The sequence below is a fragment of the Ranitomeya variabilis genome, chromosome 2, assembly GCF_051348905.1.
Source record: "Ranitomeya variabilis isolate aRanVar5 chromosome 2, aRanVar5.hap1, whole genome shotgun sequence".
NCBI classification, from domain to species: domain Eukaryota; kingdom Metazoa; phylum Chordata; class Amphibia; order Anura; family Dendrobatidae; genus Ranitomeya; species Ranitomeya variabilis.
The window spans coordinates 1,002,406,681-1,002,550,859 of NC_135233.1; the positions used below are offsets into that span (position 1 = coordinate 1,002,406,681).

The 144,179-nt window shown below is 44.8% G+C and overlaps 1 protein-coding gene across 1 annotated transcript; it reads left to right on the plus strand.

Moving 5' to 3' along the window:
* The first annotated feature begins 594 nt into the window (after positions 1 to 594).
* Positions 595 to 56,198, plus strand: GRK7 (G protein-coupled receptor kinase 7). The gene is made up of 4 exons (XM_077291207.1): positions 595 to 1,288; positions 5,598 to 6,035; positions 29,578 to 29,852; positions 55,368 to 56,198. Exons 1-4 carry the CDS (start codon positions 683 to 685, stop codon positions 55,708 to 55,710), a joined length of 1,662 nt encoding a protein of 553 aa, XP_077147322.1. The 5' UTR covers positions 595 to 682; the 3' UTR covers positions 55,711 to 56,198.
* Positions 56,199 to 144,179: the final 87,981 nt, after the last annotated feature.

Sequence of the window (144,179 nt, forward strand, 5' to 3'; positions counted from 1 at the left end):
GTTTGCTTGTAATCAGTATATCATTACCCAATGTAGTGTTAGCTTTTAAGCTACTTTTCTAAAATACGTAGTGCTGAGACAAATTTACTTCCACATTCTTATTTTATGGTCTGTGCTTAATTCACAAATCATCTAAAATTGAGGGAAGATCTTTGATTTTTCTACTTTCCCTAATTTTGTTGCTATAAATCTGATCATCAAATATGGTCTAAAAAATCTGTCAGTTCTCCCACTGCTTTTAGAAGTTTGATCCAATTATATAATTTGATATAAAAAGTAATGCAGAAAAGTAGAAGATGTGCAAAGTGTATAAGGTGTAAAAGATTATGTAATTTCTTCTGCTCCATTTCACAATTTCTTTCCTCTTTCTTCGTCCATGTGCTAATGTCCCTCTGCCTATTGTGACACTCCTTGCTGTATGTAATCAGCAGCTATACATAGCATGCTGAAAGCTCCTTACAGCAGAGAAACCTCTTACCAGTCACTTTCCACAAATGGTACAAGCAAAGGGTCTTAATGAAAATCCCTTAGTGGTATTTAATGGTAACTCCGTCAGCTGGACCCACTGTCACATTTCCTGTGGAGAGAGGAAAGGAAGCCACAAGAGCGCAGAGAGGAGAAGTCATTGGTCCTGTGACCCCTTTCCCTGCGGGTGGCGTATAGCTAACTCTCCAAAGCAGCCATGTGTGACATGGGAGGCCTCGATAATCTGATCGCTAACACAGCCTACTTGCAGGCTAGAAAAACTAGCGAGGGAGATTTGAAAGAAATGCAAAAGAGGCGAAAAAGTTTGTCGCTACCTTCTAAAGACACTAGTCGCACTGAAATAAAAGACTCTATACCCCTGGACTATCAGAGTATCTGTGTAGACCAACCAATTGGCCGGAAACTATTCAGAGACTACCTAGCCTCAGTGCCTGAGTATATGGGGGCACAAACTTTTCGGGATGAAATTACTGATTGGGAACTAGAGGAGGACTCAGCCAAGGATCAATTATTACAGAACATGATTAGCAAAAGGTTCAAAGATGGTGCTGAGGGAAAATTGCCTTTCATGAGTGAAGATCTTTGTAAAAAAGTCCAGCAGGCACAGGCCGGTGAGCACCCATCATTGATTCAGCTTGCCAAGGAGGAGGTAAATAATTACCTGAAGGAGGCACCATTCCAGGACTACCAGAACAGCGTCTTCTATGATCGATTCCTCCAGTGGAAAGCCTTTGAGAGACAACCGATCACTCACAAATACTTTTATGAATTTAGAGTTCTGGGAAAAGGTGGCTTTGGAGAGGTATGAAACATTTACAGAAGTATTGCACTTTCAAGAACCACTGTATTAGAAATACTATATCTGGTCATAAATGCAGAAATATTCTGGTTCATGTGACTGATGGTGTTCATGGTAATCAAAATGTCTAATTTCTTATGTTTTTTTTTTTTTTTGCATATTGCTCTAAATTCCTCTGATTAAACATTCAGATCTGTATGTGATTTTGGGAGCAATGGTTGTATGAACGATCGCTGTTGATTTGACCTTTCCTCATCCCTACAACTGGCTCATCCCTACAATCTGTCTCTGTGACATGCCAGGAGATGTTTAAAGATGAACCTCCCTTTACATACAAGTATGAATGTCATATCCCTAACAAGGCAGTGTGCCAGGCAGTTCGTGGGCCTCGTGAGTGCCACTGTTTTCCTTATAATGCGGAGTTAAAATTGGACCAGAAAAAAAGCATGTGGTTTGTATGTTCCATCTTTCCATGGGTATCCTATGGGAGGTAAATAAAGGAAAGTCATCGTTTTTTGCAGGACCAGATGACTATCTCATGAATGGGGACCTCCTGAGTCTCCCCAGCCAGATGATATACGGATCAGGCAGGTTAAACTTTCAGGGTGGATAAGCTGCCATCATGGGTGTCTATCAGTAACTTACTCCTCTCTCTTTATTAAAAACGAAAGCTCTGCCGAGCTGAGTGTGCATGTGTATGGTGGTGGAGAATGTGCATTTGGCCAGAATTACGGAAGGTATATGGGCACTTTTACTTTGATAATAAAATTTGATTTTAAGCCCCATTAGCAACAGAGATTGATGTAAGTACAGTCTTTGAACGACACTAGTAATTATTAATTACATACATAAAATAGCAAAAGAACATTAAAAAAATAAAATCTATTTATAAAAAAAGTTCAAATAAATGACAAATACTGCCTATGAATAAATAAGAGCATTACCTCTAACTGTTTATTTCCTGATGCCGGGCATGGAGCTTGGACAGATGCTTCATCTTAGTCTAGATTGTGAAATATATCGATTGGGTAAACCATTACAACTTGCCTTCTCAGCACTTATGCCTATGAGTTGTTCACCAGTACAGCAGAGGTGGTTCCGCTTCCACCATTCTCTGTTAATAACACTTCAATATGATAGAAATCAAGCGCTATAGCCTGGTGAATCCCCCGGCGAAGCACTGACCTATGACTCAATCAATATCTGGTCAATATGAGCAATTGGGACTAATGTAATGGTGGTTGATAATCATGCTAGAATATAGTAAATGATAATAATCATAATCAGGTCTCACCCCACAAGTGAGTCCTATGTGCTCCTGTATAACCTGGGCTTCGACACGTAAACTTAATCAAAGCAGACACAATGACAGCTACAAGTTGTGGAGGAAGCCATAGTAAATACGTTGCACCAATGTATTACAGTAGCTTTAATATACTGAAAAGATGTAGAAATTGAGTTTTGGGTTTTTTTTGCTGGATAATGAAGGTTGTGTATATGCCTCTTAAGACTTTGATGTCTAGTTGATATGCGACTAGCTCCAGCTACTCGTTCCCAAGGATGACGGGATAAATCTTCCTCAGGTAATGATCCACTTCAATCTGTCTCAGCAGGAGATGATTGTATGGTTCTTTCGAAATACGAGCCTATATAGTCTCATATATAAAGCTTAGTCATTTATATGGGGAGCCATATTTCTCTTCTATTATGCTTTGATAGGGCCATGATATTCAGTAGAACAATAACCATGGCATTCCTTTTCCCAGTCTAATTTCAGTCCTACACCAGGATAAATTTCTCTTCCAAATTTAGTAATCTGCTAGTCCAGTTTTGGATTGTGGTAGGACAATGCACACAATAGAAGAAACCTAAGTAAATACGATAAGAACATATAAACCCCATGAAGGTATGTAACAGTGCAAACCAGTGAGAGACCTAGTTGCTAACATTGCTTTTCATCTTTATTATATTATTTCGTAGTAAGAAGCCCTAAGGTTTTAGGTTTCTCTGATTTAGTTGATCATTAGTTTAATGACAGCTCCATTCAGGAGGAAACCTGTAGTAATAATGACTCTGTGTGGGCTTATGGTCCTGCTGTAAAAGTATCTGATGGGCAAGTGTTATGGCCCAAGGTGAATGATTTCTCCTTGGAATTACTCTACAATACATCAATGCAATTAGGAGAGACTGGAAACCTGACATCCCCTCAGTAATTCCCTGTAATCCTCTGCAGACCGTGAAGACTTCCTACTGTGAAAAGAAGCATTTCTTCTTGTAATCACCAGGGTGAAGAGGTGACCATGTCCAAATTCAGCCACAGTTATAGATGGGGTGCTGACAAAAACAAGATTTGGGGACAGAAATACATTTTTGAGATCACCCTTAAGTTTGTAGACACAAAAGTGTAAGAGTGATTGGTGGACTGGGCTAATATGAGAACCTTTTTCTTAAATCCCTACATATACAGTACATAGATGTTTTGCTTTATTTAATAGACCCTTACTTTTATGGCCAATAAAAGCTTTTTGTTGATAATTTCCCCTCTATGGCAATGACTGGAAACAGGTTTTTGGTTGGTAGGGTCAAATGCAGGAACGTTAGGACCATAGGTAACTATAATAGATGCAGGTGTTGCGATCACACCTGAGCCCTGGAGCCTAGGGGGCAAATAAGGTTCCTTTTGATCTATATGAAAACACCAATACTATTAAAGACTAGCAATAATTAGGGGGTCCGTTGGAGCTTTTGCATTGTGGCTCATGAGCTTCAGGTTACGCCACTGGTTAGGACCATGAGAAACCTTCTCTAACACTTCATTTCTGATTGGATATTGAATGTTCTGAGGAAAATGTGTACATGTGTTAATCTCCTCACACATTAGACTAATGTCGGCCCAACCTGCCAATATTGACGAGTTTGGCCAACAGTGTAATGTGTATGGGGCTCTGGACAATTGATTTTCGGGAAGTATTGTTCAAGGTGTTCAATTTTGGACCACTGATCCTTTACTCCCCCAAATAAGGAGCCGCCAAACATGTTTGGTAGCAACTCTCTCGTAGGGAATACAAGATCGCTCAATCCAGTGGGCGCTCCTCTATATGGGGTAGACGGGGGGGCTTTAAAGTTGCTGAGATGCTCCATAATAAATGTATATGATGGAATGAATATTTATCTCAACGAATAGAGGTGAATAGAAATCTCTGGCTTATCTTCTGGTGGAACAAAGGATTGGACATATTGAAATCCATTATACTCACCAAAAATACATATTCGTGGGCCAATTTAATTAAAATGTAATTATATTAATCTCATGTTATTATTTGTGATTTGTTTCCAAAGCTTTGAACACAGAACTTCAATCAGCAACTGCAATCGAAGAATCTCAATTATAGGACATTTGCAGGAATACTAATAGTAACCTTTTTGGCCCATGAGCTTCAGGTTACGACATGAAAAGAATTTTCTGATCCTAAGTTTTTGGGACACAATTATTACTGTTTGGCCCTATTTATCAAAATTGACTAACATTAAATCTGTCTTTGTTGCCCAAATCAACCAATTGCAGTGTAGCTCCCATTTCTTAAGTTGCTGTGGAAAAATGAAAGCTTCACTGTGATTGGCTGCTATGGGCGACAAAGAAGATGTTAGTGGGAGACAGTTTCAATAAATGTGCCCCTAAGTTGGCTTCCAACCCGAGAAGTATTCAATACTTAGAATTAACTTTTAGATCTGAAGTTCAATCAAAATCTGACACTGTGCACAGCGTGAAAAAAAAAACATATCCTGAAACATTACCCACAATGGATACGAAAATATATTCATTCTAACATAAAAAGGACAGGTCCTCCCAAATAATACTGTTTTGTATATTACTCTTTTTTGTTAGTCCATATAGTATTCTTATTGTTACAGCACAGGTTTATTTTCCACAGTTAGTCTTAACACTTTACCTGGGGACAGGAAGTTGCACTCATAGACAGCCATTTTGAAATTTATGTAGGTCTTCGTGTTACCCATTTACCTACCATCTAAACACTGACTGGCCTCTTTTCCACTCCTGCTTCACACTTTATGTGGGGATATGCTACTCATATGGTCACTTTAAGTGGCTTTTGTGACAGCTTAGTGCTGAGATTATCACATTATTGAGTACCATGGGGTAAGACTTACAGGTTCATGTACTTCTCTACAATAATAAGCCTCACAGAAGTCACATAAGTCATTTAGGGGTAAATAAAATACACAAATCTCTGACAAAGTAAAATATATATATATGGCTACAAGTATTCTAACTCATTGTTATTGGCTGCAGGTATGTGCCATCCAAGTAAAGAACACAGGACAGATGTATGCATGTAAGAAACTGGACAAGAAACGTCTTAAGAAAAAAAATGGAGAGAAGATGGCTTTGTTGGAAAAAGAGATCTTAGAAAAAGTTCACAGCCCCTTCATTGTCTCTCTGGCCTATGCTTATGAAACTAAAAGCCACCTGTGCCTAGTGATGACCATCATGAATGGAGGAGACCTCAAGTTTCACATCTATAACATTGGAGAAAAAGGGCTGGAGATGAAAAGAGTGATATTTTACTCAGCTCAGATCTGCTGTGGGCTTTTGCACCTTCATTCTCTTCACATCATCTACAGGGACATGAAGCCAGAAAATGTTCTTCTGGACGACAATGGCAATTGCCGGCTGTCTGATTTGGGACTTGCTGTCAAAGTAAAGGAAGGAAAACCCATCACAAACAGGGTAAGTATCACATTGTTAAAAGACTACTGACATCCCTTGGCAAGGGAGAAGAGGTGACTGAGCTATTTTACCTTGTATTATAAGAGCAAGTCTTAATTCCTTGGGATTTGGCCTCCGCTAAGGACCTTATGTGGCTATTTAATTTTAAAGGCAGATGGTAAGCAGATTTTGCCAATTAACTATTTGAGAGCTACTTAGCTGCCAGTTTACATAATATATGAGGTGCTAAGGTCTACATGTCCCCGGAGGTAGTACTTTGAGCTTCACATGCTTTTGTGCCATGTGACTTGCTTGAGATACAGGATCATTGGTATATCGGTGATGGCGGGGAATGGTAGCCTTGTCAATCTCCATAATTGGCTTCCTTAATCAGCTTCCAGGAGAAGTTTTGGCCTCCGATGGCCTAGCTGTTGATTCTTGCGTAAGTTTATCAGTGTGATTCCATAGAGCGATAACAGGGTGATTATAGTTTGACACGAGGATATTGTCCACTATGTCAAAAGAAATTGTGTCAGGACTACAAACCACCCATTTTGTATAGGAATCCAAGGGGTAATGTTTCTCCATGTGGAGAGTGACATGTCAAGCCAAATATGCCAAGGTGAAGAAACTTGCAATGCTCCTTATTAAATATGCAAATTGTCTCTTCAGAGAGGAGGAGGACTAGAACTCTAGTGCCAAGTAGCAATCCTAAAAGTTAATATTGACCCTTCAATGAACCTTGCCACATGACTGAGGATAAAAGCCAAAACCAGAACCTCAATTTGCAGACACAGTGTTTCAGTCTACTGCCCATCGTCAGTGTAAAGTATGAGATCTGGTTTGGTGAGAGGTGTCTGACCATGATCCAATAGGTAACATTTATCCTTGGCTCTCCTTTCCCCTTCTGACATGCAAAAGTGAGGAGGCTTGACATGTCACTCTCCCAGTCAGACGCCTCTCACACAACCAGTCCAGATTTCACACTTTGCACTGACAAGGGGCAGTACCCCGAAATACAGTGTGTGCAAGTTGAGTTTCTGTTGAGATTTTGTGTACTGACGATCTTTGAAAGAAAATTCACAGAAATATTGTTTGTCTGTTGCCGTTGTCATTGGACATGTACTGCCAGTATGAATAACTCTAATGGCCAGTATGGACTGAAATGTGAACAAATGATCATAAAAATGGTCGACTACTGGATGACTGTTTTGGTTCCATCAACCTACTTCTATCTAATTTACGGTCCCCTTTGGAGTAACAGAAGGTGACAGACAGGTCAGAGATGCAGATCCTCATAAAGGATCAAGATTAACATAATGCAAATGAGGCATATGAATAAGCAAAATCACGACTTTAATCAGCATAGCTACCAACTACAGAGGTATTACTACAGGTAGAAAGGAGAATAAATATCCGTTGATAACAATATTGGATAAAGTATACGGACTAGTCGCAGATAAACAAGGAGACAGAAGGGGGAAATGGGTAAAAAAATAAATAAATAAATAACGACCATGAAGTCCACAACTTATAATAAAATATAAATAATCTTTATTAGATACATTATAGAAAACAGGTGAGGACACAGTGCCACATTACGTACAAGCCACCGCATAAACGCATGACTGCGCCAGGGGACTATGGCTGCCTATATTTCAATAAAGTTATCAAAACCATTCCCTCCATAATAAGGGGGTATAGAAAAATAGTGAAAAATAGTAAATTACGTATTGTAATAAATGATTATATCCTCACCTGTGTGGCGTATGGAATCTAACAAAATTCCAAATTAGACAAACAAATTGCTTGTAGTATAATAGACCCAATGCCACCAAAGGCCGAAATTCTAACCACAGGGGAATGAATGTTATTACCTTTAGATAGAAAGCAGCCGTCCAGGTTCCCGGGGTCTGTGCGCCCACCCCGACGCACGTTTTGGAAGCACTCCTTCTTCAGGGGACATGAGGCGAATGTAAAACCAAAAGCCAATTTCATAAAATAAGATTAAAACAATCATAATTACAAATGCATGCAGTAGTAGGGGTGAAACCCCTTTAAAGTATATACCTTTGGAGTTTGCATATTGGTATGTTCTTCTCATGCTCCAAAAAGATAAAGGTACCTTATTTGGCTTCCTATGAATTTGGCTATAATGTGTATATGTCAGAGAGAGGTTATATTAGATATTAAAAAAATACAATTTGATAATTCATGTATGAGATAACAAATTTTAGCAGAAATTAGTAGTTTTTTGCAATTGTTCAATGACTTGTGTCTAAAGGGTAAAGTTTCTCCTTGTGGAGAGTAACATACCGCCTCTGGCAAGCCAAGGTAAGGAGGCTTATTCGCCGTGCAATGCTCCTCTGGGAAATTTAATATGCAAATTGCCTCTTCCTGATCTTGATGAGGAAGTGTAGTGGAGTTAGCTGCTCCTGATTCATGAAGTAGCGCCCTCCTCTTCTTCATAAATCCGGGGTGCCTGATGAGTGGGGAGTGCCACAGTGCGCCACACTAGAAATCTCACTCCAGTCTGGGGCCAGAGTGATATTTCTGGCATAGGGAACACTATAGCTCATCAACTAAATAAGGTGTGGCATCAAACCCCCGCTGCACTCCCATCCTGCCTTACCTCCATTAATTTCAGGGGAGCGGGAAGAAGCGAAACATGTGGGAAATCTTTGGTGCAGCTCTGAGTTGTGCCAAAATTTTGCAACTTTTCAAAGCTTTTACAACCCTTTTTGGGCATAAAAACTTTGCAGATCCGAGGTCATGGTCTTAATGTGGCTGTGTCATCAAATTTCACAATACAAGGTGCATACACTATGAAATACAGCTCTGGCAAAAATTAAGAGACCACTGCAAAATGTTCAGTTTGTTTGATTTCTCTCTTTATAGGTATATTTTTTAGTAAATTGTAAATTGTTTTTTTATTCTATAAACTTCTGAGAACATATCTCCGAATTTCCAAGCAATAAATTTTGTATTTTTTTCTGACAAAGAAAAATGGTCAAAATAATGCTCTCAGACCTCAAATAATGCAAGAAAACAAGTTCATAATCATTTAGAAACAACGATACTAATGTTTTTACTCAGGAAGAGTTCAGAAATCAATATTTTGTGGAATAACCATGATTTTTAATCACAGCTTTCATGCGTCTTGGCATGCTTTCCACCAGTCTTTCACGCTGCTTCTGGCGCAAAAATGTAAGCAGTTCTTCTTTGTTTGATGGCTTGTGACTATCCATCATCCTCTTGATAACATTCCAGAGGTTTTCAATTGGGTTCAGGTCTGGAGATTGGGCTGCCTATGACAGGGTTTTGATGTGGTGGTCTCTTAATTTTTGCCAGAGCTGTAGGTCTCTTAGAACTGATGATACTATAAACATAAGGGTGAATGACCTCGGGGAGATCAAAACATCCAGCACTCCGGAGACACCATCACGTGTTTCTCAACGCAGTGATCCAGAACACTGCCCCCATCCCTTATGGGAAATATGCAAATGCATGTAGAAAAGCCGCGGAGACACCATCACGTGTTTCTCAACGCAAGCAATGAATAGCCAGGTCTTTCACCGGGAAGGAACAACCACGGGAAGGGCAGCATCCAATAAAGGAAAACCACCTATGCCAAAACATGGTATCCATCCACAGACAGCTGTTTCGGGGTATTTTCCCCTCATCAGTGTGGAGTAGGAAACTGGCTATTAGGAGCAGTGCCTGGTGAAAAGACTATAAACATAAGGGTGAATGACCTCGGGGAGATCAAAACATCCAACACTGCGTAGACACCATCACCAAAATATCCCACACTGCGGATCTCCCCGAGGTCATTCACCCTTATGTTTATAGTCTTTTTACTAGGCACTGCTCCTAATAGCCAGTTTCCTGCTCCACACTGATGAGGGACAAATACCCCGAAACAGCTGTCTGTGGATGGATGCCATGTTTTGGCATAGGTGGTTTTCCTTTATTGGATGCTGCCCTTCCCGTGGTTGTTCCTTCCTGGTGAAAGACCTGGCTATTCATTGCTTGCGTTGAGAAACACGTTATGGTGTCTCCGCGGCTTTTCTATATGTCTTAGAACTGATGAGGCTGATGTACTTACTTTCAAAATTGATGTCAGAATAATTTTATAATACTAATACTGGTGACACTGAGTCTAGGGAAAGAGCGAGCAGCTCATGAGACTAATTTCAGTCTGTGACGCCGAGACTGACAGCTGCAGCTTGTTCTGAGCAGTGTGAAATCTCAGCAGCAGCAGGGAGGAGGGACACTGAGGAGGTGTCAGTCACGCTAGATGGGTGGAGATTTAGTGGAATCAGAGAGGAGGAACACTGATTAGCTGTCAATCCAGATGGGTGGGAGGAGATTGAGTTCAAACTTTAACAAGGGATTATACAGCCATTATGACATTGATTATCAAAGTAAGTACACCATCCTCATCAGGTCAAAGAGATCAATTTAATACTGTATGCATTTTATATTGAGAAGTTTGGATCTGCTTTAAAGGGACAAGTACTCTAATTCTCGAACATATTGTGGACAACAGGGACGGATGGGGTGGAGAAATGAAGACGAAACTCCGCCCATCGGACCGGAAAAAAGGCATTTACATATCCCACCAATTTGAGGTGACCAGTTCCCTTTAAATCAGGTTAAGTGTACACAGAGAATCCCCCTCCATAAACCACCACAAAAGCTGCTAAAAGGGAAGAAAGTGATCAGAAAATACTGTTTGTTGTATCTGGTCATCCTGTATTTCATTATCAAGACTGTTAGTGAACTGCATGTTTGCACAAATATGACAGATCTTTGTCTTGCTTCATTTCAGTATTAAATATCAGTTTTTACAGAATATTTCCACTGAAATGTGTTTTACAATACATTCTAGAAGATATTTTCCTGAATATGTATCCTTCAGAGGATGCGTGTGCTTTGTCATTATTAGCTTGCTGGTTATAGCTGAACTGCATTAGGCCTCCACTTATACCTATCATCAATCATCTCATCTGTTTGGCTTCCAACATTTCCCTCATTTCAGGACAGGCAGATGTCGCTATAATTTGGGTATGGCAAGGATTTATTTGCTAGTAATTTTTTAAAGGGAACTTGTCACACTGTTAGCTTGCACATATAGGATTAATCTGCAGGTTAATACCATTCCAATGCTGTCCGCCCGCCATACTGAAAATACAACCATCAGGAGGAAATAATCTTTTTTCCCATTTTTCTGCCGGCTTTCAGTCAGACAGGCGCAGCCGACGCGGCTACAGTCACTGCTCACAGCATGGTGAGTGGCGGCTGTAAGCATACCCCAGTTCTTTGATTGACAGCATGCTCTGCACAGATGCACTGCAGAGTGAGCTGTCAGTCAAAGTGATGGGGTGTGCTTACAGCCACTGATCACTGATGAGTTGTGCATGACTGAAAGCCGGCAGCATCTGGGAGGAATAAAGTTCATTTTGTCCCGATGGCCGTGCTTTCACTAAATCAGACAAGCAGCATTGGAACGCTATTAACTTGCAGATAAATCCTAAATCTGCTGGTTTATAGCATTTGGGTCCCTTTAAATCAGGGGTGGGGAGCCTCAGGCCCCAGGGCCATTTACGGCCCTCGATTACCTTTTATCAGGCCCCCGAGCAGATTCTCAGGACCGCATTCTTGGGCAGGGAGCTGAATTTTGATTACAACCAGCTCATTAATTTCTTCTTGCTCTGTTAACACACACACAGTGTTCACTACTGAACACTGAAGGGCATGCAATGAAAGATTACGTCCTGAAACCAGTGCCAGAGTCAGGATGTACTTTGTGGGTGGAGTTTGTACGGCCCCGAAGGACGGTATAAATATCCAAATGGCCCTTGGCAGAAAAAAAAGATTACCCACCCCTGCTTACTAGATTTTTAAAGATTTTGCATATCTGTCCCATAAGAGTCTAGGAAAGCATTGCTACAAGAAAGGATCATCAGATTCTCTGGAATTGTGAAGGGCCCGTCAGCCATAGACATGTGTCTACAATATACATTCCTAATACTACATTCACGTGATTCCTGCTTTCGGGGTACGTATCTGCTGCGGACCTCCTGCAGTGGAAAATCCTCAGTGTCAAAAACCAGTGCAGATTTGATAGCGGATAAGCAGTTGCTCTTCTGCAGGCGACGTTTGCGGCATAAATTGACAAAATGTAGATTAAAAATCCACAGCTTTAGTCAAATGGAGAAATTCCCTTTTAATTTCCTTTACTTGCACAATTGTGCAGTATTATAATATTCCCTGATACAATTTCCTTGTTTTACCAGTGAATTAGATAAATTAATAATCTGACTTTCAGGATGATTTTGTCAACTATGAGAAGGAAAGTATTTGAATTCTTTTAGGGTTTTTAGACCCAAACCATTTGAAAGTAAAACATATCACCTGTCTGGGGTTGTCCCTTTTATTAAAAAAAAAACACTAGGCGGCCGCAGACAGGCGATTTTTTGGGGGGATTTCAGTGAGGGGCGCTGTGGAGGTTTCTGGGATCCTATTCTGCAATTCGGAAGTTCAGACTTGATATTGCATGAAAGTTCAGACATGAATTTTGCTAGAAAGTTGGGTACTTTTGGGAGGCATTAGCAACACTTCTGGGCTATTTTTCTAAGTAATATTATTTAAAAGGAACCTGTCATGTAAAATAACGCTATTGACCTGCGAAAATGGTGTTAATCTGCAGTTAGTATCATTCTGACACCGTGCAGCCACCATACTGAGAGCCCCGCTGCCAGAAGGAAATTAACTTTATATCACCCAGCAGCATCGCTCTTTCAGTCACAAGTGTGGTGCTGGCGCGGTTTCAGTCACTGCTCTGAGCCTGGCTGTCAGTCAGCGTTAGGGGCGCAGATACAGGTCACGCTCACTATGCACAGCCCGTGCAGGCGCCACCCCCGTGACCATACCTCCCAACTTTTGAAGATGGGAAAGAGGGCAACGCGCGCCGCGGCCAATTTTAGGCCACGCCTCTGACCACACCCATTCATAATTAGCCACACCCATATCCACGTCCCAACCACACCCATTTAGCACTGCAGATCACACTGTTTCATATATAATAATTATAAACAAAAAAATATGGCCACACAGTGCTCCATACTGTATAATGGCCACACATGATGCTCCATACCGTATAATGACTGCACATGATGCTCCATACTGTATAATGACCGCACATGATGCTCCATACTGTATAATGACCGCACATGATGCTCCATACTGTATAATGACTGCACATGATGCTCCATACTGTATAATGACCGCACATGATGCTCCATACTGTATAATGACTGCACATGATGCTCCATACTGTATAATGACCGCACATGATGCTCCATACTGTATAATGGCCACACATAGCTACTCCTACACACGCGGCTGCGCTCTGTACACTTTGCACACGGCTCCGCTCCGTACACACGCGCTCCGCTCCGCACACCTCGCACACACACGGCTCCGCTCCGCACACCTCCTACACACTCGGCTCTGCTCCGCACACCTCGTACACACACGGCTCCGCTCCGCACACCTCCTACACACTCGGCTCCGCTCCGCACACCTCGTACACACACGGCTCCGCTCCGCACACCTCCTACACACTCGGCTCCGCTCCGCACACCTCGTACACACACGGCTCCGCTCCGCACACCTCCTACACACTCGGCTCCGCTCCGCACACCTCGTACACACACGGCTCCGCTCCGCACACCTCGCACACACACGGCTCCGCTCCGCACACCTCCTACACACTCGGCTCCGCTCCGTACACCTCGCACACACACGGCTCCGCTCCGCACACCTCGCACACACACGGCTCCGCTCCGCACACCTCCTACACACTCGGCTCCGCTCCGTACACCTCGCACACACACGGCTCCGCTCCGCACACCTCATACACACTCGGCTCCGCTCCGCACACCTCGTACACACTCGGCTCCGCTCCGCACACCTCGTACACACTCGGCTCCGCTCCGTACACCTCGCACACACACGGCTCCGCTCCGCACACCTCGTACACACTCGGCTCCGCTCCGTACACCTCGCACACACACGGCTCTGCTCCGCACACCTCCTACACACACGGCTCCGCTCCGCACACCTCCTACACACACGGCTCTGCTACATCCACACCGCACACCTCCTGACCCCATACAAGGCATTACTTACCTCCTGCAGGACCATGTGGCAAGGTGGCAGCAACCAGCACAGCCAAGTCCTGTAATCCACGGAGGTCCCGGTCTGCCGATCATGTGACCGCTGACTCCTCCCCTCCTGTGACCTCATCACAGGTCCTGTGCGCAGAAAGCAGGCAGCCATACAGAACTTGGGGTAAGGGCCCGGGGCATGGCTTAACTATACAAGGGGGCGTGTCGGTCCTGCTGTCTGCGCGCGGGATTAGAGTGCCCCGTGCGGGAGTGCGGGGCAGAGGCTGAAAACCGGGACAATCCCGCACAATGAGGGACGGTTGGGAGCTATGCCCGTGACTGAAAGAACAAGGTTACCGGGGGTATAAAGTTCAGTTCATTTCCTCTCGGAAGCAGGGCTCTCAGTGCTGACACCGCATGGTGTCAGAACTGTATTAACCTGCAAATTAACCCCATATCTGCAGGTTAATAAAGTCATTTTACATTACAGGTTCCTCTAAAATATCATTAATTTGAAAAATTGCCCACAAGTGTTTCTAATGCCTACCAAAAGTACCCAACTTTCTAGCAAACTTCATGCCTAAACTAGCAAGTTGTGAGATCCCAGCATGTAGAGGATCCCAGAACTGTCCGCGGCCCCCCTCACTTACATCCCAGCATGTAGAGGATCCCAGAAACGTCTGCAGCCCCCCCTCACTGAGATCCCAGCATGTAAAAGATCCCAGAAACATCTGAAACCCCCCTAACTGAAATCCTAGCATGTGGAGGATCCCAGAAACGTCTGCAGCCCCCCTCACTGAGATCCCAGCATGTAGAAGATCCCAGAAATGTCTGCAGCCCCCCTCACTGAGATCCCAGCAAGTAGAGGATCCCAGAACCGTCCGCAGCCCCCCTCACTGAGATCCCAGCATGTAGAGGATCCCAGAAATGTCTGCAGCCCCCCTCACTGAGATCCTAGCATGTAAAAGATCCCAGAAACGTCTGAAACCCCCCTAACTGAGATCCCAGTATGTAGAGGATCCCAGAAACGTCTGCAGCCCCCCTCACTGAGATCCCAGCATGTAAAAGATCCCAGAAACATCTGAAACCCCCCTGAGATCCCAGCATGTAGAAGATCCCAGAAATGTCTGCAGCCCCCTCACTGAGATCCAAGCATGTAGAAGATCCCAGAAATGTCTGCAGCCCCCCTCACTGAGATCCCAGCAAGTAGAGGATCCCAGAACCATCCGCAGCCCCCCTCACTGAGATCCCAGCAAGTAGAGGATCCCAGAACCATCCGCAGCCCCCCTCACTGAGATCCCAGCATGTAGAAGATCCCAGAAATGTCTGCAGCCCCCCTCACTGAGATCTCAGCAAGTAGAGGATCCCAGAACCGTCCGCAGCCCCCCTCACTGAGATCCCAGCATGCAGAGCAGGATCCCACAACCCCTCCGCAGCCCCCACTGGCAAATCACAAGTTCTCTCTTGTTATTATGAGCTCTTGTGCTGAAGCAGCGCTGGCGCATTTTGTCCTCAGCAGTTACAGCTCTGCACACTGGCAGCTCACATCTCAGACGTTTGTATCCAACTTTTTTGGAGAAAATCGTGCACTGCGTCCTTTAGATTGGAATGAGGGGCACTCCTGGACATTTTTTATTGTAATTTAGCAAAATTATCAGTCTGCGCTGCACACTGTTTTCTTAAAGAAAAAGGACATCCCTGAGCAGGTGATAATTGTTCAGTAAGTATACAAGATACTTTAAAGGGAACCAATCACATTGAAAATGGTATTTGATCTGCCGGCAGGATGTTATAGAGCAGGAGGAGCTGATCAGATTGAGAGACATTTTTGTTGTAAGGCCGGGGTCACACTTGTGAGTGCAATGCGAGAGTCTCTCGCATCAATACCCGGCACTGCCGCCGGCACTCGGGACTGGAGCGTGCGGTCCACATGTATTTCTATGCATCTGAACGCTCCGGTCCCGAGAGCCGGCGGCAGTGCCGGGTGTTGATGCGAGAGACTCGCGAGAGTTTCTCGCATTGCACTCGCAAGTGTGACCCCGACCTAAAAGTTTCAATAACAATTTCATTCTGTTCATTGAAATCCCTGGTGCTTGTAGGCATATGAGTCCAGTGGGCGGTCCTACTTAGTGGTTGACAGTCATCGAACACCACCCCCTGGACTCATATACATGCAATTACCAGGGATTTCAATGAATAAAATACAAAGTATGCTGAATCTTTTCCCACAAGCCAATTCATCATTCTGCTCATCGTCTCCTCTTTACCACCCTGTTCACTGATCAGATGCATATGCAGCGCCCCAGGGTCCTGGTCATTGCAGTAATGTCATTTTCCTCTAGGGGAGAGTGATATTACGTTTGGAGGCAAAGAAGGACAACTACATCAAGGTATCACAAACATGCAACACATTTCATACTCCAGGCCACCAGGGGGAGCCCTGCTCCTATTTATTTACTAGGGCACTCCTCACACTTAGGTAAAACTGATAGCCTGGAGAGGAAGTTAGTGAGTTGCTGGCTGAGCTTTGCTCAGGTAGTTGGTCCCTGACAGGGGTGGGATCCTGTCAGAGATCGAGGAGAAGGATACAGGGCTGTGCCTGCCCTAAGTGCGGAAGTTCCTAAGAATGGAAACTGAAAGAGAATTGTATTGTAGAGAGGGTGAAGAAGTCATAGCAAAGGAGTGGATGCCAGGAGGAGTTCTGCCCAAAACAGGCTGCCTCCTTCTGAGGCGAAGGATCCCCGTAGCCAGAACACCGAGAGAGCAACGATCCTTTATGCCTTGCTCCAGACACCGGCAGGACAGCTAATCTCACGTTACCTGTCGGCCCCTACACCCAGGAGTCAAGGTGGCACCCACGAGAGGCTGGTGCATGATAGAGTCCCTGTAAAACGCCTCAAGCCACCGGTCATATGGGTTTGTCCTATCCATCTGGGGGATAGAGAGAGAGACATAACATCTACAACATCTGTGAGGACCTTATGAGAGGCTCAGCAGTAAGGTACTACAACACCCAGGTGCTAGAGGAAGGCTACTGATTTCCACCTGGATAAGGGGACTCTGGACTTGCCTCCAAACCGTCCGGACTCTGCCTACCCTGTGGTCTGGTGCCCTGGACTGTGGATGCTGAAGCCTTCAGTAAAAGGTAAAGAGACTGCAACCTTGTGTCCTCGTTATTCCCTGCGCCTCACACCATCCACCATCTACACACTGGGAAGCCCTGGGGACATACTTCACCTGTGGGAAGGTATACAATCTAGCTGCCATAACATCACCCCAGCGGACCCCTAAGCAGCGTCAGTCACCCTGACCAAATACCACAGGTGGCGTCACGAACACTTTCCCTTTAAAGACCTTTCCCTTTTCCACAGACGTCCTAGGGCCATGGACCGGGTCAGCCACCGTGACATCCCCCCTGTGAACCGCAGGACCCGGTACCAAGTACCCCACTGCCCTTGGGGGCGCTCCACATATACAATGTGACAGGTTCTTTTTAAACAGACCGAACATCACTGATATACAATAGCACCTAAATGAATGGGTGTTGATTTAATTTGTATTAATTACTACAAGTACAGAAATATTTACAACTTAAAGTTTTATTCCAAGAATTGCTAATTACCCCCTACCAATGGGACCAATAGGAAAATGCCTAGCAATGTACTTGGCTTTCTCCAGCAGTTCCATGGACAATGAATGGAGCAGAAGTCACACATGTGCTGTTATTCCTTTCATCATTGTGGGTGGACCCTTGTTCTTAGGAACATTTGTGGTCTCAGCAGTCAGCCCTCTAGCAACCAATATGTTATCCCCTACTCAATGGAGAGGGTATAACCTTGCAATTCTGGGAATACATTTTTAAAGGTAACCTGTGACATCATTTCAAGCATCCAACCTGTCCCCAGTGCATCTGAACTGCTGGCATGAGTGCAGAGGCTGCTGTAATCACAGGACTATACTAGCCGTCTAGTTACCTCTGCAGGCTCACCGACAGCCTATTATTCCCTGTTTGGGTAAGATATTAATAGTATTTTTATATATTTTTCTATGGTGCATGTTTTTAATCAAACCTCTTGCAATGCATAGATAATCTTCACAATTAATATTTACCTATTGTAGGATCTGAATCACCCCAGTAGCAGTGGTGGTAAATGGCAGACAGCTTTCATGTCATTGTCAGGATTCTCATTTGCCCCTTTTAGTGTTTGGAGTTAGTATATTTGTACTTGTGTAGTCTGCTGCTTTTATGGCGCCATCTATAGAGCGTAGCTGTCAATATCGGCCGGCCCTTTAAAGAGCATTGTCACATGGCTTACAATATAAAGCTACATTTTCTCCAAAAAGAAAAGACCTCTAATTTCAGACAGCTGTTTGGGAGTTCTTGCATCTTGTCAGCACAATTAGGGAGAATGATTGGCTGCTGAGACATGTTTGACAGAGGGTTTCAGGAGCAAAAATGTTTTAGGCCGCAGTCACATTAGAATATAGCATCCAATGCGAGAACATCAGACGTGATATGCTAATGACGCGCAGCTCCAGCTCTGCTGCAAGCGTGATCCGAGTGTCAGCGCTCTGTGCTCTGATTCTCTTGCATGAGACGATCGCAGCACAGCTGCAGAGGAGACGGAGACAGTAATTTCTCCATCTCCTCCATTGCCAGCATTCGCGGTAATCGCACTGCACTCTGATCACATCTGAGTGCAGTCTGATGTTTCACATGCACCCATTGACTTATATAGGTGTGATCCGATTCTCTGATGCACTCGCAGCATGCTGCCATTGCTCTCTCAGGCAAATAATCGCAGATGTGATCTGCCCCATAGAGTAACATTGTGCCGAGTGCTGTGCGATGTTGTGCGGTCCTGAAAGACGCGCCACATGTCTGTCTCCGGGGGTGATCCGCAGACATCACTGGACGCATAGTGGACAAGGAATTTGTAGAAATGCCATCCACTATGGTGTCATATCTGGCCACTGCGGGTTGGATGCTGCATAAATGCGCAGCTTCAAACCTGCAGCAGTGCCTGATCGTGGGCACATACCCTTATTGTAAAACAGTGCATTTTTTCAGAAAAAAAATACTACTTGTGAACATGCCCAAAACTCTCCTATGAAAGCTTCTTACACATCCAACCAGTCTCTTACATTGCAAGGAGCAAAAATCAGCAAGAACCCTGACAAAATGATCTGCAATTGAGGGTCATTTAACGAGTATTGTGATTTGGCTTTCTATTCTAAAGGCCCCGTCTCACATAGCGAGATCGCTAGCGAGATCGCTGCTGAGTCACTAGTTTTGTGACGCAACAGCGACCTCAGTAGCGATCTCGCTATGTGTGACACGTAGCAGCGACCAGGCCCCTGCTGTGAGATCGCTGGTCGTGTCGGAATGGCCTGGACCTTTTTTTGGTCGTTGAGGTCCCACTGACATCGCTGAATCGGTGTGTGTGACACCGATCCAGCGATGTCTTCACTGGTAACCAGGGTAAACATCGGGTTACTAAGCGCAGGGCCGCGCTTAGTAACCCGATGTTTACACCCTGGTTACCAGCGTAAATGTAAAAAAAACAAACAGTACATACTCACCATCTGATGTCCGTCAGGTCCCTTGCCATCTGCTTCCTGCTCTGACTGAGTGCCGCCGTACAGTGAGAGCGCAGCACAGCAGTGACGTCACCGCTGCGCTCTGCTCTCACTGTACGGCGGCACTGTCAGAGCAGGAAGCAGACGGCAAGGGACCTGACGGACACCGAAAGGCGAGTATGTACTGTTTGTTTTTTTTGGTAACCAGGGTAAACATCGGGTTACTAAGCGCGGCCCTGCGCTTAGTAACCCGATGTTTACCCTGGTTACCCGGGTGCTGCAGGGGGACTTCGGCATAGTTGAAGACAGTTTCAACGATGCCGAAGTCGTTCCTCTGATCATTGATCGCTGGAGAGAGCTGTCTGTGTGACAGCTCCCCAGCGACCACACAACAACTTACCAACGATCACGGCCAGGTCGTATCGTATCACCGAGCTTACTACAGAGATATGGGAGCAGAACCGAGCTTACTGCAGAGATATGGGAGAAGAACCGAGCTTACTACAGAGATATGGGTGCAGAACTGAGCTTACTCCAGAGATATGAGAGCAGAACCGAGCTTACTCCAGAGATATGGGAGCAGAACCGAGCTTACTCCAGAGATATGAGAGCAGAACCGAGCTTACTCCAGAGATATGGGAGCAGAACCGAGCTTACTACAGAGATATGGGAGCAGAACCGAGCTTACTGCAGAGATATGGGAGCAGAACCGAGCTTACTACAGAGATATGGAAGCAGAACCGGGCTTACTACAAAAATATGGGAGCAGAACAGAGCTTACTACAGAGATATGGGAGCAGAACCGAGCTTACTACAGAGATATGGGAGCAGAACCGAGCTTACTGCAGAGATATGGCAGCAGAACCGAGCTTACTGCAGAGATATGTGAGCAGAACAGAGCTTACTACAGAGATATGGGAGCAGAACCGAGCTTACTACAGAGATGTGTGAGCAGAACAGAGCTTACTACAGAGATATGGGAGCAGAACCGAGCTTACTGCAGAGATATGGCAGCAGAACCGAGCTTACTCCAGAGATATGGGAGCAGAACCGAGCTTAATAAGTCTACTACATGGAACCAAGCCTGCTAAATAGAAACTGGAGCAGAACCGAGATTACGACATACATACAGTACCATAATCTAGATTACTACATTGATACAGTACCAGAACCAAGCTTACTTAGATATGGTGCTATAACTGAGCTTACTTACAAACATACATACAACAATACAGCTACACAGTGCCTAGTACTATCACCACTACACAGCGAATACATATTATAATATCACCATTACCTCTACATGAAACTACACTCTATACAAAGACCAATGATGCCACCATACACTCCCTGACAGAAGTTATGTCGCTTATCCATGTTATGTAAATAAAAGCTTATAACCTGATGTTAAGTTCATCCATTGGTTGTATAAATTATTCTTTTGAAAGCTGAAACACTCCAAAATGTGGTTTAGGTTAAGAAAATAAATTGTCATTGTTAAATATGCTTATTTTGCACATTTATTTAATCAGGACTATTCACCAGGTGCTTACTCTTAAAGAAAAATGTCATGGTATTCTCATAAAAAGTATAGTGGTTTATTGAATTGTTCACAGAAAAACCACATTGCAGCAAAACATAAAAGTAGATGAAATAGTTACGAACAGATTGTCCATGTGTAAATATTAGCGCTTGTCTTGTTACTCATCTTTCCCAAAGTCCTGAATGGTAAAACCCGTCTGTCTGTGAACTCTGAAGTCATCATGGTTACCGGCTATTCCTTCCTTGTGTCGTGTCTTGTCTGATGTCCATGGAGAATGATGGTGAAGGCAGGAGGTGGCAGCTCCCACTTGACAAAAGCCCCCCACCCTCCTAAGAGACATTATTTATATGTCCCACAGACCACGTGTTCCCTGTATATGGCATTGACTTATACTCTGAGCTACATACACAGAAATAGCTGTTTGTAATGTCAGCAAGAAGCAATGTGCTCAGTACAGAATAAGAATAACTCAATAATTAATATTTAACAGTCATCAATGCAGAAATATTGATCAGTTAATGGACCCAGAATGGTCAGATTTTGGCAAGACAAAAGTTTTGACGCCCACAGAAAGTAATGTGATATTCAAACAATTAACTTAAAATACAAATATACGTTGCATAACATTGGTGAATTAAGTTGTGGTGCTATTAGAGTCATATTTAATATTTTATTTGACTTCCATGAGCTTGAAGGACTTCATCCATGCAGTTCAACAATGATTCATACAATTTATTAATGAAGTCATCAGGAATAGCAAAGAATGCAATCTTACATGCCTCCCAGAGTTCACCTAGATTCTTTGGTTTTGTCTTCCAAGCTTCCTCTTTCATCCTACCCCAAACATGCTCAATGATGTTCATGTCTGGTGACTGGGCTGGCCAGTCCTTGAGCACCTTGATCTTTTTTGCCTGGAGGAACTTTGTTGTAGAGATGGATGTATGAGATGGAGCACCAACCTGCTGCAGAATTTGACCCCTTTTATGATTTGGAATATAAGAGGTACCTAATACTTCTTGATATTTTAGGCTATTGATATTGCCTTCCACCTTGCTAACGTTTCTCACACAACCATACTGAATGTAACCCCAGACCATGATCTTTCCACCACCAAATTTAACTGTTTTCTGGGTGTATTTTGGATCCATACGGCTCCAGTAGGTCTCCTGCAGTATTTGCAGCGGCTGTGGTGTAATTATACTGAAGATTCATCAGAGAAATCCACCTTCTGCCACTTTTCCAGCGTCAATCTGTTTAGCAGGCTGTGGGACTTTGCAAATGTCACACGTTTTTTTATTTGCCTTTTGTTTAGTGCTGGCTTCTGGGCACTGATTCAACCATGGAGGCCATTTCGAGACAGAATCCTACAAACTGTTCTAGTTGACACAGGGACTTGAAGTGACCAGGCCTGTTGGAGCTCTGCTGCAGTGGAAGAGGGGCTTGCTTTGGATTTTCTAACCAAAAAACATTCCTCCTGAGCAGTTGTCTTGCGGGGTCTGCCGGACCTGGGCTTATCAAACACATCTCCAGTCTCTTCAAATCTTTTTCGAATTCTTTGTACTTGATGCTGAGACACATTAAAGGTGCCCGCCACCTCTGCAGTGGATCTGGTCTTTTGATAATCCAGGCTTTGGTCGCAGGGTGGATTTTTGGCATGTTGTCAGAGCCTAAGTTGCAGTTCAAGTGAAGGTCTGGGATGCTGGGTTTCTTTTTATACACACACACTAATTAACCGATCATTTACTGAGCACAGGTGAGGATGTAAACTAGGATTGGGTGCATTATATGACCGACAATAAAACTTTTGTCTTGCTAAAATCTGACCATTCTGTGTCCATTAACTGATCAATATTTCTGCATTGATGACAATTTATTTTCTTAACCTAAACCATATTTTGGAGGGTTTCAGCTTTCAAAAGAATAATTTATACAACCAATGGATGAATTTAACGTCAGGTTATAACCTTTTTTTTACATAACATGGATAAGCGACATAACTTCTGTCAGGGAGTGTACACCTTTTACAACTTGTATACTACAATACTGATCATTAATTTGAAAAAAGCACAATACTAAGTGCCATTGTATACAGGAACTCTGTATTTACTGTCAGTGTAAAGATAATACAGTGATCACTGGTGACATTATACACAGGAGATCTGTATAAGGTGTCGGTGTACAGGTAATACAGTGATCACCACTGCCAGTGACATTATACACAGGAGCTTTGTATATAATATACAGTGTATAGTGTCAGTGTATAGGTAATACACTAACTCACTAGTGATGTCTCTAGCTGAAGTCCTTCATCTTTGCTTTTCATTTTCATCCAGCACAGACCGCCGTCACTTCTTCCAGCCAGGACTCGTCTCTGCACAAAATAACGCAGTTACCTAAAGCACGGCTTCAAGAGCACATTCCCCACTTTTTCCCTTTCTTCTACACTACACATCTGAACACAGAGGTGCACCCACAATCAATATATAATTGGTTATTATGCAACCTCATAGATTGTAAGTTTGCGAGAGGGGCCCTCATTCCTTTTGGTATCTGTTGATCTATGTGTTTATTGTTATGCTTAATGTCCATTGTCTGCACAAGTCCCCTCTAAAATGTAAAGTGTTGCAGAATATGTTGGCACTATAGAAATAAATTATAATTATTATCCCATCATTCCAAATATAAATTATAATCCACCACTGTGCACCCACTAACTATAAATAGCCACTTTCCCCATTTAATATATAAATTAATTAGCACCTGTACCCTTTCCCCCAATTCATTACCAGTCACTTCATCCTCAACGCTCCCCACTATGTACCTACCACTCTAACCCTAACCCCGATTCATTATAGTTACATGCCCCTCCCGCCCCAATTCATTGTCATGTCTTTCTCTCCCACCCTCTATTCATTATCAACTGCTCTACCCCACATTCAATACAGCATTTACTCCCCCACCCTTAAAATTAATTATTTGTTCTTCCCCTAGATCATCATTTGCTCTCCCCACCCCCTCTTCAATTGATCATTTGCTCTCCCCACCTTCAATTAAATTGCTGTCCCCTGTCCCTCACACTGAATTCATCATTTGCAGTCCCCCCACTTTAATTTGAAGTCCCCTTACTTCATTCATTGCAGTCCCCTATCACCCCCTCACTTCACCTGCAGTGCCCATTCATCATTTGCAGCCCCCTATCCCCCTTCCATTTAATCATGAGCAGTCCCACCTCAGACACACTTCATCATGTGCAGTCTTGCAGTCCCCTTCCCCCCACTTCATCATGTGCAGTCCCCATTACCCACCCACTTCATCATGTGCAGTACCCTTACCCCCCACTTCATCATGTGCAGTCCCCATTACCCACCCACTTCATCATGTGCAGTACCCTTACCCCCCACTTCATCATGTGCAGTCACCCTTACCCCCCACTTCATGTGCAGTCCATCTTACCCCCCACTTTATCATGAGCAGTCCCCATTACCCCCACTTCATGTGCAGTTCACCTTACCCCCCACTTCATCATGTGCAGTCCCCCTTACCCCCCACTTCATCATGTGCAGCCCCACTCCCCCATTTCATCATGTGCAGTCCCCGTTACTCCCTCCCACTTCATCATGTGCAGTCCCCCTTACCCCCCACTTCATGTGCAGCCCCATTCTCCCTTCATCATGCGCAATCCCCCTTACCCCCACATCATCATGTGCGGCTCTATTCCGCAATGTACAGCCCCACTCTCCCCACTTCATCATGTGCAGTCTCCTTTATCTACTAAACTCCATCATGTCCAGCCCCACTCCCCTTCATCATGTGCAGCCCCACTTACCCCCTCACTCCATCATGTGCAGTCTCCTTTAACCCCCAAATTCCATCATGTGCAGTCTCCTTACACCCCCCACTTAATCACTTGCAGTTAGCCACCATTAAATTTATTTTATAAAGAAAACAAAAAAGTTTTTCATACTTACCTCACCAGTCGCTCCCCTGCAGCACCTCTCTGCTTCTAGCATTCGGGACATGTCGGCGCGTGCGTGAGGATGCCATCGCGCATGGCCGACACCTAACCTGGAAGTATAGTGAACATGAAGGGAGCAGAAGCTGTGCAGCTGTCAAGGTGACAGCCAAGCATAACTCCCGGCCCCAGCGCAGACGTGTGCGCTAACTGTGATGCGGCTGTGTCTGCTGCCGGCCGCGTCACAGTACAGCGGACATGGCTGCGCACAATTTGCTGTGTGGCTGTAGCCACCACCAGGCAGCCGGCCCTGAACAGCTGCTGGGGGAGTGGCCCGGGGGGCATTTGCCTCTTTGCCACCTAGGCCAGTCAGCCCCTGTACCCTTTAGACCCTTATTGCCAACAAAGCGAAATTTTGGCTTTATTCTATAGGTGATCTAATTCGCATCATGTTCCTGAAGCTGTAATCCATGCTTCTTATCTAAAATGCCTTGGAAGCTGAGGATTTTTTAACATTATGATTCATAAAACCAGTATTTTTTGTCTTATAAAGACATTTGTGTCACCTGCAGATATTATAGGGTATGTGGATGTGGAATTCTGTGAATCATATAAATTAATTTCACCCTCATTTCAACGGAGTTCTCAATCCCCCAGTGTTCCTTTTACAGTAATAGCCTAGTTCTTCTTGTTTCCAAAATGTTTGCTAATTGGTCTGACTCTACTATTCTTGGCAAAAAAATACAATCCTCTTAGTGCGGAGCAGCAGCAAAGTTTCCCAATGCCAAGTAGTAATAAGTCTATAAGGCACTTATTGGCTGCAGAGTTGGTTCATATCGGCGTCCCGAATGCAGCTGCCGCACTCTGCTTGGAGATGCCATAGAACTTCTCCTTTGTATTAAAACCACGTGCAATGAAAAGTTGCAATCATCACCCTAATGTGCTCTGCATACTGACTACACAGAACTCCAGGGGTAGCCTGGCATAGCGTGGCTCCTATAGAGAAGTCATGAATAGCTTTACGGAATTGTGACTCCTTACCCACCCCTCATTGAATTGTTACAGGTCAACTGGCTAGCTGGCACTCGTCCATGAAGATCAGTTCCACCCTATGAGGAATGCCACACTGCACAATCCCGAAGTGTAAAGTGATTCATGTTGTACATTGTGAGTCTTACGTTGGGGGACTTTGTGTACACTTCCCTACTGCAAAGCATTTTGGCCCCAAATTTTAAGACATTGCAAAAGGGTTTATGGAGGCCATGCCTAGGTTTGCCCACAAAAAATATTTTTTTAGAGGATATTCTAAGAACTGAGCTCTCCAGATTGACTAGGTTAGAGTAGCAAATCCTATACACTAGAACAGAGAAAGCTACAGCCAAGCTCTTTGACTGTGTCAGGGGACCCCAAGTCTCCTTGTAGGTAATGGCCCCAAAGGTAGAACTCTCATCTATCAGACATTTATGGCATATCCCAGAAAGAAAGAGCCCTGTACCTGAGTGCTGTCTTTGAATATGAGTGATGGTTGTATCCAAGTATCGAGGGGATTGTCCAGGACCTTTATACTGATGGCCTATCCTTAACGTAGGTCAATATCTGATCAGTGAAGGTACAACGCTCAATACCACAACCGATTAGCTGCTCTGAGTGCTGGCGGAGGACGGATGTACACAGTTGTGGAGTTGCACAGCTCTTAGAACTGTATAGTGGCCATGGCCGGGTACTTCACATCCGCCCTCTATTTGAATTGATAGGGGGCAGAGGTGCAGTACCCATCCACGGCCACTATGCAGTTGAAGGAGCTATGTAGTTACATTCCACAAGTGAGCACATCCGGCACAGTCCGCACCAGATACAGCTATAGGCGGGGGTACAGGGTGTCGCACCCCTACCAATCAGATATTGATTACCTATCCTAAAGAAAGTCCCTGACAACCCATGTTAGAACTTGGATAAGATTTGTCCTGTAACATATACTTCACATTATTTAGGTAGACAGATTTTTGTCTATATTTTATTATCGATGCTTTTGACAATGCTCTAGTACATTTCTGTAATATTTCAGAGCATAGCACCTGCTCATATCCACACGATAAAGAATTCTTAGAGAAATGAATACAATCTGCTATACGCACGGAAACACACAGCTGGCATACTGGCATGGTGACTCATGTCCTTCAGTCGCAACCAACATAGACTTGATTAATTTGCAGTTGCCAACACAATTCGTTATGGATGTCACATGAATCAATGCAATCAATACAGTCATATTTGCCGGGGAGGAAGAAATGGTCACATCTTGAGAGTATATTTTTTCATATACTGTATATGTTGTAGCATTTGGTAGATTAATATACAATTCAGTCATCAATCAAATTCAAAAATAGGTGGAACCATGAAAGATGAGAATGTTTCAGTGCTCCAAATGACTGCACAGCAAGAATTACAGTATTTCATATAATTCCAACATATTTTGTTAAATGGCACAAATACAAAAACAAGTGGTTAAGGGCTTAACAAAAAAAAGGGAGAATCCAAAACTGAGGGCTTATGTTTCGTAATGAGGAGGCAACATAAGCGCAAAAGCCATTACATCTTACTACAATAATCATACGACGTGGACAGTTAATAGACTGCAGTACTGGTTCTTTTTGGGTAACAGTCACAACCTTTTGCACAGTTGTCATTTCTTTTTCTCTATGGTAATCAAACGGGTAGGTGGGACACCCAGTGAATTAGACTTAGCTTGAAACGGGTGCGAGTTCCTCTGGAGCCAACCGCTGAGCTCCTAAATACCAATAGTAGACAGATGGCAGGAGTGGCACACCTAAAGGCATGTGGAGATGCTTCAAATAGTATTTATGACAGCATTTCAAATCCATTGGTTACACCGCATTAAGTACAGTATTGCATAACTTTTCATGTGAACAACCCATCATCTGACATAAGCTATGTTTACTGCATGTAGCAAGGACCAGGACAGCAGGGTATGCAAGTATGAGATGAAACAGGGCCAGGTGTGTGGAGAAATATATGTATGTATATATATATATATATATAAATATAAAAGCACAGCATCACTCTGTAAGGGCCAAGGTATATGCAAATACTGAATATTTGAGATATGAAATGCATTATTGCTAAATGATATGTACTTACAAAAATAAATGTTCTTAGCAAATAAATTGGCCAATTCATGTATGCATATCAACCACAGCAAGGTGACACTTCTCTGATGGACCTACTCTAATAATTAGCAAACACATAAATAAAAGAAATGTATTAGAAAACTGGTAACTTGCTTACAGAAATTTGTTACCTTGATAGCAGAAAATGAAATGTGCCAAGAACATTTGTAAGAAGTTGCGAATCTGGAATCTTCATGGCAGAATAATAAGTGAGTACTTAGCTTGAAAATAGCACTGATAGTAAAATGAAAGACGGTAGGCACAGAAGAGATTTTTAGACATCTGGCTGGAACGGAGTCAAAAAGAAGGAAAAGCAATCTGCTAACAAACAAGTTGAAGTTAAAAACTATGCTTTCTAACTGCTCAGGCCACATGGGTGCGTGAGCCTATCTTGGGTAATGACATCAATGGTATTTGCCGGGGATAATACAGTAACTCGGCATGGACTATCACACAGGGAACCAGACATAAGACACAAGACCTGGTGCTGGAGCTGGGACAGGTGAGTAACATGGCTCCAGAAAGTCATTGTGAGTTGGTAGAGTTGAGGATTCCCAAAGTGCCAACAAACAAGCCTTAACAGTATTGAGAAGATACTCAGGAAGGTGCCATCATGTTCTCATCATCTTCAGCACAGTGTGGAGACTGTGGGGGAATCAAATGTTTTTAACAATTTGGGCAGTATTGATTGAACTTAAAACTTTATGGCTTTATAGAGAACAACTGGTGTAACTCAAAGAATGTACACCCTTGTTTTTAGCAATTTGTTATTAAAGAGGTTGTCCATTTTGGATAACATCTCTTTTTAGAACAGTTTGCCAGACAATTACCGTAGCTGATGCATAGAATTCCCCACTGCTGAGACCACCGACACACTACCTTATGGAAAATGAAGCAATGCATGGTGCTCATTGATGTGAAATATGTCTTTTTTGCTTCTTTTTGCCCTCTCTGGACTAATAGAAGGACGCACTGAGAATTTGACCTGTGCTAAAGTAGTTCTAGAATTGAGGCTTGCTTAATATATTTTTACCATAATGCATGTCATCCTATGTATGTATTCTATAGTTGTGTATTTTGTAATATGACATATTCTTACTTGTTCTTTCTCTGTGTGTTGTAGGCTGGTACTAATGGTTACATGGCGCCTGAGATGCTAAAGGATGAGAGTTATCTGTATCCAGTTGACTGGTTTTCAGTGGGCTGCACTATATTTGAAATGGTCGCAGGCCACACGCCATTTAGAGATCCAAAGGAAAAAGATAAAAGTAAGGATGAGCTGAAACGCAGGACATTGGAGGAAGATGTTGTATTCACCCATGCAAATTTTACTAATGAATCAAAGGATATATGTAGACTATTTCTCGCCAAGAAGCCTGAGAATCGGCTGGGAAGCAGGTGAGATTCACAATACGTGACCGCTATATGAGTTATAACACAGGGCACAATGTGTTACTTTTGGGTCTGTACAGGGGCAACTAAGGGTCCTGTAAAATGGAGATGATTCATTCTGATAACTAACTAAAAACTGGAACGCTAACGCTCATGTGCCATTTTGAATTGCACCCAAATCTGTGTATACCCTAAAAAGAATCTCAGTAAAGATATTGATAGCATATTACTAGTATAAGCTCTCAGTGTGTAATTCATGGAGAGTGCACATACATGATACCCACCGATCATTATGATGACGTGGTCATTGTGCTTGGATAACACCATATTTGAGCATTCATTTACAGACTCAAACTAATTCTTCCACCACAAAAACAGATCTCCTATTTCAAAATTGCTTCCAAATGACACATCATACCAAGAAAGACTGTCAAGCTGGCTTCACATATCCAACATTCATGGTCCAAGAATGGACCATGATACATGGACTGGCCGCAGGTCTCCTGACCCAAACTCAACAACCTCAAAGGCCAGTTTGTACGTTTCAGTCTGTTCTCAGACTGTGAATTTTGGATGAATGCATCCAGTCACACTGTGTGATTTCACTTATGTAGATATCAGATTTAGAGATCGTTCACACAAATGTATCCTGAGAACAATTGATGTTCCAGTAAAAATTGGTCAGTGTGTCCATGTAAAAAAAACACTGGATCATGCACTGTTCTCTTCTGTATCTTGGTTGAGACTTGCCTATACAAGTCTATGGGTGCACCAAAATAATCAGACTCATAAGGAACTTCCATTTTGTATCCAAGTTTTACGGACACATTGACATCATTAACCTAAGGAACTGTAGTTAGTCATGTACAGTTTAAAAAGTTGATGTATAAATTTGGATGCCACGTAGATATAAAATACAGACATAGGGATGGCACACGGATGACAGAATGGATACAAATCATAGGAGTTTTCTGGATGAAAATTGGACAATTTTTTCATGCGCTTGTCTGACGCTGGCAGTAAGCATGAGGATCTCTCCAACTCTGAGCTGAAACTCTCATGTTTGGGGGACCGACTGACTTCAGTTTAGGCAGGATGGGTTGTGCCACATACAGCATTGTACAATTGTTTCAGGCAGGCATGAAAAAATGCTACCAGATGAAAATGCTCTCAAAAATAAAAAATGTTAAAACTTTATTTGTATCAATTAACAAAATGCAAAGTAAATTAACAAAAGAGAAATCTAAATCAAATCAATATTTGGTGCGACCGCCCTTTGCCTTCAAAACTGCATCAGTTCTAGGTACAGGTCCACAAAGTCATGGATTTTGTAGGATTATAGTAGGGGTGAATGAGTAACCAATTATACAAAACAGGTGATAATGATCATCATTTTCATTTGTGAGTTGAAACATGATCATTAACTGAAACAGAAACAGCTGTGTGTGAGGCTTAAAACTGGGTGAGGAACAGCCAAACTCTTCGGCAAAGGTGAGGTTGTGGAAGACAGGTTCATGTTGCAGATCATACACCATAGTAAGACTGGGCAAATCAGCAAGACACAATATTGTATCAGCTGGGTCGAAGCAGACAGAGGTTTCTACATATGCTGTTCAAGCTTTTTTGAAGCACCAAGAAATGGGCAACGTTGAGAAGTATAGATGCAGTAGTCGGCTAAGGAAAATAAGTCCAGCAGATGAAATACATATCAGACTTCTCTTTAAAATCAGAAGATGGGACCAAGCTACATTTATCTACTATTCATAGATGTCTGTCTAGAAGTCCATGGAAGAGGGACTGCCAAAAATCATACTTTTGACATGAAAACGAGCGACTCAACTATGCTTGAAAACATGGGAACGTAGGAAAAATGGCAACAGGGGCATTGGACTGATGAATCAAAATGTGGAATATTTGGCTATAACAGAAAGCTGGGCTGGAGAGCAGTAATAATGAGTGTCTGCAGTCAACCATGAGCCATGGTGGAGGTTCCTTGCAAATAGAGTTGAGATTTTGATCAGGTTTAATGAAGTCCTCATTGCTGAGAAATACATGCACATACTCATTCATCATATAATACCATGAGGAAGGCATCTGATTCGCTCCAAATTTATTGTGCAATAGGACAACGACCCCAAATATACAGCCAATGTCATTAAGAACTATCTTCAGAGTAAAGAAGAACAAGGAATCCTGGAAGTGATGATATGGCCACCACAGAGCCCTGATCTCCACATCGGTGGGTCTGTCTGTGATTACATGAGGAGACAGAAGGATTTGCAGAAGAGACATCCACAAACTATCTGTGGTTAGTTCTCCAAGATGTTTGGAAGTATCTCACTGCCGAGTTCCTTCAAAAGCTGTGTTTAACTATATCTAGAAGAATTGATGCTGTTTTAAAAGGTGGTGACACCAAAAATTGATTTAATTTACCGTAGATTTCTCTTTTGTTTATTGACTTCACATTTCAACAATCTACCAACACATCTATTTTTGAAAGCATTCTTAATTTGAGCATTTTCTCTACACCCGCCTAAAACTTTTGTACAGTACTGTATGTCTTTTAGACACATATCTACATTTTCCCAAATAATAGCTTATCAAGAAGTATAGCTGCAAGGTAAATCGTTTTTGTTTCTCAATGGCAAAAGTAAATTGTTTGAGTTTGTTTTTCGGGCCTGTAGACAAAATTTACATTTTTCTGGGCCTGTACACCAAAATTACATTTTTTCCCAGCAGAGGGTGCTGTAGGTATCAGAGAGGATCTGTGAACTCAAACACACAGCCTTAATTGGACTGTACATACAATCTAAATCAATTAAGAACATAAAAAAAAAAGTTAAATAAGTATTTAAATTATTAATTTTATTCCCATTATAATTCACTACAAATTTGACATTCCGAAATTCCATTGTTTTATGGCAATTCATGTAATACACTGATAATGACCAGTCAAGTGGGTCATAGAGTGGGTTTAGCGAGAACTGGTTGAACATTTTTCTGACTCAAAACTTCTTGAAGTTTTTTTCGTTCATATTTAAAATTCCACAAAACATCAGTAATAGTCCAAAAGCGAAAAACTGGATGTAAAGAGTTCTTCACTTTTTTTAGGAGAATGATTGAGCAACCATTTACCACAGTGTTAAAAAATGATTCCACCATCTCTTCTGTAGCCCCCATAGTCACTCTGCTAAAAAGGCCCAAATTGATTTTGAGTGGAGCTACCATGAACAAAGGGGAGAGTATGAAAATACACTAGTTTAATGCCTTTGCCAATAAGTGGCTAACATGGCATATTTCCTATGGCTGCTTTTGGTATTATTTTTATTAAAGTACACCAAAGCAATAAACTTTAACCCCTCCACGGCCTTAGATGTATCAATACGTCCAGGTTGGAAAGGACTTCCTGACCTTGTACATATGGATACGTCCTGGCAATTTTGCAGCATTGCAGCATTTAGAGGGCAGGGAGAGGGGAGGTCTCTCTCCCCTCTAATCGATGCCTCCGCGACATCATCTTGAGGGTCCAATCATTGTCATAGTGACTGAAGGTTGTTATGACGACAACGGGTCGCAAGGCTCTAGCAAGCTTGTTAGACATGCTCACAACATGCTCTAAGAAGCTGGTGTGAGAGCTGAAGTGACAGCTAGAGGGAGTAAGTAAAAAAGTGAAAAAAAATTGGAAAAATATTTTTAAAAATCACAAAATAAAAAATATATACAGCATATACTGTACCCATAAATCAGTATTTGTATGTACATAAAAAGAAAGCAAAAAAAGGACACATATTTGGTATTGCTGCATCCGGAACAACCTGACTAATAAAATTGACACGTTTATTAAACCCTTCAGTGAACACTATAAAAATAACAAACAAAAAAAACCCTACTTTTTCATCATACCGCCGAACAAAAAGTGGATTAAAACGTGATCAAAAAGACGAATGTAAATAAAACTTGTATGGCGGAAAACATCATCTAGTCCCGCAAAAAAACAAGCTGTCATACAGCTCCATCAGTGGAAAAATAAAAAAGTTATAGCTCTCAGAATACAGCGATGCAAAAAGAATAATTTTTTCTATAAAATAGTTTTTATTGTGTAACAGCGCCAGAACATAAAAAAATGGTATAAGGCTACGTTCACATTTGCGTTGTGCGGCGCAGCGTCGCAAAAACGCATGCAAAACGCAGCTTTTTGTGACGCATGCTTCCAATTTTGGCCTGATTTTCGGCGCAAAAAAAATGCAACATGCAGCGTCCTGTGCGCCCTGACGCTTGCGCCAAAAATGACGCATGCATCACAAAACGCAAGGCAACGCATGTCCATGCGCCCCCATGTTAAATATAGGGGTGCATGACGCATGCGCCGCTATGCGTCGCCGAACCTGCGCCCGACGCAACGCAAATGTGAACGTAGCCTTAATGTGGTATCGCTGTAATCGTACTGTCCCGAAGATAAAGATGCCTTATCATTTTTACAACATAAACCCCCTCCCACCAAAACAATTCCTGAATTGCTGGTTTTTGTTCATTCTGCCTACTAAACATTGGAATAGAAAGCGATCAAAGACTTTCATGTGCTCGAAAATGGAACCAATAAAAACATCAACTTGACCCGCAATAAACAAGCCCCAACATGACTATTGTCGGCAGAAATATGGAAAACGTATAGCTCTCAAATTATGGCGATACACACTAAAAGATGCTTTTTTTGCGCAACAGCAGCTAAGCATAAAAAAAACAATATAAATCTGTTATCGTGGTAATCGCACCTATCTAAAGAATAAAGTCGTCTAATCACTTATACCACACGAGGAACAGCATAAAAAATAAGTAAAACCAATTCTTGACCTGCTGTTAATTTGTTTATTCTGCTTCCTATAGATCGCAGTAAGGCTCAGCGCACATTTATTCTGCTCTCTGCTCTGGGTTCTTACACCAGGGCTTTGGTGTAAATCTCTGAAATACATGATTTAGACAGAATCTTCAGTGGAAGATTCTCTATATTGAGGCAAATGGAGGCACTGTGGATGCTGTCTGGCCTGTGATATGCCGGTGTCCATCTTTTTAGGCATGCAGACAAGCGTGGTCCACCACAGTTTTGTGCACTTCTGAAGAGAAGGACTTCTTTGGACCGAGGCCAGATGGAGTCCAGAGTAGTAACTCTGCTGCCTCATTATAGTGAATGGATCCCTCAGGGATTTCGTCTGAAGCACGTCATTCGAAGATTTAGATGAAAAACCCCAAAGTAAGTGCCCAACGTTGAGTGCCGGATAAATGTGATTCCAAACGTTATGTAAAATGTTCCCAAATTTCTGTGAGGCAGGCACATGTGGTGTCAACATGCTCACTACACCCCTATATTAATTAATTAAGAGGTGTAGTTTGTAAAATAATGTCAGTTATGGGGGATGTTCTGCTGATCTGCCACCTCAGAGGCTCTGCCAATTTGACATGGCACCCTGAAATCATTCCAGCTAACTCTGAACTGTAATATTGCACTTCTTCCCTTCTGAGCTTTGCACTGTGCCTCAAAAGTAGTTTTCCTCCACATATGGGGTATCCGCATACTCGAGAATAATTGCACAACAAAATGTATGGTGCATTTTTGCTCCTGTTACCCTTGTGAAAATTAAAAATTTGGGGCAAAACCAACATTTTTTGGGGGGATTTTTTTTTTCATTTTCACAGTTCAGCGTTATAAACTTTTGTGAAGCACCTGGGAGTTCAAAGTGCACACCACACATCTAGATAAATTCTTTAAGGGGTCTAGTTCCCAAAATGGCATAACTTGTGGTTTAGGCACATCAGGGGCTCTCCTAACATAAGATAGCGTCTGCTAACGATTCCAGGAAATTTTGGGTTCAAAAAGTCAAATGGTGCTCTTTCCCTTCCGAGGGCTGCCATGCATCCAAGCAGTAATTTTTCTCCACATATAGGGTATCCTCGCACTCAGAAGAAACTGAACAAAAAATTGTTACCCGATCACTTCCGGGAGGCGGTGCTACGAGATGGCCGCATTTTAACAGTGCTCACCAACCACAGTCTTATTCTGTTGCCATCGTGCCCTAAAATCAGGCAAGAAGCGGGGATAAGGACCAGGCAAGGACCCCCAGCATCGGGTCCAGCTTTCCAGGGACACGGGAGGTTACAAGCACAGGTAGTTCTGAGAAGCACAAAGCACGTGGTTTCAGACGGCGGCGGCTGTGGGAGGCCACATTGGATCGCTTACACCATCCCCCTGCGCAACAAGGGAGAAGGACAGCGAATACTCACCGGTGGGAGATCCAGAGCGGCGGCAGAGACCGGCTCTGAGGAGCACGTGACGGTGTGAAGGAGGAAGCAGGAGGTGGTGGATACCGCGTGGCAGGCTGATGGCTGGCGGCGCAGCTCCTGGGACCTGGTGAGCAGTGATGCCGGAGTGCACAAGTGGTGCTTATCTGCCTGTGTGGGTAAGGAGCCGGAGTACAGGGTCTCAGATTGAGGCGCTGTACAGACATTACTGCATTATTTAATGCCTTCTTTTTGACACTACTATTTAACAACCGTAAGTAGCTCCAACTAGTGCTGCCCCCTGCTGGATTTAAGGGCTGCTCTGCTGTCATTGTGCTGCGCTTTGTGACTTTTTTCTTTTCTTCCTTTATGTGAGCAGTAGATCAGTTCTACATTGATAAATGGGAGATCTTTGTTCTAATAAACCTGCATTGGGGGAGCTGATTTGGAATAATTTCTGCCCCTTTTGTAGGATCTCTTCTAATGCATATCGGACTGGTCCCCTTTCTGTAGGTGTGGGATGATAAACTTTTTAATGTGAGTGAAACCCTCAATAGCGACGTCACTAACAGATTGACATACGTCCATCTAGTCTTTCATACACTATGGAAAAATTTGTGGCCAAATTTGGAAAATCAAATAGGCCCTCCACCTGGCAACAGAATACTACTTCTCCACCTAATGTATCTACTGATATGGAACGTGAGAACACGCAATCTATTGCCCAGGTCATTACAGACATTTTGATGCCAAAAATAGATTCACGACTGGTAGCATTCCAGGCAACTTTAGATGCCATTGCTACTCAGGTCAATACACAAGGGGCACATATAACGCCTGCAGAACAGAGAGTATCGGATATGGAGGACATGATAACAGAGCTTTCAAGGAAGTTGGATCAGAGAGACAAAAATTTCACTTATCTTCTAGAAAAAGTTGACAATTTAGAAAACAGGTCTCGTCGTAATAACTTGAAATTTGTGGGAATCCCTGAATCGATCATAGCAGCTGATATTACGGGAGTGGTATCGTAATGGCTCCCGAAAGCTCTAAAAAGCCCTAAAAATCGAGAGAGTTCATTGCTTGGGTCCTCCTAGAAATAATACAGATTCTAGGCTACGTCCAGGAATTTTCCGGGTATTGGACTTCCAGGATAAAGTCAGCTTATTGTCGGCATACAGAAAGAAGCAATCACTATTTTATGATCACCATAAACTGTTTCTTTTTCAAGATTACTCAGCTGCGGTCGCAGCTAAATGTAAGGCCCTCAACCCCGCATGTGCAATTTTAGCTGGAAAAAATATTTGTTTTGGTCTACAATTTCCTGCAATCTTACGTTTCTCCATGAATGTGAAAAACTGGGCCTTCAATGAGACAGAAAAAGCACTAAAACATCTTCAGCCTTCAGATGAGACCTGAAGACAGTGATCATCTTCTTGGTTCTTTTCTGGTTGAGACATTAATTTCTTTTGTTCCAACAGGTTTACGCTCATTATTATCAAGAGAATGCCAAGAGTGTGCAAAGCAGTCATCAAAGAAAAAGGTGGTTTCTTTGAAGAACCTAGAATAAAAGACACATTTTCAGTTGTTTCACACTTTTTTGTTAAGTATGTAATTTCACATGTGTTAATTCATAGTTTTGATGGCTTCAGTGTGAAATTTCAATTTTCATAGTCATGAAAATACAGAATAATAGGTGTGTCAAAACTTTTGGTCTGTACTGTATATGCACCCAATGGCCCAAACTTAGGGAACATTGTAATGATGCACACTTGTTTTGGGCGGCCTCTGAAGCGGTATTAAGGGGTCAAATCATCTCTTATGTTGGGAATAAATGGAAACAATTATTGGAGGCTACATTAGTAGCACAGGGAAAACTAACTCAGGCCTATAAAAAATTTAAGCTGTCCCATACATCCATAAACAGACAGAAATTTGTAGAGGCCAAAGAGGTGGACGAAAATATTGAACATGAAAGAGCACTATACAGCTTGGATTACCAGAAACACAGGTATTTCAAATGGGGAAACAGGCCAGGGAAGTTGCTTGCCTCTCTCACCAAACCATACAAACAAGCGACTAGGATCAGCAAGATTTGTAAACGAGATGAGGAAATTACATTGGATAATAAACAAATAATTGATGAATTTGAACTTTTTTTAGCTCTCTATATGCAGCGGGAGGAGAGGAGGTGAAGGAGGATTCGTGTTTCTTTCAGAGTGGGATGGTTCCTAGCGTTACAGAGGATCAAAGGAATTTGCTTAATTCACCCATCACCATTAATGAAGTACTGCAGGCCATCTCTACTCTTAAGATTTCTAAAGCATCGGGCCCAGATGGCTTCAGTGGCGAATATTATAAAATTGTGGGTTCTTTGGTGGGTCCTCATTTATGTGAGTTGTTTAAAGGGAACCTGTCACCACCAAAATCGATGGTGAGGTAAGCTCACCGTTATCAGGGGCTTATCTACAGCATTCTGTAATGCTGTAGATAAGCCCCGATGTTACCTGAAAGAGGTTATAATATACTCACCTGGGCGGTCCCGTGTGGTCCATGGTCAAATGGACGTCTCAGGTTTGCTCCGGCGCCTCCTATCTTCATTCCATGACGTCCTCTTCTGGTCTCCGCGCCGCGGCATCGGCCCAGGCGTACTTTGTCTGCCCTGTTGAGGGCAGAGCAAAGTACTGCAGTGCGCAGGCGCCGGGCCTCTCTGACCTTACCGGCGCCTGCGCACTGCAGTACTTTACTCTGCCCTCAACAGGGCAGACAAAGTAGGCCTGCGCTGAAGCAGCGGCGTGAAGACCAGAAGAGGACGTCATGGAATGAAGATGGGAGGCGCTGTACCGGACCTGAGACGCCCATCGGAGCGGGACCGCCCCTGGGTGAGTATAATCTAACGTCTTTTTTTCCTCTTTCAGGTAACATCGGCGGCTTATCTACAGCATTACAGAATGCTGTAGATAAGCCCCTGATGATGGTGAGTGTTGTGAAATTGGATTCTGGGCTCCCCCGGTGGCCACTTGTGGAATTGAACTTGTGTGCATCATCCCCTCTGTTCACCTGCTCCTATCAGCATGTGGGAGTCGCTATATAACCTTGCTCCTCTGTCAGTTTCTTGCCGGTCAACAATGTAATCAGAAGCCTTTCTGTGCATGTTCCTGCTACTAGACAACTCCCAGCTAAGTTGGACTTTTGTCCTTGTGTGTTTTTGCATTTTGTTCCTGTTCACAGCTGCTGTTTCGTTACTGTGTCTGGAAAGCTCTAGTGATCGGAAATTGCCACTCTGGTGTTATGAGTTAATGCTAGAGTCTTAAAGTAATTTCTGGATGGTGTTTTGATAGGGTTTTCTGCTGACCATGAAAGTGCCCTTTCTGTCTTCCTGCTATCTAGTAAGCGGACCTCGATTTTGCTAAACCTATTTTCATACTACGTTTGTCATTTCATCTCAAATCACCGCCAATATATGTGGGGGCCTCTGTCTGCCTTTTGGGAAAATTTCTCTAGAGGTGAGCCAGGACTGTCTTTTCCTCTGCTAGGATTAGGTAGTTCTCCGGCTGGCGCTGGGCATCTAGGGATAAAAAAACGTAGGCATGCTACCCGGCCACTTCTAGTTGTGCGGCAGGTTTAGTTCATGGTCAGTATAGTTTCCATCTTCCAAGAGCTAGTTCTCATATATGCTGGGCTATGTTCTCTCGCCATTGAGAATCATGACAGTTTGACCGGCCCAAAAAGGGTTAAATTACTGCTGAGAAAGGAGAGAAAAAAGAAGTCTGCTACAATTTTTTTTTTTTGTTTTTTTCCCCTCTAGTTCTGAGTGTGCTCTTAATTGAATCACTTGCTAGTCTGCCTATTCTGCAGCCTTCCTCTCTTTCTCTCCTTCTAATCCTTGAATGGCTCTATGTTCACCTGTTTGAAATGGATCTTCAGAGTGTGGCTGCAGGTTTGAATAATCTCGCCACAAAGGTACAATATTTGCAAGATTTTGTTGTTCATGCACCTATGTCTGAGCCTAGAATTCCTTTGCCTGAATTCTTCTCGGGGAATAGATCTCACTTTCAAAATTTTAAAAATAATTGCAAATTGTTTTTGTCCCTGAAGTCTCGCTCTGCCGGAGACCCTGCACAGCAGGTCAGGATTGTAATTTCCTTGCTCCGGGGCGACCCTCAAGACTGGGCTTTTGCATTGGCACCAGGGGATCCTGCGTTGCTCAATGTGGATGCGTTTTTTCTGGCCTTGGGGTTGCTTTATGAGGAACCTCATTTAGAGCTTCAGGCGGAAAAGGCCTTGATGTCCTTGTCTCAGGGGCAAGATGAAGCTGAAATATACTGCCAAAAATTCCGCAAATGGTCTGTGCTTACTCAGTGGAATGAGTGCGCCCTGGCGGCGATTTTCAGAGAAGGTCTCTCTGATGCCATTAAGGATGTTATGGTGGGGTTCCCTGTTCCTGCGAGTCTGAATGAGTCCATGACGATGGCTATTCAGATCGATAGGCGTCTGCGGGAGCGCAAACCTGTGCACCATTTGGCGGTGTCTACTGAGAAAACGCCTATGTCGACTCTGGCGCTGCTTTGAGTCTTATGGATTGGTCCTTTGCCAAACGCTGTGGGTATGATTTGGAGCCATTGGAGGCTCCGATACCTCTGAAAGGGATTGACTCCACCCCATTGGCTAGTAATAAACCACAATACTGGACACAAGTGACTATGCATGTTAATCCGGATCACCAGGAGGTTATTCGCTTTCTGGTGCTGTATAATCTACATGATGTTTTGGTGCTGGGATTGCCATGGCTGCAATCTCATAACCCAGTCCTCGACTGGAAAGCTATGTCTGTGTTAAGCTGGGGATGTAAGGGGACGCATGGGGACGTACCTTTGGTTTCCATTTCATCATCTATTCCCTCTGAGATTCCTGAATTCTTGTCTGACTTTCATGACGTTTTTGAAGAACCCAAGGTTGGTTCACTACCTCCGCACCGGGAGTGCGATTGTGCCATAGACTTGATCCCGGGTAGTAAATACCCTAAGGGTCGTTTATTTAATCTGTCTGTGCCTGAACACGCTGCTATGCGAGAATATATAAAGGAGTCCTTGGAAAAGGGACATATTCGTCCTTCGTCATCTCCCTTAGGAGCCGGTTTTTTCTTTGTGTCTAAGAAAGACGGCTCTTTGAGGCCGTGTATTGATTATCGACTTTTGAATAAAATCACGGTTAAATATCAATATCCGTTACCACTGCTTACTGATTTGTTTGCTCGTATAAAGGGGGCCAAGTGGTTCTCTAAGATTGATCTCCGTGGGGCGTATAATTTGGTGCGAATCAAGCAGGGGGATGAGTGGAAAACCGCATTTAATACGCCCGAGGGCCATTTTGAGTATTTGGTGATGCCTTTTGGTCTTTCAAATGCCCCTTCAGTCTTCCAGTCCTTTATGCATGACATTTTCCGCGATTATTTGGATAAATTTATGATTGTGTATCTGGATGATATTCTGATTTTTTCGGATGACTGGGACTCTCATGTCCAGCAGGTCAGGAGGGTTTTTCAGGTTTTGCGGTCTAATTCCTTGTGTGTGAAGGGTTCTAAGTGTGTTTTTGGGGTTCAAAAGATTTCCTTCTTGGGATACATTTTTTCCCCCTCTTCCATCGAGATGGATCCTGTCAAGGTTCAGGCTATTGGTGATTGGACGCAACCCTCTTCTCTTAAGAGTCTTCAGAAATTTTTGGGCTTTGCTAACTTTTATCGTCGATTTATTGCTGGTTTTTCTGATGTTGTGAAACCATTGACTGATTTGACTAAGAAGGGTGCTGATGTTGCTGATTGGTCCCCTGATGCTGTGGAGGCCTTTCGGGAGCTCAAGCGCCGCTTTTCTTCCGCCCCAGTGTTGCGTCAGCCTGATGTTGCTCTTCCTTTTCAGGTTGAGGTCGACGCTTCTGAAATCGGAGCTGGGGCGGTGTTGTCGCAGAGAAGTTCCGACTGCTCCGTGATGAGACCTTGTGCTTTTTTTTCCCGTAAATTTTCGCCCGCCGAGCGGAATTATGATATTGGGAATCGGGAGCTTTTGGCCATGAAGTGGGCTTTTGAGGAGTGGCGTCACTGGCTTGAGGGGGCCAGACATCAGGTGGTGGTATTGACTGACCACAAAAATTTAATTTACCTTGAGTCTGCCAGGCGCCTGAATCCTAGACAGGCGCGCTGGTCGTTGTTTTTCTCTCGGTTTAATTTTGTGGTGTCGTACCTACCGGGTTCTAAGAATGTTAAGGCGGATGCCCTTTCTAGGAGTTTTGAGCCTGACTCCCCTGGTAATTCTGAGCCCACAGGTATCCTTAAAGATGGAGTGATATTGTCTGCCGTTTCTCCAGACCTGCGGCGGGCCTTGCAGGAGTTTCAGGCGGATAGACCTGATCGTTGCCCACCTGGTAGACTGTTTGTTCCTGATGATTGGACCAGTAGAGTCATCTCTGAGGTTCATTCTTCTGCGTTGGCAGGTCATCCTGGAATCTTTGGTACCAGGGATTTGGTGGCAAGGTCCTTCTGGTGGCCTTCCCTGTCACGAGATGTGCGAGGCTTTGTGCAGTCTTGTGACGTTTGTGCTCGGGCCAAGCCTTGTTGTTCTCGGGCTAGTGGATTGTTGTTACCCTTGCCTATCCCGAAGAGGCCTTGGACGCACATCTCGATGGATTTTATTTCGGATCTGCCTATTTCTCAGAAGATGTCTGTCATCTGGGTGGTGTGTGACCGTTTCTCTAAGATGGTCCATCTGGTTCCCTTGCCTAAGTTGCCTTCTTCTTCCGAGTTGGTTCCTCTGTTTTTTCAAAATGTTGTTCGTTTGCATGGTATTCCTGAGAATATCGTTTCTGACAGAGGGACCCAATTCGTGTCTAGATTTTGGCGGGCATTCTGTGCTAGGATGGGCATAGATTTGTCTTTTTCGTCTGCTTTCCATCCTCAGACTAATGGCCAGACCGAGCGGACTAATCAGACCTTGGAGACATATTTGAGGTGTTTTGTGTCTGCGGATCAGGATGATTGGGTTGCTTTTTTGCCTTTGGCGGAGTTCGCCCTCAATAATCGGGCCAGCTCTGCCACCTTGGTGTCCCCGTTTTTCTGTAATTCGGGGTTTCATCCTCGATTTTCCTCCGGTCAAGTGGAATCTTCGGATTGTCCTGGAGTGGATGCCGTGGTGGAGAGGTTGCATCAGATTTGGGGGCAGGTGGTGGACAATTTGAAGTTGTCCCAGGAGAAGACTCAGCTTTTTGCCAACCGCCGTCGTCGTGTTGGTCCTCGGCTTTGTGTTGGGGACTTGGTGTGGTTGTCTTCTCGTTTTGTCCCTATGAGGGTTTCTTCTCCTAAGTTTAAGCCTCAGTTCATCGGCCCATACAAGATATTGGAGATTCTTAACCCTGTGTCCTTCCGTTTGGACCTCCCTGCATCCTTTTCGATTCATAATGTTTTTCATCGGTCATTGTTGCGCAGGTATGAGGTACCGGTTGTGCCTTCCGTTGAGCCTCCTGCTCCGGTGTTGGTTGAGGGTGAGTTGGAGTACGTTGTGGAAAAGATCTTAGACTCTCGTGTTTCCAGACGGAAACTCCAGTATCTGGTCAAATGGAAGGGATACGGTCAGGAGGATAATTCTTGGGTCACTGCCTCTGATGTTCATGCCTCCGATCTTGTCCGTGCCTTTCATAGGGCTCATCCTGATCGCCCTGGTGGTTCTGGTGAGGGTTCGGTGCCCCCTCCTTGAGGGGGGGGTACTGTTGTGAAATTGGATTCTGGGCTCCCCCGGTGGCCACTTGTGGAATTGAACTTGTGTGCATCATCCCCTCTGTTCACCTGCTCCTATCAGCATGTGGGAGTCGCTATATAACCTTGCTCCTCTGTCAGTTTCTTGCCGGTCAACAATGTAATCAGAAGCCTTTCTGTGCATGTTCCTGCTACTAGACAACTCCCAGCTAAGTTGGACTTTTGTCCTTGTGTGTTTTTGCATTTTGTTCCTGTTCACAGCTGCTGTTTCGTTACTGTGTCTGGAAAGCTCTAGTGATCGGAAATTGCCACTCTGGTGTTATGAGTTAATGCTAGAGTCTTAAAGTAATTTCTGGATGGTGTTTTGATAGGGTTTTCTGCTGACCATGAAAGTGCCCTTTCTGTCTTCCTGCTATCTAGTAAGCGGACCTCGATTTTGCTAAACCTATTTTCATACTACGTTTGTCATTTCATCTCAAATCACCGCCAATATATGTGGGGGCCTCTGTCTGCCTTTTGGGAAAATTTCTCTAGAGGTGAGCCAGGACTGTCTTTTCCTCTGCTAGGATTAGGTAGTTCTCCGGCTGGCGCTGGGCATCTAGGGATAAAAAAACGTAGGCATGCTACCCGGCCACTTCTAGTTGTGCGGCAGGTTTAGTTCATGGTCAGTATAGTTTCCATCTTCCAAGAGCTAGTTCTCATATATGCTGGGCTATGTTCTCTCGCCATTGAGAATCATGACAGGTGAGCTTACCTCACCATCGATTTTGGGGGTGACAGGTTCGCTTTAATGGAATAATGGAGAAGGGTTACATTCCAGCTAGATTTAATGAGGCCTGTATCATTATGCTTCCGAAGCCTGGGAAAGATCGATAAAGGTGGAGGGCTATCGTCCAATTTCATTACTCAATGCAGATTTTCAGTTCCTTACAAAAATATTAGCAACTAGGATTCAGCAGATCATTCCTGAACTAATCTCACCACGTCAGATGGGGTTTATACATGGGAAATCAATAACTTACAACATAAGAACGGCGATTAGCATCATATCTTGTAGTAGACAATGATGGTAAAACATAGTAGTAGGTCTTGACGCAGACAAGGCCTTTGACAGGGTCTCCTGGAACTATTTACATAAGTTGTTAGAAATTAGAGGGTTTAGGTCATGGTTCTGCACTACTATTAGATTGATCTACAGAGATCCCACAACTAGACTCTTTATAAATAATTCTCTATCTTTTAATATTCAAAGGGGTACAAGGCAGGGATGCCCGCTATCTCCATTACTATTTAATTTGGTGTTAGACCCTCTACTAAGAACGCATCAATACTTGTCTGATGTTCAGGGGATACGTTCGGGGAGTGTTGAGACTAAACTATTAGCTTTTGCCGATGATATTCTGTTATTTATTGCAAACCCGGCACAAGCTATAGCAGTCATAATATCGACAATTGAAAATTTTGGAACCTTCACTGGATTTAAAATGAATTACAACAAATCAGAAGCCTTGGCAATATTTAGATCGGGCAGAATGTCTGGGGGCTTATTTCCATTCCAATGGAGAGGGGAATCTATTGGACATTCGGCTTCCCACAGATCCACATATCTTATATAGTCTTAATTATAGACCCATTATTCCTAAAGTGACTAATCTCCTTAGTTCATGGAGGTACTTTACTTTGTCCTTCTCAGGGAGGTGCCATCAACTTAAAATGATAGTTTTCCCGAAACTATTATATCTATTTCAACCTTTACTGCTTTTTTAAATACCAATCGGACATAAATCTATTGAATGAGATCTTTCGACAGTTTATTTGGGGAATTAGAGGTCAGTCACGCATAGGGCTATGCAAACTACAACTGCCAAGATCGGAGGAAGGTATTATTTTCCCTGACATTGGCCGATGCAACATAGCGGCAAACTTTAGAAATGTTATGGTTACGACGGTCATCCCACTTTGCTAATGTTCACTTAGAGAGGCAGATCTATCCCCATATATCTTTAATGGCCTTGGTACAGTTGACTAATGAGTAGCTTCCCAGAGATATTAAAGAATATCCGATACTATGGCAAACTATTTTGTCTTGGAGACGAGAAAGGAAATTGTGCAATTTAAGGGGTGGATTATCACCCTTCCAGCCTTTTCTAGACAACCCGCTATTTTTAAAAGGTAATCCTCCTAAGATCTATAGGAATTTGGCGCAGCAGAAATGTGTCTCAGTGATAGATCTCTTAGATCAGTGTTTTTCTATGATCACTTTTGATGAAGCGGCACTGCGTTTTCCTTTGTTTGGAGGAAGACCGTTCCTGTTTCTGCAAGCACGCAGTCTAGCCCTCAAATATGTAAATAATAAACTGGGAATGGGTATGGGTGATAGATTGGATATACTCCTTAGAACAGGCAGATCCCAGCTTTTGTCAACTAGTACCATATATTTTGTCCTGCATAGAGAATGGTCTTGGGATGCTAAAAACACAGGCGAGATGGTCAAAAGATATTGGGGGATTAGAGCTTCAGGACCTTTTGGAAGCTACTATGGCACAAAGAAAGGTTATTCCTTATAGCAGCTATACTGATATGGCTTTACTGCTTTTGCATAGGGCTTATATCACCCCTTTTATCCAGTTCAAAATGTCTTCCACAAACTCTTATTCATGTACAAAGTGTGGTTTACACAATACTGACATTTTTCATCATATGTGGAGTTGTAATAAGATTCAAAAGTTATGGCATGATATCCACTCTGAACTGCAACAATTAAGTGGGGTCAAATTTCCTCTTACCCCACAGTGGGCAATTTTCAATGTCCTGGAAAATACCCAGAGAGCGTTACGTAAACATGTAAAGGCCATGTTGGTGATTTGGGCCTCAGCGGTCAGGAAAAGTATTTTGTATCAGTGGTTAAATTCGAATGTTCCATCGAAATCATTGATATTAACAAAAATTAATTTCCTGTTTAAAATGGACTGGCTGGAGACTTTGACCAACAAAGAAAAACTGACGGAGAAATTCTTTACTAGATGCTCATTCTATATTCCCTCTCTGGACATGAACTCTAAGAACAGACTCAAAGAGCAGTTTGAGAACACATTGGTACTTACTACAAAGCATTGGTGGAAATGCACCAATTTAAGGTTATTATTTAAATGTTGGCACACGCAGGGGGGGAGGAAGGGAGGGTTGGCAGCTGTTGTTGCGGAATCAACTTTAAGCTGTATCTTGACAAATAATATGTTCTTTCATGTTAAAATAATAAAAACAGTTAAAAAAAATTGTTACTCTTGTAGAAATGGAAAATTTGGGGCTAAAAGAGAGAAATATGATTTATTATTTTCACGACTTTACATTAGAAACTTCTGTGAAGCACCTGGGGATTCAAAGTGGTCATCAAACATCTAGATACATTCCTTGAAAGATCTAGTTCCCCCTGGGGTCACTTGTGGGGGTTTTCCACTGTTTGAGCACATCCGGGGCTCTCCAAATGTGTCCTCTAATGTCGCCAGCAAATTTTGCTTTCAAAAAGTCGTACTCAGAAGGATTTGTACAACAAATTGCACAGTGCATTTTCTCCTGTTACCCTCGTGAAAATAAAAAGTTTGGGGCTTAAGTAAAACTTTTGTGAAAAAAAGTAGACTTCATTTTTTCCTTACACTTGTCATTAATTCCTGTGAAGCACCTGAGGGGTTGAAAAACTTCTTGAATATGGTTTTGAGGACTTTGTGGGGTGCAGTTTTTAGAATGGGGTCACGTTTGGGTGTTTTCTGTCATATAGGAAAAGGGTAAAACTTGGTCAAAGGAGCGCCAAAAGGAAACTCTGACACCGGAATGGGGTTAAGCCGCAACGCGTTTCAACGGAAGTACCGTCTTCATCAGGTGGACATACGCTGAAACGCATTGTGGCTTAACCCCATTCTGGTGAGTTTCCTTTCGGCGCTCCTTTGACCGAGTTTTACCCTTTTCCTGTTTCTGTCCTCTTTCGGAGGTGTTCGGCTGGAGCTGCGGGGGCACTGTGCGCCCTCCCTTCGCTGGGGCTACCTTTCCAGCGCTCCTAAAGAATCCCCCTGTTACTGACTTTGTTTTCTGTCATTTAGGCCCTCCAAAGTCTTTTCAAATGTGATGTGGTCCCTAAAAAATGGTTTTGCAAATTTTGTTGCAAAAATGAGAAATTGCTGATCATATTTTAACCCTGCTAACTTCCTAACAAAAGTAAAAAAATAATAATTATGCAGATCTAAAGTTGACGTGATAAATGTTATTTATTAACTATTTTGTGTAACACAACTCTCTGGTATAAGGGCATAAGAGCTCAGAGTTTGAAAATTGTGAAATTTTCAACATTTTCTCCAAATTTCCAATATTTTTACAAACAAACGCAAGACCTATTGAACAAATTTTACCACTATCATGAAGTACCTCATAAAGTGACACTGGTCAGAATTGTAAAATTTGGCCTGGCCAAGAAGGTGAAAACAGAGTTAGGGGTGAAAGGGTTAAGGAGGACCCATAACCTCTAGTGACTCTGTTCTCTATAAAAATAACAATTCTGGGGCATCTTTTATCAGAACACTGCATTGTGGAGTTCTGATATTATTTCTCCTGGAAATATATGAATAAATTGACATCTGGGTTGTCGCCATCTGTAATCATATATGGTGACCCACTGTCAGCCCTGAAGTCTAGGGACACGTTTCATTAAAGGGAACCTGTCACCAGAAAAAACATTATTAACCTGCAGATATGGGGTTAATCTGCAGGTTAATACCATTATATTGCTGGCCGGCGCCTACACTTAACCTAACGCTGCGGGGAGAAAATTAACTTTATTCTCCCCAGCAGCATTTCTATTTCAGTCACGGAGAGGTGCCAGTTCAGTTACCGCTCTGATGTAACCGCGCCCCCGGCCTCACTGACAGCTGAGCCCCAATGCAGAGGGAGTGTCAGTCAGGGCCTATAGCTTCCACTCTGTATACTTAGAGCAGTGACTGAACCAGCGCCGGCACCACCCCCATAACTGAAACTGCAACCCCGGCCTGACTGACAGCTGAGCCCCAATGCAGAGCCAGCATCAGTCAGGGCCCAAGGGGCGAGGTTTCAGTCACGGGGTGGCCCGGCGCTGGTTCGGTCACCGCTCCGCGCCTCCAACTTTGACTGACACTCTGCATTGGGGCTCAGCCGTCAGTCAGGCCGGGGGTATGGTTACAGCCACCGTGCTGTATTGTCAGCGTGGTGCCTGAATCGGCACTGCACCTGTGACTGACATGGGATTGCTGCTGGAGAGAATAAAGTTCATTTTCTCCCCGCAGCATTGGGCTATGTACAGGCGCCGGGCAGCATTTTAACGTTATTAAAGGGAATTTGTCACCCCTAAAATCGATGGTGAGCTAAGCCCACCAGCATCAAGGGCTTATCCACAGCATTCTGGAAGATCTAAAAGATGAGAAAAAGAGGTTATATTATACTCACCCAGGGGCGGTCCCGCTGTGGTCTGTTCCGATGGGTGCCGCTGTCCGGTCCAGGGCCTCCCATCTTCATCAGATGAAGTCCTCTTCATCTTCACGCTGCAGCTCCGGTGCAGGCGTACTTTGTCTGCCCTGTTGAGAGCAGAGCAAAGTACTGCAGTGCGCAGGCGCTGGGCCTCTCTGACCTTTCCCGCCACCTGCGCACTGCAGTACTTTGCCCTCAACAGGGAAGACAGAGTATGCCTGCGCCGGAGCCGCAGCGTGAAGACAAGAAGAGGACATCATCGTAAGAAGATGGGAGGCCCCAGACTGGACCGTGACGCCCATCGTACTGGGATCGCCCCTGGGTGAGTATAATCTAACCTCTTTTTCTCATCTATTAGGATACAGCGGGGGCTTATCTACAGCATTACAGAATGCTGTAGATAAGCCCCTGATGCTGGTGGGCTTAGCTCACCTTCGATTTTTGGGGTGACAGGTTCCCTTTAACCTGCAGATTAACCCCATATCTACACATTAATAGCAGGGTTTTTTTGTGACAGGTTCCCCTTAACAATAGAAATTATAATTTCCTGATGTTAATTTAATTCATGCATCTCCAGCAGGAATAACAGAGGAACAGCTCAAGGCAGAGTTTTGAGAAACAAAGATCCAGAATTGTTGTTTTACCAGGAAACCAAGTACTTCATACAGACAAGTTTGAAGAAGTGATGGCCTCTTTTTAATATGAAGTTATAGATACTTTTCCTGCAAACTTATTTAGACCTAAAATGCATCAATCCTACTATTTCATCTAGATCCTTACATCAAATATATTTTTTCATTGAGAGAATAATATTCTCTGCAGGACTGTCATAGCTGACAATTCCTTCAGACTCTCCAGCTTCCAATCAAATCTTTTTGCATCTACTTTCACATCTGCGTTACAGAACAATTTATCCCATGGAAATGATAGACATCCAGATGATAACTTACGGGGTACCTTTTTAAAGAGGTTGTTGAATCTTCTATCTTCAGGCACACACGGCTCCCCAGAATCCTATCCTTCTGCTTACCAGTGAGCAGCGTGTTCCAGATGATTGATAATTCGGACCTGCGCGCTCTCCTATCCTTCGAGCACAGAAGCAAATCTGCAACGTTAGAAGGGCACAGTGGCACTAAAGATGGTCAGATTAAGCAATAGCCCAGCCTCCGAGCAGCGCTGACAAGCCATGTAGCAAAGAGCTTGCAAGTGCTGCACTCTTTTCCTAGGAGAAGGATCTCAGACTGCAGAGGTGGCTGGTAATCTAGGCAATGAGCAGTAAACTATGAAATGAATAATTCTCCCCATTCTCTTACATAGTTACATAGTTATTGAGGTTGAAGGAAGACTTTAAGTCCATCTAGTTCAACCCATAGCCTAACCTAACATGCCCTAACATGTTGATCCAGAGGAAGGCAAAAAAAACCCATGTAGTAAGAGTAAGCTCCATCATGGGGAAAAAAATTCCTTCCCGACTCCACATACGGCAATCAGACTAGTTCCCTGGATCAACGCCTTATCAAGGAATCTAGTGTATATACCCTGTAATATTATACTTTTCCAGAAAGGCATCCAGTCCCCTCTTAAATTTAATTAATGAATCACTCATTACAACATCATACGGCAGAGAGTTCCATAGTCTCACTGCTCTTACAGTAAAGAATCCGCATCTGTTATTATGCTTAAACCTTCTTTCCTCCAGACGTAGAGGATGCCCCCTTGTCCCTGTCTCAGGTCTATGATTAAAAAGATCATCAGAAAGGTCTTTGTACTGTCCCCTCATATATTTATACATTAAAATAAGATCACCCCTTAGTCTTCGTTTTTCCAAACTAAATAGCCCCAAGTATAATAACCTATCTTGGTATTGCAGACCCCCCAGTCCTCTAATAACCTTGGTCGCTCTTCTCTGCACCCGCTCCAGTTCAGCTATGTCTTTCTTATACACCGGAGACCAGAACTGTGCACAGTATTCTAAGTGTGGTCGCACTAGTGACTTGTATAGAGGTAAAATTATGTTCTCCTCATGAGCATCTATGCCTCTTTTAATACATCCCATTATTTTATTTGCCTTTGTAGCAGCTGCCTGACACTGGCCACTGAATATGAGTCTGTCATCCACCCATACACCCAGGTCTTTTTCATTGATGGTTTTGCCCAGAGTTTTAGAATTAAGCACATAGTTATACATCTTATTACTTCTACCCAAGTGCATGACCTTACATTTATCCCCATTAAAGCTCATTTGCCATTTATCAGCCCAAGCTTCTAGTTTACATAAATCATCCTGTAATATAAAATTGTCCTCCCCTGTATTGATTACCCTGCAGAGTTTAGTGTCATCTGCAAATATTGAAATTCTACTCTGAATGCCCCCTACAAGGTCATTAATAAATATGTTAAAAAGAAGAGGGCCCAATACTGACCCCTGTGGTACCCCACTGCTAACCGCGACCCAGTCCGAGTGTGCTCCATTAATAACCACCATTTGTCTCCTATCCCTGAGCCAGCTCTCAACCCACTTACACATATTTTCCCCTATCCCCATTACTCTCATTTTATGTAACAACCTTTTGTGTGGTACCGTATCAAAAGCTTTGGAAAAGTCCATATACACTACGTCCACTGGGTTCCCTTGGTCCAGTCCGGAACTTACCTCTTCATAGAAACTGATCAAATTAGTCTGACATGATCGGTCCCTAGTAAACCCGTGCTGATACTGGGTCATGAGGTTATTCCTCTTCAGATACTCCAGTATAGCATCCCTTAGAATGCCCTCCAGGATTTTACCCACAGTAGAGGTTAAACTTACTGGCCTATAATTACCGAGTTCAGTTTTTGCCCCTTTTTTGAATATTGGCACCACATTTGCTATACGCCAGTCCTGTGGTACAGACCCTGTTATTATGGACTCTTTAAAGATTAAAAATAATGGTCTATCAATGACTGTACTTAATTCCTGCAGTACTCGGGGGTGTATCCCATCCGGGCCCGGAGATTTGTCAATTTTAGTGATTTTTAGACGCCGCTGTACTTCCTGCTGGGTTAAGCAGGTGACATTTAATGGGGAATTTTTATCACTAGTCATATTGGCTGCCATGGGATTTTCTTTTGTAAATACTGATGAAAAAAAGTCATTTAGCATATTGGCTTTTTCCTCATCCTCATCCACCATTTCACCCAGACTATTTTTAAGGGGGCCAACACTATCATTTTTTAGTTTCTTACTATTTATATAGTTAAAGAATATTTTGGGATTATTTTTACTCTCTCTGGCAATGAGTCTCTCCGTCTCAATCTTCTACTCTTGGATTGTTAATAAGCGATAAATTGCAAAGTTGATTGTTTTTACAAGCACATTGCAATTTTATCTATTTAAGAAGAGACAACCCCTTAAACAGAATCTGTCAGCTCATTTTCAGATCCCAAACTAACATCATTTATGTAAATTCTCTGTAATGTTGATTTCATCCATACCTTTGCTTTATAACTCCAGGCCTCTGTTTAATAGAAATCCATCATCAAATTTGTATGTAGATGAACCACAAGTGCAGGGGGCATGTCCTTGCACTTACAGCTCTCCGGTCTCTCTGTCTTCCCACCAGCTGCAATCCCCTGTCAATGACTGACAGGTTGCTCCAATGTATGACTTGCTCCCCTGCTCAAGATCTTGTGCAAACGCTGTCATTACCAGGCGGCGCATGCGCAGATGGATAGTCTAACTCTCAAATATCATCAGGACCTTACTCTACATGTGCTGCCGCCAGGAATGTTGGGGCTCGCCTGAGATCTCAGGCGGGGCAATAGGTTGCCGAGAAGAAGGACCTGTCAATCACTGACAGCAGGCCGGCGATAGGTAGATAAAGAGGGCGGCCGGAGAGCTGCAAGTATAAGTTCAAGCCCCTGCACTTTGCATAAGAATTTGATGATAGGCTTCTACTAAACGGATACATGGCCTTATACAATAAAGGTATAAATGAGATCAATATTACAGACAATTTATATAGATAACGTTAATCTGAGATCTAAAAACGTGGCCTGTCAGGTGTTGTTGGCGACAGAAGACAGGTTCTGCATTAGAAACAGATGCCACGAAGCAAGTGTGAACAGAGTCTTAGTTGAATGTCTTTGTAAGTAAAGTTTCACTCATAACGGCCTTATTGCTTCAGTGTTATCTCTGTACCATGAGTCTACCTAACAGTGTAATCTTTCCAAACATCCGTATATGCTGTAATGAGAACAAGGATTTCAAACCCACCTGGACTCAGATCAATAGTCCAAAATCAGTAGACCTGGAATAATGCCCAGAATGCATTTATGTATACAACTCTTCAGAAATAATTTCTACGATCCTATGTAAGTGATAACATGTCTTACGGTAGCCTCTCCACTATGCTGGAAAAGCTCTCAGTATAGTTTTTGGTTATATTCAAAAAATTAAATGTTCTGGAAAAATGTAAATAAATTTGTTGCTAGCATTCAATACGTCAACGCTAGCTTGAGAATTTATGCTAATGTGAGGTTAATTTGCTTTTCTTTAAAAAAAAAAAAAAAAAAAGGAGTTGTCCAGAACTGAAAAAAACAAATAGATGATGCCTGGTGTGGCAGCACTGCTTAATTGTACTGAATGGGGTCTAAGCTGCAATACTATAGTCCTGAACAAATATTTTGAGACTGACAGAAATTTTGGTTTTCACACAGTTTGCTGTTTCAGTGTTTTATGTATTTTATTCCAATGTTTCTATGGTTACTGAAGTGCAGTTATAAGCATTTAATAATTTTTTATACTTTTATTGACAAATACATCAAGTTTATGGTAAGACTCAATATTTCATGTGTTGATGTTGACCCTTGTTTTTCAATTCAATAGTTCTGCAATTTGCCCTGACATCTGGATATCAGCTTCTGGACCAAGTAATGATTGCTAATAAGTGCATAAGAGTGTATCATTATTTCTGTTTTTTAGTTTGCCCACCACTTAAAGATTGACCACAGGTTCTCAGTGATCAAGATTTCTGAATTTTCCTGACAATGTAACCAAAATAGCAATGTTTTGTTCACCAAGCCACTTACTTGTAGTTATCACTTTTGCCTCGTGACATGGTCTCTATAATGCTAGAAAGAGCATCGTTCATCACTAAACTGCTCTTAGATCGTTGGGAGAAGTTTCTTTTAGAGGATGTTTGGGTTCCATCTTTATTCATAATATTATTCTTAGGCAAAATAGTGAGTGACTCCACTACCTTGTATGAAAATCAGCTTCACTCAAGAATGGTCTTAGGATACTTAACAGACACAGACCTCATGACATTGTTGACCTTTTCTTCTCTGGGACATCTGGAAAAATGATTGTCCAAACAGTATGAAGGAAGCTTCATTAGATGTAATAACTTTACTCCAGTCCTTGGCAGTCCAACACGTGTACTTCCTATAAGCCTGCCCTTGATGTTTTCTAGAAGATGATTGTCTGGAGAAGAAAAGGAGAGGGCTCCCTGGATTTTCATTCTAGGAAGCGGGCTCACTCACAATTTTGCCTAAGAACATTGTCATGAATATAGAATGGGATCTAAACATCCTCCAGGAACAAATTGTCCCTTTGATCCAGGAGAAGTTTGGTGATGAACATTTTCCAGTGTGATGTAGAACATGTCACAAGGTAACAGTGATAACTAAATGGCTTGGTGATCCAAACATTCAAATTTTGGGTCAATAGTCAGGAAATTCCCTAGATCTCAATCCCAATGAGAACCTGTGATTAATACTCAAAAAGCCATACAACCAATAAAACATATAATTGTAACATATGTGTAATATGTGTAATATACAAGGAAATTCAGAAACTCTGAGAACTGTCCTGTAGCACCATCTATACCAATCTAACCTCCATTGAGGTTAACATTCACATACATGGAGAATGTGTATACAAACATGGTGATTATGCCATAGACATAATTTTTTCCCAAGCTGTTTTCCTGCCATTGTAATCTATCTTTTACACTGATGTTTTATGTAATCTCTTGCAGAAGCAATGATGATGACCCAAGAAAACATAACTTCTTTAAATCGATAAACTTCCAAAGGCTGGAGGCCGGAATGGTGGATCCGCCGTTTGTACCAGACCCATCTGTGGTCTATGCCAAGGACATTGCAGATATAGCTGATTTCTCTGAGATCAGAGGGATTGAATTTGATGAGAAAGATGCCAAATTCTTCAAGAGATTTTCTACTGGTGCAATACCAATTAGCTGGCAGCAGGAAATAATTGACACTGGACTATTTGATGAGCTTAATGACCCCAACAGGGAAAGCTCTGGGAGATACATAAGTGGCAGCGAGGGAAAGTCAGGAGTATGCACTCTAATCTAGTTGGCCCTCACTGTATATTAGTGGGAAAATGGGACATATTCTCTAAGCAGGTTCCTACAACTGAACATTTGATGCGTATAACAACCCAATGTACATTCCATCCCAGCCCTCAAAATTGGACAAAATATGAGCTCGTGTAACACAGGTAGCTTCAAGATCAACCATCATCTTGACTATTTATGTTATGGCAGTCTTTTACAAAAAATCTTTTGATTCTCAGTGTGTTGCTTCATTGTGACTTGTTACACAACAGTCTCCGTATTTCTAAACTCTTCACAAAACTTTGTTTTTTTTAATTAAAAGAAGGAAGCTTCAGGACAAAGGGTATTTGTGGGCTTTTTATTGCTTTTATTGTCTAAGTACATTATGTATAATGTGATATTGATTTCTGATTGTCTTGTATTATTTGTCTTGTCAAAAATAAATCATACAAGGTTTCTACTAGATTGTTTCCCAGAAAGGAACTTACTGTGGTCCTCAGAATGGGCTCATCCTACATTCTGAAGGGTTATATAACTGTAGTCTATCAAGTACATTTACAGGAGTTGTCGACTTTATATTTTACAACATGTGTTGGGGACATCAATTTGTTGACAATTATCAATCTCCTTTGCCTTCTCCAGTTGAAAAATACTGTGCATGAGAAAGCTGTTTTTAATTGGAGGAAGCTGATGGACAGGTCTGGTCACAAGTTCCTCTATCAGCGGCCATTTTGAGAACATTAGAGCTGTGTAGATTGTGATAAAGGTGAAACCAAAGAAATGAGCCAGAGCATAAGTTGGTATACTGTATGTGCAGTGTATAAGAGCATAATGAAACTGTGGCCATTTTATATACAAACCACCCAAACAAGCGAAAAAAGCCATCCCACTGCAACAAAGGGTACCCAATGGAGGTCATCTAACACAGAGTAAGGTTCTAGTACTAGAGACAGGATAGGATGGCTTCGATTGGGTACACGTTGTCGCGATGGGATTGCTTTTACGCTTTCTTGATCAAAATAGTGTTAATTAAGTACCCTATGTTATTTACATATATTATAACTATTTACTTACAGTACTACAGGGTATATGCTCATTTTCTTTCTTGGGTTTTGTCTGTGAAATGGCCACAGTTTGGACATGTTTTTATACATTGCACGTATGCCAACTTATGCTCCGGCTCATTTCTTTGGTTTTGCTGTAGTTTCTTGTACTTTGTACAAGCAGGAGCATTGCCCCCCTTCTGAGCTATGCGTTTCATCTGTATAGCTTCCCATGGGCAGGTGTCTGAACACTTGGGTCTGGGTCCTGCTTTTCCCTTATCTACATGGAGGTGGGCTGAGACAAGATAAGGTTTTAATGCTAGAGGCAGGATAGAACCATCCTGATTGGGTATACCTTGTCGCGTTGGGATATCTTTTACCTTTTTTTGATCAAAATAGTGTTAATTAAGTACCCTATGTTATTTACATTTACTATTATTATTTACTTACTACAGGGTACATGCTCATTTTGGTTTTTTTTCTACTAAATATGTAATACTTATATATCAGTAGGTGCCACAAAATTATGTCTTAAATACAACCCCTTTAAGTGTTTAAATATTTTTTGAGTAATCATACTTTTATATAAAGCATATACACAGTGGGGGAAATTTATGATACTGTCTAATTGAAAATGTGTTTGTATCCATAGCATTTAATAACACTGTAGTTTATGTTGTGTATGGTTCTTGTAAAATGAAAGCTGTACTGTCACTAAATATCGGCAACAAAATTAGATTTTCTTTAAGATGGTTTTTATAAATGTGCCACCATACTGTATGTCCAGGTTGTAAGATCATGATTGAGGATTCCTCGCTTACTTCCTAGTGACATTCTCCAAACCCTGTTATACTAAAACAGCATCTCTCATCTGTGGGGTTCCTGAAAGTGTATCGGTATCCTACTATGCAGTGAGTCCACAGAACCCGTTGTCACTTAATCTGGCCTCCAACCAACCATCTTTTTCTCAGTATGAACAAGCCACTGTGGCCTCCAGCCTGACCATGTCCCCTTAATGAACAAGCCACTCTGGCCTCCAGACTGATGATTGTTGACACCTTAATGAAGAAGCCACCCTGTCCTCCACCCTAGCGACACTTCCTAATGAACAAGCCACTCTGGCCTACAGTTTTCCAACACTTCCTAATGAACAAGCCACTTTTGCCTCCAGCCTGACAATGCCCCCTTAATAACAAGCTACTATGGCCTCCAGCCTAATGATGACCCCCTAAGTAACAAGCCTCCTTGGCCTCAAGCCTGGGGAAGCATCCTAATGAATAAGCCCCTCTGTCTTCTAGCTTGCCAACACTTTCTAATGAAGAAGTCTTTCTGGCCTCCAGCATGATGATGGCCCCTTGATGAAAAAACCTCTCTGGTCTCCAGTATAATGTTGACCCCCTAATTAACAAGCCTCCCTGGCCTCAAGCCTGGCAACACTTCCTAATGAATAAGCCACTCTGTCCTCCAGCTTGCCAACACTCCTAATGAAGAAGCCTTTCTGGCCTCCAGCGTGATGATGCCCCCTGGATGAACAAACCTCTCTGGCCTCCAGTGTAATGATGACCCCTAATGAACAAGCTAGACTGGCCTCCAGCCTGACAAAATTCTCTTGTGAGGAGTCTGCTCCAATCTGTACCCCACCAAATGCTTCATGATGAACAAGTTGTACTGGCTTCCACTTCTCAGACTCAACCATGCACAGGCACCGCACACAAACTGTCCTCAATCAACTCTCTTTTATTAGCCTTTCTCTGCTCATTTTATTAGTGTTTTATCTTCACAAACAAAGCACAAACATATCAGCTTTAGGCTTTTCCATGGTAGCCAAATTTTAGAAGTCACCACCTTTGCGGTTGGTAACATCATGACATCGCATGAGTCATAGTTATTAGGTTTCATGACGTTGCAGGCATTAGATGTCTGAGGATGCCAACGATGTATAGATGAGTATATGTATACATATGTTAACATAAATATATACAGTGGAGAAAATAAAAATAGAGAAAAAGGGTTATTCAGCTCATCCGTGGGATCAAATCCTCCGGCAGTGCAGGGACATGAGAGCTGGTGTAGATAGCAGGACGAAGACAACTGATGAGAAAATGTGTCCAGTAGCAGGTACGGAGAAGTTAATATAAAAACAACAAATTTATTGAAAAGTTATCAAAAACGTGCCATTTAAGAAAAGCTGGTCCCTGAGTAATGCAACAACTGACGCGTTTAGAACTATGCATTCTTAGTCATTATGCCACATTATGACTAAGAACGAATAGGTTGAAAGCGTCAGTTGGTGCATATTCCAAGGACCTGCATTTTTAAAATGTTATGGTACTTTTTTTTAATAACCTTTCAATAAATTTGTTGTTTTTAAATTAACCTCCCTGTACCTGCTGCTTGTCACCTTTTCTCATCACTGGGGAAAACAAGCATTTGATACACAGCTGATTTTGCAAATTTTCCCACCTACAAAGAATGGAGAGGTCTGTAATTTTTATAGTATGTATACTTTAACTGTGAGAGACAGAAACTAAAAAAAATCCAGAAAATCACATTATATAATTTTTGCATTATTAATTTGCATTTTATTGTGTGAAAAAAGTATTTGATATAATAGAAAAAGAGAACTTAATATTTTGTATAGAAACTTTGTTTGCAATTACAGAGGTCAGACGTTTCCTGTAGCTCTTGAGCAAGCTTGCACACTCTGCAGCAGGGATTATGGCCCACTCCTCCAAACAGATCTTCTCCAGATCTTTCAGGTTCCGGGGCTGTCACTGAGCAACATTGAGTTTTACCTCCCTCCAAAGATTTTCTATTGGTTCAGGTGTGGAGACTGGCTAGACCAGAGGTGTCAAACTGCATTCCTCGAGGGCCGCCAACAGGTCATGTTTTCAGGATTTCCTTAGCATTCCACAATGTGCTGGAATCATTCTGTGCAGGTGATTAAATTATCACCTGTGCAATACAAGGAAATCCTGAAAACATGACCTGTTGGCGGCCCTCGAGGAATGCAGTTTGACACCTCTGGGCTAGACCACTCCAGGACCTTGAAATGCTTCTTAAGGAGCCACTCCTTTGTTGCCCTGGCTGTGTTTCAGGTCATTGTCATGCTGGAAGACCCAGCCATGACCCATCTTCAATGCTCTTACTGAGGGAAGGAGATTGTTGGCAAAAATGTCTTGGTACATGACCCCATCCATCCGCCTTTCAATAAGGTACATTCGACCTATCCCCTTTGCAGAAAAGCACTCCCAAAGTATGATGTATCCCCGACGATGCTGCACGGTTGGGACGGTGTCCTTGTGGTTGTACTCATCCTTCTTCCTCCAAACATGGGAAGTGGAGTTGATATCAAAAAGTTCTGTTTTGGTCTCATCTGACCACATGACCTCCTCCCATGCCTCCTCTAGATCATCCAGATGGTCATTGGCAAACGTAAAACGGGCATTGACTTGTGCTGGTGAGCAGGGGAACCTTGCATGCCCTGCAGGAGTTTAATCCATGATGGCGTAGTGTGTTTCTAAGTCCATAGACTGTTCTTTGGTCTTGCCGTGGTGGAGAGGTTGAACTGTAATTGAGTGTGTGGACAGGTGTCTTTTATACAGGTAACAAGTTCAAACAAGTGCAATTAATACATAGGTAATGAGTGCGGAGTAGAAGGGCATCTTAAAGAAAAACTAACAGGTCTGTGAGAGCCAAAACTATTGCTGGTTGGTCGGTGATCAAATACTTAATTTATGCAATTAAATGCAATTTAATCATACAATGTGATTTTCTGGTTTTTAGTTTTAGATTCCATCTCACAGATGAAGTGTACCTACGATAAAAATCACAGACCTTTCCATTCTTTTTAGGTGGGAAAACTTGCAAAATCGGCAGTGTATCAAGTACTTTTTTCTCTACTGTATGTACAGTACAGACCAAAAGTTTGGACTACCTCTTAAACCTCATCAAGAGAATGCCAAGAGTGTGCAAAGCAGTCATCAAAGCAAAAGGTGGCTACTTTGAAGAACCTAGAATATAAGACATATTTTCTGTTGTTTCAGACTTTTTTGTTAAGTATATAATTCCACATGTGTTAATTCATAGCTTTGATGCCTTCAGTGTGAATGTACAATTTTCATAGTCATGAAAATACAGAAAAATCTTTAAATGAGAAGGTGTGTCCAAACTTTTGGTCTGTACTGTGTATATATAGTATACATATATACAGTATATGGGACCACATATTGTGAATGAACCTGGTTGTTCAAAGATGTGCTTCACAACGTAATCCTGTCGATGCTTGTAGACGGGAGTCACCTGAGGACTGCTTTGTTGCTTGGTTTGAGAAACCAACTGATGTTTTGACCTTCTTAGGCTTTTCAGACCAATTTCTTGTGGGGATCCGAATTTCCATGCTAAGGTTAGTGCTTTTTAAAAGTCATGATCCTACTTGTGAACCTCTAGTCATATAATTTGAAGAATTCTATTAGTACTTTGCATTTCAGTATTGCCATCGAGGAAGGAGGCAAAGTAACATCCCTCAGTCGCTAAAAATTTTTTTTTACACCAACTGCCAAAAAATTATATGAGCTAAAGAATTTTTTTAACATTTATTTTTTATCAATGTACATTTACCAATTAAAACCAGACACTGATAAATATTCATTTTTTGTATATATATATTTTTTTTCATCTAATTGTAGATGTATTTTATTCTATTTTGTATAAAAATACATAAAGAAAATGGGAGACGTTTATTAGCATCCTGGATAGGACCTCTGCACAGTATATACCGTATGGGAATAAACATACTAGAAATAGGAGGAAACCAATATGGCTAAATAGAGCTGTAAGGGGCGCAATAAGGGACAAAAAGAAAGCATTTAGAGAATTAAAGGAAGTAGGTAGTGAGGAGGCATTAAATAAATATAGAAAATGAAATAAATTCTGTAAAAAGCAAATCAAGGCAGCAAAGATTGAGACAGAGAGACTCATTGCCAGAGAGAGTAAAAATAATCCCAAAATATTCTTTAACTATATAAATAGTAAGAAACTAAAAAATGACAGTGTTGGCCCCCTTAAAAATAATCTGGGGGAAATGGTGGATGAGGATGAGGAAAAAACCAATATGCTAAATGACTTTTTTTCATCAGTATTTACAAAAGAAAATCCCATGGCAGACAAAATGACTAGTGATAAAAATTTCCCATTAAGTGTCACCTGCTTAACCCAGCAGGAAGTACAGCGGCGTCTAAAAATAACTAAAATTGACAAATCTCTGGGCCCGGATGGGATACACCCCCGAGTACTGCAGGAACTAAGTACAGTCATTGATAGACCATTATTTTTAATCTTTAAAGACTCCATAATAACAAGGTCTGTACCACAGGACTGGCGTATAGCAAATGTGGTGCCAATATTCAAAAAAGGGGACAATAAATGAACTCGGTAATTATAGGCCAGTAAGCTTAACCTCTACTGTGGGTAAAATCCTGGAGGGCATTCTAAGGGATGCTATGCTGGAGTATCTGAAGAGGAATAACCTTATGACCCAGTATCAGCACGGGTTTACTAGGGACCGATCATGTCAGACTAATTTGATCAGTTTCTATGAAGAGGTAAGTTCCGGACTGGACCAAGGGAACCCAGTGGACGTAGTGTATATGGACTTTTCCAAAGCTTTTGATACGGTGCCACACAAAAGGTTGTTACATAAAATGAGAGTAATGGGGATAGGGGAAAATATGTGTAAGTGGGTTGAGAGCTGGCTCAGGAATAGGAAACAAAGGGTGGTTATTAATGGAGCACACTCGGACTGGGTTGCGGTTAGCAGTGGGGTACCACAGGGGTCAGTATTGGGCCCTCTTCTTTTTAACATATTTATTAATGACCTTGTAGGGGGCATTCAGAGTAGAATTTCAATATTTGCAGATGACACTAAACTCTGCAGGGTAATCAATACAGGGGAGGACAATTTTATATTACAGGATGATTTATGTAAACTAGAAGCTTGGGCTGATAAATGGCAAATGAGCTTTAATGGGGATAAATGTAAGGTCATGCACTTGGGTAGAAGTAATAAGATGTATAACTATGTGCTTAATTCTAAAACTCTGGGCAAAACCGTCAATGAAAAAGACCTGGGTGTATGGGTGGATGACAAACTCATATTCAGTGGCCAGTGTCAGGCAGCTGCTACAAAGGCAAATAAAATAATGGGATGTATTAAAAGAGGCATAGATGCTCATGAGGAGAACATAATTTTACCTCTATACAAGTCACTAGTTCGACCACACTTAGAATACTGTGTACAGTTCTGGTCTCCGGTGTATAAGAAAGACATAGCTGAACTAGAGCGGGTGCAGAGAAGAGCTACCAAGGTTATTAGAGGACTGGGGGGTCTGCAATACCAAGATAGGTTATTACACTTGGGGCTATTTAGTTTGGAAAAACGAAGGCTAAGGGGTGATCTTAGGTTAATGTATAAATATATGAGGGGACAGTACAAAGACCTTTCTGATGATCTTTTTAATCATAGACCTGAGACAGGGACAAGGGGGCATCCTCTACGTCTGGAGGAAAGAAGGTTTAAGCATAATAACAGACGCGGATTCTTTACTGTAAGAGCAGTGAGACTATGGAACTCTCTGCCGTATGATGTTGTAATGAGTGATTCATTAATTAAATTTAAGAGGGGACTGGATATCTTTCTGGAAAAGTATAATGTTACAGGGTATATACACTAGATTCCTTGATAAGGCGTTGATCCAGGGAACTAGTCTGATTGCCGTATGTGGAGTCGGGAAGGAATTTTTTTCCCCATGGTGAAGTTACTCTTTGCCACATGGGTTTTTTTTGCCTTCCTCTGGATCAACATGTTAGGGCATGTTAGGTTAGGCTATGGGTTGAACTAGATGGACTTACAGTCTTCCTTCAACCTTAATAACTATGTAACTATGTATATATGGTTATGGGGAGGCCATCTTGCCTGAACTATTATTAATAGCATTCGGAGATATACCTTACAGCAGTCACATGGGCAAAGAAGATGTTTACTGATTTTTAAGGGAGAGTATTCAAGACAAGCTCTGTGACCTGTGTTGAGGGCACTGTGTAGGAAGGGGAGAAGGTGAGCTATAACCACCTTCTATTGTGAATGGTGTATTTTCTGCTATGTATACATGTAACCTTTCATTGTAATCCTGTCCATAATAATAAGGTGATTACTGCTGAAAAGTGATCTCTACAGAATATTTTCTATTGTGGTAAATTGCAAGAGTTCAGTATTTTATTTTAATAAAGATACTGAAAAATCTAATCGAAACTTTAAAAAAAAAATCCCTAAAATTCTTAAAAAATAGGACGGATGTAAAAACTTCAAATAATGGGGTATTTGTGCTCTATGGCATACAGTTGTGCTCAAAAGTTTACATACCCCGGCAGAATTTTTGCTTTTTGGGCCTTTTTTCAGAGAATATGAATGATAGCACCAAACCTTTTTAACCACTCATGGTTAGTAGTTGGGTGAAGCCATTTATGGTCAAACTACTGTGGTTTCTCTTTGTAAATCATACTGACAACCCAAAACATCAAAATGCCCCTGATCAAAAGTTCACATTCCCCATTTCTTCCATTTCTTAATACCGTGTATTGCCCCCTCTAACATCAATGACAGCTTGAAGTCTTTTGTCGTAGTTGTGGATGAGGTTCTTTACTTTCTCAGATGGTAAAGCTACCCACTCTTCTTGGCAAAAAGCCTCCAGTTCCTGTAAATTCCTGGACTGTCTAGCATGAACTGCGCTCTTGAGATCTCCCCAGAGTGGCTCAATGACATTGAGGTCAGGAGACTGAGATGACCACTCCAGAACCTTCACTTTGTTCTGCTGTAGCCAATGCCAGGTCGACTTGTCCTTGTGTTTTGAATTGTTGTCATGTTGGAACGTCCAAGTACGTCTCATGCGCAACTTTCAGGCTGATGAGTGCAAATTTGCCTCCAGTATTTGCTGATAACGTGCTGCATTCATCTTTCCTTCAACTTTGACCAAGTTTCCTGTGCCTTTGTAGCTCACACATCCCCAAAACATCAGCGATCCACCTTCGTGCTTAACAGTAGGAATGGTGTTCCTTTCATCATAGGCCTTGTTGACCTCTCTCCAAATGTAACATTTATGGTTGTGGCCAAAAAGTTCAATTTTGGTCTCATTACTCCAAATTACGTTGTTCCAGAAGTTTTGAGGCTTGTCTCTGTGCTGTTTTGCGTATTGTAGGCAAGATACTTTATGGCATTTGCGCAGTAATGTCTTTCTTCTGGTGACTCAACCATGCAGCCCATTTTTCTTCAAGTGCCTCCTTATTGTGCTTCTTGAAACAGCCACACCTCTAGTTTTCAGAGAGTCCAGTATTTCAGCTGATGTTTTTTGTGGGGTTTTCTTTTCATCTTGAACAATTTCCCTGGCAGTTGTGGATGAAATTTTTACTGGTCTACCTGACCGTAGTTTTGTTTTTACAGAGCCCCTGATTTTCCATTTGTTAATCACAGTTTGAACACTGCTTTCCCCATGACTCATAATCCAGAAATGTCAGTGGCTGGATGAAAGATGCAAGAGTCTGTCTGGTTCCCAGAAACTCACTCGACTTTTATGCACACACACTGATTACTAGCAAACAGGTCATACGTGAGAATGTTACCTTTAGTAGCCATTCAAACCCATTTGTGTCAACTTCTGTGCGTGTTACCAGGCTAAATTCACTAGGGTATGTGAACTTTGATCAGGGTCATTTGGATGTTTTGGGTTGTCATTATGATTTAAAAAGAGAAAACACAGTAGTTTGACAATAAATGGCTTCACCCAACCACTAACCATGAGTGTTATCATTCCTATTCTCTGAAAAATGGCCAAGAAAGCAAAAATTCTACTGGGGTATGTAAACTTTTGAGCACAACTGTATATTAGCAGAATCAGTGCTAGGATTAATTCATTTTTATTACCTGGACATGACAATTTTACAGTTTATGCCTAGGGATAGGCATAAACTGTGTAGGATAAAAGTTAAGAAAGGTTATTCATGTACTTTTTGGGTTGCATATTTTTATTTTTAATCAAATAAAATATATTATTAGCTACTAATTGTGACCTGAAGTGTCAGTACCTGATTTAGGAAACTTTTATGAGTAATTCTGTGCACCTATGTTCACAATTCAAACCATATTGTTACTGCTGGTGTAGCTACCCAAACATTTAATTTAGTTTTTTTTTATTATTGTTATTTTTATAAATAAATTCTAATTTAAAACTGTGCTATGAAGAATGCCCATGCAAAATTTATCTCGGCTCATATAATACAAAAAACCACAGGGACATTATAATAAAGAGTCTTTCAAGTCAATACAATGATGGTCGCCAGGTAGAATAACTATGTCCAGATCAAGTACTTGAGATACAAATTTATAGTTGTAGGATAGCAATTGTTAAGAGAATTGCATTATTATGATCATTATTATCCTGTTCATTATATAATTTTTAAAGACATTGTCCGCTATAAACTTTTATATTAAATCAAGCATGGAATGGGGCACAAAAACAACAAAAAACAAACAAAAAAAAAACAAAAAACAGATACCCATTTACCAGTAGCGTAGCTACTGGGGGGGCAGAGGGGGCCATCGCCCCGGGCCCTGTCACATGAAGGGGCCCACTGGGAGCCAGGGCAGGGCCACTTCTGTGAGGAGGCAGAACACCGCACAGGAGCAGAGCAGTATAATGTCTGCTCCCGTCTGACGGAGACTCCGCAGGCTACTAGCACAGTGGCCGGCTGCAGTCTCCCCCCTGCAGTGAATGGTTTTGCCCCACTGACCTGATCATGAAGCTTTCCCTGGCTGCAGTTTTCCTCACTCTGTGCACGCTGGGATTGGCTCAGGCACGCTGGGTCCTAGTGCCCAACCTGCATTTCACTCACACTTCCTGGTCCTGCCTGCAGTGCAAACTTTATCAGTAAGTGTCGGGGATGGAACATTTTAGGTTTATTCAATTCAGGTATGCCAGTGTGAGACCGTTGGGGTATTGGGGGGCTGAAAGTGAGTGAGGGGGGACAGGGTACTGAGGGGTAAATGTGAGACCATGGGGGTATTGTGGGGGAGGGGAGACAGGACACTGGGGGGTGAATGTGAGACCATTTGGGGGTTGTGAGGGCTGAAGGTGGGTGAGGTGGGACAGGGCACTGAGGGGGTGGATGTGAGATGATGGGGGTATTGGGGCTGAAGTGGGGGAGGGGAGACAGGTCACTGGGGGCTGAATATTATAATGTTTTGTTCTGATATTATATGTGATCCATCATGTAATATTTGCTGTCTGGGGAGGCTGGAGAGGGGGGTAGGGGGCTTTTGATACGTACCACCTGGGCCTTTTATGAGTATTAGTATAAGGAGCCGCATACAGTAACCAAGAGCAGCATCACATTTACAGCACCACTCCGGCATTATTATTTATTTCATTACTGGAGCGGTGCTGACAATCCCCGTCCCCTGCCCTCTGTCTGATACTCACCTTCTGGCGTTTTCATCTGTTTTATTCTCCTCTCGGCTCCGTCTCCTGCAGTTTTATGGCCTGTCCAAGGCTCCAGTGTTTCATGGAGCAGCGCAGAGGTCACTAATCAATGTGAGTCTGTGGGAGCCTCGTTCTGGCCTCTTTCTCACTCTGAGGCTATGTGCACACGTTGCGGATTGGCCGCTGCGGATCTGCAGCAGTTTTCCATCTGGTTTACAGTGCCATGTAAACCTATGGAAAACCAAATCCGCTGTGCACATGATGCGGAAAATACCACGCGGAAACGCTGCGTTGTATTTTCCACAGCATGTCAATTCTTTTTGCGGATTCCGCAGCGTTTTACACCTGCTCCTGTATAGGATTCCGCAGGTGGTAAAACGCAGGTGAAATCTGCACAAAAAACACAGGAAATCCGCTGTGAATCCGCAACAAGTGCACATAGCCTCATAGTCTTACATTGCGCGCTTGTGACATAGCTTCTAACTTCTGGCCTGTCAGAAGCTGCACTCACAAGTTTGAGCAGCGGCACTGCAGCAGTGCCACAAAATAGTGATTACGCCGGAGGATGAGTAAATGACTGGGGCATCCAAAACCATGACAGGGAGCTGTGAGTCCATCATACTGTGTATAAGGGAGCTGTGGGCCCATCATACTGTGTATACGGGAGCTGTGGGTCCATCATACTGTGTATAAGGGAGCTGCGGGTCCATCATACTGTGTATAAGGGAGCTGTGGGCCCATCATACTGTGTATACGGGAGCTGTGGGTCCATCATACTGTGTATAAGGGAGCTGCGGGTCCATCATACTGTGTATAAGGGAGCTGCGGGTCCATCATACTGTGTATAAGGGAGCTGCGGGCCCATCATACTGTGTATACGGGAGCTGCGGGCCCATTATACTGTGTATAAGGAAACTGGGCCCATCATACTGTATACGGGAGCTGCGGGTCCATCATACTGTGTATAGGGGAGCTGCGGGAACATCATACTGTGTATAAGGGAGCTGCGGGCCCATCATACTGTGTATACGGGAGCTGCGGGCCCATTATACTGTGTATAAGGAAACTGGGCCCATCATACTGTATACGGGAGCTGCGGGCCCATCATACTGTGTATAAGGGAGCTGCGGGAACATCATACTGTGTATAAGGGAGCTGCGGGCCCATCATACTGTGTATACGGGAGCTGTGGGCCCATCATACTGTGTTTATGGGAGCTGCAGGCCCATTATACTGTGTATAAGGAAACTGGGCCCATCATACTGTATACGGGAGCTGCGGGCCCATCATACTGTGTATAAGGGAGCTGCGGGAACATCATACTGTGTATAAGGGAGCTGCGGGCCCATCATACTGTATATAAAGGGAGCTGCGGGCCCATCATACTGTATATAAAGGGAGCTGCGGGCCCATCATACTGTGTATACGGGAGCTGCAGGCCCATCATACTGTGATAAGGGAGCTGCGGGCCCATCATACTGTGTATAAGGGAGCTGCGGGCCCATCATACTGTGTATAAGGGAGCTGCGGGCCCATCATACTGTATATAAAGGGAGCTGCGGGCCCATCATACTGTATATAAGGAAGCTGTGGGCCCATCATACTGTGTACAGGGGAACTGTGAGGGACATCATACTGTTTGATGGGTGCTGCATGCCCATCATACTGTGTATAGGGAACGGTGAAGGCATATTGTGCATATGGGAGCTGTTGGCCCATTACACTGTATATAGGAGAGCTCTGGGGGGCATTATACTTTCTATAGTGGAGTTCTGTCAGCATTATACTGTGTATAGGGGAGCACTGGGCTCATACTATCTATAGGGGAGCAGTGGGAACATCATACGGTGTATAGGGGAGTTATAGAATCATCATACTGTGTATAAGGAAGCTTTAAGCTCACCATACTGTGTATAATGGAGCAGTACATGGGGGAACTTAAGGGACATTATTGAATGTTAAGTGGGCACTTAAGCATTATTGTTATAGGGGCACTCAGAGTATTGTGACCATCGAAGTTGCATATGGTCACAATATGGCGGTAAAGTCAATGTTCGTTTTTGTATATAGATTTATTTTCAATAACAGTAGGGTCATATTCTGAGGTTCCCTTATATTCACAATTAGAGTGCGCAACCGTAGCTGTAATCAGGGTTAGCTGGTTAGGGGCCCACTCAGATGTTTCGCCCCCCCTAAGTTGAAACCCTAGCTATGCCTCTGCCATTTACCAAAATCTTTGCAGCCTATCAACTTCTGTGATTTCTCTTCTAGTATGGAACATCACATGAGTGCTACAGTAACTGGCAGCAGCGGTTATTTTCTGTAAGAACCAGAAAAGAGAACTTGGAGACTGTCCGGCTCAAACAAAAGCATCTCTGCTGCTGAAGTCATTGGCCACATGGGGTAACCCCTGTAGGATTAAGCAAGTGTCGGTTTTGTATTAATTATAACAATAACCTTGGCCTTATTGTAATATTAGCACTGGATATCCTCTTTAAGGCCTTGTTCACACTGGCATGTAATACGGAGGAGTGCAATGTGAAATAAGGCCATGCTCATCTGTGAGTTTTTCCTCAGCTCTAATGCTGCGTATGGCGGCATATATCGGATGAGACTCGCCAATGCAAGTCAATGGGTGCAAGAGAGTCAATCGGACGGCACACAGACCATGCGTATGCCATTCAATTATGCACCCGTCTCAAAGGAAACCCGACATTTCATCTGCCAAGTACAGTAAAATCACAGGCAGAACAGAATAGATAAATAGATAGGTAGATAGATAGATAAATGATAGATAGATAGATATGAGATAGATAGATAAAAAAGATATATAGGCTAGATAGATATAATAGAATAGATATATAGAATAGATATGTAGAATTGATAGAATATATGTCCTGTAGATATATATTTTCACAAGCCGCCTACATGTAATAAACTTGCACCCTTTAGTGCCTATCATGTGACACTAAAGGCTGTTTTGCCTGGTTTAACCTAATAAATTAATAATTTTAAAAATGACGTGGGGTTCACCTCTATTTTTGATAACCAGCCAAGGTAAAGCAGACAGCTGCGGGCTTATATTATCAGGTTGGGAAGGTCCATGGCTAGTGGGCCCTTCCCAACTTAGAAATACAAGCCCGCAGCCGCCAATATGAGATGTGCTAACGCCAATTCTGGTGCTTTACCCAATTGCCCTGGTGCAGTAGTAGTTGGTAGATGGGGTTGATGTCAGCTGTGATTTGTCAAAAATCATAGCTGGCATCAAGCCTTGGAGTTAGTAATGGAGAGGTGTCTATCAGACACCCCCATTACTAACCCAGTAATCAAAATTAAAAACATACACAAAAAAATAGTTTGTTTGAAAAAACTCTCCCCGACACTTTCCCTTGATCACCAATTTTTTATTTTTTTTTAAAGCCGTACAGGTCCACCATAGTCCTGGGAATCTACCGTAGTCCACCAAACCGACCGTAGTCCACAAGACAAAAAAAAACCAAAACAAAACAAGACAATGTCCCTCGTTCACCAATTTATACCATGTATATGTATGTATAAATGTTCCCATGCAGCCCCGACGTAGTCCAGTGGTCCGCGAATCTGGCCCTGGAGACTGTGAATAGCAGTAAGTAAAGTTAGTGCTATTCACAGTCGCCAGGTACTGACATCACCACTAATCAGAGTTGCCGACTCTGGCTGTGCTCTGTGGGACTTGGTGTCTCTGAACAGTGGTGAAGTCAGTAGCTATACCACTCATCACAGTTGCCGAGTCTTATAGAGGGCAGCGTAACTTGGCGACTTCGATGAGCTGTATACTGACATCACCGCTGTTCAGAGCTCGCGGAGCACAGTGCAAGCCGGCAACTCTGATTAGTGGTGATGTCAGTACCCAGTGACTGTGAATAGCAGTAACATTACTTATCACTTTGCTGACCACAAGAAGTAGGGCAACAAAAGAAGTTGAGAGCTGTCTCCACAGTTGCATCTCCTGTGCCTGGATGGAGATGAAAGGCTAATATAACAAAAACTTTTGAAAGGATATCTGTCACCAGTTTTTGCTACACCATCTAAGAGCAGTATTATCTAGGGACAGAAACCCTGATTCCAGCAGTGTATCATTTATTGGGCTGCATTCTGGAGTTTTGATAAAATCACAGTTTTACCTGCTGCAGATCTACCATTTCTCTCAATGCTGAGCTCCATATGACCCCACCCACATCTCTTATTGGCAGCTTAGTGTACACTGTGCATAGGTAGAAAGCTGTCAGTCAGTGGTGGGGGCGGGGTTATGCAGTTTATGAATATGGAGAACTACTTGGAGGCGGGTATACTAGTCCTCTAGTGATAATCTCCTGCTGATAAACCATTGATTTTATTGAAACTATGCTAAGCAGGATCTCTATCTCTTCATCATGCTGATCTCAAATTAAATAGCAAAAATCTGTTGACAGATTTCCATTGAGTACCAGATTTTTCTCTCATGATTTAGACTGAAATGGCAGAAATTCAGGAAGGTAGAGTAGTTTAGGAAAAAAAAATGTTATACTCAGGTCACTTGTGTTATTTCCTAACCAATGAATCAGTAAGCAGAATCAATATGCATTAGTGCTAAATAATATGCAATTATTATGCTGGTGTCCTCATTACAATGGGCTGTCTATGAGAAGTAGGGGCTCGGGGAAGTTTGGTGATAGGTATATTCCAGTATTTCCTAAGATAAAACTGTGTTCTGTGGCCACAATGATTCCGAGCACAGCAGTGGCAGGTCAGCCATATAATTGGCGCAGTGTCCCTGGGCCCAGGTTGGGTGATCTGTGATAAGTGAATCAGAGCAGCGCTGGTGAAGAACACTCTGTGATTGATGGGACATCACCAGGCTCATGGCCCTTACTGAAGCGTCTAGTACAAAGACACTTCCTGGACTTCTGCAAGGACTGGCGAGGAATAGTAAGAAGAGCCAGGCACCTAATGAAAAGGTTCAGTGTTAGGTTGGGGAACATCCAGATCCTGTTCCAATGGCAGACCTGGAGAGGACGAAAGGAAACGGAGGACAATCACTTATTTTATTAGCGTGAAAGGGACTGATTGGTAATACACATGCAGGAGACACCTGAAATGATCTACGTATAAGCCCTGCTAATCTGCGGGGTAAGGCTATATTCACACATCTATGTGACACATCCGTTTTTAAAAACAGAACAGCACACAAATCGATAGCATTTCATTGAGCCATAAACAAAGTTTTAAAAATGGCTCCATGTCCCCGGACCAGGAGGCTCAGAGCAGGTCCTATTTTCATCCGGTTTGTGGATCAGAATTGGTTATTAAAAATGGACACCATTCTTTTTACTTCAGTGTTCCATTCGAGTTTCATCTGTTTTTAACTGATCTGTTGTTAAGAGTTAATGGACAAAAAAGTGCAGACTACCTGGTTCAGGTTATAGAAATGGATGAGAAAAAAATGGATGCAGCATGGATGCAAAATAGATAACAGGTGAGAGAAAAACGGTCCATATTATGAGGATCTAAAGAAAGGAAATGAATGTGTGAGTGTGGCCTAGGTTTTGCAATTCAAATAGTGCATGGATGCTAAGGGGGGTGAAGTGCAAATGTCCGTACCCTAGCCCCTCACAAAGTAGATTATGTTATACACTAATGTTCACACTATTAGTGCACACGTTAAGTATTTGGGGCAGAATATTCTGCATTATTTCTGCATCTCTTGGCAGATACAACGCTACATAAAATAGGAACATTTTTGCTGCATTTTTGCCGCTTTTCATGTATTTTTCACTCGTGTCTTTGGTGCAGATTTTTCCCCATTCTTAGTATAAGTGAAATCTGCAGCAAAAAAATGCTGAAAGAATTGACATGCTGCAGATCGAAATCTGCACCAAATCTGCAAGTCAAAAATAAGCAATGTGTGCATTAGGAGTCTCATTCACTTTACTGGCGTCAGGAAACCCTTCAGGTTTTGTGGCAAATCTGTGCAGGAAACAAAATGCGACAAATCTGCAATGTGTACACACTGTGACGTATGCTGTATTATTTGATTGCTGTATAACCCATGTAGTCTGGACATCCTCTGGGGCTTTAAATGGCCACATCCAGTTAAGGTCCTTTCTGATGAGCTGAATCAGCATTTGTAGGAATTCTTGCTCCTGATTATTGGTCCAGGTAAACAGAAAGGCTCATCCGTCAGGTGATTTGATTTTCTTGTCGGCATAATCATTGTCATCATCATCGACACGTCATGACATAAAAATATAAACACTTTTGGGGGAGGAGCTGATCTATGCTTTTCTTGCTTACTGGGTACTTTGCTTAAAATGTGCACTGACAGTGCGCTCTCACTTCTCATCAGAGCCAACGAGGGAGCGCACTGTCACTGTGCATTGAATGTAATATTGTACAGTGACAAGGGAAATGACAACTGACTCCTTCTCAGTACTGCAGGGATTAGCCTAGTCCTTGAAATAGATATCACACATGGTTGGGGGCAGACGCTGTGTCTCGTTTAAGTTTCCCAGCATGCACTGGGGATTCTCATACTAAATGTGATCAAACAGGAAGTAGGCAAATAAAAAAAGAAGCAGTTAGAAAGAGTAGAGAGGAACTAAAAGAACTTTTTAATTAAAGCAATTAGATTAATACATTAAATAGACAGACATCTAAGATCAATGTTAGTTTTGGACCACCTCTTTAAAGAGGTTGCCTCATGTTATTCCTCTCATCCTCCCAGCTCCCTGCATGCTAAGGGTGATGCATTCCTCATTGACGGACAGTTCACACCAGCAGCATTGCTATTGGCCTGCACTAAGCACTTACAGGTGCTGCAAACAGAGGCAGTTTCGCTTCTGCAGCATCTGCGGAACATAAGAGCACTAAACCTAAACACATCCATCGATCTTTTCAGCTTCAGAACAGGGTTTATAATTATTAGACCTGTTCTGAAACTGACGGGATCGATTCATCCAGATTACAATCTCTAGTGGAAAAGCTTCACAATTGACTGCAGTGGTCACCGGACATTGTATACATCAGGTGAGTTGTTGAGGTTGTGAAAAGGAGCAGCACCAGTACAGGGGGTACAGTCAATATAAAATGTTTCCACATTCCTGTTAAAATACAATCATAGACCAAACTGTAGAAGTGAAATGATCGTCTGCCTGCAGCACAGCATTGAAATGGTCATGCTCTAGATCCCTGGGAGATGTTGTCTGTCACTCTGCTGGAGAGCCTAATTCCGGGCCCTAAGTGGATGAATGCTGTCCCTGGATGTTGTCCCTGGGTAGAAGCCCAAATCCTTGTGTTTGCTTTGCCAGCAGCTCAGATAGGACTCAGGAGGAGAACAATAAAATGGTAAAAACGGCAAACATGAGATGAGAAGGACTGTTCAAGCTAGTTTTAATGGGATGCTATCATCACAAAATGACCCATTGGTTAAACCAGATGTTTCTGTTACATGTGTTAAAAACATATTGGTAACATTTTTCATATCAAGATCTTTATTAAAAAACTAAATTAGTAATCTTACTACTTCACTCTGGCCACTCGGGCATTTTTAGATTCATACGTCCTGTCATTTCAGGAAGGATTTTCAATAGGCATTTTATCATCAGAGGCAGGATTACAACCACAATAGATGACCGTGCTCACCCTCCTTTAGCAATGACTTTTGCACATGCACATTAGATGCATCAATACAAAACATAGGGTTGGAGTTTAACCATTGTGGCTAATTATTATTATTTTTAGTTTAAAGCACCATGGTGCTGTACATGTGAAAATGGTTACATACATATTACATATATAAAATAAACTGACAGACTGGTCCAGAGCAGGAGAAGGCCATGCCCTTACGGCATTATGGTCTACAGAGTAATAGGGAAGGAGACAGTAGGTCGGAGAGTTGCAGTAGCTGCGATGGTAGGGAGGTGGCCGCGGGGTGATTGTAGGCTGTAGATTTGGGTTTTCAGGCTGCTTCTTAAGGCTCCAAATGTGAGTGACAATCGGACATGTTGGGACAAAATTCCAGAGAGGATGCTACGGAAAAGTCTTGAGGGGATTTGGGTGAGGAACGTGCAAGAGCGGAGGAGAGAAGGAGGTCTTGTGAGGTTACACACAGGGAGGTATGGGGTGATTAATTTGGAGATATATGGAGGAGTTAGATTATGGAGGGCCTTGTACATCAATGCTAGTAGTGAAAAAAGGATTCCCTGAAAAATTGGAAGTCAGTGAGGATTGGCAGCGGGGAAAGGCGGGGTAGTATTGAGGGGAAAGAAGGACTAATTGGTTTAATGTCCGTCTGTTATGTGTCCAGTGTGAAAATTGCAAGATTTACATTGCCCCCAAAAAATGAATTAATTTGGGACCTTTTGACAAATTTTTCTTGCTATGCTTTTCTGATATATTTCGTGTTGAACTGTATACACAATATAATAGTTGCCTCAAAGCAGAATAAAACATTTTTCTTATTTTTACTTCACCTCACCGTTGCGGAGATATTAGACATCAAACTATTTGGAACCTAAAGAGTTAACTTTTACAGTACAAGTGGGTGTGATCAGGCAGTTTTCACTAGGGGTGTGTACTTCTTCTCCCTGTATGATGCTTGCAGCGCCCCCACTGCCGCAGGGCCGAGGGGTACCCAGTACCGGGCCTCTGAGTCTCTGCTCCGGGGTTGTCACGGTGGCTAGGCCCCGGTCCGTGACCCTGCCGAGGGGCGCACAGTTCAAAGATAGAAGTGGGTGGTGGTAGTGCGGTGTTGCGGTGCAGTAAATAACGAGGACACCAGTTTGCAGTCTCTTTACCTCTTTACTGAAGGTCTCTGGGTCCTCAGTCCGGAATACGGTTCACCAGGCTGCGCAAGTCCGGCCGGTCCAATGGCACCTCCAGAGTTCTCTTTGCAGGTGGAAATCTGTGCCTTCCTGCTAGCGCTATGTGTTGCGGTCCTTCCCTGCTGTGCTTACGGAAAGTCCCCACAACTGTTGTGTCTGTTTCTTAAGTTCCCTCACAACTCGATTAGATGATGTTCTGCTAATCCTCCGTCCCTCCCTGATGTTACGGTTAGGACGGCACCCGTTTGACGGGTAGGCTCGGAGCTCTTCCGGGACCCTAGAGTCGCCCCTCTCCACAAGTTGCCCCCCAAGACTGCATAGGTGATTTAGGTGAGACAGCCCGCCTGAGACTGACTGTCCTGCCGTAGGTTTGAAGTATTGCCTGAAGCTGTATATAGAAATACTTCCTCGGCGTTCCGGCCACCGGTGGTTTGCGCCTCAGTAGGATGTTGCCTCGGTCTTACAGCACGACTCCCACTGGTATTCTCCTTATTGCTTTGATCTCGTTTCTCACTCAGCACAATCCATCCCGCCTCCAATCCTTCCCTGGGCACCGCCGCTATACTGAGCAGGCACGGTCCCGTTACGCTCCCTCCTGTAGCCAGGCCTCTGTCAGGATCCCACCCCTGACAGGGACCCTACTGAATCCTCTCCCACAACACCCTCTGCCACAAGGTGTTGCCTGGCTCCAACCCAGTCAGCTCTCTCTCTAACTTCCTGCCTGACCCCCAGTTTTACCAGTATGTGAGGAGTGGCCTAATGAATAGAACCCTTAGCTCCCCCTGGAGGCCCGGCTGTGAAATGTATTGTTGTCTGTGGTACCTGGTCAGATGAACTCCTTCAGTGCCATCAGATGTACCATAGCCCCCCTTAGCGGCGGAGCCACAGTACTGCAATGACCAGGACTCTGGGGCGCTGCACTCCCCCCCGGTTAAATCCAGTACTCCTGGACTGGGAAGAAAACAACAATACAGGTTAGCAAAAAGACATACAATTTTGTTGAGTGCAATAACAATAAGCATATTTGAACAGAGCTTCCCTTTATGGGAGGTGAGGACACTTGAACGTTACAAACATGGTTAAATATTATAAATTACAGGCTATAAACAACTCCTGTTACCCAACCGGGTATTCTACTTAGTGCAAAATTGTTGAACAATAATTTAACATTGCCTTTAAGGATGTACACTCTAAATCCACTAAAGACCTTCTTATAACACATTATAAGGCTTGAGCAACTGTGCTACATTCTCCTACTTTACGTCTGCAGGACCGCCTGTCCTAACTGCTCCAGGCCTGCTGCCTCTCCTTTCTTTACAGGACCGCCCCTTTCAGCCCGGGCCTACTGCCTTTTCAACTACTATACACAGTATAGAACATAACATTACTTTCAGTTTGAAATCACTGGCCATCTCTATATGGCTCTAAGGAGGACTCGCCACTAACCCCTACGGGTTCACTTTCTGTCCTCATTTTTCTATCAACATTATCAAACATTAAACTTCCATCATTACTTTTCTTACTAACATGTATGCAGGACACTATGTCTACCCCTACGGGTCTACTGCACCTTTCCAATAATTACTTTATCTCAGAACACATTATTAAACACTTCTTTCTTTCAACGAGTTAGTTGCATATATCTTGTACATATCAGCAGCATCATTAACTTTCTCTTTTAAGACATCATAAGCACTTTACTGTTTTAAGGCAGTATTACTCGTAAGTACACAGGTGAACATCCCCTTTAAGAGGGGACCAAGTCTTTATGAGGTAGCGCATCTTCTCAAGCTACCAGTCCATACTCGGCAAAGGCTCCGGTGCGGTATCTTCGCAAAGAGTCCTTTTTTAAGTAAAACCAGTAGGGTGCACCTTTAAGAAGGTGCAAATTATTTACAAACAGTTTGTATCATGCACTGTTCATGATTGCGGCAGTTCTTGATAACATAGAAAAGATAGAAAATAACCAAAGAGCAATAGGGATCCCGGGTCAACAAAGGGATCCCTTTAAGAGTTAACCCTGGACGGGTTTAGCAGCAAAACAGTAGAACAATAACTATTTACATGGTAAAGCGTTCAGATATTTACTTGAACCAATCAGGGGGCAGCACCGGCGGAGGCAACCCCTTTGGATATTGCCCGCCGCCTGGTACTGCGTAAGGTGGAGCACTGTCCCATCTGGGGGTTTGTGTACCTACTGTCTTCAGTGCTGGAGCAGTAGACACGAGGGTCACCTGAGGAGGCACCTGCGTGGCCACGACTGCGGTGGAGGTCACGACGCGGCAAGTCGTGGTCTTCACGATCGTGCCCGTTGGGGTGACCATGGTGGTCTCAGTGGTGATCGTGGGCCGACCGCAAGGGGGCACTTTAGCTACAGGAGATATCTTCTCCGGCACCTTAGTCGGGGGTTCCATCAGCTTTTTCTTGTGGACATTCAAAGCAAACCATCCCTTCTCCCCAAAGTGCCGGGTGTAGGTGACTTCATCCCCTGGGTGGAGGTCCCGGTCCGGGTGACCCTCCCGCAAGTGAGATTCAACATCCCTCCGATTAACAAACACTTCCGCATACAGGCCTGGTTCTTTGATGAAGCCCCAACCTCCGCGGAGCCTGAAGGTGACGATGGTGCCCTGCCTGCGTGGGGCCTGGTGAGCAGTGGGGTCCTTGCGGGCCCGATCCTTGACTGCCAGATCTTTCTGGTGGTAGGCCTCTAACCCGGCCTGGTATTCTTTCTGGTTCTCCTCCCATTGCTGCTCTAGCTGGATCTGGTATTCCTCCCAGCTTAGGGCCTGTACCATCTCTCCCTCCTGGGTCTTCACCCCGGGGAACCCCATAAGGTTGGATCCTGGGTTCACCCAGCGGCACACTGTGCGCTCTGCACGGACTTCACACAGCAGAGCAGTGGGTCGAAGCGGGGCCTTCAGGCGGTGTTCCATACCCGTGGGCTCCTCCCATGGCAACAGGCGCTGAAGTCTATGGGCCCCGGGGAGAGGGGGTGCCGCAACGGGGCCTACTAGCAAGCCCTCGGCCGGCGGGACAGGGTCGGCGGACTCACCAGCCGATGCAGGTTCCTCCGCGGCGAATTCCTCTGGCGGTGTCAGCGAGGACCTCGGCAGCAGTATCGGGTCCGATGCTGGAAGACTGCTGTCCAGTGCCGCCGGGTGCGGAGCCTGGGCCTTCACATTCAGCTCAAGGTGCTGGTCGAGCAAGCTCTCCATCTCGACCCGCAGGAGTTCGGTGCTGTCCACGGAGAACGGGCTGCTGTGCTCATCCGGGTAGTTGGGGGAGACTTCCACTTCAACCCCACTTTCGGGTTCAGAGCTGCTGGCCATGGCGTCCTCCACGTGGGTCGCTTCCTGGTCTTTTTCCCTCTCTCTCCTTCGTGGGCGGTGTCGTCTTCTCGGTCTCCGCCCTCCATTGAGGATCAGGAGGTGGATCTCTGCTGCTGACGGACACGTCCTCACGGTGCAGAAATATTTAGACTGGGCGGCCATTGTCTTTCGCGCTCTTCAGCTTGTCTACGCCCACTCCACGCCCCTCTTCTTCTCCTGCGCTCTCCTCAGCGCTGTAATGGCAGCGGATTTTGGCGGTAAATGGCGCAGCACAGTCCTTGCAATAAACTACAGTCCAAGCACAATAAATCACAGTTCCAAGGCACACATGACCTGATTCTTCAGGCTTAAGTAGATCCTGTTCGTGACGCCAAGTTTTGCAGCGCCCCCACTGCCGCAGGGCCGTGGGGTACCCGGTACCGGGCCTCTGAGTCTCTGCTCCGGGGTTGTCACGGTGGCTAGGCCCCGGTCCGTGACCCTGCCGAGGGGCGCACACTTCAAAGATAGAAGTGGGTGGTGGTAGTGCGGTGTTGCGGTGCAGTAAATAACGAGGACACCAGTTTGCAGTCTCTTTACCTCTTTACTGAAGGTCTCTGGGTCCTCAGTCCGGAATACGGTTCACCAGGCTGCGCAAGTCCGGCCGGTCCAATGGCACCTCCAGAGTTCTCTTTGCAGGTGGAAATCTGTGCCTTCCTGCTAGCGCTATGTGTTGCGGTCCTTCCCTGCTGTGCTTACGGAAAGTCCCCACAACTGTTGTGTCTGTTTCTTAAGTTCCCTCACAACTCGATTAGATGATGTTCTGCTAATCCTCCGTCCCTCCCTGATGTTACGGTTAGGACGGCACCCGTTTGACGGGTAGGCTCGGAGCTCTTCCGGGACCCTAGAGTCGCCCCTCTCCACAAGTTGCCCCCCAAGACTGCATAGGTGATTTAGGTGAGACAGCCCGCCTGAGACTGACTGTCCTGCCGTAGGTTTGAAGTATTGCCTGAAGCTGTATATAGAAATACTTCCTCGGCGTTCCGGCCATCGGTGGTTTGCGCCTCAGTAGGATGTTGCCTCGGTCTTACAGCACGACTCCCACTGGTATTCTCCTTATAAAGATTCATGGTTTGCTTATATTAACATTTATACATGGACTCCAAGCAAATAAAAATTTGCAAAAGAGAGCTTTAAATATCCTATTGTTTGGTATGGATAATTCCTAATAATAGTCCAAACTTTTACATCCTGAAAATACAAAATATCTTTATTATTCAAAAAGTTTTGACACACAAAATAGTGCACATAAAATACATACCATGGTCCATAGTAAAACAGGCGGGCAGCAATGTAGCTATAGAGCAAGGGAAAGCATCAAATGCAACCAGAGGGCAATCAAACATTAAAGTGCATGGTGCATGAAAAAAGATATACATGCGCTCAGGTAAAAACACCACAGGTCGCATAATGAGCTAGAGGACCATAAGAATTATTATTTTAATAATGTCTGTAAGCCAGTATGGCTATCATTCAAACATAACCATCAGCCATAAAGATAATGACCAGTAGTGGCCAAATAAAGTGCCATGCAGGCTAATACAATTCAAAAAGTCACAGTCCCCTACCTATTTGGATGCCAAACCACTTGCGCAGTGCCCCGACGCGCGTTTCGGGGGCAGTATACATGTGTCTCAAACGCCGCTTTATATATCCATTAATACCCAATGGCTGCAGTCGGTGCAAAAAACCTCCGACCATGTTCATCGTGTGCATGGAGGCGGGACGTCCGCCGCTATCATATCACATCCGGCATGCCAGGAGTGGTGCAGATAGGGAACATCTGACGTCAGTGGAATGCACCATCTCATAGAGATGCCTTCTGACACGCAGGCTGACAGGAAGCACCACCCACATGCATCACTCACGGTAGGTTAAAGGTGACCCATCCACAAATATATGCAAAAAAGAGGTGGCCATATTTATTGTGGGCAACACATAGGGCAAATACATAGAAATACATATAAATAGCACTAGTCTTTGCATAAAACAGACTATTAATTATTATTACAATTTGTAACTAGTCCATAAATCCAAGGTTGAGACACAGAGATCATCTCTTGTAGACAGTGCTGAGTGCGTTATTAATAAATCATATGCATTCAATCCTCAAATCCATATTTTAGCCAGCTTGGTGGATCCTCAAAAAGGGGGTATTCACTCAGAGAATTTAAATAAGGGGCACATTTCAATCGCTGAAAAAGATCTGCTAAGTAAATTAGAAGTGAAAACAAAAAAAGAGACACATACAATAAAAAATAAAAAATATACAGTATATCATCATTCCAGAGGCATGAATTTCACTACAGGGTCAAATAAATCTATACATATTGTAAAAAGGATGAAAAGCTCAACTTTTCATTTAGACCCAAATGGGTCATAGTGTCCAGCTTTACAATCCAACGACACTCAAGCTGCGCCAGCCTACGCTTCGGATCACCCCCTCTAATACCACCATGTATCCTATAAATACCATGTATCTTCAATAGATCTGGATCACAAGCATGGCGCAGCTTGAAATGGCGAGGAATCATCTTTAAGGATGCCACGTCATCAATTGTTAGGGCGTGTCAGAAGGCATCTCTATGGGACGGTGCGTTCCACTGATGTCAGACGGGACACTTGTTCCCTATACGCACCGCTCCTGTGATGCCGGGTATGACATGGTAGCAGCGGAAGTCCCGCCTCCATGCACACGATGAACATGGTCGGAGGTTTTTTGCACCCACTGCAGCCATTGAGTATTAATGGATATATAAAGCGGCGTTTGAGACACATGTATACTGCCCCCCGAAACGCGCGTCGGGGCACTGTGCAAGTGGTTTGGCATCCAAATGGGTAGGGGACTGTGACTTTTTGAATTGTATTAGCCTGCATGGCACTTTATTTGGCCACTACTGGTCATTATCTTTATGGCTGATGGTTATTTTTGAATGATAGCCATACTGGCTTACAGATATTATTAAAATAATAATTCTTATGGTTCTCTAGCCCATTATGCGACCTGTGGTGTTTTTACCTGAATGCATGTATATCTTTTTTCATGCACTATGCACTTTAGTGTTTGATTGTCCTCTGGTTTTACCATGCGGTCGCATTTGATGCTTTCCCTTGCTCTACATTGCTGCCCGTCTGTTTTACTGTGCACTATGGTATGGATTTTATGTGCACTAACTGTTTTGTGTGTCAAAACTTTTTTGATTAATAAAGATTATTGATGAGCGAGTGTACTCGTTGCTCAGGTTTTCCAGAGCTTGCTGGGGTGGTCTCCGAGTATTTATGACTGCTCGGAGATTTAGTTTTCATCACCGCGGCAGAATGATTTACAGCTATTAGCCAGGCTGAGTACATGAGGTGGTTGCTTGGTTGCTAGGGACTCCCCACATGTAATCAAGAAACTAATTCCCATAGGGAAAAACGATGTACTAGTCCATTGTTTAATTAAATATACAAAATCTTTATTCTAGACATTAAAAATGCATAAAACAGCATGTCCCCTGTGGCTGCTGTGTGGCGTGCCCGAATATAGATCGATGTAATACCTTTACTGATGTTAATAATACTCGAACATATAATATCAAAAGAAGGATTACTTGTTTAAGTAAAAATGTTATCTATTATGCTACGTGCCCATGCACAAAAATATATGTAGGACTTACGACCAGGCAGTTGAAAGTGCGGGTGAGAGAGCACGTTTTGGGCATTGCCGCAGCTGCGGCCTCTGAGGACGCATCCACTTTAAAAACGATTCCGTGCCATTTTAAACAATACCATGGGTGCGATGGTAGTCTGCTTAGGGTGAGAGGAATTGACATGGTGGAACTGGGAATTCGTAGAGGTGATACTTCTAAAAAATTAGCCCAGTTCGAGTCCAGATGGATTTGGACGTTCCCTGCTGAGCACCACGGGATAGTCCTCACAACTGTCGTGTATATTTCTGGTCTTTCTCTCTCTCTCTCTCCGTCCCCCAGATGATATGGATGGGACGCACCCGTATGACGGGGTAGGCCTGGAGCTATTTTATAGGGACCCTAGGGACGCCCCTCTCCCACAGTTTGCCTCCGTTGTCTTCGTTAGGTGTAATGGTGAGACAGCCAACCTATGGTTAACTGCCCGGCCGTAGTCTAAAGTAATGCGTGGAGTCTCTTACTTTCTCGGCGTTCCGGCCACCGGCTACGCGCCTCAGAAGGATGTTGCTGATCTTGGGGCATGACTCCTTCTGGTATTATCTCCTTTTTGCTGTATTTCCGTTCCTCACTTCTCCACAATAAACCTTGCTTCTTGTCCTTTCTTAGGAGTCTGCCGCTGTAAGGCACAGGCACAACTCCGTAACGATCTTGTCTCTTTCTAGAACTCTGCCAGGATCCCACCCCTGACAGGTCCTCTCTCTAGCTCTTCCCAGCTATGTTCTCCCTGACTTCCTGTCCAACCCCCAGTTTTACCAGAGCGTGAGGAGTGGCCTACTAGATAGAACCACTCCCCCTGGTGGCCGGAGTGTGAGGTGTAGTGTGTGTGTGTGATACCTGGTCAGGTGAACTCCTTTAGTGCAATCAGACGTAACATCACTACCCTTAGTGGCAGAGTGACATTACTGCAATGACCAGGACTCTGGGGCGCTGCACTCCCCCCCGGTTAAATCCAGTACTCCCGGACTGGGAAAACAAAAACAACAATACATGTTAACAGATAACACAAACTTTTGAAATATCACAAACAATTAAACATAACAGTGCTTCCCTTTATGGGAGGTGAGGACTCTTGAACGTTGCGAAAGTTTTGGTCATGCACAGTTCATGACTCCCAGTTCAGTGGTTGTAACTTTAAAACAGCAGGGACCCCGGGTAAACAAAGGGGTCCCTTTGAAAGTTTTGGAGCAATTCACTGTCCACTGCTCCGTTGTCCATTTTTAAACTTGTAACAAAGATATTTACACAAACACAATTAGCAACTTTAGTTAATACCTCCAAGTTTTGTAGCAAAGGGGAGTCTGATTCTTTGTGCTACGTGTAGACCTCCGTAGTGCAGGGGTTGCTATTGGCCTAGCAGGGCTCGCTATGCTTGCTACCACTGGTGTAGTGCACTACCTTCTAGCTACGCTTCTAGTGAGTCTGAGTAGCACTGGCATGCTGGATCTCTCAGGGCTGCTGCTACCAACAGTGGGTACGGCAGATTCGCCGAAAGCAGAGGGAGGCTCCGCCGGTCCGACGGTGGGCATGGCATCGTCCGGCGGGGTCTGTGGTGATTGCGGGTCTGGAGGATCTGGCACCACATCTAGTTCAGGCGGGTTCGGTTGACGAAACGTTAAGACAGGTACTACGATGGCCTGATTTATTTGAGTCCAAGACTGGGGAAAATCACCAAGAACAGTGTGTATCATTTTCTCCTCTTCTACAGGTGGAGAGGCTCTTGGACCTGTTTCCTTCTCCCTCAACTTATCGGGGCATGCCTTAAGGTGGTCTCTGGATATTGCCGTTGAGGTTTCCCCTCCATCTTTGCTGATGAGACAGACTTTAGTATTGTCAAAATCGGACGGCAGGACGGTATACTGTTCCGCTTCCCATTGGTCGTTCAGTTTGTGTAGCCTTCTCTTCCGCTTGAGTACCTGCTCACCAGGCGGCAAGGGAATCACAGGAGCATGCTGGTTGTAGTCCCGTTCCTGTTTTTGCCTGGCCTGAGCGAGACTTCTTTCCACGCATTCCTGTACTTTGCGGTACCTTTGCTGCCTCTCCGTATCCCAATCGACATCCGGCGAGGTATCTTCGGGGGTTAGAACCCCCATGTCCAGATCAACGGGCAACTTACTAGACCTTCCTCGCATCAGGTACGCCGGAGTGCAGTTGGTAGAATTCACTGGGATGTGGTTGTACATGTCTACCAGGTCGGGCAACTTTGTTGGCCACAAGTTCCGTTCCTCTACAGGCAAGGTCTTCAATAAGTCGATCACCACTTGGTTCATCTTCTCACACATCCCGTTGGTTTGTGGGTGGTACGGTGTGGTTCTGATCTTCTTACACCCGTACAGATTGCAGAACTCCTGGGACACCTCCGCCTCAAACGCTGGCCCCTGATCGGTCAGTACCTTCTCCGGGTACCCATGGGGCCTACAGAAGTACTGCTGGAAGGTTTTGGCGGCCGTCCTGGCCGTTAGATCCTTGACAGGTACAACCACCAGGAACCTGGAGTAATGATCCACGATGGTGAGAGCATAAATATAGCCCGACCGGCTAGGCGTCAGCTTCACGTGATCTAGCGCGACAAATTCTAGCGGCCGTTTGGTGATGATGGGCTGCAAAGGAGCCCGTTGTCTGTCACGGTCCTTCCTGCGTAGGCTGCACGGGCCACACTCCCGACACCACTTCTCGATGGCTCTTTTCATGCCAATCCAATAGAATCTCCCTCGGAGTAGTCTCTCCAACTTCCTCCACCCGAAGTGTCCAGCCCCATAGTGGTATGCTCCCAGAACCATTGGCGCATCTTGCCTGGGAACCACTATCTGCCACACCAATTCATGAGTTCTGGGGTCAATACTTCTTCGGCACAGCTTACCATTGTGAATATACAGTTTGCTTCTCCCCTTCCACAGCTGTTGGGTTTCTTGTGGATTATCCGGGCCGGGATGCAAACCTGCCTGCGTCAAGAGCTCTTTCACCCGACGGACCGCAGGGTCACCATCCTGGGTTTTTGCCCACCCGTGGTGGGGCAGCGGATTCAGTGTGGCATCCTGGTTGTTTCTGTGCCTGTTCTTCACATGATGGGAGCACTGAGTGGCTTTGGGCCGATGGAAAGCGGGCAGCTCTACTTCTTCAAGTGCCTCCAGGTCCTCCCCCGTTTCTGGCAAATTGGGCATCCGGGACAAGGCATCGGCATTCGCATTCTTGCGTCCTGCCCGGTACTTGATGGTGAAGTCATAATTGGACAGCCAGGCCATCCACCGCTGTTCCAAGGCCCCGAGTTTGGCGGTGTCCAAGTGTGTTAGTGGATTGTTATCCGTGAAGACGGTGAATTTCGCTGAAGCCAGGTAGTGCTTGAACCTCTCCGTCACTGCCCAAACGATGGCGAGGAATTCCAGCTTGAAGGAACTGTAGTTATCAGGGTTCCTTTCCGTGGGACGAAGTTTCCTGCTGGCGTAAGCAATTACCCTCTCCTTGCCTTTCTGGATCTGGGACAACACAGCTCCCAGTCCTACATTGCTGGCATCTGTATACAGCACAAACGGTTGATCATATTCAGGGTAGGCCAGTACCTCTTCTCTCATCAGCGCCATCTTCAAGCAAGTGAATGATCCCTCCAGTCCTTCGTTCCAATCAAATGGGGTATTCTTCCCCTTGGTCTTCTTGGATTGGCCCACCAATAGATCTTGCAATGGCGCGGCCTTCTTGGTGAAGTCCTTGATGAACCTCCTGTAATAGCCTACCAACCCGAGGAACTGCCGGACTTCATGGAGGTTCCTGGGTTTCGGCCAGTCCTTAATCACCGTAACCTTGTCGGGGTCTGGGGCCACTCCTTCGGCACTCACCACATGGCCTAGATACTGTACTTTGGGTTTCAGTAGGTGGCATTTGGATGGTTTCACCTTTAAGCCAAAGTTGGACAGGGCTTCAAACACCTTGGCCAGGTGCTTCAGATGGTCTTCATAGGTCTTAGAGAAGACAATGACATCGTCCAGATACAGCAGTACAGTTTCAAAGTTCTTTTGCCCCAGACAGCACTCCATCATCCTCTGGAACGTCCCCGGAGCGTTGCACAATCCGAAGGGCATGTAGTTGAATTCACAGAGACCCATCGGCGTCGTGAAGGCTGTCTTCTCCTTGTCTGCCTCCGCCACGGGAACCTGCCAGTACCCACTGGTGAGATCCAAGGTAGAGAAGTAGTTAGCAGATTTTAAAGCGGCCAGGGACTCCTCTATCCTGGGTAGTGGGTATGCATCTTTATGTGTAATGCGATTTAACTGCCTATAATGCACACACATTCTCATTGTGCCATCTTTCTTCTTAACAAGGACTAATGGAGCTGCCCAGGGGCTACAACTGTCCCTCACTACCCCAGCCTCCTTCATCTCTCGCAACATGTCCTTGGCACACTGATAATGAGCTGGGGGTACAGGACGGTATCTCTCTTTTATGGGTCGGTGATCCCCTGTGCGGATATGATGTTGGATCCCTTTTACCTGTCCAAAATCTAGGGGGTGTTTGCTAAAGACCCGCTCGTACTCATGAACCACCCTGTAGGCCCTCTGTTTCTGGTGAGGTGGGGTAGAGTCAGTGCCCACGTGTAATTCCCGACACCAATCCTTCGGTTGCCCTGCAGAACCGTTGTTCTCCGCCGGATTGGACGGGACCAAGGGCCCAGGTGCCTGTATCACACTACTATTAACAGTAAACAGTTTGGCAAGTGTGGCATATTTGGCTAGCTGCACTTCTTCCTCCCCGCAATTGAGAACACGTACCGGCACCCTCCCCTTGCGGACGTCAACCACCCCTCTGGCTGTCAGGAGGGTAGGCCTGTTATCCGAATATACGGGTTCTACCAGGGCCTGATAGTCTTTACCCCTGAGGCCTATGGCTGCCCGACACCATATTAGCATTTCACTCCTGGGGGGTATTGCAATGGGGTTTGAATCACTCACTGTGACACGACCAATTTCACCACCAGTCAGCTCCACCTGCTGTCTTTGCATCAGGGCCCTGATTTCTCTTTGCAGGGCACGTTGTTCACTGTAGCCAGCTGTTTCTGCTACCTGTTGTAATAGGACAATAACGTCTGCAAGACAATTTTCTATAACATTAGTACCAATGGTCATCATGGGATTACATTCACGGCGGTCAATATCAACAATTACAATCCCTTGGGCCTTCAATTCCACCCATCCCACTTTGATGGTGACCTCTTTATACCCCACTTGTGGCAATGGCTGACCATTACTGGCTATCATGGTGAAATCGTCATCGGGGCCACGAGTAATATCGGTGTCCTCCCAATACCATTTATAAAGCACGTAAGGCATAGTCGTCACCTGAGAACCGGTGTCCAGCAAAGCGTTCATGGGGATACCTTCGATCACAATAGGAAGAACTGGTCGCCCTCCAATGTATTTGGCTCTCCAATGCTGCGGGCCTGATCGTCCTACTCCTGGGGGTTGGCCCTCTGCCCCAGGGGTTGCTCGTTTAAATGACAGTACCTTGCAAGGTGGCCCACCTGATGACAGCGGCGGCAGATAGGTCGTCCGTCTCGATGGAAGCGATCGTCGTCCCTGCCTCTGGTCGGCGGAGTCCTCCTCTGTCGCATCCAGGGGACATCCTCTGGTCTGGAGGCCAGCTGGATCTTCTCCTTGGGGGCCTCCTGTAGGGACTGCACTGTCCGGGCTAGGGCAGCAACACTCTTGGTCAGCTCCTGCATCTGGAGGCGTAGTCCTGCAGGGAAATCGTCCTCTAGGATCTGGGCATCGGCCTCGGCGGCGACTGGGGCATCCGACACCACCTCCTGGTGGTATGTGAGAGCCTGACACCTGGGAGGCACTGCACGGCTGGGTTGTCGCTCTTGTAGCGCCTGGATGGCTTCATCCTTGAATTGCGCAAAAGTCAGGTCTGGATTCTGCATGGCCAGGAAGTGCAGTTGACCCCTTTGGTGGCTGCACAGGAGCCCCTCAATGAACCGCTCTTTCAGGAGTTTATCTTCATCTTGCATGCTGCCGGGGTCACTCTGCTTGATGGCCCGCAATGCCTCCTGGAGGTTAAGGGCATAGTCCCGTAAGCTATCCTGCGGCCTCTGTTTGCACCCATAGAAAGTCAACTTAATTTCCGTAGTGGTGCGGGTGTCAAAGGTGGCTTTAAGCTTTGCAAAGACCTGCTGTGCAGTTCCCTTATCCGCGGCGGGCCAGGACTTCACTTCTCTCAGAGCCGCCCAAAAGAGTTGGCCTGTTATCATATGAACTTTCTGAGGCTCCGTCAAGGGATAGAACTCGAGCAGGCTGCAGATCCCCTCTTTAAAGTCAGTTAATGTATGTGACTCTCCAGAGTATCGCGGGAGCCAGGCTGCTCCAGGTAGGTACGGCATGGAGAAGGGCATTATGGCTGTTGTAGCCACAGCAGCCTCCGGCTGGCGGATAGGGACGGCGAGCTCTGCGGCAGCCGGCTGTGGTACAAGGCCCGCGGCGGCGTCTACTGCGGGGCCCGAAGGTGCCTCTTGGTCTACGGCTGCGACCACCGCCTCTGCTCCCCCCGACTCAGACATGGCCGCTCCTTCCCCCTGCTAACCTGCTGGAAGTTGATGTTCCTCTTCCGGGATCGTTGCTTTACCGCGTCTTCTTTTGACCGGCTCCGCCCACGAAGCTATAGCTCCTCCCCTTCGTGCGCGGCGATGGCGGATTTTGGCGGCAAATAGCAACACGCAGTCTTTGCAATAAATCACAGTTCAAGCACAATTCAGACACAGTCCCAAGGCACACATGACCTGATTCTTCAGGCTTAAGTACATCCTGTTCGTGACGCCAAGTTTGGAGCACCCCCAGACTCAGGGCAGGGGTACTCGGTACCGGGCCTCTCTGTCTCAGTTCTGGGGTTGTCACGGTGGCTAGACCCGGTCCGTGACCCTGCTAAGGGGCGTCCAATGAAAGGTGTAGGTGGTGATGCGTGGTGCAGGACGCGGTGAATAACAAGGACACAGGGTTGCAGTCTCTTTACCTCTTTACTGAGGGCTTCAGGGTCCGCAATCCAGAGTACTGTTAACAGGGCTGGCTGAGACCGGCCGGTCCGAAGGCACATCCAGAGTTCCCTTTGCAGGTGGAAATCAGTGTCTACCTTCTAGCGCCTGTGTGTTGTAGTACTTCCCTGCTGAGCACCACAGGATAGTCCTCACAACTGTCGTGTATATTTCTGGTCTTTCTCTCTATCTCCGTCCCCCAGATGATATGGATGGGACGCACCCGTATGACGGGGTAGGCCTGGAGCTATTTTATAGGGACCCTAGGGACGCCCCTCTCCCACAGTTTGCCTCCGTTGTCTTCGTTAGGTGTAATGGTGAGACAGCCAACCTATGGTTAACTGCCCGGCCGTAGTCTAAAGTAATGCGTGGAGTCTCTTACTTTCTCGGCGTTCCGGCCACCGGCTACGCGCCTCAGAAGGATGTTGCTGATCTTGGGGCACGACTCCTTCTGGTATTATCTCCTTTTTGCTGTATTTCCGTTCCTCACTTCTCCACAATAAACCTCGCTTCTTGTCCTTTCTTAGGAGTCTGCCGCTGTAAGGCACAGGCACAACTCCGTAACGATCTTGTCTCTTTCTAGAACTCTGCCAGGATCCCACCCCTGACAGGTCCTCTCTCTAGCTCTTCCCAGCTACGTTCTCCCTGACTTCCTGTCCAACCCCCAGTTTTACCAGAGCGTGAGGAGTGGCCTACTAGATAGAACCACTCCCCCTGGTGGCCGGAGTGTGAGGTGTAGTGTGTGTGTGTGATACCTGGTCAGGTGAACTCCTTTAGTGCAATCAGACGTAACATCACTCCCCTTAGTGGCAGAGCGACATTACTGCAACGACCAGGACTCTGGGGTGCTGCATGAACATCTTACTATATGTATGTTTTCAATTCTGATAATATTACTGTTTTTAATTTTTATGTATTAATTTTAATCTCTTTTTCCTGTGTTCCGTGCAGTTTCCCTTGGCTATAATATAATGTGCTAATTCTCCAAGACCTAAGTGAGGAATGAATTTTAATATCTACATCTTCCAAATACTTGCGCCTTCCAAGCAGATAACATAGCAGCATTGACAGCAGTTTTTTATTGTATTTGAATTTGAGATTTTTGTACATTATATGTTATGCAGTGGTAGATATACCTATGGTAGTATAGATACTGTGAGATATAAGTTTAATTATGGATACATAGGGCTGAATAAAATGTATGGCCGCATATTATGAGATGGGTTGTGATAGGTGCTGTTATATGCTGCTTGCGGATATACCTATGCCTGGGTGATACGCCCCTGCCTGACGCGCGGTCCCATGGTCTCCGTTGGCTTCCAGGGGCACTCGGTGTCAATACGCAGTGCCGCGCATGCGCGGTGCTGTGTGACGCCAATGCTCCGTGGCGTCGCGGTGACTATGGAGACGCGCGTCACTTCCGGCGGAGGCGTCACATTCGGGAGGACGCCGCAGCACAGCATTGGAGGCGTTATAGTGAGCTAGGGTATTTAATGCACGGGATCTGGGGAGATGAGTGCCCCCTGACGAAGGACGGATCAAAACGCACGTTGGGGCTGGCGCTCACTCCCCTGGTTCCCCGTGTCTGCTGCGCACTTTGCATTATAGTAAGTATATGGGAAATTGTATCCCGACATGAGGCCTGGTAGTAGGTGAGAACGATAACGAGTCACGCAGGTGACAAGTGATTTAAACAGGTGGATATTTCCCTGGCGTCTCAATTTGATTAGGTATTTTTGCACTGGTATGGTATGCATATAATTAATTGTGTCTCCGTATGAGGTCTCGGTGTGGGATACATCGCAGCTAGTCACACATGTGACAGGCATTGGTGCAACTGCACCACTATTCAGGTTGATTCCCTGTTAGGGTGTTAGATTTGTTTCTTACTATATGGTGGGGTAACTGATGGGAATGGGGCCCTTGGTTTTTGTATTGTTTCAGGTTGTAAATTGCATACACCTGGTTATGCTGTTTTATGCATTTTTAATGTCTTGAATAAAGATTTTGTATATTTAATTAAACAATGGACTAGTACATCGTTTTTCCCCATGGGAATTAGGTTCTAAGTAAATGGATGTGTCCCTAGTATAAAGTTTCCACATGGGGTGGTGTGATTTATTATATATACACTAAATATTTTATTATCCCCCAAAATATGTGGTATCGCTGTTTGTTGGAGATCTATGTAATCAAGCAGACTAATAGCTGTAAATCATTCAGCTGCCACAATGAAAACTAAATCTCCGAGCAGTCATAAATATTCGGAGGTCACCCGAGCGTGCTTGGGAAAACCCGAGCAACGAGTACACTCGCTCATCACTAATAAAGATATTTTGTATTTTCAGGATGTAAAAGTTTGGACTTTTATTATTAGGAATTATCCATACCAAACAATAGGATATTTAACCCCTTCACGACATGCGCCGTACTAGTACTGCGCATGCCGTGTCTCCCCCTTTGATGTGGGCTCCGGCGCTGAGCCCACATCAAAGTCGCGACATGTCAGCTGTTTTGGACAGCTGACATGTGCGCGCAATAGCGGCGGGTGAAATCGCTATTCACCCGCCGCTATTAACCTGTTAAATGCCGCTGTCAAACGCAGACAGCGGCATTTAACTACCGCATCCGGCCGGGCGGCCGGATCTGACGTCATCGCCGACCCCCGTCACATGATCGGAGGTCGGCGATGCATTAGGATGGTAACCATAGAGGTCCTTGAGACCTCTATGGTTACTGATCGCAGGTAGCTGTGAGCGCCACCCTGTGGTCGGCGCTCACAGCACACCTGCAATTCTGCTACATAACAGCGATCTGATGATCGCTGTTATGTAGCAGAGCCGATCGGGCTGTGCCTGCTTCTAGCCTCCCATGGAGGCTATTGAAGCATGGCAAAAGTGAAAAAAAAAAGTTTTTAAAAATGTGAAAAAAATATTAAAAATATAAAAGTTTAAATCACCCCCCTTTCGCCCCATCCTAAATAAAACAATAAAAAAAAACAAACCTACACATATTTGGTATCGCCGCGTTCAGAATTGCCCGATCTATCAAATAAAAAAAAAGAATTAACCTGATCGCTAAACAGCGTAGCGAGAAAAAAATCCGAAACGCCAGAATTACGTTTTTTTGGTCGCCGCGACATTGCGTTAAAATGCAATAACGGGCGATCAAAAGAATGTATCTGCACCAAAATGCTATCATTAAAAACGCCAGCTCAGCACGCAAAAAATAAGCCCTCAGCCGACCCCAGATCACGAAAAATGGAGACGCTACGGGTATCGGAAAATGGCACTTTTTTTTTCTTTTTTTTTAAGCAAAGTTTGGAATTTTTTTTCACCATTTAGATAAAAAATAACCTAGACATGTTAGGTGTCTATGAACTCGTAATGACCTAGAGAATCATAATGGCAGGATAGTTTTAGCATTTAATGAACCTAGCAAAAAAAACAAACAAAAAACAAGTGTGGGATTGCACTTTTTTTGCAATTTCACCGCACTTGGAATTTTTTTCCCGTTTTCTAGTACACGACATGGTAAAACCAATGATGTCGTTCAAAAGTACAACTCGTCCCGCAAAAAATAAGCCCTCACATGGCCATATTTACGGAAAAATAAAAAAGTTATGGCTCTGGGAAGGAGGGGAGTGAAAAACGAAAACACAAAAACGAAAAAGGGCCGCGGGGTGAAGGGGTTAAAGCTCTCTTTTGCCTTTATGTACAGTCATATGAAAAAGTTTGGGCACCCCTATCAATCTTAAGCTTAATGTTTTATAAAAATTGTTGTTTTTGCAACAGCTATTTCAGTTTCATATATCTAATAACTGTTGGACACAGTAATGTTTCTGCCTTGAAATGAGGTTTATTGTACTAACAGAAAATGTGCAATCTGCATTCAAACAAAATTTGACAGGTGCATAAGTATGGGCACCCTTATCATTTTCTTGTTTTAAATACTCCTCCTACCTACCTTTTACTGACTTACTAAAGCACTTTTTTTTTGTTTTGTAACCTCACTGAGCTTTGAACTTCATAGCTAGGTGTATACAATCATGAGAAAAGCTACTTAAAGTGGCCACTTGCAAGTTGTTCTCCTGTTTGAATCTCCTCCGAAGAGTGGCATCATGGGCTCCTCAAAACAACTGTCAAATGATCTGAAAGCAAAGATTATTCAACATAGTTGTTCAGGGGAAGGATACAAAAAGCTGTCTCAGAGGTTTAACCTGTCAATTTCCACTGTGAGGAACACAGTAAGGAAATGGAAGAACACAGGTACAGTTCTTGTTAAGGTCAGAAGTGGCAGGCCAAGAAAAACATCAGAAAGGCAGAGAAGAAGAATGGTGAGATCAGTCAAGAACAATCCTCAGGCCACCTCCAGAGATCTGCAGCATCAACTTGCTGCAGATGGTGTCACTGTGCATCGGTCAACTATACAACGCACTTTGCACAAGGAGAAGCTGTATGGGAGAGTGATGCGAAAGAAGCCGTTTCTGCAAGCACGCCACAAACAGAGTCAGCTGAGGTATGCAAAAGCACATTTGGAGAAGCCAATTTCTTTTTGGAAGAAGGTCCTGTGGACTGATGAAACCAAGATTGAGTTGTTTGGTCATACAAAAAGGCGTTATGCATGGCGGCAAAAAACACAGTGCGTTGTATAGTTGACCGATGCACAGTGACACCATCTGCAGCAAGTTGATGCTGCAGATCTCTGGAGATGGTCTGAGGATTGTCCTTGACTGATCTCACCATTCTTCTTCTCTGCCTTTCTGATGTTTTTCTTGGCCTGCCACTTCTGGCCTTAACAAGAACTCTACCTGTGTTCTTCCATTTCCTTACTATGTTCCTCACAGTGGAAATTGACAGGTTAAATCTCTGAGACAGCTTTTTGTATCCTTCCCCTGAACAACTATGTTGAATAATCTTTGTTTTCAGATCATTTGACAGTTGTTTTGAGGAGCCCATGATGCCACTCTTCAGAGGAGATTCAAACCGGAGAACAACTTGCAAGTGACCACTTTAAGTAGCTTTTCTCATGATTGCATACACCTAGCTATGAAGTTCAAAGCTCAATGAGGTTACAAAACCAAAAAAAGTGCTTTAGTAAGTTAGTAAAAAGTTGGTAGGAGCATTTAAAACAAGAAAATGATAAGGGTGCCCATACTTATGCACCTGTCAAATTTTGTTTGAATGCAGATTGCACATTTTCTGTTAGTACAATAAACCTCATTTCAAGGCAGAAACATTACTGTGTCCAACAGTTATTAGATATATGAAACTGAAATAGCTGTTGCAAAAAAAAACAATTTTTATAAAACATTAAGCTTAAGATTAATAGGAGTGCCCAAACTTTTTCATATGACTGTATGTTCTATAGTCTTTTTGAGAGTAATCCTTAATTCGGATCATGTATCTTGGTTTATTGTATCGGTTCTGGTATGTCTTTCAAAAAAAATTTGTGCCTAAGATCAAATTCAAATACAATTTTTCAAATTCAAAGGTTTGTTGGTTTTTAAAAAGATTACAATAAAGAGGAGAATAAAGTGAAAGTCAGAAAAGTACCAATCTCATAAAATAATTAATATAGTATACACATTCAGGCAGAATAAGGAAGTGCTAATAATTTCACAGATATAAAAGTGCAAGTGATATCAAGTGGGCACTAAAGATGATCAAATCTTTTGAAATTTGCATATGCCAGGCAAAATTTTCTAATAGATTCGATTTGCGGGGGAATTGCTGGTATTCTAGTTTGCCTGAAGTCTTTTAGGATGGCATCCAATCACTAGTTATGTCCAAGTGACCTCACCATAGAAACAAATAGTAATCCTGCAGTAATTAACAGCACATTTAGTAACTGATCAGACAGACATAGAGAGAGCGCAGACGGGGAAGCGCCAGCGTCCCTTCGGAGAGGAGGGAGAGGGTACATGTATGGGCGTCGGCGGTGTCCTAACAGTACCCCTTAATACCCCTCTTCTGTAAACCTGCAAGAAATTTCTGTAGAAGAAGTGGAGCAAGAATATTCTCTTTGGGTTCCCACAACCTTTCTCTATGCCCAAATCCCTTCCAATCAACTAAAGAAAATGTTCTCCCTCTCACCTTCTTCATTGCAAGGATATTCTTCACTTAAAAGATACCTTTGGAGCTGATGAGAGCAGGTGTGACACCGGGACCCTTGAAAAAGGGAATTAGGACGACAGGCTTCAGGAGGGACACATGGAAGTAATTGGGTATACTTAAGGAGGCTGACAACTTCAATTTGTAGGATGCAGCATTAATTTTTTGATGCCATCATAGGGACCGATGAAGCAAAGACCTAACTTGTAGGGCGAGATCTTAAAGGGAACCTGTCACCCCCCCAGGCATTTTTAACTAAAAGAGCCACCTTGTGCAGCAGTAATGCTGCATTCTGACAAGGTGGTTCTTTTAGTTCTGGGTGCTGTAACTGCCAAAATAATCAGTTTTATAACTTGTCCTAAATACTTTGTCTTCAGTCAAGGAGGCAGGCATTTCCCCCCTGCTTCAGACGCCACACAGCCATCACTCAAATCTTCTTGGCGCCGGGCGCCGCCTCCTCGCCGCTGTCATAACAGCAATATGCTTCCAAGGAGCCTAGGGCACAGGAAGTGGTAGGAGACGCCCAGATGGGAATTGCCTAGGAATATTGTTTTGGGCACAGGACAGGCAGGCAGAAACAAACATCATGATTTCTTTTCACATGGTAGGCTACAGTAGTGATGAGATATGAGCTGCAAAGTCTTTTTCTGCCTGGCCTGTCCGGTCACCTTGGGAGAATGCCCCCATGCAGAACTCACCTTTTATCAGATTCTGACACTAAAGGCTTTCACAGCGGGATTTAGCATAGGTTTACTGGAGCCACAGTAACCATCTTGGATGGCTTGATGATGAGTTCGGGTTCCTCCTCTTGGTTGGCGGGCAGGAAGGAGTGGGAAAGTGCATCAGCTGTGATGTTCTTGTGAGAAGGCAAAAAATGCAGAAAGAAATCAAAACGGGCAAAAAATAGCGACCACCCATCTTGATTTGGGTTGACTCATTGCACGGACTGATAATAGGCCAGGTTCTTGTGGTTGGTATAAATGTTGACAGGATGGACTGCTCCCTCGAGAAGATACCGCCACTCCTTAAGAGCCATCTTAATTGCTAACAACTCTCAGTCGCCAATCGACTTTGGGGCAGAGCACACCTTGGAGAAAAAATCACAGATCACCATAAGGCCAGAAGGAGACTTCTGGGTAAGAATGGCTCCTGCTCCAGAAGATGAGGCATCTACCTCCAGAAAGAACTGTTTTTTCACGTATGGTCAATGTAATACTGGAAAGAAGGAGAAGGGCTGCTTTAGGGAGAGAAAAGCGTTCTCAGATTCTAGAGTCTATATCTTCGGATTGGCACCCTTACGGATCATGGCGGAGATGAGAATTGTCTAGGATGAGAAATGCAGAATGAACTGCTGGTAGAAGTTGGCGAATCCCAGGAATCGCTGGATTGATTTAATGCCATTAGGACTCGGCCACTCAAGGATGGAAGACACCTTCTCCGGATCCTTCTCCAGGATTGTGTCTGAGATGATACAACCTAGTAAAGGGAGAGAAGATTGTTCTAAGACTGGTTTCTCAAATTTAGCATACAGTCAGTTGTCTCTAAGTCATTGCAGGACTTGAAGGACGTTCCGCCTATGAGAGGACTGGTTTGGTGAAAAGATCAAGATATTGTCCATGTAGACCAGGGGTGTCTGTTGTGAACTCTGTTTCTGGGCTCCCTCTTGTGGTCACAAGTGGTACTGTGTGAGTGCTGTCTTTCTGCAGGTTTGTGGCTGGCATCAGCTGTCTCGTTATATGTGGGTGGTTTCCTATTTAGCTCACTGGAACTCTCAGTTCAATGCCTGCTGTCAATGTATTCAGTGCTATTCTGATTCCTTCTGACTACCTTGCTCCCAGTCTCTTCAAGAGAAGCTAAGTTTCCGTTTGTGCATTTTTTTGATCATCAGTGTTCTATATGTTTCTTGTCCAGCTTGCTAATATGTGATTCCTTGCTTGCTGGTAGCTCTAGGGGGCTGCGTTTCTCCCTCCACACCGTTAGTTGGTGTGGGGGTTCTTGAATTCTCAGCGTGGATATTTTGTAGGGTTTTCTACTGACCGCTCAGTTCTCTATCTGTCTTCTGCTATCTAGTTTTAGTGGGCCTCATTTGCTGAATCTGTTTTCATTCCTACGTGTGTCTTTTCCCCTTACCTCACCGTTATTATTTGTTGGGGGCTTCCTATATCTTTGGGGTTATTTCTCTTGAGGCAAGTGAAGTCTTGCTTTCTCTTTAGGGGTAGTTAGTTCCTCAGGCTGCGTCGAGACGTCCAGGATTTTAGGCACGTTCACCGGCTACCTTTAGTGTGTTTGGTTAGGATCAGGTTTGCGGTCAGTCCAGTTACCACCTCCCTAGAGCTTGTTCTTTACTTAGTAACTTAGCTAGTAGTTCTGTGATCCCCAGCCACTGGGATCATAACAGTACAGCAGGCCTACAAAGTGTTTAATGCTTCGCAGAAGTGGGATAAAAGAAGTCCTGAGTACAATTTTTTTTTTTTTTCCTTTGCTGCAGTCTGTCCAGCTTCTCTCATCCCCTTAATCTCTGGGTGGTTCTGAGCTCAGCTGCAGACATGGATATTCAGAGTCTGACTTCTAGTGTGGATCATCTTGCTGCAAGGGTGCAAAACATTCAGGATTTTGTTGTTCATAGCCCTATGTCTGAGCCAAAGATACCTATTCCTGAGTTGTTTTCTGGAGATAGATCTAGGTTTCTGAATTTTAAGAATAATTGTAAATTATTTCTATCCTTGAGACCTCGTTCCTCTGGTGATTCCGCTCAGCAAGTTAAAATTGTTATCTCCTTGTTACGCGGCGACCCTCAAGATTGGGCTTTCTCTCTGGCGCCAGGAGATCCTGCATTGCTGAATGTGGATGCGTTTTTTCTGGCGCTTGGACTGCTTTATGAGGAACCTAATCTTGAGAGTCAGGCAGAAAAGGCTTTGCTGACCCTCTCTCGAGGTCAGGATGAAGTAGAGATTTATTGTCAAATATTTAGGAAATGGTCGGTGCTTACTCAATGGAATGAGTGTGCCCTAGCTGCAAATTTCAGAGAAGGTCTTTCTGAAGCCATTAAGAATGTTATGGTTGGGTTCCCCACGCCTACAGGTCTGAGTGATTCAATGGCTTTGGCCATTCAGATTGATCGGCGTTTGCGGGAGCGCAAATCTGCGCATCCTCTGGCGGTGTTTTCTGAGCAGAGACCTGAGTCAATGCAATGTGACAGAATTCTGACTAGAAATGAGCGGCAAAGTCATAGACGTCAAAATGGGTTGTGCTTTTACTGTGGTGATTCTACTCATGTTATCTCAGCATGCTCTAAGCGCTTTAAAAAAATCGCTAAACCTGTCACCATTGGTACTATTCAGCCTAAGTTCATTTTGTCTGTTACTTTAATTTGTTCTTTGTCATCCTACTCGGTTATGGCTTTTGTGGATTCAGGTGCTGCCCTGAGTCTGATGGATTTATCGTTTGCTGAGCACTGTGGTTTTGTCCTGGAGCCTTTGGAATTTCCTATGCCACTGAGGGGAATTGATGCTACACCATTGGCTGAGAATAAGCCTCAGTATTGGACTCAAGTGACCATGTGCATGACTCCTGTACATCAGGAGGTGATTCGCTTTCTCGTGCTGCATAATCTGCATGATGTTGTTGTTTTGGGTCTGCCATGGCTGCAGGCCCATAATCCAGTTTTGGATTGGAAAGCTATGTCTGTGTCAAGTTGGGGTTGTCAGGGGATTCATGGCGATACTCCTTTGGTGTCAATTGCTTCTTCTACTCCTTCTGAGGTCCCTGAGTTTTTGTCGGACTACCAGGATGTATTTGATGAGCCCAGATCCAGTGCCCTGCCTCCTCATAGGGATTGTGATTGTGCTATAAATTTGATTCCTGGTAGTAAGTTCCCTAATGGACGACTTTTTAATTTGTCTGTACCAGAACATGCCGCGATGCGGAGTTATATAAAGGAGTCTTTGGAGAAGGGACATATTCGCCCATCCTCCTCCCCTCTTGGTGCAGGTTTTTTCTTTGTGGCCAAGAAGGATGGTTCTCTGAGACCTTGTATAGATTATCGTCTTCTAAATAAAATCACGGTCAAGTTTCAGTATCCTTTGCCATTATTGTCTGATTTGTTTGCTCGGATTAAGGTTTCCAGTTGGTTCACCAAGATAGATCTTCGTGGTGCGTATAACCTTGTGCGTATTAAGCAGGGGGATGAATGGAAAACAGCATTTAATATGCCCGAAGGCCATTTTGAGTACTTGGTGATGCCTTTTGGACTCTCTAATGCTCCTTCTGTGTTTCAGTCCTTCATGCATGACATATTCCGAGAATATCTGGATAAATTTATGATTGTGTATCTGGATGACATTTTAGTCTTTTCGGATGATTGGGAGTCCCATGTGAAGCAGGTCAGGATGGTGTTTCAGGTCCTGCGTGCTAATGCTTTATTTGTGAAGGGCTCAAAGTGTCTCTTTGGAGTACAGAAGGTTTCCTTGTTGGGGATTTGGTATGGCTGTCTTCTCGGTTTGTTCCTATGAAGGTCTCCTCTCCTAAATTCAAGCCTCGCTTCATCGGTCCTTATACGATTTTGGAAATCCTTAATCCAGTGTCTTTTCGTTTGGACCTCCCAGCATTGTTTGCCATTCATAATGTGTTCCATAGGTCTTTGTTGCGGAGGTATGTGGTGCCTGTGGTTCCTTCTGTTGAGCCTCCTGCTCCGGTGCTGGTTGAGGGCGAATTGGAGTACGTGGTGGAGAAGATCTTGGATTCTCGTATTTCTAGATGGAGGCTTCAGTATTTGGTTAAGTGGAAGGACTATGGTCAGGAGGATAATTCCTGGGTTGTCGCCACTGATGTTCATGCGGCTGATTTGGTTCATGCCTTCCATACTGCTCATCCTGATCGCCCTGGGGGTCTTGATGAGGGTTCGTGCCCCCTCCTCAAGGGGGGGGGGGTACTGTTGTGAACTCTGTTTCTGGGCTCCCTCTTGTGGTCACAAGTGGTACTGTGTGAGTGCTGTCTTTCTGCAGGTTTGTGGCTGGCATCAGCTGTCTCGTTATATGTGGGTGGTTTCCTATTTAGCTCACTGGAACTCTCAGTTCAATGCCTGCTGTCAATGTATTCAGTGCTATTCTGATTCCTTCTGACTACCTTGCTCCCAGTCTCTTCAAGAGAAGCTAAGTTTCCGTTTGTGCATTTTTTTGATCATCAGTGTTCTATATGTTTCTTGTCCAGCTTGCTAATATGTGATTCCTTGCTTGCTGGTAGCTCTAGGGGGCTGCGTTTCTCCCCCCACACTGTTAGTTGGTGTGGGGGTTCTTGAATTCTCAGCGTGGATATTTTGTAGGGTTTTCTACTGACCGCTCAGTTCTCTATCTGTCTTCTGCTATCTAGTTTTAGCGGGCCTCATTTGCTGAATCTGTTTTCATTCCTACGTGTGTCTTTTCCCCTTACCTCACCGTTATTATTTGTTGGGGGCTTCCTATATCTTTGGGGTTATTTCTCTTGAGGCAAGTGAGGTCTTGCTTTCTCTTTAGGGGTAGTTAGTTCCTCAGGCTGCGTCGAGACGTCCAGGATTTTAGGCACGTTCACCGGCTACCTTTAGTGTGTTTGGTTAGGATCAGGTTTGCGGTCAGTCCAGTTACCACCTCCCTAGAGCTTGTTCTTTACTTAGTAACTTAGCTAGTAGTTCTGTGATCCCCAGCCACTGGGATCATAACAGGTGTCAAACTGCATTCCTCAAGGGCTGCAAACAGGCCATGTTTTCAGGATTTCCTTGTATTGCACAGGTGATCATTTAATCACCTGCACAGAATGATTCCAGCACCTTGTGCAATGAAAAGGAAATCTTGGAAACACGCATGGTTTGAGGCCCTCGAGGAATGCAGTTTGACACCCCTGATGTAGACCATGACACAAGTGTAGAGAAGATCTCAAAAAATATCATTCACAAATTCTTGGAAGACAGCCGGGGCATTGCTGAGCCCAAAAGGCAGCGGAATCAATGGCAATAGATACTTGTTCTTCACTGCGATCAGTTTTAGTCACCTATAACTGATGCAAGGTCAGAGGGTCCTGTTCTTTTTCTTTACAAATAAGAAGCTGGCTCTAGCTGGAGAAGGGGATATTTAAATTAAGCCCCTAGACAAATTCTCCTTGACATACTTCGACATGGCTAGAGTTTCTGCTTGGGACAGATGGTAAACATGGCCTCATAGAAGTGAGGATCCCAGAAGCTGGTCTGTAGAGCAGTCATACGACCTATGTTGAAGTCACGTCTCAGGTTCTTTTTTCTCAAAGACGTCAGCGTATGACCAGTAAGAAGATGGTAAACCCGACAGAAGTGCGAGGATGGCCAGACAGGTCGTACAGGTATAAGACACATTCATGACAAGACTGACCCAAACGAAGCACCTCTCCAGATTTCCAGCCTAGGTTGGGTTCATGTATGCAGAGCCATGGAAGCCAGAAGAAGCGGGCGAGACAAGCTAGGAAGTATGTAGAAGGCGACCCTCTCAGTGTGCATTATTCTTATCTGGAGCTCAACTTGCTTGGTGAACAGCTGAATGGCTTCAGATAGGGACCTCCTGTTGACAGATGAGTCCAGCATTGGATCTTGGAGTGCTCAAATGGGAATTTGGTAACGATCTACCACTGCTTGTTGTATGAAGTTCCCTGCTGCACTGGAATGTAGATACACTGTCTCAACGAAACGGAAACCTCCACCCGTCATAGATACCGCCAAGACCAATGGCAGAGAGGAATTGTTCTCACCCAAGGTAGCCTCTCCTAGTAGCCCGAGGCTTGGGAGTTTTCCTGTTTTCTCGGAACGAGCGCGAATGAGATGACTGGTCTCTCCACAATAGAAGCATAAGCCCTTGGCTCGACGGATCTCCTGCCACTGCTCAACCAGACCCACGTTGTCAACTTGCATAGGTTAAAGAGATGCTGCGGATCTAGCAGGCTGAGGAACGAGCAACCTTTGGAAGAGCGGAGCCAGGTGGAGTGGTTTTCTCTTCCGTACCATCTCTCGGGACCATGGCCTGTTACGCGCATGGTTGTGGAACCACTGTGCCATGGTCCAGGGAGAGCCTGGAGAGGTGTAACTAAGCAAGCACCTGTTTCTTCGCTAGAGCCCCTGATGGTGGTGTCAGGCTTGGCTCTAGATGAACACCAGGTGCTACTCCAGGACAGATCCACAGAGCGCTGGCAGCTGACCCCCCAAGAGGGACAGAGAAGCAGGACCGGCTAGTAAGTGGTTAGCAGGATGGTACGACACAAGCAGGACTGGAACAGGAACATGGGACAGCCACAGTATGGGATTACAGATGAAGTTACACAGGAGCAAGTTCAAACTGGGTAGGTAAGCAGCAAAGGCATATGCCAAACGGATCAGGATTGGGACTAGACACAGGCAGGATAGATTTGGGACTGCGTATAGCAGGAGGGACTGGTACAAGTACAGACAGAGTGGACCGGATCAGGATCAGGTTTGACTTTTTGAACGCAAAATTGGCTGGAATTGATGGCTGGCACTATGTTGTGCTTGGAGACCCCCTGATGTACCTAAAGAGTGGAGCCTCTCCAATTCTAACTCTAACCCTAACCCCAACATCGGTGCTCAGGAAAGATATAATGGAACTAGAGCGAGTACAGAGGAGGGCAACAAAATTAATAAAGGGGATGAGGGAACAACAATACCCAGAGAGATTAGCAAAATTGGGATTATTTAGTCTAGAAAAAAGATGACTGAGGGGCGATCTAATAACTGTGTATAAGTATAAAGGGGGCAATACAAATATCTCTCTGAGGATCTGTTTATACCAAGGAAGGTGACGGTCACAAGGGGGTATTCTCTGTGTCTGGAGGAGAGTAGGTTTTTCCACCAACATAGAAGAGGATTCTTTACTGTTAGGGTAGTGAGAATCTGGAATTCCTTGCCTGAGGAGGTGGTGATGGTGAACTTAGTCGAGGGGTTCAAAAGAGGACTGGATGTCTTCCTGGAGCGTAACAATATTGTATCTTACAGTGATTAGGATCTTTAGAAGGACGTAGATCTGGGGATTTATTCTGAAGGAATATAGGCTGAACTGGATGGACAAATGTCTTTTTTCGGCCTTGCTAACTATGTAACAATGTAATTATGTAACACAGCCCTAACTCTAATCCCAACCCTAACCACAACCCTAAACCTAGCCACAACTCTAACCCCAACACAACTGTAACCCCAACACAATTGTAACCCCAACACTAACCCCAAGGAATGGAAAAAAGCACAATTTTTTTATTTTTTTTATTTTTACCTAACTAAGGGGGTGACAAAGGGAGTTTTAATTACTATTTTTTTATTTTGATCACTGCTATAAGGTCTATCACAGTGATCAAAATGAACCAATAGGACAAATCTCCTATTGTTGCCGGGTACCGGCCGGCAGATCTCGATGGGTGCACTGCGCATGCGCCCACAATTTTCTTCCAGGAGGATGATGTGGAGGGCCGGGGGATGGAGCAGGAGGGTCTGGGGATGCCAGAGGTATTGGGGGGCTTGGGGGACCCAATTTCTCTATACTCTGGTATGCTAGATCATATCAGAGGAGAAATTAATTTAATTAAAATCGGACTTTTTTTTGCGATCGCCGTTATTCAGTGAATAACGGTGATCATGAGACTGGGGATGGTAAAAACCAACCCAAATTATGTTCTCCAGGGTCTACCCCCCCGGTAGCTGACACCTCTGAGATTTTCCAACTCTGGGGGGAGCTATACACTTATTTCTCAGTTAAAAAGCGGCACTGAGGAATAAGGCTACTTAACTGCCGCCATTTAAAGGCGTATCGGCGGCCGTTAAGGGGTTAAATATCTACGTATACACATATCAAGAAATCAAACACAAGTCCGTGATTTAAATAAATCCCCTCTATTGCCGTACATGCGTAAGAAAGTTAGAAAATGGAGAGCCCTCCCTCTGTCAGTAGCTGAGAGAATCAGTGTCATTAAAATGATAGTCCTCCCTAAGTTCATATATGGTCTGGAACATTCAGCGACCATAGTCCCACAAAAGATCATTGCCATGACCAACTCCCCTCATTTCATATGAGGTTCAAAGAGACACAAACTGAAACTGACCACTCTTCAAAAGCCCAGGGAAAAGGCAGGGATTTCTTCTTATCCTACTTAGATGGCCAACTTCGCTTTCTACAACACTGGATAGTAGATAATCATTTGCCTAATTCTGAACACCACCTTGCTCACTGTTTGAGTATTCAGAGTCTATGTGGGGCCTTGGAGGCACCAAAGCAATACTCACGCTCCTTCTTGCCAATTCACAGACTTGCAGTTCAAGCGTGAAGAGCCACCAAAAAGTTTTTTCAATTCAAGGACACAGTATCTGAGTCCCCCTTATGGCATAACAGTGCTCTTTCCAACTGGCTACATTCCCCAGTTGCTCAGTTTTGGTCTAACTTAGGGGTCAAGACACTGGCACAGGTGTATATCCAGAGAGTTTGTGTTTGCTTTGATCAATGTCAACTATCAAGTCCGCAGATACACTTTCTTTAAGTATCTGCCACTAAGACATGCCCTAAATACCCAGCTCCTACACATTAATAATTTTCCCATATTCTCATGCCCCCTTATTGGGATTCTAAGGAGAAAGGGACCCAAGGGGTTGACCTCCTTTTCATATACCCAATTACTAAGCTGGAGATGCACCTCATCGTAATTGTTGGTTGAGGACAAATGGAGGAAAGTAATACCATCCCTATCAGTGGAGGATTGGAGCAAGGCCTTGATCTCCCCACAATATGTTTAATATGCTAATTGTTTTAACAAGCTAGTCCAAATGTATATAGTCCATCAATGCTACGTGGCACTTAGCAGGCTACATAAAATGGGTAGATCCACCACTGCAGATTGCCTTAGGTGGGGGGAAGAGGTTGTATATAACTGATGTGGTATTGTCCTCCTAATGCAGACTTTTGGAAAGAGGACATAGTTATCCTCATTGAAATCATACGATCCCCTGTACCAATCTGCCCTATGGTGTGTTTCTTAAAATTCCTTTATGAAGAGACCTTGTAATAATTATAGGGGATAGTTCAGGAGACTCTTTACGTGGAACAAGACAACAGGACACAGTTTTATAAGTGGTAAAGTTTATATTATCACACGGTGATTCAAGCAGGTGCAGAGAGAAACTCAAGTCCACAACACTTGGTGCAAATAATAAACGCAGCTTAGCAGTCAATAGGAAACTTCAGAGGTAGATGCAAACAAACAGAGTCTATGAAGCACAGTTATTTTTGAGGAAACTTGACACGAATAGATCCTTGACTTAGTCCAGACACAGATAGATATGCTATTAGGCAGTTCAAATCATATCATAGCTCAACCAGGGAGGCCTGGTTAATAGTCTCAGGTTTTGCAGAGCAGAAACAGCTTACATGTCCAGCAAATGCAGATGGAAGTGACACGAGCAGCAGATGAAGGAGGATTACTGAACACTGGTGTATGCTGCAGGAACTCAGAGCAGAGTGGCAGGATCTCCAACACAGGTTCACAGGAGCAGGTGCAGGTGCAAGACCAGGGAGTAATCAGGAGCTGGATGCAAAGCAGAATAATCTAGTGCAGCGCCCCAGAGTCCTGGTCGTTGCAGTGATGTCGCTCTGCCACTAAGGGGAGTGATGTTACCTCTGATTGCACTAAAGGAGTTCACCTGACCAGGTAACACACACACTGCACCTCACACTCCGGCCACCAGGGGGAGTGGTTCTATCTAGTAGGCCACTCCTCACGCTCTGGTAAAACTGGGGGTTGGACAGGAAGTGAGGGAGAACGTAGCTGGGAAGAGCTAGAGAGAGGACCTGTCAGGGGTGGGATCCTGGCAGTGTCCTAGAAAAAGACAAGATCGTTACGGAGTTGTGCCTGGGCCTTACAGTGGCAGACTCCTAAGGCTGGTTTCACACTTGCGTTTTTATCTGCATGCGTTTTTTTAAAAAACACATGTGTGGAAAAACGCATGTAAACGCGGTAAAACGCATGCGTTTTTTAGACGCATGCGTTTTTATAGAAAAACACAAGAAAACACAAGAAAACACAAGAAAACCCTAACCCTAACCCTAACCCTACCCCTAACCCTAAATGTGACTGAAATACGTGGCACTAAAATACGTGGCACTGAAATACGTGGCACTGAAATACGTGATACGTGGCACTGAAATACGTGATACGTGGCACTTAAATACGTGGCACTGAAACACGTGGCACTGAAATACGTGGCACTTAAATACGTGATACGTGGCACTGAAACACGTGGCACTGAAATACGTGATACGTGGCACTTAAATACGTGGCACTGAAATACGTGGCACTTAAATACGTGGCACTTAAATACGTGGCACTGAAACACGTGGCACTGAAATACGTGATACGTGGCACTGAAATACGTGGCACTGAAATACGTGGCACTGAAATACGTGGCACTTAAATACGTGGCACTATGACTCAGAAAATGTTCATTAAACGGTTAGGGGTGAGGTTAGGGGTAGAGTTAGGGTTAGGGTTTGGATCCCTTTATCACCTTGATGGTGGTGGCTGGCTTTTCAGTGTGTTTCCAGTTTTTTTTCTATAAAAACGCATGCATTTTTAACGCAAACAAACGCATGTGCTTAAAAACGCATGCGTTTACATAGACAGCAATGCATTTTTTTGCCGCGAAAAAACGCATGCGTTTTTTCGCGGCAAAAAAAACGCCACAAGAAAATACTACAGGTTGCATTTCTGAAAATGTACGCATGCAGAAAAAAAACGCATGCGTTTGAAAACGCGACCAAACGTGTACAAAAAAACGCATGCGTTTTCAATGTTAAATATAGGGAAAAAAACGCATGCGTTTTTTTGTGCAAAAAAACGCTGCAGACAAATACGCAAGTGTGAAACCACCCTTAGAAAGGACAAGAAGCGAAGTGTATTGTGGAGGAGTAAGGAAAGGAAATACAGCAAAAAGGAGACAATACCAGAAGGAGTCGTGCCCCAAGATCAGCAACATCCTTCTGAGGCGCGTAGCCGGTGGCCGGAACGCCGAGAAAGTAAGAGACTCCACGCATTACTTTAGACCACGGTCGGGCAGTTAACCATAGGTTGGCTGTCTCATCATCACACCTAACGAAGACAACGGAGGCAAACTGTGGGAGAGGGGCATCCCTAGGGTCCCTATAAAATAGCTCCAGGCCTACCCCGTCATACGGGTGCGTCCCATCCATATCATCTGGGGGACGGAGAGAGAGAGAGAGAAAGACCAGAAATATACATGACAGTTGTGAGGACTATCCCGTGGTGCTCAGCAGGGAAGTACTACAACACACAGGCGCTAGAAGGTAGACACTGATTACCACCTGCTAAGGGAACTCTGGATGTGCCTTCGGACCGGCCGGTCTCAGCCAGCCCTGTTAACAGTACTCTGGATTGCGGACCCTGAAGCCTTCAGTAAAGAGGTAAAGAGACTGCAACCCTGTGTCCTCGTTATTCACCGCGATCTGCACCTACACCTTTCATAGGACGCCCCTTAGCAGGGTCACGGACCGAGTCTAGCCACCGTGACAACCTCAGAACTGAGACAGAGAGGCCCGGTACCGAGTACCCCGCGGCCCTGCGTCTGGGGGCGCTTCACTAGCACAGACTGAAGGCTGGGGTGGAGTTTTATAGCAGGAAGACAAGTGCACATGAGACCAAAGACGCCATGTTGGAAAAGGGCAGTAATGCACAAAAGGTAAAAAATATTCAGAGTCCTGACATTACTCCCTCCTTAGAAGCGGCCTCAGGACGATCCTGGACCTGGTTTCTCAGGGAATCTCTGATGAAAACGAGAAATCTTCTGTTGGGCATTGATGTTTTCCACAGGTTCCCAAGAGTCTTCCTCAGGGGGATATCCCTGCCATCTTATCAGATATTGGAGACGATTCCTGCGAATCCTGGAATCAATAATTTCCTCCACCACGAATTGTTCTTGCCCATCAATCACAACAGGCTGCGGAGGTGGCACCACACGTACCTGGAAGGTATTAGGAGATACAGGCTTTAGTAAAGATACATGAAAAACTGGGTGTACCTTCATTGTCCTAGGTAGCTTCAGCTGGCAGGCGACAGAGCTCACAATACCGTTGATCTTGAAAGGGCCAATGAATTTCTGTCCAAGTTTTTGTGAAGGAACATTTAACTTCAGATTCTTAGTTGCTAACCACACAGAATCTCCTACCTTGAACATGGGTGCAGGTTTACGGAATCTATCAGCCGATCTCTTATAACGTTCTTGAGCCGTGGTCAGGGAATCCTTCAGAACCTTCAGATTTTGTCTCATCGCAGTCAGCCTTTCCTCCACTGCTGGAACCGGAGAATTAATTGGAGACCTAGATAAAATACATGGATGATAACCCAGATTGGCAAAGAAAGGTGTAAATTTAGTGGAGGCGCCCTGAGAATTATTATATGAAAATTCGGCTAATGGCAACAACTCCAACCAATCATCCTGGAGATGGCTGACATAGCATCTTAGATATTGTTCCAGCGTCTGGTTGGTACGCTCAGTCTGACCATTTGTATGGGGATGGTAAGCAGAAGAGAGACAGACATTAATATTGAGTGCAGAGCAAAACCCCTTCCAGAATCTTGAAGTGAACTGTACTCCACGGTCAGAGATGATCTCATCCGGCACCCCATGCAACCGAAAGACATTTTGTATAACCAAGTTCACTGTATCTTTAGCAGAGGGGAGGCCGGTGCACGGAACAAAATGAGCAGCCTTAGTCAGGTGATCAACTACCACCATGATTGTATTCATGCCCCCCGATGTAGGCAGCTCCACAATAAAGTCCATTGATATAGACCCCCAAGGGCGGGATGGAACAGGTAATGGTTGTAGAAGACCCGTAGGTGCCACATGAGGAGTCTTGTAACGGGCACATACCTCGCAAGAGAGAACATAGTCCTTGGTATCCTTCAGGCAAGTTGGCCACCAGAAGAATCAGCTCAGGAACTCTTGTGTCTTCTGTACCCCCCTGTGACCAACCAACTTGGAGTCATGTACCAACTTGAGGATCTGCAGACGGACGACCTCCGGGACGTAGATACGTCGATCTCTGAACCACATGCCACCCTTAAAGACAAGATTAATATCCACAGGTGGGTTGGCCAGAAATACATCACCTTCATAGGCCTCCCTGCACTCCTTCCACAAGTCCTGATCGTGTAAATTGGCATCTAAAAGAATGGTCTTGGACGGGGCTCCAGGTACGGAATCCGCAGCATGGATTCGGGATAAAGCATCAGCCTTCCCATTACGAGAACCTGGACGGTACGAGATAACAAAGTTAAATTGATTTAAGAATAAGTTCCAACGAGCCTGATGAGGAGAAAGACATCTAGCAGATCTAAGGAACTCTAGATTGCGATGGTCAGTTAGCACTATGATCTGTTGTGCAGCTCTGTTATGACCCCAATGGCAGAGGGTCTCAGGAATAATTGCTAAGTCTGCAAACACAGAAAACCAGCTCATAGGGCAGTGGTAACTGGGCTGACCATATATCTAATCCTAGCACCACAAATACCAGCAGCCGGGGAACGTGCGTACGTTGATTCTAGACGTCTCGCGCCAGCCGGAGAACTAACTAACCCTAGAAGGGAAAAGAAAGACCTTTCTTGCCTCCAGAGAATAGACCCCAAAAGTTGGATACAAGCCCCCAACAAATAATAACGGTGAGGTAAGAGGAAAAGACAAACATAAGAATGAGCTAGGTATTTAGCAAAGAGAGGCCCACTAGCTAATAGCAGAATATAGAAAGATAACTTATATGGTCAGCAAAAACCCTATCAAAAATATCCACACTGGAAATTCAAGAACCCCTGAACCGTCTAACGGCCCGGGGGGAGAACACCAGCCCCCTAGAGCTTCCAGCAAGGTCAGGAATCACATTTAGTACAAGCTGGACAAAAATGAGAGCAAGCAAATAACCCAAAAAACAAAGAAGCAGGACTTAGCTTAATATTTCACGAACCAGGACCAGCAGATAGGAGCAAACAGAATGTGTCTGATTACAATGATGCCAGGCACTGGACTAAGGATCCAGGAGTTTTATATAGCAACACCCCTGAACTAACGACCCAGCTGGGTGCAAACTGAGGGAAGAAAATCCCAGAGTCATATCACTAGTAACCACAAGAGGGAGCCAAAAAGTCTAATTCACAACAGTACCCCCCCTTAAGGAGGGGTCACCGAACCCTCACCAAGACCACCAGGGCGATCAGGATGAGCAGCGTGAAAGGCACGAACTAAATCGGCCGCATGCACATCAGAGGCAACCACCCAGGAATTATCCTCCTGACCATAGCCCTTCCACTTGACCAAATACTGAAGCCTCCGTCTGGAGAGACGAGAATCCAAGATCTTCTCAACCACGTACTCCAACTCGCCCTCAACCAACACCGGAGCAGGAGGCTCAGCAGAAGGAACCACAGGCACAACGTAGCGTCGCAATAAAGACCTATGGAACACGTTGTGAATGGCAAACGAAACCGGAAGATCCAAGCGAAAGGACACTGGATTAAGGATTTCCAATATCTTGTAAGGACCGATGAAGCGAGGCTTAAATTTAGGAGAGGAGACCTTCATAGGAACAAATCGAGAAGACAGCCACACCAAATCCCCAACACGAAGTCGGGGACCCACACCGCGGCGGCGGTTGGCAAAACGCTGAGCCTTCTCCTGTGACAATTTTAAGTTGTCCACCACATGATTCCAGATCTGCTGCAACCTATCCACCACAGAATCTACCCCAGGACAGTCAGAAGGCTCCACATGTCCCGAGGAAAAACGAGGATGGAAACCAGAGTTGCAGAAAAATGGCGAAACCAAAGTAGCGGAACTAGCCCGATTATTAAGGGCAAACTCAGCCAACGGCAAGAAGGTCACCCAATCATCCTGATCTGCCGAAACAAAACACCTCAAATAAGCCTCCAGAGTCTGATTAGTTCGCTCCGTTTGTCCATTAGTCTGAGGATGAAAGGCAGACGAGAATGACAAATCAATGCCCATCCTAGCACAAAAGGATCGCCAGAACCTGGAAACAAACTGGGATCCTCTGTCAGACACAATATTCTCAGGAATGCCGTGTAAACGAACCACATTCTGAAGGAACACAGGAACCAGATCGGAAGAGGAAGGCAGCTTAGGCAAAGGCACCAAATGGACCACTTTCGAGAAGCGATCACATACCACCCAGATGACAGACATACCCTGAGACACCGGGAGATCAGAAATGAAATCCATGGAAATGTGTGTCCAAGGCCTCTTCGGGACAGGCAAGGGCAAGAGCAACCCGCTGGCACGAGAACAGCAAGGCTTAGCTCGAGCACAAGTCCCACAGGACTGCACAAATGACCGCACATCCCGTGACAAGGAAGGCCACCAAAAGGACCTAGCCACCAGATCTCTGGTGCCAAAAATTCCCGGATGACCTGCCAACACCGAGGAATGAACCTCGGAAATGACTCTGCTGGTCCACTTATCAGGAACAAACAGTCTGTCAGGTGGACAAGAGTCAGGTCTACCAGCCTGAAATCTCTGCAACACGCGTCGCAAATCAGGAGAAATGGCTGACAAAATAACTCCCTCTTTAAGAATACCAACAGGTTCTGAGACTCCAGGAGAGTCAGGCACAAAGCTCCTTGAAAGAGCATCAGCCTTCACATTCTTTGAACCTGGTAAATACGAGACCACAAAGTCAAAACGGGAGAAAAACAATGACCAGCGGGCCTGTCTAGGATTCAGGCGTTTAGCAGACTCGAGATACATCAAATTTTTGTGATCAGTCAAGACCACCAAACGATGCTTAGCACCCTCGAGCCAATGACGCCACTCCTCAAATGCCCACTTCATGGCCAGTAACTCCCGATTGCCAACATCATAATTCCGCTCAGCAGGCGAAAACTTCCTAGAGAAGAAAGCACATGGTCTCATTACCGAGCAACCAGGGCCTCTCTGTGACAAAACGGCCCCTGCCCCAATCTCAGAAGCATCCACTTCGACCTGAAAGGGAAGTGAGACATCAGGCTGGCACAAAACAGGCGCCGAAGTAAACCGGCGCTTCAACTCTTGGAACGCCTCCACGGCTGCAGGAGCCCAGTTAGCAACATCAGAACCTTTCTTGGTCATATCCGTCAAAGGTTTAACAACGCTAGAAAAATTAGCGATAAAACGACGGTAGAAGTTAGCAAAACCCAAGAACTTCTGAAGACTCTTAACTGACGTGGGTTGAGTCCACTCATGAATAGCTCGGACCTTGACTGGGTCCATCTCCACAGCAGAAGGGGAAAAAATAAACCCCAAAAAGGGAACCTTCTGTACTCCAAAGAGACACTTTGAGCCCTTAACAAACAAAGCATTCTCACGCAAAACCTGAAACACCATCCTGACCTGCTCCACATGTGAGTCCCAATCTTCAGAGAAAACCAGAATATCATCCAGATAAACAATCATAAATTTATCCAGATACTTCCGGAAAATATCATGCATAAAGGACTGAAACACTGAGGGAGCATTAGAGAGCCCAAAAGGCATCACCAAGTACTCAAAATGACCTTCGGGCGTATTAAATGCAGTCTTCCATTCATCTCCTTGCTTAATGCGCACAAGATTGTACGCACCACGAAGATCTATCTTGGTGAACCACTTGGCACCTTTAATCCGGGCAAACAAGTCCGACAACAGAGGCAAAGGATACTGAAATTTAACAGTGATTTTATTCAGAAGCCGATAGTCAATACAAGGTCTCAAAGATCCGTCCTTCTTGGCCACAAAAAAGAATCCCGCACCAAGAGGGGAAGAGGAAGGACGGATATGCCCCTTCTCCAGAGACTCCTTGATATACGAATGCATTGCGGCATGCTCAGGTACAGACAGATTAAATAATCTTCCCTTGGGAAATTTACTACCTGGAATCAAATCTATGGCGCAGTCACAGTCCCTATGAGGCAGAGCACTGGATCTGGACTCGATGAATACATCCTGATAATCAGACAAATACTCAGGAACTTCCGAAGGAGTAGAGGAAGCAATAGACACCGGCGGGGAATCAGCATGAATTCCCTGACAGCCCCAACTTGACACAGACATTGCCTTCCAATCCAAGACTGGATTGTGGGTCTGTAACCATGGCAGACCCAAAACGACCAAATCATGATTTTTATGCAGAACAAGAAAACGAATCACCTCCCGATGTTCAGGAGTCATGCACATGGTCACCTGCGTCCAAAACTGCGGTTTATTTTCCGCCAATGGCGTAGCATCAATACCTCTAAGAGGAATAGGATTTACCAACGGTTCAAGAACAAAACCACAGCGCTTGGCAAATGACAGATCCATAAGACTCAGGGCAGCACCTGAATCCACAAACGCCATAACAGGGTAAGAAGACAAAGAGCAAATCAAAGTCACAGACAAAATAAATTTAGGTTGCAAATTACCAATGGCGACAGGACTAACAACCCTTGTTAGACGTCTAGAGCATGCTGATATAACATGTGTAGAATCACCACAGTAAAAACACAACCCATTCTGACGTCTATGATTTTTCCGCTCATTTCTAGTCTGAATTCTATCACATTGCATTAAATCAGGTGTTTGTTCAGACAACACCTCCAGAGGATTAGCGGTTTTGCGCTCCCGCAAACGCCGGTCAATTTGAATAGCCAGCGCCATAGAATCATTCAGATTTGTAGGAATGGGGAAACCCACCATCACATTCTTAATGGCCTCAGAAAGGCCATTTCTGAAATTTGCGGCCAGAGCACACTCATTCCACTGAGTAAGCACGGACCATTTCTGAAATTTTTGGCAATATACTTCAGCTTCATCCTGGCCCTGAGAAATAGCCAGCAAGGCTTTTTCTGCCTGAATTTCAAGATTGGGTTCCTCGTAAAGCAATCCGAGCGCCAGAAAAAACGCATCAATATTTGCCAATGCCGGATCTCCTGGCGCTAGGGAGAAAGCCCAATCCTGAGGGTCGCCCCGTAAAAAAGAAATAACAATTTTAACTTGCTGAGCTGAATCTCCAGATGAACGGGGTCTCAGAGAAAGAAACAATTTACAATTATTCATGAAATTCCTAAACCTAAATCGGTCTCCAGAAAATAATTCCGGAATAGGTATTTTAGGTTCAGACATAGGACTACTGGTAACAAAATCTTGTATGCCCTGCACACGAGCTGCCAGCTGGTTTACACTTGTAATCAAGGTCTGGACATTCATGTCTGCAGCAAGCACAAGCCACTCAAAGGTAAAGGGGAGGAAGAGAGGAAAGAAAAAAAAAAAAAAACTCAGAATTTCCTTTCTTATTATCCCACTTCTGCAATGCATTAAACATTCAATGTTGGCCTGGCATACTGTTATGACCCCAATGGCAGAGGGTCTCAGGAATAATTGCTAAGTCTGCAAACACAGAAAACCAGCTCATAGGGCAGTGGTAACTGGGCTGACCATATATCTAATCCTAGCACCACAAATACCAGCAGCCGGGGAACGTGCCTACGTTGATTCTAGACGTCTCGCGCCAGCCGGAGAACTAACTAACCCTAGAAGGGAAAAGAAAGACCTTTCTTGCCTCCAGAGAATAGACCCCAAAAGTTGGATACAAGCCCCCAACAAATAATAACGGTGAGGTAAGAGGAAAAGACAAACATAAGAATGAGCTAGGTATTTAGCAAAGAGAGGCCCACTAGCTAATAGCAGAATATAGAAAGATAACTTATATGGTAAGCAAAAACCCTATCAAATATATCCACACTGGAAATTCAAGAACCCCCGAACCGTCTAACGGCCCGGGGGGAGAACACCAGCCCCCTAGAGCTTCCAGCAAGGTCAGGAATCACATTTAGTACAAGCTGGACAAAAATGAGAGCAAGCAAATAACCCAAAAAACAAAGAAGCAGGACTTAGCTTAATATTTCACGAACCAGGACCAGCAGATAGGAGCAAACAGAATGTGTCTGATTACAACGATGCCAGGCACTGGACTAAGGATCCAGGAGTTTTATATAGCAACACCCCTGAACTAACGACCCAGCTGGGTGCAAACTGAGGGAAGAAAATCCCAGAGTCATATCACTAGTAACCACAAGAGGGAGCCAAAAAGTCTAATTCACAACACAGCTCCTTGCAGATGATGCCTCCATTCTTTGAAAGCCACAATAATAGCCAGCAATTCCTTGTCTCCCACGTCGTAATTCTTCTCTGCTGAGGTTAGTCTACGGGAAAACAAAGCACAAGGATGTAGCAGACCCTTCTCTCCAGTTCTTTGGGAGAGAATAGCCCCCAAAGCATTATCAGAAGCGTCCACCTCTACAATGAAAGGATGTGTTGGATCTGGGTGTATCAACAGCGGTGCCGATGTGAAACAGATCTTCAGCCGATCAAAAGCTTCTTGAGCCTGTGATGACCACTTAAAGGGCTTTTCCTTCTTTGTCAAGGAAGTAATGGGACGGACAATATCAGAAAAATTTCGAATGAAGCGTCTGTAGAAATTTGCAAAACCAATAAAACGTTGGACTCCTTAACGTTCTTGGGTGCCGGCCAGTCAAGGATAGCCTGAATCTTGCCAGATTCCATGTTCAGCCCCTGGGGAGAGATGATATAACCCAAGAACTGTATCTCAGAACGATGGAACTCGCATTTCTCCGGCTTGATATACAGTTGGTTCTCTTTCAGATGTCTTAAAACAGTTTTGACATGTTCTTCATGTTCCTGTAGAGAGTCAGAAAAGATTAGTATATCGTCCAAATAGATCACCACAAACTGGTCCAACAAATCTCTGAAGATGTCATTAACAAGGTGTTGAAATGCTGCAGGGGCTTTACAAAGCCCGAAGGGCATCAAAAGAGATTCAAAGTGTCCATACTGGCATCTGAATGCTGTCTTCCACTCATCCCCTGGACGAATACGCACCAAATTATAAGCCCCACGAAGATCCAGCTTAGAGAACACCTTAGCGTGGCGGACTCTTTCCAGTAATTCGGGAATCAGAGGCAAAGGGTAACGGTTTCGTACGGTTACCTTATTGAGTTCCCGATAGTCAACACAGGGTCTCAGGGTCCCATCCTTCTCAGGGTGCCCCTGCTGATGAGGAAGAAGGACGTATGAAGCCTTTGGCCAGATTTTCATCAATATACTCCTTTAAGGCTTGAAGCTCAGGTGCCACCAAATGGTATACGTGACCAAAAGGAATATCTGCCCCAGGAAGCAACTCAATGGAGCAGTCATAATGCCTGTGTGGAGGAAGTTGATCTGCATTCTTCTTGTCACAGAGGTCAGAGAACTCTTTATAAGCTGGAGGTAAAGAAGATACCTGTACATGTGGTTCCGTAGCCGTGGACTCAGGGACAACTTCTGTTAACGATGAGTTGCTCCTTGTTGGAAAGATAATCTCCTTGGTCTCCCAGTTGATAATTGGGTTCAGAGAACGCAACCAAGGAATGCCTAAAATCACAGGAAAATGAGGAGAAGAAATTAGCAAGAAAGAAAGTTGCTCCTGATGATTAGGCTCCAACAAAATTTCAAGGGGTACGGTCTCCTGATCCACAGGCCCAGAGATTAAAGGTGACCCATCCACTGTTTCCATGGTAATTGGAGAGGCTCTTTGCTGAATTTTAATACCATGTTCCTTGGCAAATGCGATATCCATGAAATTGCCACCTGCACCAGAGTCAATCATAGCTGAACTGGAAATCCACTTTCCTGAACACAGGATCTTAATAGGGAGAGAACAGTGAGAGTTCTCTTCCTTCAGCTCCTTGGGGGGTGAAGTCATAGAAAGTGAATGGAATACAGCGTTTAAAGGCAGGCTACATTCAGAGATTATCAGATTCATCATCACAGTTGTCATACTCCCCTATTGCTGCTAGCACCTTGTTAGGCCATCTAGGACACTTAGGACAATTGATCAAGAAGTGGTCAGACTGGCCGCAGTAGAAACATAGACTTTCACGAAGGTGATGCTCCCGGCGCTCATTGATCTCGCGTCTCTGAACGGAATTAATTTGCATGGGCACCTCCTCCACTTCCCGAGATGTTTTACCTGCAGGCTCTTTGGAAGGAAGGGAAAAGTTAGAAATAGGGTTATATGCAGCAAATTTCTCCTGCCTACGCTCAGTAAGGCGAATGCCTATGCGCACACAATGCTGTATAAATGTCTCTAGTTCTTGTGGTGACTCTGAGCGAGCTAGTTCATCTTTTATAATACTAGACAGACCCCTTTTAAAAATAGGCAATTGTGCATAACTGTCCCAATTGGTATCTACCGCCAATCTCCTGAATTCAGTGGCATACTCAATAACAGAACGTTTAGCCTGGCGTAAAGACAACAAAGCAGATTCAGCGGTTGCACGGCGATTAGGGTCATCAAACATTAATGCCATAGCGGCCAAGGAATCATTCAAGTAATTTAACCGTGGGTCACGAGACTCAATCATCGGATTCGCCCAGGCGAGCGCTCGTGAGGTCAGTAGCATTATTACACACAATACTTTGGATCTATCAGTAGGAAAACGGTCAGCATGCACATCAAAATATAGCATACATTGATCCACAAAGCCACGAAATTTGTCGCGATCACCATTAAATCTGAATGGGGGCAACTTAGGTGGGCTAGCTGGTGGCGGTTGCCCAGAGAGTAAAGTCACTTGTGCAGCTATTTGCGTGCTTATGTCCTGAAAAGCCCGTCCATACTGGGACTCTATGCCAGCAAGTTTGTTTTCCTGGACTGCCATGCGATTGCTTAAGTCCTGCAAAGTTTGTCCAAACACTTGTTGATTGTGTTCAAAGCTTGCAAACTTCTTTTGCAGACCTTCCACATCATTCTGCAGTGATCTAATTATGGAAAACACCTGCTCTAATCTGCTCTCTGCAGTCATTGTTCCAGCAGTCTCCTTTTTTTTATGGCTAGATTATCCTGTAATAATTATAAGGGATAATTCAGGAGACTCTTTACGTGGAACAAGACAACAGGACACAGTTTTATAAGTGGTAAAGTTTATATTATCACACGGTGATTCAAGCAGGTGCAGAGAGAAACTCAAGTCCACAACACTTGGTGCAAATAATAAACGCAGCTTAGCAGTCAATAGGAAACTTCAGAGGTAGATGCAAACAAACAGAAAGTCTATGAAGCACAGTTATACTTGAGGAAACTTGACACGAATAGATCCATGACTTAGTCCAGACACAGATAGATATGCTATTAGGCAGTTCAAATCATATCATAGCTCAACCAGGGAGGCCTGGTTAATAGTCTCAGGTTTTGCAGAGCAGAAACAGCTTACATGTCCAGCAAATGCAGATGGAAGTGACACAAGCAGCAGATGAAGGAGGATTACTGAACACTGGTGTATGCAGCAGGAACTCAGAGCAGAGTGGCAGGATCTCCAACACAGGTTCACAGGAGCAGGTGCAGGTGCAAGGCCAGGGAGTAATCAGGAGCTGGATGCAAAGCAGAATAATCTAGCACAGACTGAAGGCTGGGGTGTGGTTTTATAGCAGGAAGACAAGTGCACATGAGACCAAAGACGCCATGTTGGAAAAGGGCAGTAATGCACAAAAGGTAAAAAATGTTCAGAGTCCTGACAGACCTAGCCTCACTGCCCTCATATGCTTCTCAGGGAAACATTGTTTTTGGATCTCAAGGCTATCACCGTAAGATGGATGGATAGAAGATCTCCACAAATTTTACACTGGGTCAATATGGTAAACACTGCAGTTTCCTATCCTATGAAAGGGTAGTATATAATAATAGACACTGTCCTGAAAAATGTGATAAGGTATGGAAGCCTTGGTTTGATTCCCCTTTAGTTCCATTTGTACCCAGGTAAAAAGCATTCTCTCATTATAAAGTATGTGATATTTGGTGCCTGACATGGGTGTCTTATGGCTTTGGTTAAAACATTAGATCAATGGTATGTTAAGGGCAAGGTTAACCTTGCAAGACAGCATTGATGAGCAACGAGAAATACTGTTTGTTCTTGTGTTCTATTATGTAACCTTTTTATGTCGTATAATTTGAATTAAAATGACTTTTAAAAATAAATTATTTCAAATTATACTATTATTAACCCTTATAAACCTCGCCTCCATAGCCAATTTTTCAAATTTACATATGCATTTTTCCCTTCTTCCAAGAGCCATTACTTTTTCTTTTCCTATCTACATAGAGTGCATTTTGAGGGATGATTTCAAGGCTGTGTTATGTCCCTATTTCTCTCCAATTTTCTTCAATTTATATGCAGAAGCTGTTTTCAGGAAGGCTGGACTTGACGAAAAAGACTAAGTAATCAAAATTGCTGGACGAATCATCAATAATCTTAAATGCGCAGATGATACAACATTGATAGCAACAAACGTAGATGGAAGGACAGATTTATTAAAGAGTGTCAAGATGAAAAGCTTGAACATGGGATTACTAGTCAATACAAAGAAGACAAAGATATTGACTACTCCCAGGCACAACCGGGACACATTTGAGATGGACAGCGATGAACTCGAAGTTGTAAAGGACTTCAACGTACTTGGATCAATGATCACTGAAGATGCAGCAACACCGGAAGTCAATAGTAGAATAGCTAGGAGCAAATCAGCAATAAAGTTACTGGACAAGATCTTCAAATCGAGGAACATTTCACTGGCAAAGAAGATACAACTTGTACATAGGCTTTTTTTTTCTGTAGTAACATATGGATGTGAAACCTGGACAATAAAGCAACAAGACGAAAAAAAAATCAACGCCTTTAAAATGTGGTGCTGGAGAAGGATGTAGTCAATATCATGGATGGCAAAAAGAACAAACAAATCAATTTTGGAGAAAGTCAAGGCAAGCATATCACTGGAAGCAAGAATCACCAAGCTATGACTTGCCTACTTTGGACACATCATATGAAGAGAGCAATCAATGGAGAAGGACATCATGGTTGGAACAATAGAAGGAACTAGGTGAAGAGGAAAACCAGCAACCCAATTTCTTGATACTGTCAAGATAACGGAGAAGACCCTGGTGGACTTAACTAGGCTTGCACAAGATAGATCTTCCTACAGATCGTTCATCCATCAAGTCGCCAATGCTGGAGATCGAGAGGAAGGCCCTTAAATAATAATAATTCCAGTTTTGAATGACACTGTCTATGGAAACAAAACTGAGATGAAAAAAAGTTGGATGAAGTGATGAAAAAAAATGCTTTTTACAGCATTAAAAAAAAGACTCTTTGATTACAGACAGATCTGTTTCTCTAGATGTTAATAGCTGGAACAAGGACAAAATCAGGCCCATATGAATTTATAAAGTATTAATGATATCTCAATTTACATGACTGTGTTGGAATAATGATGGTCTGCTTTGCTGACAAAACCTCTTATAAAAAGTCCATCTCACCTAGTGTTTTACAACCATTTATTTACAGGGGAGGAGGGGGATTGGAAGAGGTGGGGGTGGATTGTTTTTCAGTTATTAGGCTGTTTCTTTGCAGTGCAGACAGGTTCAGACTGGCATTACCCGGCATTTCATGTTGTCATTGTCCCCTTTGTAATCAGATGACAGAAGCTTCAAAGTGAAAAACTGGATTTTGCATTCTACTTTCATCTTATCTCCGTTGTTCAAAGGGATTCAAAGGGAATAGAACATTCATTGAACCAATAGGGAGGAAATAATTTTGCACACTTACATTGTATCCATCCAGTGTAGTAAGTGAAAGGAAAATGAACAAACAGCTACAAACAGCATCGGACTGGAGCACCTCTCTCAAAACACATCTGTTCAGAGCGGCCTATCATGTTCCCTAGTCAAAGTCATTTTATGTGTAAGTGTTTGTGTGTGTGGGGGTATAGCCCATTCACTATCTGAGAAAACCCCTCCATCAAACTTCCCCGCACCCAACAGCACCACAAATACTGGCTGGTGACTAGCTCATGCAGCCTTTATCTATCCCCACACTCCCTCAAGATGGCTGGATCATCATTGTAAATACACACCTGTATTTTGTGTCTCCCTCACCTCACTGTAGATTGTGAGCTCTCATAAGCAGGGTCATCTTATTTTGCTTTAATTACTGTATTATCTTTAACGTTGTTACTTATGACTGTTGTGTGTGAACTGTTAGGCTAGGGTCACATTGCGTTATGTGACCGCGTTTAACGGACTACGTTACACCGCGGCATAACGCCTGTAATGGTGAGCGTGTCGCTAGCGCCCGCCCACATTGGGCGTGCGCTAGCGATGTCGCGTCATTTGAGTGACGGACCTCGGACGCTGCTTGCAGCGTCCGCGGCGCGCCCGAGGTCCGTTCCTCGCTAGTGCAGATCGGGGATCTGCGCTAGCGGGGACACCGAACGTGGACCCTAGGGAAGCATTGCGTTAGCGCAACCCGCTAGCGCTATGCGCTAAACGGATTGCCCTAACGCAATGTGAACCTAGCCTTAAACTGTAAAGCGCTGCGGAATATGCTGGCGCTATATAAAGATTATTATTATTATTAATATTATTACACAGGTATGGAGTGAAGAAAAGAGAAAACATAATTTGAGATGCCGGAGATTGTAGAGAAAGGCGAGATTAGCTCAGCACCGCACTTGGACAACTTTTTCCCGCACTGCTCTAGATGATTGAAAGTCTTTCCTATATTTATACTTAGTGAGAGAGCTGTCAATCACCTGGAGCGGAGTGGGAAGAAGCCACCCTGGGACAACTGTTGTGAATTCTGCTCTTGGGTTCCTGTCATGATCTCTGCAGGCAGAGATCATAGCAAGCCTATAGAGGGACAAGCTCTCGGAAGATGGAACTATACTGACCATGAACTAAGCCTGCCGCGCAACTAGAAATAGCCAGGTAGCATTTCCTATTTATCGCTAGATGCCCAGCTCTGGCCTAAGACCTAAATAGCTAGCAGAGGGAAATATAAGACCTGGCTCACCTCTAGAGAAATATTCCAAAGAAGACAGTAGCCCCCCACATATAATGACGGTGAGTTCAGATGAAACAACAAACGCAGCAGGAAAATAGTCTTAGCAAATTTGAGGTCCGCTTACTAGATAGCAGAAGACAGATAGTATACTTTCATGGTCAGCAGAAAAACACTAACAAAACACCATCCAGAGATTACCTTAAACTCTGGCATTAACTCATAACGCCAGAGTAGCAATCCCTGATCAACGAGAGCTTTCCAGACACAGTAACAAAACTTCAGCTGTGAACTGGAACAAATAGGCAAAACAAAACATGGACAAAAGTCCAACTTATCTAGTAGTTGTCTAGAAGCAGGAACAAGCACTGAGAGGCATCAGATAACATTGTTGACCGGCAAGAAACCACCAGAGAAATGAGCTTAAATAGCGACACCCACTACTGATGGAACCAGGTGAAACAGGAAAGAGGATGACAAGTCCAATTCCACAAGCGGCCACCGGGGGAGCCCAGAATCCAAATTCACAACAGTACCCCCCCCTCAAGGAGGGGGCACCGAACCCTCACCAGATCCACCAGGGCGACCAGGATGAGCCCTATGGAAGGCACGAACAAGATCAGAAGCATGAACATCAGATGCATTGACCCAAGAATTATCCTCCTGGCCGTAACCCTTCCAGTTGACCAGATACTGGAGTCTCCGTCTGGAAACACGAGAGTCCAAAATTTTCTCCACAACGTACTCCAACTCACCCTCAACCAACACCGGAGCAGGAGGCTCAACTGAAGGTACAACAGGTACCTCATACCTGCGCAATAACGACCGATGAAAAACGTTATGAATGGAAAAGGACGCAGGGAGGTCCAAACGGAAAGAAACAGGATTAAGAATCTCCAATATTCTATAAGGGCCGATGAACCGAGGTTTAAACTTAGGAGAAGAGACCCTCATAGGGACAAAACGAGAAGACAACCACACCAAATCTCCAACACAAAGCCGAGAACCAACACGACGATGACGGTTGGCAAAACGCTGAGTCTTCTCCTGGGACAACTTCAAATTGTCCATAACCTGCCCCCAGATGTGATGCAATCTCTCCACCACCGCATCCACTCCAGGACAATCCGAGGATTCCACCTGACCGGAGGAAAATCGAGGGTGAAACCCCGAATTACAGAAAAACGGGGACACCAAGGTGGAAGAGCTGGCCCGATTATTGAGGGCGAACTCTGCCAATGGCAAAAAAGCAACCCAATCATCCTGGTCAGCAGAGACAAAACACCTCAGATATGTCTCAAGGGTCTGATTAGTCCGCTCGGTCTGGCCATTAGTCTGAGGGTGAAAAGCAGATGAAAAAGACAAATCTATGCCCATCCTAGCACAGAATGCCCGCCAAAATCTAGACACAAATTGGGTACCTCTGTCAGAAACAATATTCTCAGGAATACCGTGCAATCGGACAACATTCTGAAAAAACAGAGGAACCAACTCAGAAGAAGAAGGCAACTTGGGCAGAGGAACCAAATGGACCATTTTAGAGAAACGGTCACAGACCACCCAGATGACAGACATCTTCTGGGAAACAGGCAGATCTGAAATAAAATCCATCGAGATGTGTGTCCAAGGCCTCTTAGGAATAGGCAAGGGCAACAGCAGTCCGCTAGCCCGAGAACTACAAGACTTGGCCCGAGCACAAACGTCACATGACTGCACAAAGACTCGCACATCTCGTGACAGGGAAGGCCACCAAAAGGATCTTGCCACCAAATCCCTGGTACCAAAAATTCCGGGATGACCTGCCAATGCAGAAGAATGTACCTCAGAGATGACTCTGCTGGTCCAATCATCCGGAACAAACAGTCTATCAGGCGGACAACGATCCGGTCTATCCGCCTGAAACTCTTGCAAGGACCGCCGCAGATCAGGAGAAACGGCCGACAAAATTACTCCCTCCCTAAGGATACCTGTGGGTTCAGAATTACCAGGAGAGTCCGGGTCAAAACTCCTAGAAAGGGCATCTGCCTTAACATTCTTAGAACCCGGTAGGTATGACACCACAAAATTAAAGCGAGAAAAAAATAAAGACCAGCGCGCCTGTCTAGGATTCAGGCGTCTGGCAGTCTCAAGATAAATCAAATTTTTGTGGTCAGTCAATACCACCACCTGATGCCTAGCCCCCTCGAGCCAATGGCGCCACTCCTCAAACGCCCACTTCATGGCCAAAAGCTCCCGATTCCCAACATCATAATTCCGCTCTGCGGGCGAAAATTTGCGAGAAAAGAAGGCACAAGGCCTAATGACGGAGCAGTCGGAACCTTTCTGCGACAACACTGCCCCAGCTCCGATCTCCGAAGCGTCAACCTCAACCTGAAAAGGCAGATTCACATCAGGCTGACGCAACACAGGGGCAGAGGCAAAACGGCGCTTAAGCTCCTGAAAGGCCTCTACAGCATGAGGGGACCAATTAGCAACATCAGCGCCTTGTCTGGTCAAATCAGTCAGTGGTTTAACGACATCCGAAAAACCAGCAATAAATCGGCGGTAAAAGTTGGCAAAGCCCAAAAATCTCTGAAGACCCTTAAGAGAGGAGGGCTGAGTCCAGTCACAAATAGCTTGCACCTTGACGGGATCCATCTCAATGGAAGAGGGAGAAAAAATATACCCCAAAAAGGAAATTTTCTGGACCCCAAAAACGCACTTAGACCCCTTCACACATAAAGAATTAGACCGCAGAACCTGAAAAACTCTCCTGACCTGCTGGACATGAGAGTCCCAGTCATCAGAAAAAATCAGAATATCATCCAGATATATTATCATAAATTTATCCAGAAAATCGCGGAAAATATCATGCATAAAAGACTGGAAAACTGAAGGGGCATTAGAAAGACCAAAAGGCATGACCAAATACTCAAAGTGGCCCTCGGGCGTATTAAATGCGGTCTTCCACTCATCCCCCTGCCTGATCCGCACCAAATTATACGCCCCACGAAGATCAATTTTAGAGAACCACTTAGCACCCTCTATACGAGCAAACAAATCAGTAAGCAATGGCAATGGGTATTGATACTTAACAGTGATCTTATTCAGAAGCCGATAATCAATACATGGTCTCAAAGAGCCGTCTTTTTTTGAGACAAAGAAAAACCCAGCTCCCAAGGGAGAAGAAGATGGACGAATATGTCCCTTTTCCAAAGACTCCTTTATATATTCCCGCATAGCAGCATGTTCCGGCACAGACAGATTAAACAAACGACCCTTTGGATATTTACAACCCGGTATCAAATCTATGGCACAATCGCACTCACGGTGCGGAGGTAACGACCCAAGCTTGGGTTCGTCAAAGACGTCTTGATAATCAGAGAGGAACTCAGGGACTTCAGAGGGAATGGACGACGAAATAGAAACCAAAGGTAAGTCCCCATGAATACCCTTACATCCCCAGCTCAACACAGACATTGCTCTCCAGTCCAAGACTGGGTTGTGAGACTGCAACCATGGCAATCCCAATACCAAATCGTCATGTAAATTATACAGCACCAGGAAACGAATAATCTCCTGGTGATCCAGATTGATACACATGGTTACTTGTGTCCAGTATTGTGGTTTATTATTAGCCAATGGGGTGGAGTCAATCCCCTTCAGAGGAATAAGAGTCTCCAAAGGCTCTAAATCAAAACCACAACGATTGGCAAAGGACCAATCCATAAGACTCAGAGCGGCGCCAGAGTCAACATAGGCGTCCGTGGCAATGGATGACAAAGAGCAAATCAGGGTTACAGACAAAATAAACTTAGACTGAATGGTGCCAATGGAAACAGACTTATCAAGCTTCTTTGTACGCCTAGAGCATGCTGATATAACATGAGTAGAATCCCCACAATAGAAACACAATCCATTCTTCCGTCTAAAATTCTGTCGCTCGCTCCTGGACAGAATTCTATCACACTGCATACTTTCTGGCGTCTTTTCCATAGACACCGCCAGATGGTGCACCGGTTTGCGCTCCCGCAGACGCCTATCAATCTGAATAGCCATTGTCATGGACTCATTCAGACCTGCAGGCACAGGGAACCCCACCATAACATCCTTAACGGCATCAGAGAGACCTTCTCTGAAAGTTGCCGCCAAGGCGCACTCATTCCACTGAGTAAGCACAGACCATTTACGGAATTTTTGGCAGAAAACTTCAGCTTCGTCTTGCCCCTGAGATAGTGCCATCAAAGTTTTTTCTGCCTGAAGTTCCAAATGAGGTTCCTCATAAAGCAAGCCCAAGGCCAGAAAAAACGCATCCACATCGCGTAACGCAGGATCCCCTGCTGGCAATGAGAAGGCCCAATCTTGAGGGTCACCCCTGAGCAAGGAAATCACAATCCTAACCTGCTGAGCAGGGTCTCCAGCTGAACGAGACTTCAGGGACAAATAAAGCTTACAATTATTTCGGAAATTCTGGAAGCTAGCTCTATTCCCTGTGAAGAACTCCGGCAAAGGAATTCTCGGCTCAGATACCGGAGCATGTACCACAAAATCTTGTAAATTTTGTACTTTCGTGATGAGATTATTCAAACCCGCAGTTACACTCTGGAGATCCATTATTGTCAGGTGCACACAGAGCCATACAGAGATTAGGAGGAGAGAGAGAAAAAAGACTGCAGCAAGGCGGACTGGAGAAAAAAAAAAAAAAAAAAATTCCAGCAGACTTCTTATAACTCTCCTTTCTCAACCTGGGTTTTTAACACTTTATGGGCCGGTCAAACTGTCATGATCTCTGCAGGCAGAGATCATAGCAAGCCTATAGAGGGACAAGCTCTCGGAAGATGGAACTATACTGACCATGAACTAAGCCTGCCGCGCAACTAGAAATAGCCAGGTAGCATTTCCTATTTATCGCTAGATGCCCAGCTCTGGCCTAAGACCTAAATAGCTAGCAGAGGGAAATATAAGACCTGGCTCACCTCTAGAGAAATATTCCAAAGAAGACAGTAGCCCCCCACATATAATGACGGTGAGTTCAGATGAAACAACAAACGCAGCAGGAAAATAGTCTTAGCAAATTTGAGGTCCGCTTACTAGATAGCAGAAGACAGATAGTATACTTTCATGGTCAGCAGAAAAACACTAACAAAACACCATCCAGAGATTACCTTAAACTCTGGCATTAACTCATAACGCCAGAGTAGCAATCCCTGATCAACGAGAGCTTTCCAGACACAGTAACAAAACTTCAGCTGTGAACTGGAACAAATAGGCAAAACAAAACATGGACAAAAGTCCAACTTATCTAGTAGTTGTCTAGAAGCAGGAACAAGCACTGAGAGGCATCAGATAACATTGTTGACCGGCAAGAAACCACCAGAGAAATGAGCTTAAATAGCGACACCCACTACTGATGGAACCAGGTGAAACAGGAAAGAGGATGACAAGTCCAATTCCACAAGCGGCCACCGGGGGAGCCCAGAATCCAAATTCACAACAGGTTCCCTCCGGTGGTTGTTGGTAGTAATGCAGTTGTCCCTGGGTTGCAATCCTGGGCAGGTGTCCCTGCTGATTGCAGCTATGACTGGGATATTTAGGTGTGCAGGATTCATTAGCCCTTGCCAGTTGTCCATTGTTCTTGGAGGTTTTGCATCTCTGTCTGGTTCCTCCTGCCCTGCTGCCAAATCAGCAAAGATAAGTGTCTGGTTTTGTTTCTGCAGCACACATGCTGTGTGCTTTACAATTCAGTACTATTCAATGTTTTTTCTTGTCCAGCTTAGACTGTGTTTGGATATTTCAGTCAAGTTGGATTCTCAGGAGATGCAGATATACATTCCAAGTCTTTAGTTAGATGGTGGAATTTTTGTATCATCTGCTGTGGATATTTTTAGGGTTTTAATACTGACCGCTTAGTATTCTGTCCTATCCTTTTCTAATTAGCTAGCGTGGCCTCTTTTGCTAAATCCTGATTTCTGCCTGCGTGTGTCTTTCCTCTAATACTCACAGTCAATATTTGTGGGGGGCTGCCTATCCTTTGGGGTTCTGCTCTGAGGCAAGATAGAATTCCCATTTCCATCTATAGGGGTATTTAGTCCTCCGGCTGTGTCGAGGTGTCTAGGATGTGTTAGGTACACCCTACGGCTACTTCTAGTTGCGGTGACAGTTTAGGGTTTGCGGTCAGTACAGGTTCCACCTACTCCTGAGAAAGTCTCATGCGGCTCCAAGGTCACCGGATCATAACAGACAACGCCGGATTTATCTTGATTCTCCCTACAACCTTTGTCCGACTTCTCGCCACTGTGCGGCCAGGCTCTCATTCATGCTGCGAGTGGTTTGGGCAGCATAAATATAGCGACGGGTTCCTTTAATCTTTTGTACTCGTTTGCTTCGTTTTAGTGAACAGACCGATTTTGTCAAAGTTGGCAAGTTCAGTCAACTTTAACCTAAGGGCTTGTTTCCACTTGCGAGAAACACGTCTGTGTCTCGCATGTGGAAACCAAGCTCTGCCACCGGCACTTGGGAGCGGAGCTGTGCAGCTCCATGTGTTCCTATGCGGCCGCACGCTCAGCTCTGGAGTGCCGGCGCCAGAGCTTGGTTTCCACATGCGAGACACGGACGTGTTTCTCGCAAGTGGAAACAAGCCCTAATGTGCATGGGCACCTTTACCTACTCCAAGTGGTCATGTTTATGAAGGACGTCAGCATTGTAAAGGATATATCTAGCTCATATCACTAATCTGACATTGTTGGCTGTGATTCTCTACTTGTTGGCCAAGGCTAAGCGTTAGAATATTAGCATGTATTACACATAATAGGATCACATATGGTGGTACGGTGTCGCGGAAATTGCTTTGAAATATTGAGCACATAGTTAATAGAAAGTTCAGAGAGCCTCATCCTGCAATGATGTGAAATAGTACACTCTCTGCCACTGGTGAAATGAGTAATGAAGTTACAAGGAAAATTACGTTATGAGAAAAATCCTGTTTATATGATGGGATGAGATGTAAGATCTGAGCGTGTTATTAATATGTTGTGGTTTAATATACATAGTGTCATTTCGGGATCTCTATTAGGTAGGATTTCTAAATGTAGGTCTGTCTGAAAGCAGCAGGACAAAATCAAGACAAAAGTTCTTTGATCTGTTCTTCTTTATTCCCATGTAAAACACATACAGGAAATATTGCCAAAAGTAAAAAATTCATGCTCCCTAGTAAAAAAAAAAAAGTTCTTCAACAATTCGCTATATTATCAATACAATGGCACAGTATTATTTTTTCCCAATGTACAGTATTGTGTATATTAGTGTGGTTTTTACTCCGTGTTTAGTTTGAGGACAAAGGGGCAAATAAAGTTCTGTAGAGGAACCAGGTACCTTAATTGGTGAGGGCCACTCCCTAGCAGCAGTAGAATATAGTGCTTGGATAACTTAAAGGGGTTGTCCAGCCTGAAACTACAAGTCTGGAGTCAAATAGAGTGAATCCTCACAACAGGGCCAGGACGAGAGGTAGGCAGGGTCGGATATAAATCATATATTGCTCCATAGAGAATAATGGGTCCCATATACTGCTCCATACAGAATAATGGGCTTCATATAACGCTCCATACAGAATAATGGACCCTATATAATGCTCCATACAGAATAATGGGGGCCATATAATGCCCTATTCAGAATAATGGACCCTATATAATGCTCCATATAGAGTAGGCCCCATATAATGCTCCACACAGAATGAGCCCCATATAATATTCCATACAGAATAATGAGCCCCATATAATATTCCATACAGAATAATGAGCCCCATATAATATTCATTACAGAATGGGCCCTATATAATGCTCCATAAAGATGTGGTCCATATAATGCTCCATACAGAATACAGCTCTGGCAAAAATTAAGAGACCACTGCAAAATGTTCAGTTTGTCTGATTTTTCTCTTTATATGTACCGTATTTTCCGCTTTGTAAGACGCACTTTATTTCCCCCAAATTTGGGGGGGAAATGGGGGTGCGTCTTACAAAGCAGATATACCGCTTACCGTTACAGGCTGGGATGAGGGGGTGTCCGCTGCCGCCCGCTGCTGCTGCCGCCCACCACCGCTGCTGCCGCCCGCCACCGCTGCCGTCCGCCACCGCTATCGCCCGCTGCTACTCCGGTGCTGCGGGGGCTCTGGCGACATTTTGTGAAAGACCAGAGCCCCCCGGCAGTTCGTCCATGCGTTCCTTCCTGTATGACTGACTCCGGGAAAATGGCCGCCGAAATCTCGGGAGATGAGATTTCAGCGCTGAGATCTCATCTCTCGAGATTCCGGCGGCCATTTTCCTGGAGTCAGTCATACAGGAATACATGGACGAACTGCCAGGGGGCTCTGGCCTTTCACAATATGTCGGCAGAGCCCCCGCAGCACCAGAAACAGCCCTGCAGCCCCGAAGCCCCCCTGCAGCACAGGAGCCCCCCCGCAGACCGCCTCATCCCAGCCTGCAGCACAGGAGCCCCCCCGCAGACCGCCTCATCCCAGCCTGCAGCACAGGAGCCCCCCTGCAGACCCCCTCATCCCAGCCTGCTGCATAGGAGCCCCCCTGCAGACCTCCTCATCCCAGCCTGCAGCAATGATCCACTCCTGCCTCCAGCAACGACCCTGGGACCCTGATCCACCGCAGCCACAACCCCTGGTAAGTAATAAGACGCATGGATTATAAGACGCCCCACCAATTTATTAAAAAAAGTTTTTTCCTATTTTTCTCCTCAAAATTTGGGGTGCGTCTTATAATCCGGAGCGTCTTACAAAGCGAAAAATACGGTATATTTTTGAGTAAAATGTAAATTGTTCTTTTTTTATTCTATAAACTTCTGACAACATGTCTCTGAATTTCCAAGCAATTAATTTTGTATTTTTTTTCTGAAAAGGAGAAATGGTCAAAATTAGAAAAAAAAAACCCCCAGAGCTTTCAGACCTCAAATAATGCAAAGAAAACAAGTTCATCATCATTTAGAATCAATATTTTGTGGAATAACCATGATTTGTAATCACAGCTTTCATGCGTCTTGGCATGCTTTCCACCAGTCTTTCACACTGCTTCTGGTGCACACATTTAAGCAGTTCTTTGATGGTTTGCGACTATCCATCATCCTCTTGATTACATTACAGAGGTTTTCAATGGGCTTCAGGTCTGGAGATTGGGCTGCCCATGACAGGGTTTTGATGTGGTGGTCTCTTAATTTTTGCCAGAGCTGTAAACTCAATATGATGCTCCACACAGAATGGGCTCCATATAATACTCCATACAGAATGGACTCCATATAATACGCCATACAGAATGGGCCTCATATAGTGTTCCATACAGAAAAGGCTCCATATAATGCTTAATACAGAATAATGGGCCTCATATAATTCTCCATACAGAATAAAGGGTCCCATGTAATGCTCTATACAGAATGGGCTCCATGCATAAAAAATAACTTCTTATCGCTGCTCGTTCCCTGCTGGCTGCAGCTCCGGTCTCCTCAGCTCCGGTGTCTTCATCCTATTCTGGCTCTCTGCACTGCTCAGCACAGAGGATGCGCTGTAGTGACGTCATCAAGCCCTCTGCCCTGAGATGTCAGAGAGTCAGAAGATGCGGAAGAAACAGGACCTATGGCCAGCAAGGAGAGGTGTGCATTTCAAAGAGTTTAAAGCATGGGGAGAGGCCTGTTGCCAGCGCAAGCGCTGGCACCAGGCGCCGCCGACTCACGGGCCCCAGAGCATGCCAGTGTCCCTGACAACGAGTGGGCCCCCCGCTTACACTTGCCCGAGTGCGTCAGGTGATGATGCCAGCCTTGAGTACATGAATGCATCACTACATCCACCATCAGTACATGAATACATCAACAGACCCACCATCACCACTTGACTACATCACCAGAACCACCATCAGTACATTAATACGTCACCATAACCTCTATCAGTATGTCACTAGAACAAACATAAGTACCGTATATACTCGAGTATAAGCCGAGATTTTCAGCCCAAATTTTTGGGCTGAAAGTGCCCCTCTCGGCTTATACTCGAGTCATGATCGGTGGTGGGGTCGGCGGGTGAGCACTGTCATATACTCACCTAGTCCCGGCGTTCCTGTCGCTCCCCCTGCCTGTCACACTGTCTTCGGTGCCGCAGCCTCTTCCCCTGAGCGGTCACGTGGGACCGCTCATTAGAGAAATGAATAGGCTGCTCCACCTCCCATAGGGGCGGAGCCGCATAATTCATGACCGCTGACAGAGGAAGAGGCTGCGGCACCGAAGAACAGCTGTCCGGGGGAAAGAGCGGGACGCCGTGAGCAGGTAAGTATCGCATATTCACCTGTCCTCGTTCCACACGCCGGGCGCCGCGCCATCTTCCCGGCGTCTCTCCGTTCTGACTGTTCAGGCAGAGGGCGCGATGACGCATATAGTGTGCGCGCCGCCCTCTGCCTGATCAGTCAGTGCGGAGAGACGCCGGGACGGGACGTGAGGAGCTGCAAGCAAGACAGGTGAGTATGTGTTTGTTTGTTTTTTATTGCAGCAGCAGCAGCAGCTATGGGGCAATAATGGACGGTGCAGAGCACTATATGGCACAGCTATGGGGCAATGGTGCAGAGCACTATATGGCACAGCTATGGGGCAATGGTGCAGAGCATTATATGGCACAGCTATGGGGCAACGGTGCAGAGCACTATATGGCACAGCTATGGGGCAATGGTGCAGAGCACTATATGGCACAGCTATGGGGCAATGGTGCAGAGCACTATATGGCACAGCTATGGGGCAACGGTGCAGAGCACTATATGGCACAGCTATGGGGCAACGGTGCAGAGCACTATATGGCACAGCTATGGGGCAATGATGCAGAGCACTATATGGCACAGCTATGGGGCAATGGTGCAGAGCACTATATGGCACAGCTATGGGGCAACGGTGCAGAGCACTATATGGCACAGCTATGGGGCAATGGTGCAGAGCACTATATGGCACAGCTATGGGGCAACGGTGCAGAGCATTATATATATGGCACAGCTATGGGGCAACGGTGCAGAGCACTATATGGCACAGCTATGGGGCAACGGTGCAGAGCACTATATGGCACAGCTATGGGGCAACGGTGCAGAGCATTATATATATGGCACAGCTATGGGGCAACGGTGCAGAGCATTTTATATATGGCACAGCTATGGGGCAACGGTGCAGAGCATTGTATATATGGCACAGCTTTATGTGGAGTATCTATGGGGCAATGGTGCAGAGCATTGTATATATGGCACAGCTTTATGTGGAGCATCTATGGGGCCATAATGAACGGTATGGAGTATCTATTTTTAATTTTGAAATTCACCGGTACCTGCTGCATTTTCCACCCTAGGCTTATACTCGAGTCAATAAGTTTTCCCAGTTTTTTGTGGCAAAATTAGGGGGGTCGGCTTATACTCGGGTCGGCTTATACTCGAGTATATACGGTACATGAATACATGACCAGAATCAAGAGTTCTTGAATATAAGAACCAAGCTTAGTACAACAATCAATTGTAATATCAAGTCAGCCCCATAAACAATTGTATCGCATAAACCTACAACCCTAAAACCCCCTGTATGTCCGAAGCAATGGTAAGGGGATACTGGGGGTTGTTATTAACAGCCATCATCAGACTGCGGACAATACAGAAACCACAGTACGGTTGAGAAATAGTCAGTATCACAACTAAACATTTACAGTATATCCAGGTACGTTATAGATTATATCTTCTCTGGAGTCGTATCTTTCTTTGTATTTCCATCTTGCCTAGATGACATGACAACATTTCACATCCACAGCTGGTCTCTGCAGACCTCCCTCTTCTCTGGTGCTTTGCAGCACATCACGACACAGTGCCCTTAAAAATATGAGTGTTAGTAAATGCCCTCTGAATAAAAATATCTGTTCATATTATGACCTAAATAAGTCTCCTATGGTATATGACCTCCACACTGTCTACCACTATCAACTCTAACCACCACACCATCCGCCCTTATGAACCAAGGCCTATACCATGGCTGTCTCCTCTCTAATTTTCCATTACACTCTCTATATTTCCACGCTGTCCCCCATCATGTTAACCACTCTCCATATTGTGCTTCCATTACACACACTCTATTTTCCATATCCATTCTGTGCCCCTTCTTCAAAATATGGTGTCATAATGCCCACCACGCTGCCCTATTCAAAATATAACTACTTCGCACACTGTCCCCCTACACAGTATGATGTCCACCACAGACCCCATAAATAGTATGATGTCCAAAACAGCCCCCATGTACACTATGATGGCCCCCACAGTACACCATACAGTATTATGGCCCCCAAACAGTATGATGTTCACCACAGCCCCCTATTAAGTATCGTAACCACAGTCTCATATACTTTGCTATCCCCACACAACCCCTCATTACATAACCCAAATGCACAGACCCTTATTTCATGGCCACCCACTCAGCCTCTCATTTCATGACCCCCCACACTGCCTCTCATTTTATGCCCCCAGTTCACAGCCCTTTATTTTATCCCCCCCCCCCCCTCTGCACAGTTCCTCTTTTTATGCCCCCCATCTGCACAGGCCTTCATTTTATTCCTTCATCTGCACAGCTCCCCATTTCATTCTCCTCCATCTGCAGTTTATTACCCCGCACAGCCTCTGTTTATCTCCCCTGCACAGACCCTCAGTTTATTCCTCCCATCTGCACAGCCCCTCAGCTTGTTCCCCTCCTCTGCACAGCCCCTCATTTTATTTCCACCTCTGCACAGACCCTCATTTTATCCCCCCCATCAACACAGCCCCTCCCCTCCTTTTATTCCCCTAATCCCAGCTCTAATCCATCATCTCCTCTTCTTTGAAGTGCAGCAGGGGATGCTGAATGGCACGATGACATAATTCCATCACGCCATCCTACATCAGAATTGGCCTGCGTCTTGCTAGAGATCCTGGAGGAGCAGGGGAGATGACAGCTCCTCTGCTCCTGTGCCAGGCAGCGCACACAGCAATTGTATTCGAGTCTGGCAGATGAGCGCAGGGAGGGAATGATGGCCGACGTGCAGGAGAGAGTGGAGAGTGGTGTCAGTGACTGACACCACTCACCTCTGTGCCTGCGCCAGTGGCAAGTTGTGAAAAGCTCTTAGAGACTTATTCAAAGCAACGTGCAGCTGTAATTTTCACAAAATAAGGCTCTACGAAGTACTGACTTTAAGGGGGTGAATAGTTTTGCACAATAAAGTTTTCAGCTATTTTGTCTTATTTGTTGCTTGTGCAGCGCCCCAGGGTCCTGGTTGTTGCAGTAATGTCATTCTCCTCTAGGGGAGAGTGGTGTTACGTTTGGAGGCAAAGGACAACTGCATCCAGGTATCACAAACATGCAACACATTTCACACTCCAGGCTACCAGGGGGAGATCTTGCTCCTATTTATTAGGTCACACCCCACACTTAGGTAAAACTGGTGGTCTGTAGGGAAAGTTAGTCAGTTGCTGGCTGAGCTCTGCTCAGTTAGTTGGTAGCCAGTTGGTCCCTGGCAGGGGTGGGATCCTGTCAGAGAGCAAAGGAGAAGGATACAGAGCTGTGCATGCCCTCAGAGCTGCAGCTCTTAGAAAGAGACATCGAAGGCAGAACTGTATTGCAGAGAGCGTGCAAAGAAGTCGTAGCAAAGGAGTGGATATCAGAAGGGGACCAGCCCTACACAGGCTGCCTCCTTCTGAGGTGCAGAATCCCGGTAGCTGGAACACCGAGGGAGTGACGACCTTTATGCCTTGCTCCAGAGACCGGCAGGACAGCTAATTTCACGTTACCTGTCCGCCCTACACCCAGGAGGCACGGTGGCACCCCTTAGAGGCTGGGGCATGATAGAGTCCCTATAAACCGCCTCAAGCCACCGGTCATATGGGTTTGTCCTATCCTATCCGGGGGACAGAGAGAGACATAACATCTACAACAGTTGTGAGGACCTTATGAGAAGCTTATGCAGCGCAAAGGAAGGCTACTGATTTCCACCTGGACAAAGGGGACTCTGGACTTGCCTCCAAACCGGCCGGACTCTGCCTGCCCTGTGATCTGGTGCTCTGGACTGTGGATGCTGAAGTCTTCAGTAAAGGTAAAGAGACTGCAACCTTGAGTCCTCGTTCTTCACTGCGCCTCTCACCATCCACCATCTATACACCAGGAAGCTCTGGTGATATACTTCACCTGTGGGAAGGTATACCATCTAGCTGCCATCACATCACCCCAGCGGACCCCTTAAAGCAGCGTCGGTCACTCTGACCGAATACCACAGGTGGCGTCACGAACACAAACTTTATCCCTTTAAAGACCTTTCCCTTTTACATGGACGTCCCAGGGCCACGGACCGGGTCAGCCACCGTGACATCCCCCTGTGAACCGAAGGACCCGGTACCAAGTACTAGGGCCCATGGGAGCGCTCCACTTGCGTCACAATAAAAAGAAACTGATGGAAACCCTAAAAAAACAGTACAATTCTAAGTTATGGGGTTGCAAAACATGAAAAAATGCCAAGGGGTGAATACTTTTGCAAGCCACTGCACTTACAGTCACATCCACTCCTCTCCCGATGCCAGCCCAATAGAATCCTCACAGCACGCAGTGCATGTGATGTGAGGATTCAGAAGTCTGCTATCACATAGAGTGACTGCAGACTTGTAGTTTTAAACTGGACAACTCTTATAAAGGAGGACTAGGTAGGTGAAATCAAAAAACAAGTTGATACTTGCTTTCTGGATGGTGCTGTTCCTCTGTACTTGTAACAAGGTGGCACGGGGTGGTAGTCATGACCGGGTCCATTAAAGCAACAGTCCTTAAGCACCCCGGCCCCTAGCACATGAAAAAGACAGATAAAGTCTCAGCCCTGTATAGCACAGTCAATTACCTCCAGCACACAATTGTTCTCCACACAGGAACCGCGTCCTCTGGATGCACCACACGTCAAACTTCGGTTCCAACAGTGGCAAAACTTTAATAACGATGAAAAAAGAGGAGATAATAGTTCCTGCGCTGTCGCTATCCAGATATTGTGTCTCAACAGCTCCCATCTGGTTTGGAGGAGCAAACAATCCTTTAGTGGGCACTTGCTCAGCCCTAGTGCCAATTTCTGCTGCCTGGCAGTCCTGTGGCAGAACCTTTTCCCCTCCAGGAGTATGTTCTGCTCCCAACAGAGGAGCACGTCCTGCCACGAGCAATAGTGATGGGTCGTTCGCGGACGATTTGAGACGAAGAGCCAGCTCCCTGCTGTGAATGATGGTAGACGGCACCCCAGTGAGAGCCACTGAATTCTCTAAATGGCTCTCACTGGGCATATAATTCCAAAGATCGGCAGATGTAGCCCCGCCCACCTGAGATAAACCCCACCCATTCATCAATTGCATTGGCTGGCTGTACATGGGCATGGTTTTGACCTCTGGTGGGTGGAGATTAAGCCATATTGACGTCACCTTAAATATTTGTTCACCTATGGTGAATACATATATAATAGGGATCCATTTAGGATCCAAAAAGAACAGTCTCTTTTTGGTGAGCGGAGCCATGAGAGCCGGTTCTTTTAACCCCCCACTTCATGTGCAGTCACCCTTTAACCCCCACTTCATGTGCAGTCCCCTTTAACCCCCTCCCCACATCATCATGTGCAGTCCCCTTTTAACCCCCCACACCATCATGTGCTGTCCCCTTAACCCCCATGTCACCCTTTGCAGTTCCTTTTAACCCCCTACTTCATGTGCAGTCCCCCTTTAACCCCATACTTCATGTGCAGTCACCCTTTAACCCCCACACCATCATGTGCTGTCCCCTTTACCCCCATGTCACCCTTTGCAGTTCCTTTTAACCCCCTACTTCATGTGCAGTCCCCCTTTAACCCCATACTTCATGTGCAGTCCCCCAGCGTACAGTGTATGTACCCGCAGCAGGTGTGCATGGACATATTTTGCAATAGTCACTATTTGTTTTTAACAGTTGCGGTCACATTAAAACATAAATATTTCACTGCTTACACACTGAAGTGAACCCCAGGGGGGACACATTTTGAAGCCATTGCCATGGTGCTATAAGTGCTTGTCCTGCCCCTGTGTTCACACAATCAGCAAAATCATCGTGTGCGCAGAATTAATATTCATGGTTTATCCATGAATTATGAACTAATGAACATATCACTGAGATATGACAGTCCTAATTAACAAGACACATTAGATGATGGCCATGCAGCTACATTGTGACAGCAGGAAAGTGGGCCTCATCCAGAACCATGATAACGTCACCCAAAATGCAAAAATCCAGCAACATTTGTTGTATTTTGCAGCCTTCGTATACATGTACCAGAGAGCGACTGGCGTATATGCTCTTTCATCTTAATGTCGGCCCTTGCAAGGATTCTAGAAAAATCATAGGGAGGGCACATTGTTGTTTTTTATGATAGGTACTAAAGGGTTAGCAATGCAGTGTATATAATATAATGATTAGGTATAACCTGGAAAAAATGGAGATTGCAGCTCTCCAGCCTCTGTCCCATAAAAGAGGAGGCTGTAAATGGCGCGGGCCGGGTACACCGCAGCGATACTGCAGAACATTCTGAGTGATATATGACAAGACAGAGAAGAGTCAGCAAATGCTGCAGAGGGAAAAAAGCCAGAAAAAAAACACAGCAGGCGAAGAGGACACAAAACTGCAAGGCTGCAACTCTCGCTGACGGTTAAAGGAGACTTCCCCAGTGTCCTGCAGTGCTGGGTTTAGAAGGACACTTTGTTTATGAATTCTTGGGAGCAGGTCCCTCACGAAGGTCCTGATCTGTCAGCACAAAGACGTTCCGCCATATGATAAACATCTCTACGCTGTAATATGTAGACTGATAAGATAAGTCAGGGTGCAAGAACACAGAAACTTGTAAGGGAACAAGGTGAACACCCTAATCCCCAAAGAATGTCTAACGAATCCCTACATCTCCCTTGACAAAAGCAAACCGATGTGATGGCAGCAAATCCTGGCTGCAAAATGGCAGCTAAATAGATTCTTCGTCAAAGTGCTTATGCAGCGCCCCAGAGTCCTGGTCGTTGCAGTACTGATGCTCTGCCGCTAAGGGGGGCTATGGTACGTCTGATGGCACTGAAGGGGTTCATCTGACCAGGTATCACAGACACCAATACATTTCACAGCCGGGCCTCCAGGGGGAGCTAAGGGTGCTATTTATTAGGCCACTCCTCACCGTGTGGGTAAACTGGGGGTCAGGCAGGAAGTCAGATTAGAAAGCTGACTGGGTTGGAACCAGGCAACACCTAGTGGCAGAGGGTGTTGTGGGGGAAGATTCGGTAGGGTCCCTGTCAGGTTTGGGACCCTGACAGAGGCCTGGCAACGAGAGAGAACGTCACGGGACCGTGCCTGCTCAGCATAGCGGCGGTGCCCTAAGAAAGGACCAGAAGTGAGATATATTGTGCTGAGTGAGAAACGAGATCAAAGCAACAAGGAGAATACCAGTAGGGGTCGTGCTGTAAGACCGAGGCAACATCCTACTGAGGCGCACAGCCGGCGGCCGGAACGCCGAGGAAGTATTTATATATCTAGCTCCAAGCAATACTTCAAACCAACGGCAGGACAGTCAGTCATAGGCGGGCTGTCTCACCTAAATCACCTAAGAAGACATAGGGGGCAACCTGTGGAGAGGGGCGACTCTAGGGTCCCGGAAGAGCTCCGAGCCTACCCGTCATACGGGTGCGTCCTAACCGTAACATCAGGGAGGGACGGTGGATTAGCAGAACATCATCTAATCAAGTTGTGAGGGAACACGAGAAACAGACACAACATTTGTGGGGACTTCCCGTAAGCACAGCAGGGGAGGACCACAACACATAGCGCTAGCAGGAAGGCACAGATTTCCACCTGCAAAGGGAACTCTGGAGGTGCCATCGGACCGGCCAGACTTGCGCAGCCTGGTTAACCATATTCCGGATTGAGGACTCAGAGATCTTCAGTAAAGAGGTAAAGAGACTGCAACCTGGTGTCCTCATTATTTACTGCGACTGGCACTTCACAACTACACCACCATTCACCACTCATTCACTGGACTCCCCCCTCCGCGCAGGCAGGGTCACGGGCCGGGTCTAGCCACCGTGACAACCCCCAGAACAGAGACTCAGAGGCCCGGTGCCGGGTACCCCTCGGCCCTGCGGCGGTGGGGGCGCTCCACTTAGGCAATTCAGAGAAAATATGCTTGGAATATTCAGCTTTTCCCGGCTCTGCTAGAGGTGATTGACAGGTCTATATTATAGAGAACCTGTCAGCTCGATTTTGTAATGTTAAAGACATGTCCATAATGGCGCAGTTATACAAATTAGATTGATTCTTTTGGTGCAAGTGTAAGAAGAAGGACTGGACCGGGGGTACCTGTCTTGTACCGGGTCCAGAACTGTCAGAGATGTCTCCTCTGTTGTTCGAGGGAAAGCTTAGAGACCCGTACCGACCTTTGCACGACAGGGCAGGGGGTGTGACTACTACTAAGAAAAAGCCTGAGCGCGCACGTAAGCAGACAGACTTGGCGGGAAGAGACAGAGCACGCTAGGGACAAGAGAGTGCTCTGACTACTGAGAACCGGAATAGTACAGGCCCGCGCTTGTGCTTCCCTGCAGTAACACAAAGACTGGGACCAGTATCTTGCCGCGTGCCCACTGGCTCCTGCGACACGAGGTGCTAGACGCTCCGGGCCCGTGAGTAATGTGCGTGCACTGCTTAGGAAAGACCGGGTGACTCACCAACAACTATGCTCTCATCCCCGGTATACATCTGTCGATCCATGTTAGGCTCCGTTAGTGTTGTAGGCTGTACTGCATCCTGCGCAGCAAGCCCCGGAACAAGGAATTCGTTAAAGATGCCGTGGACAAGTCGCTGCCATCGGGATTCGACTCAAGGACACCTACAGGGTGACAACGGATCCATCCCATGCTGACCGTGTTGGCTCTCCTGTACCTATTATGGACTCTTCAGTCAGGAAGCCGTCAGACTGATAAGTTAACTCTTGAGAACTGTTGTCATCTCTATTACGGTATACACTATACCCCAGTGGTGTATCTAGGGGGGGCAGCCGGGGCAAGTGCCCCGGGTGCAGCCGGCAGGGGGGCGCAGTCGGGCCGCATAATGTGGCGGTCCGCAGTGTCTCCCCCGGCGGCTGCATTCTGCTGCCCCCAGTCTGGGAGTCAAATGTTCTCTGTGCCGACTGTCAAGCTGACTGCCGGCACAGAGAAGCTGCAGAGCGCCGGCTCCCAACATAGGCGGAAGTGGAGGGGTGCCCCTGCAGGGTGGCTGCGGCGGGCAGGGAGAAATCCCTGCAGCTCCGATGCCTACAAGGGAAAATAGCAGTGGAGCTGCAGCGATCTGTCTTCCTGCCCGCGCTTCCTCTCACACAGACGCGCCGCTGGATGACGTCATCATTCAGCGGCAGGCTGTGTCAGAGGAAGGCGATGGAGATGCTGTGGCAGAGCGCGAGGAAAGGTGAGAGGGGTGTGTGTGCGTGTGTGTGTGTGTGGCGCGCTGCAGGGGAATGTGCAGAGAAGTAAATGGTGTGTGTGTGTCTGTGTGTAGGGCGAGGAGGGGGCAATGATGGTGATGGTGGGGGAGGAGAGGGCAATGATGGAGCTGACGGGGAGAGAGCAATGATGGGGATGTGGGGGAGGAGGAAATGATGGAAGTGGTGGAATGGGCAAGGATGGGGATGATGGGGGAGGAGGAAATGATGGAATTGGTGGAATGGGCAAGGATGGGGATGGTGGGCGAGGAGGAAACAATGGATGTGGTGGAAAGGGCAATGATGGGATTGGGGGAGGAAATGCTGGAGGTGGTGAAATGGGCAATGATGGGTGTGACAGATAAGGCAATGATGGAGGTGGTGAAGAGAGCAATGATGGGGTGGGGTAGAGGACAATAATATGTGTGTGGACAATTTGAGTGGGGATAGGGGGATTTATTATGTGTGGGGTGAGATTTGAGGACAAAAAATTAAGAGCAAAAGGGGAGATGGGGCATATATGAGGAAACAATACAGGGGAAAGAGGGGCATGTATGAGGAAACAATATGGGGGAATTGGCATGTATGAGGAAACAGTATTGGGGAATGAGGGCATGTACGAGGAAACAGTATTGGGGAATGGGGCATGTATGAGGAAACAGTATGGGGGAATTGGGGGCATGTATGAGGAAACAGTACAGGGAATGGGGGCATGTATGAGGAAACAGTATGGGGGAATTGGGGGCATGTATGAGGAAACACTATAGGGGAATTGGGGGCATGTATGAGGAAACAGTATGAGGGAATGGGAGGCATGTATGAGGAAGCAATATAGGTGAATGAGGGCACAGTATGAGGAGCTATGTGAAAAATGTTTGTGGACAGAGTACGAGGAGTGAGGGTGATGGGATGTGTGCAGACACAGTATGGGGAGTTAGGTGAGCAGGTAGTATAGAAAGTGAGGGTGTAAATATATGAGGAGACAGAATGGTGAACAGGGGGATGTGAGAGGAGACAGTATGAGGAGGGAGGAGAACAGTGTGAGGAGACAGTATGGGGGGACAAAAGTGAGTGGGCACAGAATAGAAACTGAATAGTGGGCGTGTAGCATGGAGGGACAGTGTGAGGGCACAGCCAGGAGGGGACAGTATACCAAGGAGGGGGAGTGTGATGATAGAGTACAGTATAAATAGTGGGCCCTATAGGGGGGACACAGTGTGAGAGGACAGTGTGAAGAGGAGGCTAGTATGTAAAGGAGAGGTCAGTGTGAAGAACATGTACCATAAGAAGGACAGTGTGGGGGTCATATTTTGTGCAGACAATACAGTGAGGGGCAATTTTTTATTCAGGAGCATTTTAACGACACTTGTATCTTTAAGCGCATCATGTGGAGATTTTCTGCAAAAGAGCAGAGAAGATGGAAGTCAGCAGAGACGGCTGTGGATGAGAA

What these genes read in the sequence shown, in the direction of transcription:
- GRK7 (XM_077291207.1), top strand. Translation starts at nt 683, where the DNA reads ATGTGTGACATGGGAGGCCTCGATAATCTGATCGCTAACACAGCCTAC. An exon ending in GAAAAGGTGGCTTTGGAGAG is followed by an intron (nt 1,289 to 5,597) that starts GTATGAAACATT and finishes TATTGGCTGCAG; the next exon opens with GTATGTGCCATCCAAGTAAA. An exon ending in GAAAACCCATCACAAACAGG is followed by an intron (nt 6,036 to 29,577) that starts GTAAGTATCACA and finishes TGTGTGTTGTAG; the next exon opens with GCTGGTACTAATGGTTACAT.